This window comes from Carcharodon carcharias, chromosome 2 (assembly GCF_017639515.1).
Source record: "Carcharodon carcharias isolate sCarCar2 chromosome 2, sCarCar2.pri, whole genome shotgun sequence".
Classification (NCBI taxonomy): domain Eukaryota; kingdom Metazoa; phylum Chordata; class Chondrichthyes; order Lamniformes; family Lamnidae; genus Carcharodon; species Carcharodon carcharias.
In genome coordinates, this window is record NC_054468.1 from 152,626,602 (window position 1) to 152,770,780 (window position 144,179).

General features: G+C 45.1%; 1 protein-coding gene and 1 non-coding gene across 3 annotated transcripts; both read left to right on the top strand.

The window, feature by feature from the left end:
* The first annotated feature begins 22,773 nt into the window (after window positions 1-22,773).
* acat2 (acetyl-CoA acetyltransferase 2) lies at window positions 22,774-119,267 on the top strand. 2 transcript variants are annotated; one of them, XM_041182790.1, is made up of 9 exons: window positions 22,774-22,906; window positions 40,754-40,888; window positions 55,168-55,349; window positions 70,563-70,680; window positions 75,743-75,886; window positions 91,618-91,740; window positions 91,854-92,008; window positions 115,165-115,275; window positions 118,980-119,267. In XM_041182790.1, the coding sequence occupies exons 1-9, from the start codon at window positions 22,855-22,857 to the stop codon at window positions 119,148-119,150; spliced, it is 1,191 nt and encodes a 396-aa protein (XP_041038724.1). In that variant the 5' UTR covers window positions 22,774-22,854; the 3' UTR covers window positions 119,151-119,267. The 2 variants fall into 2 exon arrangements, with proteins under 2 accessions (XP_041038724.1, XP_041038725.1); XM_041182791.1 differs by lacking the exon at window positions 75,743-75,886.
* On the top strand, window positions 58,577-58,695 carry LOC121275569. Its single transcript, XR_005942516.1, has one exon. It is a non-coding gene; the product is annotated as a 5S ribosomal RNA (ribosomal RNA).
* Window positions 119,268-144,179: the final 24,912 nt, after the last annotated feature.

A 144,179-nucleotide genomic window follows, 5' to 3' on the forward strand; every position in this document is an offset into this window, starting at 1 on the left:
TAAAACAAGAGAATATTTGTTAATGCATGGAGTGGCTCACCCAGAATGCAAAAGATGGAAATTTGGATTTGGTGTGAGGGGGAAGGAGGTGCTGCTTTTTGGTTCCAATGCTTCTTGTGGCTCTGGTAAGCTTGAGTTGATGAGTATTTAAAGTGTTCCATTACTTAATGCAACTTGGTGTGTAGGAAAAACAAAAGAGTAACAAGCTATTAAATACTCTAGACTAAGGGTTCCCAAACTGTGAGCCGTAACCTGACAAGAGTTTGGGTCACGAGATCCAAGGCTGCAATAGTAGCCCTGGAGCTCAGACTGAGTTTTTACAATTGCGAGCCTCCTTTAAATGTTCGTATTGATTTTCTGTTGGTGGGCCTAACTTAATTGTCTTCTCAGAGGCCTGATTGTTGTTAGAATTAAAGTCTGTAAAGAGGTGGGTCTTTTTTTTTCCAGGACAAACTCAGCAGTTTTAAACCCAACCCCACCCAGCTGAACTCTGACTGCCCCCTGTCCCTCCCCTCCACTGAATAACTCACCACACCCCTGCTCAACAGCTCTCTCTAACCACTGCCCCACCCACCACTCAACCCCCTTTCCCCCAACAATCCCTCTTTTCCCCCCCAACTCCCACCCCAAAACCCAATTTTTCCCTTGGGGTCACAAAGTCTGTGGCATTTAAAATGGGGGTCACATCAAGTTTGGGAAGCACTACCCTTAAAGGTATAAAGTGGTTCTTCATTGCATTAAATTATTTTTGAACACCTCCCACTAATGTTCTGTTGCTTTATGCATTTACAGTGTTGCCCAGTTTACTGAGGACAGTCTCTGATTGATTGTATTGAACACAGCTTCACTTAAATTTAGATCTTAGTTGTTTCTGCTTTGTCCCTTTCAAACATTTTGTTAATATTATTAGGTAAATATTCTCTCACATAGTGCCACACAACAATACCAAAGGACAGATTTCAAACAGATCTAGCAACTCGAAACAGCGTCCTTGAAATGCTGTGGGCCATCAGCAACAGCAGAACTGTGTTCAATCACAACCTCATGGCCCAGCATATTCCCCCACTGTACCATTATCATCAAGCTGGGATCATCCTGATTCAATGAAGAGTGCAGGAGGGCGTGCCTAGGAGCAGCACCAGGCATTCCTAAAAAAATGAGATGTCAGCCTGTTGAAACTATAACACAGGCGCCCTACTTCCATGCAAACATCCTAAGCAGCATGTGATAAACAGGTAAGCAATCCAACAACCAATGGATCAGATCTACGCTCTGCTCTCCTGCCAATCCAGTTGTGAATGGTGGTGGACAATTAAACCAACTGGAGGAGGGAGGAGGCTTCACAAATATCCCCATCCACAATGATGGGAGACCCCAGCACATCAGTGCAAAAGACAAGAATGAAGCACTTGCAATTTCAGCTAGAAGGGCCAAGCGGACAATCTCTGCTTCCTCCTGAGGTTGCTAACCTATCTCGGTCCCCTCCTAAGGTTTCCAACATCACAGATGCCAGTCTCCAACCAATTTGATTCACTCCACATGATATCAAGAAATGACTGAAGGCACTGGATACTTTAAAGACTATGCGCCCCGACAAGATTCCAGCAAAGGGATTGGAATAGTCATCCTTAAGAAGCATGATTATATCAACAAAATGTATGCCTTTTAATGATGGGTCCAAATTTGTATCTATTGGACCTGCCATTCAGCAAGACTGGACAGCCTTGCTTGAAAGCAAGAAAAAAATTACTTGTTGCACTTGTGTAAGCGTGATGAGTTGCCAGGGATATATATGATGAGATTTGTACTCATGGATCATTGCGTCCATGTATGTATGGGTTGCCCAAGACACACACGAGTGATGACCCTTTACGCCCTATCTTATCTATAATCAGTTCTGCACAAAAATTGGCCAATTGGTTTTGAGCAAATTTTCCACATACATGGAGGATTCCTTCACATTTGTGAAGACCATACAGGACTTGCATATTGACGGTGATGCTGTGTCCATGTGCTTACTTGACATTGTTAGCCCAATGTACAGCTCAAGGGAGCCATCGGCTTCACTTGCACTACAGCACTATATCGTGGCAATCTAGACCTGTTGTCATTGTGAGAATTAGTATTCATTGAACTTATGAACTTAGCAACTCGTGCAGCTGAGTTCAGTTTTAACAGCACCATGTATGCCCAAATGGATGGCATTGCCTTGGGTTCGCCTCTAGGCCCAGCTTTCTCCATCTTTTTTGGGTTTCACAAGAAATGTATCTTCGATGGAATGTCACCTAACCACCTACCCCTTGCATATTTTGGATATTAAAATGATACAAATGCTATATCTGAATTCATAGCTACATGTGAGAATTTCCTTACCTTAAATGGGCTCCATCCTGCACTCTCATTCACTTTTGAAATTCAGCAGTCAAATGAGCTCCCTTTCCTTGATGTGCTAGTTGAGAAATCTGCTTGGGGTTCTCTACCACTATCTACCATATCTGGTCAATATATATGTTAGGGTTCCAACAGTTCCACATGCTATAAGATTGGTCTTATTGGCAACCTCGTAAATGGAGCCCAAGACATTTGCTCACTATGCATGCTTGATGCTGAAATGGGGCGCATCAAAGCCATCCTGTGAGATAATGGCTACCCTGATCAGATCATTGCCCACTGTATATCGCTCAAACTCATGAATGAGCCTTAGGCCGCCACTTTCGGCCCTGAAAAGTGCCCAGTCTACCTCATTACCCCGGAAGAGTAAGGTATCTCAAAAATTTGTGCAATAGTTGATGCTGCTACAATGCAGTAGCAACCTGAGTGGTGTTCACCACTAACAGGATGCTGCCGTCAAGCCAAAAAGATGTTCTGCCTTTCTCACAGACGAGTAATGTGATGTATGAATTTTAGTACCGGTGTGACGCTAGGTATATAGGCTATACGTCCCAAAAGACCTGCAGATTGTATCATACAGCATGTCTGTTGTGAGCAGCCGAAAGGACAAGGTACTGACCGTACCAGCCAATGCTTGCCAAATGTAAAACACAGTGCCTAACATCAGATGTGATTCCACAATTGGACAACATTTGCTGAACAATCCTGAGTGTTCTGAGAATCAAACTGACAACCAATTTAACGTTATCAGTCAGGCTCAGTGTGGCACACTTGCTCATGTTAGAAGCTACATATATTAATACACAAAGCCCTGTTCTTTGCAGACACGAAGAATATGTATACACATTGTGCCTGGTCCAACTGAACAAAATAAGCGACAGCCATACTCTGGTTGAATCTCCAGAGCAATGCCTTGATCACTCAGAGTCAAGCTGCCTGGTTTGAATTTAAAGCTTGGCAGTTAACTGTCTGTCATCAGTTAACTGGTGGATTCGCCATGGTAATGCCTCTACCAATTAGAGCCCACTTGCCAACCAATGAACACTCTTATGAGGCATAAACTGTTGTACTCTTTGTATTCGGTATCCTTGCACATGTCCTGATGAGTGCAAGGTGAATAGCTTCAACATATCTTTTTTAAGCCATACTCAAGTTCTGTGCTACCAAATGATTATCTCACTATCTATGTTTTATGCTTCTAGCTGGTCTTCTCTCATACTCTAATTTCTCCCTTTTTTATTAAGTCATTCTTCAGTGTTTTTTACATTCTCTTCAATCTTCTAGTCTGCCACTAATCTTTGTGGAATTGTATGCTGTTTCTTTCAATTTGATACTAACTTTAACTTCCTTAGTTAACTACGGGTGGTGCGTTCTTCCCTTCAAGTCTTTCTTTCTCACTGGAATGTATCATTGCTGAATGCTTTGAAATAGCTCCTTCAATGTCTGCCACTGCATCTCTACTGACCTATCCCTTAATCTAATTTCCAGTTCACTTCAGCCATCTCTGTTTTCATACCCTTAAGTTTAGAACATTATTCTTTGACCAGTCTTCTTCCCCTCAAACTGAATGTGAAATTCACTCATGTTATGATCACTGCTACCTAGGGGTGTTTTTAATTTCAGGTCATCAATTAATCCTGTCTTATTACTGATTACCATATCTAGAATAGCCTGCTCTCTGGTTGGTTCTAGAATTAGCTACTCTAACTCATCTTCCAGGCTACCTTTGCCAATCTGGTTCATCCAATCTATATGTAGATTAAAATCACCCATGATTATCGCTGTACCTTTCTCACAATCTCCTATTATTTCTTCCTGCATACCCCGTCCTACAGTGCTGTTACTGTTAGGGGGACGATAAACCACTTTCACAAGTGACTTCTTGAGCCATCTATTTCTTATCTCTAACCCAAACTGATTATATATCTTGCTCTTTGGAGTTGATGTCAACTCTCCCAATTATACTAATGTCATCCTTAATTAACAGAACTACCGTTCCACCTTTTCCTAGCTTTCAGCCCTTCTAAAATCTCACGTAGCCTTGAATATTCAGGCTCCAATCTTTGTCATGTCTCTGTAATGACAATCAGATCATAATTATTTCTATTTGTGCTTACAATTCTTCTGTTTTGTTAAGAATGTTACGTGTATTCAGATACAGAGCCTTTGATTTTATCTTACTATTTTTGTAACCTTTAGCTTTATCTACTGGCACACTTGTAAATTTGTACGCTCTGTCCATTCCTGTCATGCTCTGACTATCATAACCATTTTTGCTACCTTGCTTTCTTGTCGTCTTTTTTCCCTTTAATTTATCACATCTTCACTTACTTGATCCCTCATCCCTGCTATTTAGTTTAAAGCCTTCTCTCTCTCATGACCTAGCTATACGACTCACCAGAAGGCTGTTCAAGTGAAGACCGTCCAACGGTGCAGCTCCCACTTTGCCCAGTACTGGTGCCAGTGCCCCATGAATCAAAACCCATTTTTCCGACACCAGTCTTTGAGCCAAGCGTTCAGTTGTCTCAGCCCTTTGCCATGGCTCAGGTAATAATCCAGAGATTATTACCTTTGAAGTTTCGCTTTTTAATTTATCCCCTAGCTGCTCATACTCCCCAAGTAGAACCTCTCTTGTTCTACCTGTGTAGTTGGTACTTATGTGGATCACAACAATGGGACCCTCCCCCTACCACTGCAAGTTCTTCTCCACCCCCGAGCAGATGTCCTGAGCCCTGGCACCAGACAGGCAATGCAGCCTTCTGGATTCTCACGCTCAGTTGTAGAGAACTGTGTCTAACACCCTGACTATACTGTCCCATACTACCACTACATTACTATTAACTCCCCTGCTAGAATGGCTTCCTGTACCCACAGTGCCGTGGTCAGCTCGTTCATCCACCCTACTTTTGTCCACACAAGCTGCAAGAACCTTGAATTGTTGGACAATTGTAAAGACTGAGAGTCCTCCACTTCTACCTTCTTGATCCCCATACCAGCCTCACTCACAGACACACCTTCCTGCAGCTGACCATGGATCAAATCAGATGACCTTAGCCTAAGGGGTGTGACTACCTTCTGGAACAAAGTATTCAAGTAAGTCCCCTAAAACATTGCAGTGTCTGCAGCTTGATTTCCAGCTCATTGACTGAGCCAAAGTTCCTCAAGCCACAGGCACTTACTGCAGACATATTGCCTTGGATCACACTGGCATTCACAAGTTCCTACATCTCGGAGCTGCAACACATCACCTGCCCTGCCAATAGTGTTTTAATTAATTAATTTTACTGATCACATTTTAATTCATAGGTCTTTAGTCCTACCTATGCTTACATTATTTCAATAAATGTTCCACTTGCACCGATTGAAATTCTCTAGTTATAAAGAGGAAATACTCACCAGCCAATACAAGAGATCTGTTCAAGGTTACTGGCCATTCTCGGAAAGAATGATCATGATTAAGCTCAAACGAAATCCAAAAGATTTCATACAAGTCATACAGGTTTTTGCCGCGATGCAAGATCACAGTGAGCAGGAAATAGAGACATTTTATGGTGACATCCTGAAGTATTATGATCAAGTTAAATCAACTGATGTGCTAATTGTAATGGGCGAATTAAATGTTCAAATCAGTGAAGGAACATCAGGAACACGTGTTGGTCAATATGTCCTTGGATTGAGAAATGAAAGAGGAGAGTGGCTGATGCAATCTTGTCAAGAAAATGACCTGAGGATGGCATACACCTTCAAGCTACCGAAGTGAAGACATACAGTGGTAGCCTGGAGAAATTCAGGCATTGGATATAAAAATCAAATAGATTGTGATAGCAAAACAACGTTTTAGAAATAGTATAAAGAACATTTATAAGTATCCCAGCACAGATATAAATTCACATTATTGTTTCCTTGTGGCAAAAATTAAGTTGAAACTGAAAATGCAAAAGATCTGCAACCATTTAGACCTTGAGAACATCATAGAGGCATTCACTTTTAAAGTTTAAAAAAAAGTATGAATGTCTCAGAATTGAGGAATAAGAACAAGAAGTAGAAAACAAATGGGAACATGAAAACATGAAAAGAAGTATACAACATGCTGCAAATGGTATATTACCAAAGCAGAAAAGAAAAAAGAGACAAGGAGTGAATGACAGATGAGATTCTAGCAATGATAACAGAAGAAAAGAATATAAAGAATGCATAATGGCAGGCTAAAGAGAAATGGTGTAATGAGATGCATGATGAAGGATTGGAGCTGGAAAGAAATTACAAAATGAGTTATGCACCAGGTAAAATCTGTGACAGAAAGCGAAAGGGCACACAAAAGTCAAAGATGGTAAATACTGTTTCAAAGCAATGCAAAAGGATGGACAGAATGTATTTGTAAATTGGACAATAATCCAAATCGAAGTCCTCAAGATAGAGGCAAATGAAGTTCCAAACATTATGATATCAGATGTAAAGAATGATTTAAAATTGATGGGTACAAGAAAAGCTCCAGGCATAAGTGAACTAACAGCAGAACATCTAAAAGCCCTTGGAGAAACAGAATTAGAAGTGATAACATAAATTTGTGGACAAAAATATACCAAAGGATACACTCTAAGTGACTTGAGGCATTCATTAATCATTGAGTTACCCAAGAATCCTAAAGCAATGGAGTGTAATCGTTTTAGAACCATAAGCATAACGAGTCATTTCATTGAAGTGATCTTGAAAATGAAAATAGAAATAATAAGGAATTTGAAGCAGAAATTGGTGAAACACAGTCTGGATTTAGACCTGGAGTAGCAACAAGAGCGGGAATATTTAACCTAAGAACAATCTTTATAAGTATCCAGAAGTAAACAATATTTACACATGCTTCGTAAAGTATGAAAAAGTATTGAATTGTGCTTATCACCAAAATTTGTTAATGTGTTGCTGAATTGTGTAAATATGAGAGATTTATCTAGAGTCGATATTGGAACCAAATCGTGGGCGCCAGACTAGAAAAGCATGATTTCAAGTGGAGAGAGGAGTACAACAAGGTTGTGTACTGTTGGCAAAATTATTGAACCTATACACAGACCAAACATTGAGAGAATTAGATGTATTTCAGGTGTAAAAACTGGAGGCAAGAACATAACGAACTTGTGGTAGACTGATGACAGAACCAAAAAAATTTGGGCTGTAACTTCTATAACTTTTGAGCTCAAGGGCAGTACAACGGATGTACCCCAAAGATGCACTGGGGACCCCCACCCCCCGCCCACCCTCACCATCTGGAACTTCCCAGGTAAGAATTGCACGGCAATTGCCCAGGATGAGCAGACTTCCGATAGGCAATTGCCCTGCACAAGGAACGATCTGAAGATGCGATTTTAAAAACCTCAAACCTCAGATAGTTCCTACTGTTACATCAACAGTTACCCAAAAAAGTTAGAAGCTAGAAAATTGGTTTAATTCTTCTGGGTAACTGTTGTACAGGCCCACACCGGTCCCCACGGGATTCCCACTACCCACCAAACCCCCAGGGGACTCTGTCCCTCCCCCCCACCCTCCGGACTACACCCCACATAGGACTCCCCACCGCCTAGTACCCCACCCACAAGACTCCCAGGGCACCCCCCCTACACCCTGACTACCCACATGACTACTCGCCCATCCACAAGACTCCTATTATTTCCCTACCCCCATTGAAATTTTTTTTCAATTAATTCACGGGATGTGGGGTTCGCTGGCTGGGCCAGCATTTATTGCCCATCATGGTTGCCTTTGAGAAAAGGTGGTGGTGAGCTGCCACCTTGAACTGCTGCAGTCCATGTGATGTAGGTACATCCACAGTGCTGTTAGGAAGGGAGTTCCAGGATTTTGACCCAGCGACAGTGAAGGAACAGTGATATATTTCCAAGTCAGGATGGTGAGTGACTTGGAGGGGAACTTCCAGATGGTGGTATTCCTATGCATCTGCTGCCCTTGTCCTTCTAGATGGTAGTGGTTGTGGGTTTGGAAGGTGCTGTCGAAGCAGCCTTGATGAATTCCTGCAGTGCATCTTGTAAATGGTACGCACTGCTGCTACTGTGTGTCGGTGGTGGAGGGAGTGAATGTCTGTGGATGTGGTGCCAATCAAGCAGGCTGCTTTGTGTTGGATATTGTCAAGCTTCTTGAGTGTTGTGGGACCTGCACGCATCCAGGCAAGTGGGGAGTATTCCATCACACTCCTGACTTGTGCCTTGTAGATGGTGGACAGGCTTTGGGGAGTCAGGAGGTGAGTTACTCGTTGCACGATTCCTAGCCCTGACCTGCTCTTGTAGCCACAGTATTTATATGGCTAGTCTAGTTCAGTTTCTGGTCAATGGCAACCCCCAGAATGTTGTTGGTGGGGCATTCAGCGATGGTAATGCCATTGAATGTCAACTGGCGATGGTTGGATTGTCTCTTATTGGAGATGGTCATTGCCTGACACTTGTGTGGTGAGAATGTTACTTGCCACTTGTCAGCCCAAGCCTGGATATTGTCCAGGTCTTGCTGCATTTGGACATGGACTGCTTCAATATCTGAGGAGTCGCGAATGGTGTTGAACATTGTGCAATCATCAGTGAACGTCCCCACTTCTGACCTTATGATGGAAGGAAGGTCATTGATGAAGCAGCTGAAGATGGTTGGGCCGAGGACACTACCCTGAGGAACTCCTGCAATAATGTCCTGGAGCTGAGATGACTGACCTCCAACAACTACAACCATCTATTTTTGTGCTAGATATGACTCCAACCATTGGAGAGTTTCCCCCCCGATTCCATTGACTCCAGTTTTGCGAGAGCTCCTTGATGCCACACTTAGTTAAATGCTGACTTGATATCAAGGGCAGTCACTCTCGCCTCACCTTGAGTTCAGCTCTTTTGTTCATGTTTGAACCAAGACCATAATGAGTTCAGGAGCTAAGTGACCCTGGTGGAACCTAAACTGGGCGTCAGTGAGCAGGCTATTGCTAAGCAAATACCACTTGATAGCACTGTTGACAACCCCTTCCATTACTTTACTGATGATTGAGGTGGACTGATGGTGATAATTGGCTGGGTTGGATTTGTCCTGCTTTTTATGTACAGGACATAGCTGGGCAATTTTCCACATAGCTGGGTAGATGCCAGTGTTGTAGCTGTACTGGAACAGCTTAGCTAGGGGTGCGGCACGTTCTGGAGCAAAAGTCTTCAGCACTGTTGCCGGAATATTGTCAGGGCCTATAGCCTTTGCAGTATCCAGTCCTTCAGCTGTTTCTTGATATCACTTGTTGTGAATCCAATTGGCTGAAACCGGCATGTGTGGACCTCCGGAGGAGGCCGAGATGGATCATTAACTCCGCACTTCTGGCTGAAGATTGTCGCAAATGCTTCAGCCTTATTTTTTGCACTGATGTGTTGGATTCCTCCATCATTGAGAATTGGGATATTGGTGGAACCACCTCCTCCAGCGAGTTGTTTAATTGTCCACCACCATTCATGACTGGATGTGGCAGGACGGCAGAACTTAGATCTGATCCGTTGGTTATGGGATCACTTAGCCCTGCGTATCACTTACTGCTGATGTTGTTTGGCATGCAAGTAGTCCTGTGTTGTAGCTTCACCAAGTTCACACCTCATTTTTAGATATGCCTGATGCTGCTCCAAGCATGTCCTCCTGCACTCTTCATTGAACCAGGGTTGATCTCCTGGCTTGATGGTAAAGATAGAGTGGGGGATATGCTGGGCCGTGAGGTTACAGATTGTGTTCAAGTACAATTCTGCTGCTGCTGATGGCCCACAGCGCTTCATGGATGCCCAGTCTAGGATTGCTAGATATGTTTGAAATCTACCTCACTTAGCACGGTGATTGTACCACACAACATGCTGGAGGGTATCCTCAATGTGAAGGCGGGACTTTGTTTACACAACGATTGTGCGGTGGTCACTCCTACGGATACCATCATGGACAAATGCGTCTGCGGCAGGCAGGTTGGTGAGAATGACGTCAAGTATGTTTTTCCCTCTTGTTGGTTCCCTCACCACCTGCTGCAGACCCAGTCTAGCAGCTGTGTCATTTAGGACTCAGCTCGGTTAGTAGTGGTGCTACTAAGCTACTCCTGGTGACGTCCCCCACACAGAGTACAATCTGCGCCTTTGCTGTGCTTCCTCCAAGTAGTGTTCAACATGGAGGAGCAGTGATTCATCAGTTGAGGAAGAGGGCTACATGGTAATCCCTCCACCATGGCCCGTCTCCCGCCTCAACCCCTCCCAATGCCCAATCCAATCTCCTCCAAATCCTTCCCTAGCTTGTCAAAAACCTTTAAACCAGGCTGGACCTTTAAACTTACCTGGTTTATGGCAGTTAGTGCCATAAAAAAGGGGGCAGGGCTTAATTGCAACTGAGCTGCCCTCAAAAGTAGGCCTGAATCAGAGTCGGGCACAATAGGATCTTCTAGATTTCCAGGTAAGTAATTTCAAGCGGAGTGGCAATCCAACTCAATTGCCACTCCATCAGAAGTTACAGCCCATTGTGGATTAGATACAATCTACAAACTGAATTGTCTCTGGCCTGTCCTTGGAATAATAAGATTTGCTGTCCCAAGCTGGTTTTTGCTAATGTGACCACAAAGCAATTCTGCTATTGTCCATGCAAATGATTTTAAACAGAAGACATTGTCACAATGGGAAATGAATGGTGGCTGTTCATACTTGCTTGCGATAAACTGGTTTCTCGCCACCTGTCCAACCTGAGTTCACAGAGTATAGAGCCACCCTTATATATGAGTTTCTGTAAATCTTCGACAATAGCACCTGTAAATTCATGTGACTTTTGCATCCAGAATGCCTTTAAGGGACAATACTCCGCGGTCCTTTACGTTCTAATGACTTTCCAGAGACATGAGTTAATTATTGGATAAAAGCAAAATACTACGGATGCTGAAAATCTGAAACAAAAACAAAAATACCTGGAAAAACTCAGCAGGTCTGACAGCATCTGTGGAGAGGAATACAGTTAATGTATCGAGTCCGAATGACTCTTCATCAGAACTAAGGAAAAGTAGAAATGAGGTGGAATATAAACTGGTTGAAGTGGGGTGGGGCAGGTAGAGCTGGAGGCAAAGAGATTGCCAAAGATGTCATAGACAAAAGGACAAGGTAGTGTTGACGGTGGTGATATTAGCTAAGGAATGTGCTAATGATGACGTTAAGGGTAGAAAGCAGGACAAGCAAGATGGCCCTAGTGGGTTGGGGTGGGGGGAAGGGATCGAAATAGGCTAAAAGGTAGAGATAAAACAATGGATGGAAATACATTTAAAAATAATGGAAATAGGTGGGAAAGGAAAAATATATATTTTTAAAAATATATTAAAAATTATAAATTATTGGAAAAGGGGGGGGATCAGAAAGGGGGTAGGGATGGAGGAGAGAGTTCATGATCTAAAGTTGTTGAACTCAATATTAAGTCCAGAAAGCTGTAAAGTGCCTAGTCGGAAGTTGAGGTGCTGTTCCTCCAGTTTGCGTTGAGCTTCACTGGAACGTTACAGCAGGCCAAGGACGGACGTGTGGGCATGAGAACAGGGTGGTGTGTTGAATGGCAAGCGACAGGGAGGTCTGGGTCATGCTTGCGGACAGACCGAAGGTGTTCTGCAAAGCGGTCACCCAGTCTGCGTTTGGTCTCTCCAATGTAGAGGAGACCGCATTGGGAGCAGCGAATACAGTAGACTAAATTGAGGGAAGTGCAAGTGAAATGCTGCTTCACTTGAAAGGAGCATTTAGTCCCTTGGACAATGAGGAGGGGGGAAGTAAAGGGGCAGGTGTTGCACCTTCTGCGGATGCATGGGAAGGTGCCATGGGAGGGGGTTGAGGTGTAGGGGGTGATGGAGGAGTGGACCAGGGCGTCCCAGAAGGAACGATCCCTGCGGAATGCCGCCAGGGTGGGTGAAGGCAAGATGTGTTTGGTGGTGGCATCATGCTGGAATTGGCAGAAATGACGGAGGATGATCCTTTGAACGCGGAGGCTGGTGGGGTGATAAGTGAGGACAAGGGGGATCCTATCATGGTTCTGGGAGGGAGAGGAAGGTGTGAGGGCAGATGCGCGGGAGATGAGCTGAACACGGTTGAGGGCCCTGTCAACCACAGTAGATGGAAAACCTCGGTTACAGAAGAAGGAGGACATGTCAGAGGAACTGTTTTTGAAAGCGGCAACATCAGAACAGATGCGATGGAGGTGAAGGAACTGAGAGAATGGGATGGAGTCCTTACAGGAAGCGGTGTGTGAGGAGCTGTAGTCAAGGTAGCTGTGGGAGTCTGTAAGGCTTGTAATGAAGGTTGGTGGACAGTCTATCACCAGAAATTGAGACAGAGAAGTAAAGGAAGGGAAGGGAAGTGTCAGAGATGGACCATGTGAAAATGATGGAGGGGTGGAAATTGGAAACAAAATTAATACATTTTTCCAGGTCCAGGTGAGAGCATGAAGCAGCACCGAAGCAGTCATCGATGTACCGGAGAAAGAGTTGTGGGAGGGGGCCTGAGTAGGACTGGAACAAGGGATGTTCCACATACCCCATAAAGAGACAGGTATAACTGGGGCCCATGCAGGTACCCATAGCCACATTTTATTTGGAGGAAGTGAGAAGAGTTTAAGGAGAAATTGTTCAGTGAGAGAACAAGTTCAGCCAGACGGAGGAGAGTAGTGGTGGTTAGGGATTGTTCGAGGAAGAAGCAGAAAGCCCTCAGACCATCCCGGTGGGGGATGGAGGTGTAGAGGGATTGGAGTGGTTGGGGTCAGGGAACTGGAAATTGTTGATATTCTGTGGGGTGTCAGAGGAATCGTGGATGTAGATGGGAAGGGACTGGACGAAGGGAGAGAGAATGGAGTCAAGATAGCAAGAAATAAGTTCCGTGGGGCAGGAACAGGCTGACACGATCGGTCTGCTGGGACAGTCCTGTTCGTGGATTTTGGGTAGGAGGTAGAAGTGGGCCGTCCGAGGTTGGGAGACAGAGGTTGGAAGCTCTGGAGGGAAGATCTCCAGAGGAGATGAGGTTAGTGACAGTCCTAGAAACAATGGCTTCATGTTCAGTGGTGGAGTCATGGTCCAGGGGGAGGTAGGAGGAAGTATCTGCGAGTTGACGCTCAGCCTCTGCGAGGTAGAGGTCAGTGCGCCAGACAACAACAGCACCACCCTTGTCAGCAGGTTTGGTGACAATGTCAGGGTTGGACCTGAGAGAACGGAGTGCTGCAAGTTCAGAAAGAGACAGGTTAGAATGGGTGAGAGGAGCAGAGAAATTGAGACGACTGATGTCACGCCGACAGTTCTCATTGAAAAGATCAAGAGCAGGTAAGAATCCAGAGGGAGGGAGCTAGGTGGAAGGAGAATATTGGAGGTGGCTAAAAGGACCCGTTGAACAGGGAGAGGACTCCTGCCCAAAGAAGGGAGCACGGAGACGAAGGCAACAGAAGAGTTCAGCATCGTGCCAAGCCCGAAATTCATTAATTAATGGTATGAAACATCAGCATCAGAGGGGGAAGGTCAGGGGGAATGGTGAATACATGGCTGGGGCTAGGATTGGAAGACGGGATGGGGACAGAGGGACAGGCAGGGGTGTCGATGAGTTGTTGGAGCTGGCGTTCCTTTGCACCTGAAAGAAAGAGACAAAGTTTCTTGTTGAGGCGTCGGATGAGACGAAGAATAAAATGAAACTGGGGGCAAGAACAGCTTAGGGTGCGTCGGTGCTGCTGGAGGGAGAGGTCGAGTGTATTCATATGGCGACACATGGCACTGAGTGTGGATCTCAGGATCCAACGAGAACAGCAGTCCAAAGAGCGTTGTATGTCCCAGAGATACCTATAATCCTGGGTGGGTTTGAAACATGAGGGATGCAACTTAAGTTGGAATCCACGTGGGGTAAGTCAGAGACGGAGACAGTCACTGAGGAAGGAAATGGCTGTGAAAGCGAGTTTTAGTAAACACCTTGTCAAACACCAGGAGAGAAATGGAAAGCAATGAAGGTGAACAGGGTGAAAGAGACAGGCGGAAATACTACGGATGCTGGAAATCCGAAACAAAAACAAAAATACTTGGAAAAACTCAGCAGGTCTGACAGCATCTGCGGAGAGGAATACTGTTAACGTTTCGAATTTGAATGACTCTTCATCAGAACTAAGAAATATAGAAATAAGATGGAATATAAACTGGTTGAAGCGGGGTGGGACAGGTGGAGCTGGGTAGAGGGCTAGTGATAGCTGGAGGCAAAGAAGAGATTTCCAAAGATGCCATAGACAAAAGGACAAAGAGGTGTTGACGGTGGTGATATTAGCTGAGGAATGTGCTAATGATGACATTAAAAGTAGAAAGCAGGACGAGCAAGATAGCCCTATTGGGGGTGGGGTGGGGGGAAGGGATTGAAATAGGCTAAAAGGTAAAAATAAAACAATGGATGGAAATACATTTAAAAATAATGGAAATAGGTGGGCAAATAAAAAAAAATATATTAAAAAATTATAAATTGGAAAAGGGTGGGAGAGGATTGGAAAGGGAGTGGGGATGGAGGAGAGAGTTCAAGATCTAAAGTTGTTGAACTCAATATTAAGTCCAGAAGGCTGTAGAGTGCCTTGTTGGAAGATGAGGTGCTGTTCCTCCAGTTTGCGTTGAGCTGCACTGGAACAATGCAGCAGGCCAAGGATGGACATGTGGGCATGAGAGCAGGGTGGTGTGTTGAAATGGCAAGTGACAGGGAGGTCTGGGTCATGCTTGCGGACAGACAGAAAGTGTTCCACAAAGCGGTCATCCAGTCTGCGTTTGATCTCCCCAATGTAGAGACCGCATTGGGAGCAGCGAATGCAGTAGACTAAATTGAGGGAAATGCAAGTGAAAGGCTGGCCCTCTACACAGCTCTACCTGTCCCACCCCCCTTCAACCAGCTTATATTCCACCTCATTTCGATATTTCTTATTTCTGATGAGTCATTCGGACTCGAAACGTTAACTGTATCCCTCTCTGCAGATGCTGTCAGACCTGCTGAGTTTTTCCAGGTATTTTTGTTTGAGTTAATTCTTGTCTGTGCAGAAATTACAAGTCACTTGACTCCCTGGACTCCACCTTGAGTCAAGGTGCTTTACAGTCATGTGATGTCCAGAATATGCCATGCTGTTCTTTTTAAAAACAAAATAAAAATGTTTGTCTTCATACATTCACAGGTATATGATGCAACCGTGATAACTGCATACCTTCTTTCCATGAAAGTCCTCACAAAGTGCACTACTCCACACACCTCCATATTATAAACATTTGCCATGCTTCAGTCCATTTTACTACTGTGTGTCACCTTCCTATTGTTCATACCTGATCTTCTTTTCATTAATCAGCATAAGTCCTTTTAAGGTGAGTCAGTTGGTGTGGTTTCTAAGGTTTTAAATGCATCTGCGACCAATTGTTCTGTTGTCGTGAAAAGTGGAGAAGCAGTTGTAATGATCATTTCCTTAGGGTATACTCCCCACATCACCTATTATTGTCTTGTGCCCACATTCATCTGTTGTTGTCATTCGGACCACAAGTGTCCCATCCCTGATCCTTGGGGGGAGAATAAGTAAAAAAGCTGGGCATGCACTGATCAGGCATGCCACATCTATGTGACTTGCTTTCTCACAAACATACATTAGTTAGATTCAGGAATTTAACAAACCGGTCTCCCCAAAGAGTTCCCACCAACCGTCCATGTGTGTCAATTTGATACTGCTTCTGCGTCCGAACTTAAGTATATCCATTCTGCAATGCAAGGTTACTTGCTCTCCTATTGTTATGTTCAGTGTCCCATGTTGGGTGTTGCACTCTGCACTGCTTGTGCTATACCATAGGCCCGCCTGTGGTGTTTGTTGGGTGGTATTCCCCATTCCCTCTACAAGGATTACCAGTCCCACCAGTATTGGTGTGGCGGTTAACATTCTGTAAATTAAATAAATAATCCCGGTCGTCACTGGCCGGTCAAGATTAGTTCTTTAAGACAAAATTAATTTGCAAAATGCTTCAGCTGTGACCAGTGTTTCCAGCACCCCTTTCCTCTAATGTCCACACAGGCACACGTATCAAAGGTCATAATAACCTCGTATGGTCCTGCCCACCTAGGTGCAAATCCTGGCTTATTGGGTGTGACCCTGACTATTACCATATCTCCCACACTGGGTACTTCCCATTCCCAGCCACCACCAGCACCTGCCCATCCTTCTAACATAGCTTATCTCCCAGGTGGGCGATTCCATGGTATATTTTCATGAGATTCTGTTGTACACAGAGGGGCGCTACTACCATTCCTTCCTTTCGCCAAATTCCATCTGTGCCTTTTCCCCTGTCTTTCTCACTGATTTCTCTCTCCTCCCTCAATGTCTCTGTGTAAATCAGCCATATTCAATTCCTTGGGTCCAATTGCTGCTGTAGCCACCTGGTACCCCAAACCGGATGCCGCAGCCTCCTTAGCTGCTTCATCCACCTGTTGGTTGTCCAATTCAATGGGGTCTGCAGCCTCTAGTGGTAGCTTCACAGCCTCCACTAGTTTCTAACTATTGCTTCATGTTGTATGTGTCTTCCTCCTGATGTAACATATCCCCTCTGCTCCAAGCAACCATATAATTGTGCACTACCCCAAAGGCATATCTCCTATCAGTTTTAGTATTAGCTCTTTTCCCCTCTGCCATATGCAACGCCTCTTAACAGTACCAACTCCATTACTTGGACTGAAAGGCCCCCTGTTAATTTACCCCTGCCCAAGATCCATCTTTCTTCATTGACAACAGCCCATTTAGTACAGGGGAACCTATCCATGTATCTACAACTGCGGGGAGGGTTAATATGACGCCAATCCATCTTCCAGGGCCAAAACACGCTCTGAGGAAGCAGTATCCCATTAAACGAGACACGGTGTGGGGTATAATACAGAATCTTGAGCAGGGCGGAATAGTTGGGCTGGCACAGTTCACAACTAACTCCCCCATTTGGGCCCGTTCGGAAACCAGATGGGACCTATCAACTGACCATTGACTATACAGCTCTAAACGAGGTAATGCCCAGGGAAAACCCAATAGCAGCCAGCATATTTACTATATTTAACAGTTTAGGGTCAAGTGATCTTTTCAGTATTAGACATTGCGAATGGGCTTTGGCTATTTTGCTAGATGAGGTATCTCAGATAAGTTTGCTTTCACGATGGCACACCGGCAGTATACATGGATCCATCTGCCACAAGGATTTCACAATAGCCTAGCTATTTTTCACTGAGTGATGATGCAGTCATGGGAGCAGTGGGGGTAATTAGTGCCTTCTCGCACTGTGGTGCAGTGGGCAGTTGACCTGTCCTCTCCCCATACTCAGCTGCTTCCTCCTCTAAGTTCCCCCAATTAACCTCCCCTTCATCCTCGTCGGTATTAACGCCTATTGCAGCCACTGACTTGCGGTTTCTTCCTTTATTACTTCGTTGGATATTGACATTAACTCATCTACACAATTACAAGTACAGAGTAGTGGTGATCATTATTCCCTTTTGTTCCTTATCCTCCTTCTGACTTACTCACCAGCATTTTTGTTCCTTGCGTCCCAGTGGGTTCCATCTGTCCTTCTGCATTTTCTTAATCATTTTTGACTTGTTCCACTATAAACCTCGTGATGGAGCCCTCCGACCCCCAATCAAGGTCTGTGGTGCTCTCTTTCTCCTCCTCTTTCACTGATTGTATTTTATTTATTTATTCGTACTCCGCACGGATGTCACTGGCGCAATCTTCTATTACAGACCCTATGTGAGTACCACCAGCACAAATTTGGTTACCATTCTGCCCCTGCGCGGATACCGCCAGCGCTGATTTGGCTACCTTTCTGTCCCTGCGCGTATACCGCCAGCGCTGATTTGGCTACCTTTCTGTCCCTGCGCGGATACCGCCAGCGCTGATTTGGCTACCTTTCTGCCCCGCACAGATACCGCCAGCGCGGATTTGGCTACCTTTTTGCCCCTTCGCGGATACCGCCAGCGTGGATTTGGCTACCTTTCTGTCCCTGCGCGGATAACGCCAGCGCGGATTTGGCTACCTTTCTGTCCCTGCGTGGATACCGCCAGCGCAGATTTGGCTACCTTTCTGTCCCTGCGTGGATACCGCCAGCGCGGATTTGGCTACCTTTCTGTCCCTGCGCGGATACTGCCAGCGCGGATTTGGCTACCTTTCTACCACTGTGCGGATATCGCCAGCGCTGATTTGGCTACCTTTCTGTCCCTGCGCGGATACCGCCAGCGCGGATTTGGCTACCTTTCTGCCCCAGCGTGGATACCGCCAGCACGGATTTAGCTACCTTTCTGTCCCTGCGCGGATACCGCCAGCGCTGATTTGGCTACTTTTCTGTCCCTGCGCAGATACCGCCAGCGCTGATTTGGCTACCTTTCTGTTCCTGCGCAGAGACCGCCAGCGCTGATTTGGCTACCTTTCTGTCCCTGCGCAGATACCGCCAGCGCTGATTTGGCTACCTTTCTGTCGCTGCGCCGATACCTCCAGCGCTGATTTGGCTGCCTTTCTGTCCCTGCAGCGATACCGCCAGCGCTGATTTGGCTACCTTTTTGCGCCTGCGCCGATACCACCAGCGCTGATTTGGCTACCTTTCTGCCCCTGCGCCGATACCGCCAGCGCTGATTTGGCTACCTTTCTGTCCCTGCGCCGATACCGCCAGCGCTGATTTGGCTACCTTTCTACCCCTGCGCCGATACCGCCAGCGCTGATTTGGCTACCTTTCTGCCCCTGCGCCAATACCGCCAGCGCTGATTTGGCTACCTTTCTGCCCCTGCACTGATACCGCCAACGCTGATTTGGCTACCTTTCTGCCCCTGCGCGGATACCGCCAGCGCTGATTTGGCTGCTTTTCTGCCCCTGCGCGGATACCGCCAGCGCTGATTTGGCTACCTTTCTGTCCCAGCGCGGATTTGGCTACCTTTCTGTCCCTGCGCGGATACCGCCAGCGCTGATTTGGCTACCTTTCTGCCTCTGCGCGGATGCCGCCAGCACGGATTTGGCTACTTTTCTGTCCCTGCGCGGATACCACCAGTGCGGATTTGGCTACCTTTCTGTCCCTGCGCGGATACCGCCAGCGCGGATTTGGTTACCTTTCTGCCCCTGCGCCGATACCGCCAGCGCTGATTTGGCTACCTTTCTGTCCCTGCGTGGATACCGCCAGCGCTGATTTGGCTGCCTTTCTGTCCCTGCGTGGATACCGCCAGCGCTGATTTGGCTACCTTTCTGTCCCTGCGCGGATACCACCAGTGCGGATTTGGCTACCTTTCTGTCCCTGCGCGGATACCGCCAGCGCGGATTTGGTTACCTTTCTGCCCCTGCGCCGATACCGCCAGCGCTGATTTGGCTACCTTTCTGTCCCTGCGTGGATACCGCCAGCGCTGATTTGGCTACCTTTCTGCCCCTGCGCAGATACCACCAGCGCTGATTTGGCTACCTTTCTGCCCCTGCGCTGATACCGCCAGCGCTGATTTGGCTACCTTTCTACCCCTGCGCCGATACCGCCAACGCTGATTTGGCTACCTTTCTACCCCTGCGCCGATACCGCCAGCGCTGATTTGGCTGCCTTTCTGTCCCTGCGCGGATGCCGCCAGCGCAGATTTGGCTACCTTTCTGTCCCTGCGCGGATACCGCCAGCGCAGATTTGGCCCTTTGCTGAGAAAACAGGTCACTAGCACTTCCTGTACTGAGTTCTCCTTTAGATTCCTTGATACTCGACCAGACTGTTCTCGGGTCAGCTTGCTGCACTAACTATGGATGGCAAATAAACTATACTCACTCGATTTGCAGCACCGCTCCAATGGTTCGAGACAAATATTCTGCCAACAACACCTGATGTTGTGATGCCTTTTAAGAATCGACCACAGGAGACTCAGATACAGGTTAACGATCATTTTATTGAAGCAAACACAGCGAGAGTCTGCCTTAGACTAGCAGAACTCTACCTATTACAAGAAAACCATTTTTTAAATATATACACAACCAGTCACGTACACATTGCGTTATTTAAATTCCAATTTTGTCAGTACATAATCAGATGTCTCCAGCCCCAGGTACGTATCTTTTACTTACCAAAGCAGGGTCTCTTTATCTCATTCTAGCCTGGCTTCATCCCTGGAACTGTTTGTCTTTACTTCATCTGTTTATCCTCATTCCCCCCCTTCTGTCTCCTGTCCAGTTAATCCCTTGTGATCCCTAGGGTTTGCCTGGAGAGTACTGCTAATATTGGCCCTTTGCTGTACAAGGTTCACCTGAAGAATTCTGCTGACCTTTGGTTTTACTAGTAGAAGTCCCTGTTTAACTCCTTAAAGCAATAAGTTTTTTAATGCACTGTTTAATGAGGTCGTGGACAGATTGACTACTAGCTTTTAAAAGGGAATTGAATAGAAAACTTGAAGGATAAAAAAAATTGCAGGGATTTTGTGGGGAAAAGTGAGGGCACTAACTAGATAGTTCTTGAGAAAGTTGGTGTGGACTCATTGGGCTGAATGGCTTTCTTTTGTGTTGTCCTACTAAATGGCCCTATTTTGATGGTTTAAAAGAATTGCTAAAATAAGAACTCAACCACCAATGTTGGTAAGTAACCCCAAAAAATACAAAAATAAGAGAAATCCTGGGAGTTAAAGATGAAAATAGGCCATTCAGCTCATTGAAGCTCAGCCCTCAGGTACTGAACTTGCCCAGTTTTTCTAGTATTTAGTTACTAGCTTGTTAAATCAGAAGATTGCAGCTTCAAGTTATTTCCAGCATATAATTTAGGCTAATATTTCAGTCTGAGGGAGTGTTGTATTGTTGAATGAGATGTTAAACCCAACTCCCATTCGGGAAGACAATGAAGATACCAAGGTGTTACCTGGAGAATAAGGATTTCTCTCTTGATTTCATGGCCAACATTCTTCCATGAAGTAATATCACCAAACATAGATGATTTATTTCATTTGCTGTGTAGCATGTGTACAAATTGTCTGCTGCATTTATCTACGTAACAACAGTCTCTGAACTTGTGAAAGTAATTGACTGAATTGTTCTGAGGGTGTTATAAGGTGTTCTATTACTACAATTTCTTGTGTTTTGTTGACCCCTTTAATCACATTTTGATTTAAAGTTTGTAGGTTTCCTTTAACCTTTGTTCTTGGTTTTACAGCTAACCTGAATTAGGGGCTGTGCCTGATTTATCCCAATTTTGTTAATTTGGTTTAATTGGTTTTAACTCGAAAGAGTTACTACAATTTCTTCCTTTTTCTAATATCTATTTTCAGTGTCCAGCTGCCTTTCCAACATTCCTGACTTTTTTTCTTGTCTCCTGAACTTGTTACAGTTCCGATAGGTTGAGAGGCCACAGTAAATTAAGTGACAGCCCAATAGCCATGGCTGTGTAGGAAATGAAATTGTCAAGCTGGTGGGTCTGTCTGTTTACTTCTCCCAACAGTGAAATTGTCAGGCATCCAAGCTTTCTTTCAACAGAACTCCATTTAAGAATTAATTTATATAACTGTCCCAGGTGGATTGGAATTAAAAGTTAGGAGTCAAACCAGGAATTGAAAAATGGGAGGCCTTCAAAGAGGAGATAGTTTGGGTAGAACATAGACACAATTCCCCAAAGGGGGAGAGGAAGAAAACTTGAACTCCCTGGATGAAAAAAATACAAGATTATTGGACCCTTCACATCCATATCAACCCAACTGTTTATTTGCCTGTTAATGTTAAATATGACACTTATGACACAGTACTTTAAATCTAGATTATACATTGGTCCTCAGAGTGGTGTTTCTTAATTAGCAGAGTTAAAGAAATCTTGAATCAGATAGGAACCTAATCTCATCTGTAAATACTAACTAAAATAAATTGGAATTGATAGCAGTGTTCAAAACCATAAGGGGCCTGGCCAGAAGGTGGGGGAGCAACTGTTTCTGTTGGCGGGATGATTGAGAATCAGAGGATACTGATTTAAGGCCACTGGCAAAAGAAGCAGGAGTGGTATAAGGAAAAACTATGTTACACAACAAGTGTTTCGGATCTGGAATGCACTGCCTGAGCGTGTGATTTAGCCAGATGCGATCGTGGCCTTCAAAAGGCTAATTATCTGAAAAGGGAAAAAATGTAAGGCTACCAGGAAAGAGCGTGGGTTGATGCTAGATGATTTGCTCTTGTTGAGAGTCGGCATAGATAGGGCCGAATGGCATTCTGCGCTGTTAGCATTTTATTAATGCAATTCGATTATGAAATACTTCCATACTAGATTATAATGTCCAAAGGTTGCACGAAGAATCCACATTCATTTCGAAAAGAATGTTGAACATAACAAAGTAACGAAAATAAGAAACGTTTTCCCTCTACTTAAAAAACATCTGTGGACTGAATTTGGGAGGAGCGCAGTAGCCCGCCCCCCGAGCAGTTTTGTGTCGCCGCTGTCTGGCTCCTCCCCGAACACTCGTATCCATTGCTCGCAACATGAGTCAGAAGGAGGATGTGGTCATTGTATCTGCTGCTAGAACCCCGATTGGTAAGAACACTCAGTTCAGTGTATGGAGAGGACAAGTGGGAGCCGCGGCCGCGGCTTCCTTCCCTGCCCTCCTTTCAAACTGTTTGGGAAGCCGGGTTCTGGTGTGCAGGGCCTATGGAGCCGCGGCCTATCCAGCGTTTTCTGCCGATTAGACAGCAGCGCTAGCTGCACGGGACCCAGCCAATCGGACGCTCCATAAGAATCTCGCATGGTGCTCAACCCAGCACCGAATTGGCTGTTTCCCTTAACAAGGCTGGGGTAAGAGAATCAATGGTATTCACGCTCCTTAAACTCTACTCATAGTGTTATAGAGTTTACAACACGGTAAGAGGCCCTTTGGCCCATCGCGTCTTCGCTGGTCATCAAGCTCCTATTTAATCCAATTTTCCAGCCCTTGACCTTCTATGCTATGGCGCTTCAAATGTTCATCTAAATACTTGTTAAATATTGTGAGGGTTCCTGCCTCTACCACCCCCTCAGGCAGTGTGTTCCAGATACCACCCCTCCCCCCCACCCTCTGGGTGAAAATATTTTTCCTCAAATTGCCCCCTAAACCTCCTGCCCCTTACCTTAAATCATCTCCCTGGTCATTGACCCCTTCACTAAAGGGAAAAGTTTCTTTCTATCTATGCCCCTCATAATTTTGTATACCTCTATCAGGTGCCCCCTCAGTCTTCTCTGCTCCAAGGAAAACAACTCCAGCCTATCCAATCTCTCTTCATAGCTGAAACGCTCCAGCCCAAGCAACATCCTGGTGAATCTCCTCTGTACACTTCTCTAGTGCAATCGCATCCTTCTTATAGTGTGGTGACCAGAACTGCACACTGTACACCAGATGTGGCCTAACTAACTTTTTATACAGCTCTATCATAACCTCCTTGCTCTTGTATTCAATGTCTTGAGTAATAAGGGCAAGTATCCCATATGCCTTATCTACTTGTCCTGCCTTCATGGATCTGTGGACGTGCACACCAAGGTCCTTCTGATCCTCTGTACTTCCTAGGGTCTTACCATTTATTGTGTACTCCCTTACCTTGTTAGCCCTCCCAAAATGCATCACCTCACACTTTCCAAGATTAAATTCCATTTGCCACTGTTCTGCCCATCTGACCAGCCTGTCTGTATCATCCTGTAGTTTAAGGCTTTCCTCCTTGCTATTTACCACACCACCAATTTTCGTGTCATCTACGAACATTCTGATCATACCTTCTATATTCATGTCTAGATCATTAATGTACAGTACAAACAGCAAGAGACCCAACACTGAACCCTGCAGTATCCAAATGGACACAGGCTTCCAGTTACAAGAACAACCTTCAACCATCACCCTCTGCCTCCTGCCACTAAGCTAATTTTGGATTGGAATTAAAAGTTAGGAGTCAAACCAGGAATTGAGTAATGGGAGGCCTTCAAAGAGGAAATAGTTTGGGTAGAACATAGACACAATTCCCCAAAGGGGGAGAGGAAGAAAACTTGAACTCTCTGGATGAAAAAAATATAGATTATTGGACCCTTCACATCCATATCCCATGTCCCATGTCTCCCATGTAAGACCTTGTCAAAAGCCTTACTGAAGTCCATGTAGACAATATCAGCTGCACTACCCTCATCTGCACACCTAGTCAACTCAAAAAATTCAATCAAATTTGTCAGACATGATCTTCCCCCTGACAAAACCATTCTGATTATCCTTGATTAATCCTTGCCTCTCCAAGTGGAGATTATTTCTGTCCCTCAGAATTTTTTTCCAAATGTTTCCCTACCACTGATGTTCGACTCACTGGCCGATAGTTCCCTGGTTTATCCCTACCACCCTTCTTGAATAATGATACCACATTAGTTGTCTTCCTGTCCTCTAGCACCTCTCCTGTGGCCAGAGAGGATTTGAAAATTAGTGCCAGAGCCCCTGCAATCTCCTCCCTTGCCTCCCACAGCAGCCTGGGATACATGTCACATGGGCCTGGGGATTTATCAACTTTTAAGCCTGCTAAAACCACTAATAGCGCCTCCCTCTGAATGCTAGTTTGTTCAAGTATATCATAGTCCCCTCCCTGATTTCTAGACTTACATCGTCCTTCTCTATAGTGAATGCAGAGGCAAAGCACTCATTTGAAACCTCACCTACTTTTGGCTCCCCACATGGATTGCCATTTTGGTCCCTCATGGGCCCTTCCCTTTCCCTGGTTACCCTCTTGCCCCTAATATACTTATAAAACACATTTGGATTTTCCTTTATTTTACCTGCCATGTTTTTTCATGCCCCCCCCAGCCCCCCCTTCACTCACCTGATTTCTTTTTTAAGTAATCCCCTGCACTTTCTATACTCCTCTAGGGCTTCTGCTGCTTTCAGTCCTCGGTATCGACCATAAGCTTCCCTTTTTTCCCCCTTATCCAATCCTGTATGTTCCTCGATTTCCGGGGTTCTCTGGACTTGTTAGTCCCACCGTTCACCTTTACGAGGGCATGTTGGCCCTGCACTCTCACTATTTCCTTTTTGAATGACTCCCATTGCTTTGATGTAGATTCTCCTACAAGTAACTGCTCCCAGTCCACTTTGGCTAGATCCTGTCTTATCATATTAAAATGAGCCTTCCCCCAATTCAGAACCTTTATTTTTGGTACATCTTTGTCCTTTTCCATAACTAGCTTAAACCTTACTGAGTTATGATCACTATCTCTGAAATGCTCCCCCACTTTTATCACTTCCCCAGCTTTGTTCCCTAAAATTAGGTCCAGCACCACCCTCTCTCTTGTCGGACTTTCTACGTGCCAGCTTAAAAAGCTCTCCTGGATACATTTTAAGAATTCCGCCCCCTCTAAGCCTTTCATCCTTTGTCAATCCCAGTTAGTTTTGGGGAAGTTGAAATCCCCTACTATTATTACCCTATTATTTTTACACATCTGAGATTTGCCGACATATCTGCTCTTCTATCTCTCCCTGACTGTTTGGGGACTATAGTACACTCCCAGTAGTGTGATTGCCTCCATTTTTGTGTTTGTTCTACTCATATGACCTAATTTCAGGAACCTTCTAAGATATCGTTCCTCCTTATTGTCGTACTTGACTCCTTGATCAATATTGCAACACCACCTTTTTTACACCATCACTTTCACCATTTCCCAACTCAGAAAAACTGTTCTTGAGTGCGATGCACTTCTGGGGCTTTCCTGACCATCTGCCTGCTCACTTCTTCTGACTGATGGTCACCCATTCCTTCTCTGACTGCACTTCCTTAAGCTGCAGGGTGACTACATCTAAAATTGTGCTGCCCACGTAACCCAACCTCGGGGATGCACTGCTATGCCTCCGATCAATGCCCAAGCTCCAAAACCGGTGTACAAGCTGGCCAAACCAGTGGCACTTCCTGCAGATGTGGTCATCCTGACTGCCAGGAGCATCTAAGACTTCCCACATTCTGCAGGTCTTGCAACACATGGGACAGAGCTCCCCTGCCTACCTTTAGTCAAAATAATCTTACCCTAAATTTAAGCCAAGTAGAAAATTAATTAAGTTTTTCTCTATTAAAAAAAACTGTCTTGAAGTCTCGGTGTTCAAACTGCCCAAAGTCTCACTATTTAAACTGCCCCAATGTAATTGGTTTTCCAAATCCTAAAGCCTTTATCAAAATTGCTTGATTGAGGCATAAATGGCTCTTAGCTCCACAGAGTCCCATTTTGCAATCCAGAGAAGGGAAAACAAGCAGTTTTTCAACTACTTCAGGTTTTTTTTAACAAAAATCAAAGCAGTCCTTTAATGGGTATCATTAAAACTGCACAGAACATTTAGAGGAAACCAATTAATTTACAAAAAGAATATTTAGTTTGTATAAATGGATGAAGCCAGCATTCCATTTCTATTCTGAAGATTGTGTACATCTCTATATTTTTTCTATTCATGGGATGTGGTTCATGGAAAGTGGGCATTGCTGGCTAGGCCAGTATTTATTGCCCATCCCTAATTGCCCTTGAGATTGGTGGTGGGTGAGCTGCCTTCTTGAACTGCTGCAGTCCATGTCCAGGTACATCCACAGTTCTATTAGGAAGGGAGTTCAAACATTTTGAAGCAGCAACAGTGAAGGAATGGTGATATAGTTCAAAGTCAGGATGGTGGGTGACTTGGAGGAGAACTTGCAGGTGGTGGTGTTCCCATGCACCTGCTGCTCTTGTCCTTCTAGGTGATAGAGGTCCTGGGTTTAGAAGGTACTGTTGAAGGAGTCTTGGCAAGTTGCTGCAGTGCATCTTGTAGGTGGTACGCACTGCTGCCATTGTGCATCAGTGGTGGAGGGAGTGAAGGTTGAAGGGCATCAGTCAAGCGGGTTGCTTTGTCATGGATGGTGTCAAGCTTCTTGATTGTTGTTGGTATTGCACTCATCCAGGCAAGTGGAGAATATTCCATCACACTCCTGACTTGTGCCTTGTAGATGGACAGGCTTTGGGGAGTCAGGAGGTGAGTTACTCTCTACAGAATTCCCAGTCTCTAACCTGTTCTTGTAGCCACAGTATTTATATGGCTGGACAGTTCAAACTGTGGTCAACGTTAACCCCCAGGATGTTGATAATGGGGGACTCAGTGATGGTAATGCTATTGCATGTCAAGGGGTGATGGTTAGCTTCTCGCTTGTTGAAGCTGATCATTGTTTGGCACTTGTGTGGCATGAATATTACTTGCCATTTATCAGCCCAAGCCTGAATATTGCCTAGATCTTACGTCATATGGTCACGGACTACTTCCATTTCTGGGGAGTCGCAAATGGTGCTGAACATTGTGCAATCATTCATGAACATCCCCACTTCTGACCTTATGGTGGAGGGAAGGTCATTGGTGAAGCAGCAGAAGATGGTTGGGCTTAGGACACTACCCTGAGGAACTACAGCAGTGATGTCCTGGGACTCAAATCATTGACCTCCAACAACCACAACCGTCTTCCTTTGTGCTAGGTATGACTCCAACAAGTGGGGAGCTTTCCTCCGATTCCCATTGACTCCAGTTTTACGAGGTGATGCCACATTTGGTCCAATGCTGCCTTGATGCCAAGGGCAGTCACTTTCACCTCATCTCTGGAGTTCAGCTCTTTTCTCCATGTTTGGATGAAGGTTGTAATGGGTCAGGAGCTGAGTGGCCCTGGCAGAACCCAAACTGAGCATCAGTGAGCAGATCACTGCTGAGTACGTGCCGCTTGGTAGCACTGTCAACAACAACTTCTGTCACTCTGCTGATGATCGAGATTAGAACAATGGGATGGTAATTGGCTGGGTTGGATTTTTCCCGCTTTTTGTGGACTGGACATAGCTGGGCAATTTTCCACATTGCTGGGTAGATGCCTATGTTGTAGCTGTACTGGAACAGCTTGGTAGGAGCGCATCTAGTTCTGGGGCACAAGTCTTCAGTACTTTTACCGGAATATTGTCAGAGCCCATAGCCTTTGTAGTACCCAATACTTCAGCCGTTTCTTGATATCATTAGAGTGAATCAAATTGGCTGAAAACTGGCATCTGTGATGCTGGGGACCTTAGGAGGAGGCTAAGATGGATCATTCACTCAGCACTTTTGAATGAAGGTAGCTGCAAATGCTTCAGCCTCATCTTTTGCACTGATCTGCTGGGGTCCCCATCATTGAGGATGGGGACATTTGTGAAGCCTCCTCCTCCAGTTAGTTGTTTAATTGTCTTTCACCTTTCATTGCTGGATGTAGCAGGACTGCAGAGCTGATCCATTGGTTGTGGGATCACTTAGCTCTGTCTATTGCATGCTGCTTCCACTGTTTGGCATGCGAGTAGTCCTGTGCTGCAGCTTCACCAGGTTGACACCTTATTTTTAGATTTGTTTGGTGCTGCTCCTGGCATGCCCATCTGCACTCTTCATTGAAACAGGGCTGATCCCCTGGCTTGAACGTAATGGTAGAGCGGGGGCCATGCTAGACCAGGAGTTTACAGATTGTGGTTCTTTACAATTCTGCTGCTGCTGATGGCCCACAGCACCTCATGGAGTTTTGCATTGCATGTCTGTTTGAAATCTATCCCATTTAGCACACTGAAAGTGCCACGCAACACAATGGAGGGTATCCTCAATGTAAAGACTGGACTTCACCTCCACAAGGACTGTGCAGTGGTCACTCCTACCAATACTGTCATGGACAGATGCATTTGTGACAGGTAGATTGATGAGGACAAGTATTTTTTTTGCCCTCTTGCTTCCCTCGCCACCTGCCGAAAACCCAGTCTAGTAGCCATGGTCTTTAGGACTCGGCTAGCTCCATCAGGAGTGGTGCTACCGAGCCACTCTTGGTGATGGACATTGAAGTCCCCCACCCAGAGTACATTCTGTGCCCTTGCCACCCTCAAGTGCTTCCTCCAAGTTGTGTTCAACATGGAGGATTACTGATTCATCAGCTGAGGGAGAATGATAAGTGGTAAGCAGCAGGAGGTATCCGAGCCCATGTTTGACATGCTGCCATGAGACTTCATGGGGTCCAAAGTCAATATTGATAATTCCCAAGGCAACTCCCTCCCGACTGTATACTACTGTGCTGCCACCTTTGATGGGTCTGTCCTGTCGGTTGTGTCTGGGGCATTGGATGCTGAAGGCAGTGTCTGGGACATGATCTGTAAGGTATGACTGTCATTATGACTGCTAGGCTGCTGCTTGTCTAGTTTGTGGAACAGCTGTCCCAATTTTGGCACAAGCCCCCAGGTGTTGATAAGGAGGAGTTTGCAGAATCAACAGGCTGGGTGTGCCGTTTTCGGTGTCCAGGGCTATGCTGGGTGGTCTGTCTGGTTTCATTCCTTTTAGACTTGGTGGTGGTTTGATACAACTGAATGGCTTCCTAGGTCATTTCAGAGAGCATTTAAGAGTCAGCCACATTGCTGTGGGTCACAAGGAGGCAAGACCAGGTAAGGACAGCAGATTTCCTTCCCTGAAGTATGTTATTGAACTAGATGGGTTTTTATGAGAATCAACAATGGTTTCATGGTCACCAGCTTTCTTAGACTAGCTCTTTTAATTCCAGATTTATTAATTGAATTTAAATTCCACCAGATGCCATGATGGAATTTGGATTACTAGTAAAGAGACATTACTATTACACTGCCCACCTCCCCATTTGTACTTTCCAGGAATGTACCTTGTCATATGGTCCCCAGCTACAAAGTAATACAAAGCAACCACAGGGCTGAATTTTATGGTCCCTTGCTAGCTGGTTTACAGGTGAAATTTTATGGGGGAATGGGTGAGGACCAGGGTGTCCTGCCTGCCTTAGCCCCAGTTGAGACCCTTAAAAGGCTGCTTCCTGCACAGCCTCAATTTTGAGATTGGCAGGAGGAGTTCAGTGGCAGGGGTGGCCTGTTTGAGCCTCTGGTGGGAAGCAGGGGGAAATGACTCCCTCGGGCCTCCTTTTCACATCGGTGCCCCTCCATTCCACCCCATTTCCTGGTCTGTTGCCTATGGGAACTCCTTTCTTCCTTAGCCTCTCCGTCAAGACTCCAAACCCTCTCTCCCCATCCCCCAGACCTCACTCCCCAGCCTGCTGCGAGACTCGTGCACTTACGTAGTCCCTTATTCGGGCGAACTCCCTTCTCAGGCTCTGATTTCTGCTACTGATTCAGGTAGCTCGAGTCAGGAAATTTCCTGCTTGCCACACCTGCCTCGGTAGAAAGGCCCCTGAATGGCCAGATCTTCACTCTGGGGTCAGGCCCGCCACCCCCCAGAATCAGACTGTACACAGCCATGGGGACAGCCGAGTGCCAAGGTGGGCTGGTTAAATGGCCCGCCTCGGTGCTCTGGGACTTTGTCCTAGTTGCATTATGACATTTTAGACCCTCAAGCCCTCTTCCCCTCACCCCCACACCTGCTCCCTGCAACACCTCCATGCCAAAATATGGCCTTTCCATACCCATTCATCCAGCCCATGGTGTCTTAGCCCTCATGCCAACTTATGCCCTCACACCCACCCCAAGTGGGCCAATTCACAGCCCTTCCATATGCATTCACACTATGTACACGATGAACCCCATAGTAACACTCTCATGTTTACAATTGTTAAAAACCACCCATTCGAATTTTTTTTGAAAAAGAATCTATAATAGGGTCTTCAAACATCACACTTCTTAATCTTGTGCAAATAAACATTGAGACATTGACAAAAGATGCCACAAAAAAGATAACTTAAAACCACATAAAGATGTCAGTCAAGCAAAGTCAACAGTTCTCGCCAGCTGACTAAACAAACTCCTATAGGGGGCCATGGGAGTGGGTGAGGGGCACGAGTTAGCATCTGTTGGCATGGGGGACATGGATAAGACCTTTTCAACATACCTTTCAAAAGGTTCCCGAATCCAGACTATGGTTCACGACTTCTCTGAAATCCATGAACCACGAGTCATGGAGTAGCTGTCCGGACCGCATATAAATTGTGGGGTGGCTAGGAGATGCCTAACCCCACAATAGAGCTGGCAAGTTTGGGAGTGCACATTTTGGGCTTGCTAATGTACCCTTATCCTGTGCCAGGTAAAATTGGAGTTGGCAGGAATGGGTGCACGAATCCCAGAATCGGGTCCCGTAAGCCATATTTAAATGGCTCCTGAGTCCAAATCCAGGCCAAAGTCTGAGAGTCCAGCACCAGTTAAGTTCAGGGGAGCCTCAGAGCAGGGAGGAGAGGTGAGGCCTCAAGAGGTGGGTGGTGTCTTGATTAAAAGGCCAGGGTCGGGAGAGAGCACTTACAGAGAGCAGACTTTGAAGGAGGGTGCCCAGTGTGGAAAGGGGGCCCTTGAAGGAGGTATATGTGCACCCACACTTCCTGCCTGAGGCCTGAGCAGGGTGATCTGCTGGGCTTCCCTCTGGCCCCTGAAGTCCTCCTGCCAGCCTCAAAATTGAAGCCAGGTGGGAAGTGGCCATTAATGGCCACTTAAGGGTTTCAGTTAGGTTGAGGGTGAGCTGCCATGAAAAATTGCGATCAGGCCACCTATAGAGTTTTACAGCATCCCAAACCTGGCCCCCCACCCCCTGCACTGCAAGCCTGCAGACTGCACAGTGGAGGATCATTAAATCCCTGCCCTTAGAATCGGGGGACTGCCTGTCGTCTCAGTCATGGCCACTACTGGCACTGGCGTTGCTGGGACTACAGAGCTGCCAGTCAATGAGATTGGCTGGCAGCTCCTGAGGCAGGATTTCTGTGATTGACGGGGATGTATTCCCCACTGATTCTGTTGGTGGTGGGCGTGAGACCCCACCATCTTAAAAAATTCTGCCCACAGTTTTAGCCACAAACGCTAGAGCTTTTTCAAGTGCACTTCACAGATCTCACCTTGTGCTGCAGACTGATACATGGTTGGTTGGTACCTGATGTCTGTAGGACAGTCTGGACACTTATTTACACATGAGCTTAATTCCTAAATTATATTGGAGTAATATGATATCGCATTTTTCTTCCTTTTTACAAAAAAGCCTCTATATACCAATATAACTTACAATTATTAGTTTTTTTAATATTATGTCTAAAGGAAAGAAGATTAACAATCGACTTTTTTAATTGCAACGAACAAACTTAAGAGCTTTTTATACCTTGTTTTCTTTTCTTGGAAGACATTATTCATGGATTCGCTTAGGTAGTAGCTTTCATGTTGTGGTTCAGCTTTCATGTTGTGGATTTGGTAGTCATTGCTGTCAGTGATGAGTCGGTATGCTGTACTGATGATATTGCTACTGGTGTTTTGGGGGTCGTGCATGATGTGTCACTTGCTGCTGACGTTGTCACGCCGCTTGCTGCTGGTGCTGTTGATGTCTCACATGTTAGTGAAATTGCAGGTATTGTTGATGACCTTTTCTGCTTTTCCAGCTTTTGCTGGGTTCCACATTTTCATGATTGGACCCTGTACATGTACAGTTTGGGCAACAACTTGGGCAAGACATGCTTGTTGAAGTGTTGACCTTCTTCTACCTGTGCATCAGTGAGTTGGTGTCTTACACGATCCATTGGCCAGGAGGAGGTATCTTGCTTGGCAAAGTTGTCTTGTTTCTGCCGTAGAGTAGCTCTGCAGACGATTTCATGTCAGCCTTCAGTAAGTAGGAGTTAACAATAAGGCAAGTTTTGGGTCTCCCTTTGTCTTTCAGCCTTTCACAAGTGTTCTCTTGACTGTCTAGATGTGTTTTTCTATAAACCTGTGTCCCCTTGGTTAATATGGTGATGATGTTGAACCTATACTGTTCAGCAAATTCTTTAAACTCTCTGGAGGTGAATTGGGTTCCATTATTCAGGAATCCCTTGTTCAGCGAACAGAACTCATACTGCTGAGATGATTGTTATAGTTCTTAAATCTTTCACCGCTCTGATAAAAGTAATAGTGTTATCACTAAAATACTCTAAAATATTGAAGTAAAAGTACGCTACTGTGAGATACCATTCTTGATTGTGTGTGAATAAATTGGCTCCCACAGTATGTCATGGTTTGGTTGGTACACCAGTGGTTATCAGTCTCCTCTTCCTTCTATGTATTCCTATTCTTCTGATATACACTGCATATAGATACCATTCTTCCAATGTCTTTGTTGATGCCTTTTACAGTATACAGCTGATCACTTCTCCATTGCCATGTGGCCTTTATGTATCTTCTGAAGAAATTTTTTTTGCATCGTTTTAGGTACAGTGATTCTGGATTCATCCATCAGAACACCATTTTCTAGTGGGATGTCATTCTCGGATAGACCGTTACTGCCATATTGCTGGCTGTGTTTGTTGTATCTTATCAGGCCATCCCTGGATCACTTGCCGAGATAGGATATGTAACACTTCATCATTATTGGTCTAATCTCTAATTTGATTGTTTCTGTGGTGTTACTAGGTGATGGATCTTTACACCTAAGCCTTTTATTTCATATCGCTCATGTGGCACCTGCTAGCCCCATTTCGCTTCCTGGTTTGCACTTAGAATGAAATCACAACTTGAAACCTCAAGAGTAGCCAATGCAGTCTCGCCGGTGCTTTATACAGATTTATCTTGTAGACCTGCTTGAGGAGATACTGATCACACTCCGCTATAAAATTTCTCTCATAGAGATATATATGGAATTTCTTACATCGACAAATGATTGCCAAAACCTCTCTTTCTACCTTGGCATATCTGGTCTCAGCTGATGTTAGAGCCTTGAATGCGAATGCTATCGATTTTCTCTCTTATATCAGAGCTGCTCCCAGACAAGAGCATCTACTTGTAGAGTGGCAGGTTTCTTTCTGTTCTAGACCTATCTCCTTGCATACTACTACATTGAGTTTTCTGAAACTCCTCTCATCTGACTCTGATCATTGGTACTGAACATCCTCTCTCATCAGCTCTTGTAGGTTGGCTGTGTGTTCTGACATGTGAAGAACTCATGTGCTGGATCAAACCAAGGAAACCTTGCAGCTCTTTCTTGTCTCTTGGAGCTTCCGTCAGAGATAGCTGTAATTTTTTTCAGAGCTCAGCTTGACTCTGCCAGGTGTGTACATTTTGTCACCTTCTCAATGCATTTTCTGCATTTAACTTGATCTCAGCTATCCTTGTTCTCCCCATGGCTTCATATAAATGGTAGTCATAATCTTTTTCATCTACACCGTAGATTTAGATACCATCAGCTATACTGACTGCTCATTTGCATCCCTTGTATGTCTCACCTATTTGCTGTGGGAACATATCCTCGATTACTTTAAGACCAAAAGGTAGATGCAGGAATTTTTTACCATCTGAAGGGTGTGCTGAATGTTGTCAACAGCGAAAATTCCTCGTCAAGTTCCAGTATCCGTTTCTGGCATCAAATTTACTGAAAACCTTTTCCCCGTGCCAGTGCATGAGCTCTTCCAGTGTTGGAATAGGGTAGTGATTCCTCTTATAAAAACAAAAAGCTGCGGATGCTGGAAATCCAGAACAAAAACTGAATTACCTGGAAAAACTCAGCTGGTCTGGCAGCATCGGCGGAGAAGAAAAAAGTTGACGTTTGAGTCCTCATGACCCTTCAACAGAACTGAGTAAAATTAGGAGAGGGGTGAAATATAAGTTGGTTTAAGGTGGTGGGGTGGGGGGAGAGGAGTGGCGGGCGGGGGGGCGGGGGTTGTGGTTGTAGCATCAAGCAAGCAGTGATAGGAGCAGATAATCAAAAGATGTCACAGACCAAAGAACAAAGAGGTGTTGAAGATGGTGATATTACCTAAATGAATGTGCTAATTAAGAATGGATGGCAGGACACACTAGATACAGCTCTAGTAGGGCTGGGGTGGAATAAGACTAATAGGGCATAAAAGGTAGAGATTTAAAAATAATGGAAATAGATGGGAAAAGAAAAATCTATATAAATTATTGGAAAAAACAAAAGGGAGGGGGAAGAAACAAAAAGGGGGTGGGGATGGAGGAGGGAGTTCAAGATCTAAAGTTGTTGAATTCAATATTCAGTCCAGAAGGCTGTAAAGTGCCTAGTCGGAAGATGAGGTGCTATTCCTCCTGTTTGTGTTGAGCTTCACTGGAACAATGCAGCAAGCCAAGGACAGACATGTGGGCAAGAGAGCAGGGTGGAGTGTTAAAATGGCAAGCGAAGAATGACCCACACCTCCCTGTCGCTTGCCATTTTAACACTCCACCCTGCTCTCTTGCCCACATGTCTGTCCTTGGCTTGCTGCATTGTTCCAGTGAAGCTCAACGCAAACTGGAGGAACAGCACCTCATCTTCCGACTAGGCACTTTACAGCCTTCCGGACTGAATATTAAATTCAACAACTTTAGATCTTGAACTCCCTCCTCCATCCCCACCCCCTTTCCGTTTCTTCCCCCTCCTTTTTGTTTTTTCCAATAATTTATATAGATTTTTCTTTTCCCACCTATTTCCATTATTTTTAAATTTATACCTTTTATGCCCTGTTAGTCTTATTCCACCCCACCCCCACTAGAGCTATACCTGCCATCCATTCTTAATTAGCACATTCGTTTAGATAACCTTCAACACCTCTTTGTTCTTTGGTCTGTGACATCTTTTGATTATCTGCCCCTATCACTGCTTGCTTGTCCCTATAACCACACCCCCCCACACCCCCCCAACCCCCACCAACTTCTCTTCTTCCCCCCCCGCCCCCCTCCCCGCACCTTAAACCAGCTTTTATTTCACCCCTCTCCTTAGATTCACTCAGTTCTGTTGAAGAGTCATGAGGACTCGAAACATCAACTTTTTTCTTCTCCGCCGATGCTGCCAGACCTGCTGAATTTTCCAGGTAATTCTGTTTTTGTAGTGATTCCTCTTTATTGCTAGATTAAGATCTTTAGGATCCAGGTAAATTCATAGTCACCCATTTAGCATCTCTCTCACAAGGATGGAATTTACCCAATCTGTGGGCTCTGTGACTCTGAAAATCATTTTTTTTCCTCTTATCTCTTGGAGCTCTCTTTCCTTTATTTGACCCTCTAATTTGAGTTGTTCCTAGCTGTCAATTCCCAGTCCCCCTGTGGGCCATTATCATGACGTCACTTGGATTTTCTTTCAAATTTTCAGAAAAGATCTTCTGGTATAGCCTGAGTAGGATAATGTTACTCTGTGCTCTGGTATCAAGCTTTAGATTTTTAGTTGTGGACTTACTTCTCACCTTGTTCCTGATCTGAATAGTTGTGTGAATTCCTTTTCTCTGGGAACTGTCACATCCAGCCATTTCTTGCAGTTATGTAGTTCCTATGCCTCAGACTCGCCCTCATCTTCTAGGATATGGATATTTTGGTTTCTTTTCTTTCTCATTTGCCCTGTTGCTCTGCCTCTGGTAATACCTTTAGCATCTCCTTTCTGTGGTCTACATGTCTTTTCCCAGTGACCGAACTTTCCACAAGCTGTACGATTTGATTCTTATGTGGGACATTCCCATCTGTCTGTGAATTCATAATGTCCACAGCTCTTGTTCATCTTTCTCTCTGTCTGGAGTGCATTCTTTTATTGCTGTTTCAATGCATCAACCCTGCTGCCTTTCTCTTGACTTAACTGAAGGCTCGTCGTTTAGGTAGTCAGCATCTTCATCTGTCTACTCATGGCTTCATGTACCCTGGTACTGTCAACAACCTGCAATATTGTAAGCTTGTTTTTTTCCAATCTGAGCTTTATTGTACATCAAGTTGTGCAGAGCCCCAAATGAGCTGATCTACCAACCTTTCATCCTTGAATTATCACTTCTTGGCTTCGTTTCTCAACCCTGTTAAGAAATTGTCACTCGGCTCACCGAGATCCCTGCTTCAGGCTTTGAAATTCGTATTGATGGATCAATGATTTGACTTTGGCTGGAGATGTGTGCTAATTTTCACAAAAAATTATCTAGGTTTTTACTGTCATTCTCATTGATTTCCCAGCTATTAAACAAATCTAAACCTTTCTCTTCTACCCACAAAAGGATGTTGCTGAGCTTGCCCTCTTCGCTAGTGACTTTTAGAAAACTACTGAATGTTAACCTGTATATTTGGTAAGCTTCTCAAATGCCCCCATAACATCATAACCCTCCTAATTCATCCTGAGCTGGGGCTATGCAATCATTGCTGCAGCGGCAGCCATTTTGCTTTCCACACTTCACTCAGTTTTTTCTCTCTCTCTGGCACGAATTCAGGTTGAATTTTCTCAATCTGATTCAGCATTTATTTTGATTATAATGCTTGAATTTTACTCTCAGACACATGCTGTCACCATGCCTTGTGGTTCCTAGCAGTTTGAAATAATCATACTTTTAGACACAAATGCTAGAGCTTTCTTTGAGTGTATTTAACAGATTTCACCACATACTGCAGACTGATATATTGTTGGCATCTGACCATAGTGGAATAGTGAGTGATGTCTCACTCTGAATACTTATGTATACATAAGCATGAATATATAATTATTAAATCATATTAGAATAATATAACAAAATAACATTACCTTTTAAGCTTGTTTTTCATTTAAATGCTGCTCCCTATTCTGCCCAGCTGCTGTATCTGCAGAGAATTGTAGGAAATGCTCAGAGACAAAGTGACTAAGAGCAATTGTTTGATGACAGAAAAAAATTAAAATGCTGGAAATGCACAGAAGGTCCGTCAACATTCACAAAGAGATTAACAGGTGTTAAAGGATTAAAAAGGGGTGCAAGGATAAAGCTGGCAACTACAGACTAGTCAGGGCATGTTGAGGGAGCAGTTAATAAAGCATAGTATCTTAGGCTTTATTAATAGGGGCATTGAGTACAAGAATATGGAGGTCATGTTGAACTTGTATAAGACACTAGTTAGGCCTCATCTGGAGTACTGCGTCCAGTTCTGGGTGCCATACTTGAGGAAGGATGTGAAGCATGGGAGAGAGTACAGAGGAGATTCGCAAGAATCATTCCAGGGATAAAGAACTGTAGTTATGAAGATAGATTAGAGAGGTTGGGTCTCTTTTCCATGGAGAAAAGAAGGCTGAGAAGAGACTTGATAGAGGTATTCAAGATCCTGAGGGGCATGGAAAGGGTAAATAGTGAGAAACTATTCCCACTCAGGAGAGCATCAAAAGCTTGAAGGTATAGATTCAAAATAATTGGCAAAAGGGGTAAATGTGATGTGAGGAAAAAATTTTTTCACCCAGAGGTGATTGGAGTCTGGAATGAACTTCCTGAAAGGGTGGTGGAGGCACGTTCGATCAAGGTATTCAAAAGGGAATTAGATTATTACCTGAAAAGAGAGAACGTGCAAGGTTACGGGGATAAGGCAAGGGAGTGGGACTTGTTGGAATGCTCTTTCAGAAGCCAGTGCAGAGTCGATGGGCCAAATTGCCTCCTTCTGCACTGTAAAGATTCTGTGAAATAGATTAACATTGTAGACTAGTAATCTGGCAGAGGATCCATCCCTAAACTATTAACCCATTTTCAACTTAAAGATGCTGACAGTCCTGCTGCATGTTTAGAGCCGGAGTCATTTACGGCACAGAAGGAGGTCATTCGGCTCATCAGGTCTATGCTGGCTTGCCTCATAGCAGTCCAGTCAGTCCCAATCCCCCACTCAATTCCCATAGTCCTGAAGGTTTATTTCCTTGAAGTGCCAATCCAATTTCCTTTTCAAATCATCGGTTATTTCTGCTTCTACGACACTTGCAGTCACTTGTGGTGAGTTCCAGGCCATCACCACCTTCCCAATATCTCTTGTCTAAAATCTTAATTCTGTGTCACTGAGTCCATGTACTATCAGCCAATGCGTACAGTTTTGCCTTGTCTACCGTATCTAAGCCTGTCATAACCTTGTACACTTCTATCAAATCTCAACTTAATCTGTTTTGTTCTAAGGAGAACAACCCATAGTTTTCCAACCTAACCTTGTAACTAAATTTCCCCATTCGTGGAACCATTCTGGTAAATCTTTCTACACTTCATGGAGCCTCACATCTTTCCTGAAGTGTGGTGACCAGAACTGGATGCAGTGTTTGGAACCAAAACAGTTATTTATAAAGGTTCAGCATAACTTCCTGCTTTTATACTCAATGCCTCTTTTTACGAAGCCCAAGATCCTCATGTACTTTGCTAACTACTCTTCAATATGTCCTGCCACCTTCAAAGATACACATGCACCCCAGGTCCCTCTGTTTGTGCACACTCGTTAGAACTGTGCCATTAAGCCCATAGTACTGATACCCTATACCTTCTGCCAAACTGCATCACCTCACACCTTGCTGTATTAAATTTCATTTGTCTGCCCATTCTGCTAGCCTATCTACATGCTGTTGCAGGTGATTTATCTCATCCTCACAGTTTGCCACTCTTCCAAGTTTAATATCATCAACAAATGTTGAAATTTTATTATATATTCCAAGGTCCAAGTCATTTATATATAACAAAAAAGAGCAGTGATCCGAGCACTGGCCCTTGAAAACATGACTGTCTACCATCCTCCAGTCTGAAAAATAAATATTTACCACAGCTCACTGTTTACTGTTCTTAAGCTTTATCCAGTTGAACACTGACCTTACTCCATGTGCATTTTTTTGTTAACCAGTCTTTTATGTAGTACTTTGTCAAATGCTTTCTTAAAATACATATCGACAACATCCACTGCATTCGCTTTATCCACCTTCTCTGTACTTCATCAAAAAATTCAATTACATTAGTCAAGCAAGATCTGCTGTTTACAAACCTGTGCTAGTTATCCTTAATTCATTTAATTCATTCAAACTTCTCCAAGTACCGGTTGATTTCCACCCCCGCACCCCCCCCCCCCCCCCACCCCGACTATTGTTTCTAAGACCTTATCTCTATTGTTGTTAAACTAACTGTTTGAGGAATGTTGCTAGAAATGTCCTTACATCCTCTTTGAAAAAGGGTGACACATTTGCCACTCTCCAAGTCTCTGACGCCTCCACCATTTCTGTTTTAATGTCACCAAAACTGGGGCACCTTGATTTTATGTAGATGTTTTCCTGATGATCTGCTGTAATTTAGGCGGAAATTGGTGGAAACAGCCATTTATACTGTTTCTGCAGGAGTCCCGTCAAAGCTATGGCAAGAGATTGGGGATTCTTTGGAGAAATTCTACCCTGGCATCTCTTGTTTTTGTATTTGAGAGTTGCTTAATTATGTTTACATTGAGGTCACATTCCAAATATCTCAAATTGCTGACAACAGATCCTGATATTCAGATTTCAAATTTATGTACCACTAGTGGTTACAAAGACATAGTGCTAAGAACAGGTCTTTCCAAATCTTCAGACTCTCAAAATAGTAATGAAACAATCCAACATTTAAGAAACAGCAATTTAACATAGTGCCCATTAATAAATATTTCCTTCTAGGAATCTGGGTTATTTGCATTGCATAACTTGTGGTATCTTAGTAAATTTTGATGTTATTGATTTATTTATCTGTGTAGGTTCCTTCAATGGCAATTTATCTAGTCTGACTGCCCATGGCCTGGCTTCGGTGGTGATAAAAGAAGTCCTGAAGAGAGCAAGTATCAAACCAGAAGACGTGTCTGAAGTAATTTTAGGGCAGGTTTTAACCGCAGGTACAGTATGGTATTTGGGTTGTAATTAAGTGAGAGTTGCACACAAAGAAAGAAACAAGACAAAGACTTGCATTTATATTGCACCTTTCGTGTGTTCAGGACATCCCAAAACTCTTCACAACCAATTATGTACTTTTGAAGCGTAGTTACTATGGTAATCCAGTCACAGTCTATTGCGCTGTGCTATCCCAATGGCCCTACAAGTTTATTTCCCTCAAATATCCATCTAATTTCCTTTTAAAATCATTAACCATTTCTGCTTCTCTCACCCTCCTAGGCAGCGAGTATCAGGTCATTACTACTTGCTGTGTAAAAAAAAAAAACTTCTTCCTCATGTTCCCAAATGTATCTCTTGACCAAAATCTTAAATCAATGTCCCTTAGTTCTTCTATCATCAGCTAATGAGAACAGCTTTTTTTTCATCTTATCTAAACCTGTTTATCGGTCTTCTATACACCTATCAAATCTCCCTCCAATCACCTTTGCTCCAAAGAAAACAACCCAGCTTCTCCAACCTAACAGTGTAGCTAAATTCCCTCACACACAATCACAGAATCACAGTGCAGAAGAGGCCCTTCGGCCATCGAGTCTGCACTGACATGTGAGAAACACCTGACCTACCTACCTAATCCCATTTACCAGCACTTGGCCCATAGCCTTGAATGTTATGACATGCCAAGTGCTCATCCAGGTACTTTTTAAAGGATGTGAGGCAACCCGCCTCCACTACCCTCCCAGGCAATGCATTCCAAACCATCACCACCCTTTGGGTAAAGTTTTTCATCACATCCCCCTAAACCTCCTGCCCCTCACCTTGAACTTAGCCCACTTGTGGCTAACCCTTCAACTAAGGGGAACAGCTGCTCCCTATCCACCTTATCCATGCCCCTCATAACCTTATACACCTCGATCAGGTCGCCCCTCAGTCTTCTCTGCTCCAACGAAAACAACCCAAGTCTATCCAACCTCTCTTTGTAACTTAAATGTTTCATCCCAGGCAACATCCTGGTGAATCTCCTCTGCGCTCCCTCCAGTGCAATCACATCCTTCCTATAAAGTGGTGACCAGAACTGCACACAGTACTCCAGCTGTGGCCTCACTAAGGTTCTATACAACTCCAACATGACCTCCCTACTTTTGTAATCTATGCCTCAATTGATAAAGGCAAGTGTCCCATATGCCTCTTTCACCACCTCACTAATGTGCCCCTCCACCTTCAGAGATCTATGGACACACACGCCAAGGTCCCTTTGTTCCTCAGAACTTCCTAGTGCCATGCCATTCATTGAATACTTCCTTGTCAAATTACTCCTTACAAAGTGTATCACCTCACACTTTTCAGGGTTAAACTCCATCTGTCACTTATCTGCTCATTTGACCATCCCGTCTATATCTTCCTGTAGCCCAAGACCTCATTGTTAGCCACCCAACCAATCTTTGTGTCATCCGCAAACTTACTAATCCTACCCCCCACATAGTCATCTATGTGGTTTATATAAATGACAAATCGGGGACCCAGCACAGATCCCTGTGGTACGCCACTGTACACTGGCTTCCAGTCACTAAGCATCCTTCTGTCATCACCCTCTGCCTCCTACAACTAAGCCACCTTGGAACCATTCTGGTTAACCTCTTCTGCACTCTCTCAAGAACTCTCACATCCTTCCTAAAATGTGATGACCAGGACTGGTTCAACATTCTCGTTGTGACCTAACCAGAGCTTTTTAAAGGTTCAGCATTACTTCTGTGTTTTAGTACCTAATACCTCTATGCAATAATGTGATCATGATCAGATAATCCTTTTCAAATGTTGGCTGAGGCACACAGGGGAGAACTCCCCTGCTCTTCTTCGAGTCATATTGTGGGATCTTTTACGTCCACCTGAGCTTCAGTTTAATGTTTCATCTCAGTGTCAGCAGATTAAATGCTCAAATCTCAGGAGTGACCTTAAGCTCTCAACCTTCTGACTTGTATGTGAAAATCCTATCACTGAGTCGAGGCAGACACAAGATAGGTAGAATGCGGTTAAGAATGGTGACAAAGATGCTTTTGGGGGTGAGAACTACAGATGTTAGTCTATAGTTTAAAAAGTTGAAGTTTCTTATATTAGATTTTTTTTTCTTTAATCATTTTACTCTGCAGTTCTCTGGTACATTTTTTAGGTACCTATCATTCATATGTAGGTACGTGATAGTTGATTCTAGAGAGGACATCACATTGCAGCCTACTTCTAGTTTCACCCTATATTTGCATACATTGCATTCCAGTTAAATAAACTGAGTCACTCGATAACGATCAGGGAGCAAGAATTCATTGTTGGCATTTTTCCATCTGTGAAAGATGATGGATAGTCAGCAAACAATCCTTTTCAGATGGGATGTCTTCATATAACCCACCTCTGCTGGTAGCTGAAGAGACCAATCCTTGAGAGGCATGTTCTGCCACAAGAGCCACACATGAAGCTTGCAATCAAAGAAAGACCTTGCAGGCTGCCCTTGAGCAGATGTAGAGGATGAAATGGAAATCACAGATGAAGAGACCATGGATTGCCCATTTTCTTTCACTCACCCCTACACTCCCTTTAGGCTTTTTGCTTTCAGATACTCAAGAATTGCCACCTAATCAGCCTCCGCAGCCTTGAATGCAAGGGCAAGAGGAAGAACAAACCTCTGAAGAAGAAGCACCACCTCATGTCCTTGCATTTGCAGACATCAACGCAGATACTGGCACTGCACAGACCTTAGAGGCGAGAGTAGAGTCGGGAACTGCATGTGATGAGTACCGGACACAAATGGGATGCAGCCAGGATGGGGGGGTTGGTCAAGTCAGGTGCAAACTCCCTAGGGTTGACGTCAGGTGGCTCGGATGAGAACTGTGTTGGGGCAGACTTTAGGAAAATGCTGAAGATAAGGTAGACAAGGAAAAACTTCCCATTAACTGATGGCACAAGGACTAGGGAACACTGATTTAGGCTTTTGGGCAAGAGGTGCATGAAGAACTATTTTAGGCAGTGAGTGGTCATGACTTAGCACTCACTGTCCACAAGGGTGATACAAGCAGAAACCATCAATGATTTCAAAAGAAAAGGAGAAGAAAATAAACTTGCAGGGCTAAGGGGATCAAGCAGGGGAGTGGAAATTACTGGAATACTCTGGCATGGACTTGATGGACCGAATGGCCTCCTGTACTGTATATGACTCTATAATGCACACTGAGATGCTTGATTCACTTGTGCATTGGCAGCCTGCCAGATAGCCTCCAGTCACTAGCTAGGAACATGCAGGAGTCAGGCTTCCCTGTTGGGCAGAGCATCGCACAGAGCTTGGAGTTTATCTTGTCTACCACCACTTCCATTGTGGAAGGCTGTGACAGCACGGCCAGACTGACCCATGATGGAGCCTGTCTCAGTTTCCATTGCATAATAAGCAGTCGAGGCCTGCTGATGTCTCAGTGGTGCAGCATAAGTTCAGATGGTGGTCATGAGATTCCTGGCTGTTGGCAGGCAGACCCAGACTGCTGCTTTCCAGTCACAAAGTGCTGCCATCACTGATGTGAATATAGGCTTTTATTTTATAATTGTTCATGGGATGTGCACATTTTTAGCAAGCCCAGCATTTATTGCCCATCCCTAATTGCCCTTGAGAAGGTAGTGATGAGCATGCTTTAGTCCATGTGGTGTAGATACATCAACAGTGCTATGAGGGAAGGAGTTCCAGGATTTTGACCCTGCCATACTGAAGAAGTGGCAAAATATTTCCATGACAGGATATTGCGTGACTTGGAAGAGAATTTGCAGGCAGGGGTGTTCTCCTGCATCTGGTGCCTTTGTTCTTCTAGGGGGCTGGGATCACAGGTTTGGAAGGTGCTGTCCAAGGAACCTTGGTAAGTTGCTGCAGTGCACTAATGTGGTTAGAGTGAATGTTTAAGGCATGGATGGCATGCTCATCAAGCTGGCTGCCTTGTCCTGGATGGCGCTCTGGTTACTAACCACAGAATTCCCAGCTCTGAACTGTTCTTGTAGCTACAGTATTTATATGGCTGGTCCAATGGTAACCCCCGCTAGATGTTGATGTGGGATTTAGCAATGGTTGTATTATCGAACATGCAGGGTAAATGGTTAGATTGTCTCTTGTTGGTGATGGTTATTGCCTGGCACTTGTGTGGCACAAACGATACTTGCCACTTAGACCAAGCGCAAATGTTGCCCAGACCTTGTTGCGTGCAAACATCTTCAATATCTGAGCTGCGAATAGTACTGAAAACTGTGCAGTCATTAGTGAACATCTCCGCTTCTAATCTCATGCTGGAGGCAAGATTATTGATGAAGCAATTGAGAATGTTGGACCTAGGTCACCACTCTCGGGAAATCCTGCAGCAATGTCCTGGTGCTGAGGTGATTGCTTCCAACACAGACAACATTTAAGTGAGGTATGATGCCAACCAGTGGAGAGTTTTCCCCTGATTCCCATTGACTTCAGGTTAGGGCTCCTTGATGCCACAGTTGACCAAATCCAGTCACTCTCACCTCAACTCTTATAACAGTCCAGCAACCTGTGCTTCAGTAGATTGTGAGGATTACTGAGGCATTGTCCCATAGGAGTGACAGTGGCACTGGCACTGTGGAGCACGAACCTCCTGTCATGTCTCAGAATGCCAGCATTTGTGCTACCACTGGCATTGGTGCCCTTGCTATTGCCAATCAGCCCATAATCTTGTCACTCTTGCCAAGGTAGTGCAGTCTAAAGCAGGACCCTAAAGATGCAAAGCTGCTCAAGGGCATCCAGCAAGGTCATCTGCAGTTTCCCTCAGTTAAAATCAACAGCCTTTCACCAGCCATGCTGTCTCCACAGGGGTTGCGTTGCGTAGGAGCACTAGGCAAGGGAGGGCATCTAGAAGATGGGCACGAAGGGGATGCACAACAGTGAATAGTTTTTTTTTCTCTCTGTTATTGATGGTTCTTGGAGAAAGTTATTGAGTGAAGAGTTTTGCTGTTGGCTTTTATTGATCTTTTAAAAATGTTTTCTGTTCTGGAATATTGTCATGCCAGCATTTGTTGCCTATCCCTAATTGTTCTTGAACTGAATGGCTTGCTTGACCATTTCAGAGGGCAGTTAAAAGTCAACCACATTGCTGTGGGCCTGGAGTAGGTCAGACCAGGTAAGGATGGCACATTTCCTTCCCTAAAAGTCATTAGTGAACCTGATGGGTTTTTACAGTTTCATGATCAGTGTCATTGAGACTGGCTTTTAATTCCAGATTTTTTTTAAAAATAGTTGAATTCAAATTCCACCGCCTGCCATGGTGGGGTTTGAACGCATGACCCTAGAGTTTTAGTATGGGCTTTTGGATTACTATCCCTGTGACATTACCACTACACCAGTATCTGCTCCTATGAATGATATTGAGCCAGCAATGTCTGAAATGGATATACTGTTAGGGAATAGTGGGTCCAAGTTGTGGGAAGGGAATTTCATTTAAACTGAAGTGAAGCTTCACAATGTGGTCCCTTTCACCCAGCATTTATTGCCCACCTTTAATTGTCCCTGAGAAGGTGGTGGTGAGCTGCCTTCTTGAACCAATGCAGTCCATGTGTTGTAGGAACACCCACTGTGCTATTAGGGAGTTCCAGGATTTTGACCCAGTGACAGCGAAAGGAAGGGCATTATAGTTCCAAGTCAGGATAATGAGTGACTTGGAGGGGAACTTGCAGGTGGTGGTGTTACCATGCATCTGCTGCACTTATCCTTCCAGGTGGTAGGGGTCACGGGTTTGGAAAATTCTGTTGAAGAAGCCTTGGTGAGTTGCTGCTTTGCGTTTTGTAGATGATACACAGTGCTGCCATTGTGCATCAATAGTGGAGGGAGTGAATGTTTGTGGATGAGGTGCCAATCAAGCGGGCTGCTTTGTCCTGGATGGTGCCTAGTTTCTTGAGTGTTGTTGGAGCTGCATTCATCCAGGCAAATGGAGAGTATTCCATCACACTCCTGACATGTGCCTTGTAAATGGACAGGCTTTAGGGAGTCAGGAAGTGAGTTACATTCTGCAGAATTCCCAACCTCTGACCTGCTCTTGTATCTATAGTATCTATATTGTGGTCAATGGTAACCCCCCCCCCAGGATAATGTTGATAGTGGGGGATTCAGCGATGGTAATGCTATTGAATGTCAAGGGTAGATAGCTAGATTCTGAAGTCTTACTGCATACGGACATGGACTGCATCAATATCTGAATGCTGCTGAACATTGTATAATCATCCGTGAAGATTTCCACTACTGACCTGATGGGGGGGTGGACATTGATGAAGCAGCTGAAGATGGTTAGGCCTAGAACACTAACCTGAGGAGCTCCTCTAACGATGCCCTGGGACTGAGATGATTGACCTCCAACAACCACAATCATCTTCCTTTGTGCTAGGTATGACTCCAAGCAGTGGAGAGATTTCCCCCTGATTCCCATTGACTTCAGTTTTGCTAGGTCTCCTTGATGCCACGCTTGGTCAACTGCTGCCTTGAAGTCAAGGGCAATCACACCCACCTCTTGAATTCAGCTCTTTTGCCCTTGTTTGGACAAAGACAATAATGAGGTCAGAAGCTGAGTGGCCCTGGTGGAACCCAAACAGCGTCAGTGAGCAGGTTATTGCTCAGTAAGTGCTGCTTGATAGCACTGTTGATGATACTTTCTATCACTTTGATGATCAAGAGTAGACTGATGGGGTGGTAATTGACCGAGTTGAATTTGCTCTGCTTTTTGTGGACTGGACATAGCTGGGCAATTTTCCACATTGCTGGGTTGTGTTTTTTAATTCATTCATGGGATATGGGTGTCGCTGGCTAGGCCAGCATTTATTACCCATCCCTAATTGCCCTTGAGAAGGTGGTGGTGAGCTGACTTCTTGAACAGTTGCCATCCATGGGGTGTGGGTACACCCACAGTGCTGTTAGGGAGGGAGTTCCAGGATTTTGACCTGGACAGGTTTTGGGGAGTCAGGAGTGAATTACATTCTGCAAAATTCCCATCCTCTGACCTGCTCTTGTAGCCACAATATTTATATGGCTAGTCCAGTTCAGATTCTGGTCAGCGATAACCCCCAGGATGTTGATAGTGGGGGATTGACCAGACTTTGTAACTGTACTGAAACAGCTTGGTAGGGGCACGGCTAGTTGTGGACACAAGTCATCAGTACTATTGTTGGGGCCCATAGCCTTTGCAGTATCCAGTGCCTTCAACCTTTCTTGATATCACCTGGAGTGAATTGAATTAACTCAAGACCGGCATTATAATGCTGGGGACCTTGGGAGGAGGCAGAGGTGGACTGTGCAATCGGCATTTCTGGCTGAGTATGGCTGCAAATGCATCAGCCCTGTTTACACTGATGTGTTGGGCTCCCCCATCATTGAGGATGGGGATTAATGTGGAGCCTCCTCCTCCAGTTAGTGGCTGAATGCTCATGATTGCAAAGTTATGGAGGGCGCAGCACACTTTGCTTTGATTTTAGAAGAAGGCTGTCTTTCCTCGTGGTATTGCAAGTGGTTCTATGACTTTCATTGAAGCCCTTTGGCCTTGTGATGGGATGGTGGAGGAGGATCATGAGCCCATGTGTGGAGGGGATAGCCCTTTTTCACCAAACAGCCTCTTTGGGCCTCCAAAACAATGGGGTGTTTTGGAGGCCCAAAAATGGTCGGTATTGCTGATTGTAGCAGGATAAAAGCATTGCGGCCTCAGTCACGATAGCGGGCATTCACCAAGATGAAGTTCTTGATGTCGTCGCTCACTAACAACACGTTGAGAAAGGAGTATCCTTTGCATTTGCAGTATCCCTGCTGATGTGGGGAGACTGTATAATTCTGTTTGTGTACACAATGGCACCCAGCACTACCAGAAAGCCCTGACAAACCCACATGTCCTTTCATACTAGTTTCCCTTTACAGGGAGAACAGAATGAAGTACCCTGTCATTTTGTACAGTGCCGCTGAACCTGATGCTTCTATACACCCCATCTATCTGACTTATCACTGATGTCACCTGCTCCCACCACGAAGGATCCTATGGCATAGAATCTAAGGGTGACAGTGATCTTCACAGTCATTGCCAGGGCCATTCTTGTGCTGGTTTAAAGCTCCAGGTCATCATGAAGGAGGTAGCACAACTCCATTCCTACCTCCTTTGTAAAGCGTTAGTAGTCTTCTTAGATACTGCATGTCTCATTGCTGCAAAGCAGCGGTGCTCCCAAAACACCCTTTGTTGCGCAGACCCTTCTCCTCGCAGAGCTTACCTTTTCTGCCTCCCCCTCCTTTGCTTGTCCTGCTTATGTTGCAAAGCAAGTGACACTGCAACTGCCCACATATCCATGAAAGGCAATGTTATTTTCTGCCCTCCTTTGGTAAGCAAAAACCTCCAAGAACTCACCACAGTGCTTCCACTAACTTTGCCTGAACTCAAGTAAGTCAAAAGCACCTTGGCTGCAATTTGCTAAGTAGTGCTTTAGCCACAGAACATGTTTCATAATGCTTGTTGTTTGAGGCATGCACATTTGTTGATTAATTTTTGTATCCTGATGTTGTATCAGCCCATTCACCTCAATGATGTCATGATGACAGACTTTCAAGTTTTCAGCCCCTCCACATCTGTATGCACCACACCAGGCTAGTTAAGCTGCGTGGGACGCAGTCAACGTTGTTTTACATGCAAGAAAATATCAAATAGACCTTCTTAGCATACTAAGCAAATACATTTCATGCTTATATTGTTGAGCATTCAGGGCAAATACATTTCCAAAACTTTGAAGAACATTGATTGCAGAACACCTGGATGTCTGCAGACTGATAAGCACAAGCTAAAGGGCATTTGCAGGTACTGTTCATGGTTCACTCTAATTATGCCACATATATCAAACATTAAATTTTAAATAATATATTATGCGATTACAAAGCTGGAGACTTGAAAACTGTTTTTCAGCTAGCATGATATAGAATACTTCAAAAATTTGTAATTGCTCAGCCTCAAAATTAGAAGTTATTCCACTTCAGTCATGAGTTCATTGTCTGCAGTACTGAATAGGATGGCACTATTACATCCTTTAAGGAACTTGCTGGGAGTTATAGCTTTGTTCAATTGGTGCTGCACAGCATTTGATCTGTGAAAGAGTCTCTTCCAGTACAGTGCTTGTGTCGGCTTCACAGCAATTTTACAATTATAGTTGAATTTACAGGAGATGTGGCGGTTTGATAACAGGCTACCAATCAGCACACATCAACTCATTGTTGGTCTCAGTTGACACGGAGTGCCTTGAAACACCCTCCAACTTGGAGAAGCCGTCTGTACAGTCAGAAACGTTGAGGATACATGGGAATTATGAAAGTGGGGGAAGAATGAGAGAAAATTGCCAGAAAGACAGCTGTTGTATTTATTTACTGCAGAACACCCATGTCAACAATGGAGCTGTTGAGCAGGGAAGTTATGCTGAACCTTTATAAAGCTCTGTTTAGGACACAACTGGAGTGTTGTGTTCCATTCTGTTCACCACACTTTAGGAAGTATGGTCCTTGAGAGAATGAAAATGTGAACTGCCAGAATGATTTCAAGGATGAGGGAATTTGGTTACAAGGTTAGTTTGCAGAAGCTGGGGTGGTTCTTGGAGCAAAAAAGGATGAAGAGAGAGCTGATGAGGTGTACAAGATAATGACAAATTTGGATAAGGTAGACAAGTAACTTTGGCTTTATAAATAGAGATAAGACATAAGACCATAAGACATAGGAGCAGAAATTTGGGCCATTCGGCCCATCGAGCCTGCTGTGCCATTCAATCATGGCTGATAAGTTTCTCAACCCCATTCTCCCGCCTTCTCCCCGTAACCTTTGATCCCCTTACCAATCAAGAACCTATCTATCTCGGTCTTAAATACACTCAATGACATGGCCTCCACAGCCGTCTGTGGCAATGAATTCCATAGATTCACCACTCTCTGGCTAAAGAAGACATAGGGATGCCCATTAGATTTCCTTCTTTCACAAACCTGCTGGGTTTTGCTTGAACCCTACCTTCATACCTGCTAGGGGGGAGTATATAATCCAACCCATAGACTACAACCACAGCCTGCGTTTATAGCACTAGCACTTTTTAATGGAGTAAAAAGTTCCACAAAAGAGATACAAAAGAAGAATTAGGGCAGATTAGGGATTTGAAAACAACGGTAAGAATTTTAAAAGTGAGGCATTACTGAACTATGGACACATGTAAAATAAAAACAGAATTACCTGGACAAACTTAGCAGGTCTGGCAGCATCGGCGGAGAAGAAAAGAGTTGACGTTTCGAGTCCTCATGACCCTTCAACTGTTCTGTTGAAGGGTCATGAGGACTCGAAACGTCAACTCTTCTCCGCCGATGCTGCCAGACCTGCTGAGTTTGTCCAGGTAATTCTGTTTTTGTTTTGGATTTCCAGCATCCGCAGTTTTTTGTTTTTATGGACGCATGTAGGTCAGTAAGCACAGGTGAACTGCATTTGATGAGGACATTGGCAGCAGAGTTTTCAATGAGCTCAAGTTTATGGAGAGTAGAAGATGAGAGTCCAGCCAGGAGTGCATTGGAATAGTCATCCAGAGGTAACAAAGGCACAGTCAAGGGCTTCAGCAACAGGTGAACTGAGTCAGGGGAGGGATCATGGAATGTTATGGAAATGAAAGTAGGTGATCTTGGTGATGGTGTACATAAGTGGTTAGAAACTCACCTTAAGGTGAAATACGTCACTAATGTTGTAAACCAATGATGTATCAGCTTCAGACAGTTAACAGGGAGAGGCATGGAATAGGAGTGGGTGGAGTGTCTAGGGAAAAGAGTTTGTGGCGAGGTCTGAAGATAAAGGCTTCAGTCTTTCCAATATTAAGTCGGAGAAAATTTCTGCTGACCTAGTACTGAATGTTAAACAAACAGTCTGACAATTTAGAGACAGTGGAAGGGTCAAGGGAAGTGCTGGTGAGGTAGAACAAGAGATAACGTTATGCTGTGAGTTCTGATCTAGAATGCACTACCTGAAAGGGTGGAGGAAACAGATTTAATAGCATTCAAAAGATAAGCACTTAAAATGGAAAAAAATAACTAGGCTGTGGGGTGTTCTGTGATGCTGTATGTGCCTGCATACCATTGTAATTTACAGTTGCTCAGCAGAACAAGGGTTAACATGTGACAGTAGAATAACCCCACCCATGGCATGATATATAGAATCACATGGTAATAGACTGAGGGAATATTCTAGAGAGAACACTCTGGAAGCAGCCTACCTGCATGGCAACAGCACCATGCATGACAGTAACCTGGGACCTGTATATACTTAAAGATTAATAATAAAGGGTTCACGTTTAAATATACAAAATTTCATCATTGAGCCACCACAGTTGGCACCATAATACAACATGGTGACCAGTGAAGATGACACAAGTTAATACTCAGAGGTGATAATACAACACTGAGAAGAGCAGGGTAGTGGGACTAATTGGATATCTCATTCAAAGAGCTGATACCAGCAAAATTGGCCAAATGGCATCCTGTATCGTTCATGTTTTTCACTTAAATTCCCGATGCTGATCTCTGATTCTTGCCATTTGATCAGAGCATTCAACTTGAATCTTTGAACTCGCAGACAATTCCTCCTACCTCCCCCTGGACCATGACCCCACCACTGAACATCAAGCCATTGTTTCCAGGACTGTTACTGACCTCATCTCCTCTGGAGATCTTCCTTCCACAGCTTCCAACCTGATAGTCTCCCAACTTCGGACGGCCCGCTTCTACCTCCTACACAAAATTCACAAACAGGACTGTCGCAGCAAACCGATCGTGTCAGCCTGTTCCTGCCCCACGGAACTCATTTCTTGCTATCTTGACTCCATTCTCTCTCCCCTTGTCCAGTCCCTTCCCACCTACATCCATGATTCCTCTGACACCCTACATCATATCAACAATTTCCTGTCCTCAACCGCCTCCTCTTCAGCATGGACGTCCAATCCCTTTACACCTCCATCCCCCACTGGGATGGTCTGAGGGCTCTCTGCTTCTTCCTCGAACAGAGGCCCGAACAATCCCCATCCACCACTACTCTCCTCTGTCTGGCTGAACTTGTTCTCTCACTGAACAATTTCTCCTTAAACTCCTCTCACTTCCTTCAAATAAAAGGTGTGGCTATGGGCACCCACATGGGCCCGTTATGCCTGTCTCTTTATGGGGTATGTGGAACATTCCTTGCTCCAGTCCTACTCCGGCCCCCTTCCACAACTCTTTCTCCGGTACATCGATGATTACTTCGGTGCTGCTTCATGCTCTCGTCTGGCCCTGGAAAAATTTATTAATTTTGCTTCCAATTTCCACTCCTCCATCGTTTTCACATGGTCCATCTCTGACACTTCCCTTCCCTCCCCTGACCTCTTTGTCTCTATTTCTGGTGATAGACTGTCCACCAATATCCATTGCAAGCCTATCGACTCCCACAGCTACCTCGACTACAGCTCCTCACACCCCACTTCCTGTAAGGACTCCATCCCAGTTCCTTCGCCTCCATCACATCTGTTCTGATGATACCACTTTCAAAAACAGTTCCTCTGACATGTCCTCCTTCTTCCTTAACCGAGGTATTCCACCCACGGTGGTTGACAGGGCCCTCAACCGTGTCCAGCCCATCTCCCGCACATCCACCCTCACACCTTCCTCTCCCTCCCAGAACCATGATAGGGTCCCCCTTGTCCTCACTTATCACCCCACTAGCCTCCGCATTCAAAGGATCATCCTCTGCCATTTCCGCCAACTCCAGCATGATTCCACCACCAAACATATCTTCCCTTCACCACCCCCCGCACACCGCCCCCCCGGCGGCATTCTGCAGGGATCATTCCCTCCCTGGTCCGCTCCTCCATCACCTTCTACACCTCAACCCCCTCCCACAGCACTTTCCCATGCAACCGCAGAAGGTGCAACACCTGCCCCTTTACTTACCCTCTCCTCACCGTCCAAGGGCCCAAACACTCCTTTCAAGTGAAGCAGCATTTCACTTGCACTTCCCTCTATTTAGTCTACTGCATTCACTGCTCCCAATGCGGTTTCCTCTACATTGGAGAGACCAAACGCAGACTGGGTGACTGCTTTGCAGAACACCTTCGGTTTGTCCGTAAGCATGACCCAGACCTCCCTGTTGCTTGCCATTTCAACACTCCACCCTGCTCTCATGCTCACATGTCCGTCCTTGGCCTGCTGCATTGTTCCAGTGAAGCTCAACGCAAACAGAGGAACAGCACCTCATCTTCCGACTAGGTACTTAACAGTCTTCCGGACAGAATATTGAGTTCAACAATTTTAGATCATGAACTCTCTCCTCCATCCCCACCCCCTTTCCAATCCCCCCATTTTCCAATAATTTATATAGATATTTATTTTCCATTATTTTTAAATGTATTTCCATCCATTGTTTTATCTCTACCTTTTAGCCTATTTCGATCCCTTCCCCTCCACCTCACCCCACCCTCACTAGGACTATCTTTACCTTGCTCGTCCTGCTTTCTACCCTTAATGTCACCTATTAGCACATTCCTTAGATAATATCACCACCTTCAACACCTCTTTGTCCTTTTGTCTTTGACATCTGGCCCTCTATCCAGCTCTATTTGTCCCACCCTCCCTTAACCCAGCTTATATTTCACCTCTTTTCTATTTTTTCTTAATTCTGTTGAAGAGTCATATAGACTCGAAACGTTAACTGTATTCCTCTCCGCAGATGCTGTCAGACCTGCTGAGTTTTTCCAGGTATTTTTATTTTTGTTTTGAATCTTTGACTTCCTTGCTCCTGATTGCCTTTCTGGATCCTGTGATGCAAACATGCATCAGCCTCCCAAATGCGACCCAATCTTTTTGTGTTTTTTCAGGCTTCATCCCCCATTGTTATTTAAACACTTGTTCACCATTGTCTTGTTTTTGAACCATGCGTATACTAACATAGTGAGGTTCCAGCTCAGCTATGGTATCTCACACAATAGAATAACCATTCATTTTAAAAGCTCATTGTAGGGCTATTGTAGAAGGGGCTCGTGACCAGTATGTGCAACTGTTACCGGCAAGATGGAGGAGATGGGAAAATAGCAGTAAAAAAGTGTATGATAAAATCAAACCTCACATACAAGAAACATAACCTCAGTAACAGTTGATTAAAACTTTCTTGTCTTTTGTTCTCTTTTATAGTAATAATGATATGCTTTATGATAAAAAGCATTGTTACTATATTTTTCTTCTACCATTTTGTAGGCCAAGGACAGAATCCTGCCCGTCAGGCTAGTGTCAGTGCAGGAATCCCATATCTGGTGCCAGCATGGAGTTGTCAGATGATTTGCGGCTCTGGGCTGAAAGCGGTGTGTCTCGCAACACAGGCCATCATAACAGGCAGCTCCAACATTGTGGTAGCAGGCGGCATGGAGAGCATGAGTAAGGTATGAGCACAGTTTGTCACACTAAGTGGTCATTCTCATCACAGACCTCTTGATTTAAGTGCGGATTTAAAACTAAGCAATTACTGGGGTTACTGTCAAGGCTAGCATTTATTGCCCATCCAAAGTCTTTGATTAGGTGATTTTGTGGGGCATCAGGAGGGGAGAGAGTTACTGGGCACACTTAGTTCCAGGAGGCACTTTGGGCATTCTACTAGTTGTCTGGCTCCGGCTACCTTGCCATGCAGAATATCCAGGCATGCGACCGTCTTCCATCCTGTCCAAGCCAGTGATGTCACCTCTGCTTGATGAGTACCAATATGCTTCTGAGCTTTGCCTTTGGGAGGACTGCCGCGTTCCATGATTTTTGTCTTTCCATGAGATGCCTATTCATGGTTTTTTTGTTTTTACTTCCAAAGTGTATACCCTTACACTTCCCCACATTTTGCTCCATTTACCACCTTGTCTATTTACTTCACCTGTCCATATCTCGTTGCAGTCTCTTTGTGTCCTCCTCATAGTTTACATTCCCACCTAGCTTTGTATTATCAGCAAACTTAGATACATTGCCCTTGATCTCTGGAATAGCTTGGCTGATGGCCAATTATGGGGCAGCTCAAAATTGGCCGTATGGGAGGTGCTGTGGGCCATAAGCAGCAACTGAATTAAATTCCACCAAAATCTGTAAACTCATGGTCTACCATATCCCTCAAAAACCTGAAACAAAAACAAAAAATGCTGTAAAATCTCAGCAGGTCTGACAGCATCTGTGGAGAGAAAGACAGAGTTAATGTTTTGAGTCCATATGACTCTTCTTCAGAGCTCTGAGTTGTGTAGAAGAGCCAACAACAACACCAGGCATGTCTGAAAATTAGGTGCCAAATGGGTGAAGCTACAACACAGGACTACATGCATGTTGAATATTGGTAGTAGCATGCTATAGACAGAGATAAATAATCTCATGACCAGCAGATCAGCTCTGTCATCTTGCCATATCAGCCATGAATGGTGGTGGACAATTAAACAACTAATAGATGGAGGACGCTACGTGAACATCCCCACAAGTTATGTGAGTGCAATAAACAAGGATAAAGTATATGTGACCATCTTTAGCCAGATGTGTCAAGTGGATGATCCATCACAACCTCTTCCTGAAGTCTCCACCATCTCGGGTGCCAGTTTTCAACCATTTTGTTTCTCTTCATGTGGCATCAAGAAATGGCTGAGTGCATGGAAATGGCAGAGGCTTCGGGCCCTGACCACATCCCGACTATAGTAATGAAGGCTTGCGCTCCAGAATGAGCCATGGCTTCAGCCAAGCTGTTCCATACAGCTACAACATTGGCTTCTACCCAAAAAAGTGGAAAATTTCCCAGGTATGTCCTGTCCATTTAAAAAAAAAAGACAAATCCAATCCAGCTAACTATCACCCAATTAACATGCTCATAATTATCAGCAAAGTCAACTGTGCTAACAGGCAACACTTAACTTACCTGCTCAACAATGCTTTTTTTGGGTTCTGCCAGGATTGCTCAGCTTCTCACCTTGTTACAGTCTTGGGCAAACAAGAACAAAGGAGCAGAATTCCAGAGGGTGGGTGAGAATACATCAAGGCCATATTTGACCATGTGGGGCACCAACGAGCCCAAGTAAAATTGAAGTCAGTGGGATTTGGGGGAAAACTCTAATCTGGCAGGGGTTAAACAAAGGTTCTGGTCATGGGAGGCCAATCATCTCAGCCCCTGGACATTTCTGCAGAAGTTCTTTAGGGCAGTGTCCTGTAACTAACCACCTTTAACTGCTCCATCAAAGACCTTCCGTCCATCATAAGGTCAGAAGTGGGAATGTTATTGATGATTGCAGTGTTCTGTTCTATTTGCAATTCCTCAGATAATAAAGCAGTCCATCCCCATTTGCAGCAAGACCTGGGCAACATCCCGGCTTAGGCTAATAAGTGGCAAGTAACATTTGCGCCACAGGAGTACCAGGACAATCTCCAACAAGAGAGGGTTTAACCATCTCCCCATAACATTTAATGACATTAACTTTGTTGAATCCGACATCCTCAACATCCTGGGGATCACATTGACCAGAAACTTAAATTGGCATGCAACTCACCCCCTCGTTCCCCAAAATCTTTCCATCATTAAAGGACACAAGTCTAGAAATGCCTGGATGAGTACCTGGATCGAAGGTGACTTGCTTCAATTCCGTTTCAGTGGGTTCTGAGATGGCCTATACACAATCTGCAGACTCTGGCACATGTGGGACAGGTGGTACTTGAAGGTAGAAGGGTTGTTTGGAGGTTTGTATGCTCCCTCCGAAGCCTTGACTTTGTCTTTGCACATTTCTGACAAAGGCTCTCATGTTCGATGCCTCCCTGGGTGAGCCTTCTCCATTTGGGTCAGTACATGCCAGGGACTCCCATGATTTGGCAGGGATATTTGACCTCTTCAGGGATGCTTAAAGGACATCCCTAAAGCATTTCCACTGTCCTCCTGTTCACTGTTATCCTCCTCTTACTGCAATTGAGTTCCAAATCGAGCAGTTGCTTTGGGAGTCTGGTGTCAGGCATACGAACGATATGTCTCATCGAGCAGAGGTAGTTTTGAGTGATTAGAGACTTGATCCTGGGCAAAGTAGCTTGGGAAAGGAGGCTGCTGTTGGACCACCTTTCTTGCCACTGGATTTGGAGGTTCTTGTGAAGGCGCAGTTGGTGGTACTTGCCAGTGGTTTGAGATGCCTGCTGCATTGGAGGACAGAGCTATTTTTCCCTGAGTGCCAGTCTGTATCTTATTCTGATGTTTTGCTTTCCCCTCCTTTTGCCTTTTGTTCCATGACATCTTTATAATTTAGCCACCCACTAACCTATCCCTGACCTTCACTTTTTTCTCTACCTGACTATCCCTCCTTTTTTCAACAGCATAAAACCCTTGCCATTTCTGCCTTCTTTCAGTTCCAAAGAAAACTCATTTTGGACTCAAAATGTTAACTCTGTTTCTCTCTCAACAGATGCTGCCAGATCTGCTGAGTTTTTTCAACACTTTCTGTTCTTATTTCAGATCACCAGTATTCGCAGTATTTTTGCTTTTGTCTTTAGGTATGCCTGGTGCTGTCCCTGGACTCTCTTTTTTGAACCAGGGTTGATCCCCAGCTTGATGGTAATGGTAGAGTGGGGGATATGCTGGGCCATAAGGTGATTGATTGTGTTTGAGTACAGTCAGTGTCAGGCCTACGGCCATACTAGTCTGAAAACACCCGATCTCGTCTGATCTCGGAAGCTAAGCAGACTCAGGCCTGGTTAGTACTTGGATGGGAGACCGCCTGGGAATACCAGGTGCAGTAGAAAGCTTGGCCTAAATAGTCAAGTGGTTTTGGTACTGGATTTGTAACCCCAAGATCAAGAGTTCAAATCTCACAATGGCAAACTATGCAACAATGTAATTTCATCTGAAAACAGATGGAAACGTGTTTGTACTCGAAAGAGTTACAGTCAGTGTCAGATTGCTAATCCATTCCAATTTAGTTACCTTGCACTGGAGCTCCACATTTCCACCCTGAACCTGGCCTCCTCAGAAATGTAGAGCCCTCCTTCATAGTGCAGGAGCGTCAGGGAAAACCAAGCACTAGCTGCGGCATTCAGGTAAATTTAATTATCCCAAATCCACTTTGAGAAGCTACGGAGAGAAGGTAAGTGGGTGAGGGAGTAGGGTAGCAGGTGGATGGATGAGGGGGTAGAATGGGTCAGGAGGGGTGGTAGGACCAGGGGTTTGTCAGGAGTTTGGGGGTTAATCGGATGTTCAGGGTGGGGATGGTATTCAAGGGGTCGGGGTGGTACTTGACTGGGGGAGGGTAGTCAGGGGGTCTGGGGGTAGTCAGCAGGTCGGAGTGGAGGGGTGTTGTTGGGGTGTGGTGGGGGCGTGGAGGTGGGGGAGGTTGTCACTTGGGGAAGTCGTCAGAGGGTCGGGCGGGGTAGTCAGGTGCCAATAGTTGTCAGCCAGTCGGGGCTAGTCGTGTCAGGTGATGTGGTTAGCCGTGTGGCCAGATGGGTAGTCAGGTGGTGGGAGGGCTGGCAGGGGTCAATTGTACAGCTCCTGTAGAGTTAGAACTGGTTTCAATCCTTCTAACTTTTCCTGGGCAACTATTCTGGTAAGTAAGCTGGGACCATCCAAAGTCTCTGACTTTTAACTCATATGCAGGGTAATTAGGTCCACAGTTTCCGGGCAATGTCCACGTTGTCAGCGCATAAGGACTTCCAAAGAGTCCCCAGTTTGGGGGTACCTTTGGGGTATGACCATCCAGAGATCAGATGTTCTGGGCCAGTGATTCATGGTCAGTCTTAGGCTAGTGCATGAATCACAAAAGGCAAGATTAACAAGGTGGTGAAAGGTTATTGGGGAAGGCAGGAATGTGGGGCTGAGATTGAAATCAGATCAGGCATGATCTTATTGAATGGTAGCTACCTTCATATTCTTGATGTTGTGAACAAAAGTACTTCAGAAAGGAGCCTTCTGGTTTTTCTTTTTCGGTCTTCCGTTTGTGATATTGTACCCCAGACAATTTTTCTGTCTCCATCTGTCATGATGCTACGTGACTTCAAAGTACTCCCTGGATTTTGTCTGAGAGAGGAAGCTCACTCTCATCACCATCCCTTATCCCAGCATGTCAGATGAAACCATCTCCCCTCTGTTTTTCCATTTCCCTGCTCCACTTTTTATTATTCACAGATCTTTCCCATTTCAAAGACTGTTACTTGACTTTGAGCTGCAGATCAGAGGAGTGCAAGGCCCCCTCCCTGTAGATCACTGTGTGAAGGTGGTTGATTGGGCTGAAAGGTGACCACAAGCAGCTGAACATCAAAACCAATCCAATGGAAAAAGCATGAGTGGTGGCAGAGAATGGGTCATGGAATTGGGGGAAAGGTGAAATGCAAGTGACAAGGATCAGTGAGCACCTAGGGTCGGTGTGGAGTGGGGAAAGGGGAGGTTGTTGTCAATCGTGGATATTTGAGCACAGAGGGGATGATGGGGTTGCTGTCATTGGAGGTTCGGTGCGCACGCACTGAGTGGGTGGGCAGGGCAGGGCATGGAAAGAGCTCCATCAGAAAATTCCAGAACTTTGGTCTGAATTGAAACTACATAGAGCTTCAAAATGACATGAGCAACTGTCCACGAGTGCTTGAAGTTTCTGTAGTTGACATCTGTGGAAACTAATGGCGCTCCTGGGAAGTTGCTCATATTGTTTTAAAGTTCTATGCAGTTTCAGTTCAGTTTTTTTTTTTGCTGTTTCCCTTCTCAACCCTCCCCCCCTCAAATTTTGCCATCCTAGGCAACTGTCTCGCTCACTTCGTGGTTGAATATGTCCTGCATGGCAACTAACAATCAAGAATGAGCCCTCCTGCAAAAATAATTAAATACAAAGTTTGTTTTAAGTAGAAGTCGTAACATTTGCTAACTGTGGCAATGAGGGGATTTGGTGTTAGTAAAACCTGGTGTGAGGATGGGAGAAGATACCTAAGACCAAATCTGCCACAAGAACAGGGACCACTAGATCTTGAGAAGCACATACCAAAATGGGTCCTTAAAAATTGTCAGAATGTTTACATCATCACCAGAAATGCAATGTGTACATATGCAATTTAAGTGGGCCAAATCAAACCCTGAGTCCAGCAAAGATTTCAGAGTAATGGCTAGTTATGGGCCTAATGAGACACAGATTCTGTAACTGACTATTTTGAAGTTGCCCAAACTAGCAAAAAGGAAAGTAAGAAATTAAATCTCTGGAAAACATGTTACTATAAATTACTGTAAAAGAGCAAATGATGCTGGAAACATGAAACATCACTAATAAGTTGAAAAAGGTTTCAGCACCCACATTGAATAGGCTGAGAATGAGCAGTTTTGAAGCATAGGCCCTATGTCAGGGAACGTGATACTACACCAATGATCTTGAGTTTTGAAGTAGATTAGATTCAGAGCCAGAAAAAAAAATTGAATGTACTAAAGGCAGTGAGGCTCCTTAAGAGCAGCTTGCTCACTCCTCTCCCTGTGAAACATAAGCTGGAGGGGGCATAAAATCGTACACTTATATCATGAGATCTTGGAGCTGGCCCCAGGACTTTCCCGATGGGCCTCCATGGCCATCATTACGATGGGCCTCCATGGCCCCAAAATCTCATCCTGCAACCCCACCATCCACAGTTTGGAAATCCCCGTAAAGCTTTTCCGTAGGACCACAGAAAAGTTATGGTGCAGAAAGAGGCCATTCAGCCCATCGTGTCTGTGCCAGCCATAAAAAAAGGGAAAAAAGAAACTAGCTGGTCATTTTTAATCCCGCTTTCCAGCACCTGGTCTGTAGCCTTGCAGGTTACAGCACTTCAGCTGAAAATCCAGGTACCTTTTAAATGAGTTGAACATTTCAGCCTCAACCACCAATTTAGGCAGTGAATTCCAGACTCCCACCACCTTCTGGGTGAAAAAGTCTTTCCTCCTCTCTAATCTTTCTACCAATCACCCTAAATCTATGCCCCCTAGTTATTGAACCCTCAGCTAGTGCAAACAGGTATTTCCTGTCTACCCTATCTAGGCCCCTCATAATTTTGTACACCTCAATTAGCCTCCTTAGCCTCCTCTGTTCTAAGGAGAAGAACCCTAGCCCATCCAATCTTTCCCCATAGCTGCAATTTTCAAGCCCTGACAACAGTCTTGTAAATCTTCTCTGTTCTCTCTCCAGAGCAATTATGTCCTTCCTGTAAAGTAGTGACCAGAACTCTGCAGAATTCCAACTGTGGCCCAATCAGCATTTTATACAGTTCTAGCATTACATCCCTGCTTTTGTATTCAATACCTCGTCCAATAAAGGAAATTGTTCCACATGCTTTCTTTACCACCTCCTCCACCTGTCCTGCCACCTTCAGGGACCTGTGGGCATGCACTCAAAGGTCGCTCACTTCCTCAGCCTCTCTCAATATTCCCCTGCTAATTGAGTATTCCCTTACTTTGTTTGCCCTCCCCAAATGCATTACCTCACACTTTTTGGGACTGAATTCCATTTGCCACTTTTCCACCCATTCAATCAAACCATTGATATAATTCTGGAGACAACAGCTATCCTCTCCACTATCAACTACATAGCCAATTTTTGTGTCATTTCCAAATTTCCCAATGATGCCTCCCAGATTTAAGTCCAAATCATTCATATATACAACAAATAACAAGGGCCCCAACACTCAGCCCTGTGGAATGCCACTGGAAACTGCTTTCCACTTGCAAAAACATCCATCGACCATTATCCTTTGTTTCTTGTTGCTGAGCCAACTTTGGATCCAACTCATCACCTTTCCCTGTATCCCATAGGATCTCACTTTTCTGACCAGTGGGACCTTGTCAAATGCCTTACTAAAATCCATGTGGACAACATCCACTGCACCAACCTGATCAATCCTCCTTGTTACTCCCTCAAAAAATTCTATTAAGTTTGTAAGACACGATCTTCCCCTAACAAAACCATGCTGACTATCCCTGATCAATCTGTGCCTTTCAAAGTGGCAGTTTGCCCTGTCAGAATTGATTCCAATAATTTGCCCATCACCGCAGTCAGACTGACCGCCCTATAACTTTCTGGCCTATCCCTCGCACCCTTTCTAAATATTGGTACAACATTTGCAGACCTCCCATCTTCTGGTACCTCACCTGTGTCTAGTGAGGACTGGATTGGAAAATGATTTTCCTCGCAGGTGTAAAACCTGCTGTGGAGCGCAGCTCGAAGTAAATCAGGAGTGTCAAGGCGCAACAACAATCCGCCACAGCTCGGCACCCCCACCGACACAGTCATCAATGCTCAGCCCCTTCTGATAATGTTCACCCTCCACCTCAACAATGCTCATCACTGTCCCTGACAATGCTTATCACCTCCCACCCACGACAATGCTCACCATCCTCCCCAACAACGGTCATCACCCTCCCCCCACAACGCTCACACAGGCCCCCCCTGACAATGCTCCCCTCCCTCCTGCCACTGTTCACCCCCTCTTTTGACAATGCTCACCCACCCCCAACAATATTCACCACCCCACCCCCCGACAATATTCACCCTTTCCCTACAGACCTCACACCCCAACAATGCTCACCAACCCACCCTCAACATTGTTCACCCTCCTTGCACTCTCCCGACTGAACTTCCAGCATCTCTGGCTCCTGTCCGGCTGATGTTGGAAAAGTCAGCATTGCCTGTGGTACAGCTGAAGGTTGGTGGGGGAGGGTGATTTGGAGAGGGGCAACATTGTTTAAGGGTGGGTGGTGAGCATTGTCGGGTATATGGTGGGGACGGTGAGCATTGTTGCGAGGGGGCTGAGCATTGCTGGGGAGTTGAGGTGGGGTGAGCGTTGTTGGTTGGGGGAAGGTGGAGCAATGTCAGGAGGTGGCAGTTCCTGGGGTTCACAGGTCCTTTTAAAAACTCTGCAAGATATTGAACTGAAGATAGACCTGCAGGCGTGTCTTAAGTTCATTGTAAAAAAGGGGTGCGAGCTGGCCACTAGGCCGCTCGACTCTGTTTGTCATTGGATTCAAACTAGAGTCAGGACCAGAAGGTCCTAAGGCTCCAAGGTAAAAAGTTGAGTGGGCAGTTTAAATCGCAGCCAATGGTGGGCCCTCATGTGCTGCTGACTGGAAGACCTGGGCCATTGATTTAATTTGTTAATGTGTTTTTTTCACATTTCAAAAGGACAGCTACCTATGCCAAAACTGGCTTTTCACATTTCATACTCAGCATATAAATTGACCCCTATTTTTGGAAGAATTTTTCAAAGCTTTAATGGTTGACCTACACACTGCAATCTACAGTAGAAGCATTAAGGAAGGTGCCAAAAAGATTTACAAGGATGGTATTGAAACTGAGAGGTTGGTGCTACCAGGAAAGACTGAACAGGCTGGGGCTTTTTTCTCCAGAAAGGAGAAGATTGAGAGGTGAAGGTCTTTAAAATGATCAAGGGTAGAAGTAGAATTGTTTCCATTCGTAAGGGATTCAAAAGCATGCAATTGTAAATGTAAGTATGTCCAATAGGGAATTCAGGAGAAACATCTTTATCCAAGAAGTGGTAAGAACACTTGGAGTAGTTGTGAGAAATGACAATGCTGGTTGAATCCGCTGGTGAAGCGGATTGGGGGGAGATTTGGGCGGAGCATAAATGCCAGCATAGACCATTTGGGCTGAATGGTCTGTTTCTATGCTGTAGAGTCAATGGAACCTTCCTTATCACTATCTCGTCATCTTATAAAACTAGGCTCAAGTATCTTCAAGATGCGGGAGAGGAGAATATTGCTTGTAGACCTCAGATGGTACCAATATGCAGGAAAGATAAGGTGATGTTAATTTTCATCAAAAAGAATGAAAATAGTCACAGCAAAATTGTGATGTAGTAGTCATCACTGAGATGTGGTTGAGGGAAGGGCAGGATTGGCAGCTCAACATTCTGGCATATAGAATCTTCAGGCAAGACAGGTGGGAGTAAAAGAGGAGGGGCATTGCATTATTAGTTAAGGAGTAAGTTACTGCAGTAAGGAGAAATGATATCTTGGAGGGGGCATCGAATGAAGCTTTGTGGGTAGAGTTTAGGAATAAAAAAGGAGCAGCCACATTGTTAGGTGTTTATTATAGACCCCCAGATATTCAGTGGGAAATTGAGCAAATTGGTGCACAATTTGTGGAGGTGTGTAAAAACAATAACAATAGGGTAATTATATTAGGTGATTTCAACTTTCCCAACATTAATTGGGATAGACATAGTGTTATGGGCTTTGATGGAGCGGATTTCTTGAAATGTGTACAGGAGAAACTTTTAGGTCAATATGCAGAGGGTCCAACAAGGGACAGTGCAGTGCTGGACCTGATCCTGGGGAATGATGCCACACAGGTGGCTGAGGGGGTGGTGGGGGAACATTTTAGTGATAGTGACCACAACGTGGTACAATTTAAGCTTGTTATGGACAAAGAAATAGACAAGTTGCAAAAAAATGTTTTGGACTGGGGGAGTACGGATTTTAGTAAAATAAGGCAGGATCTGGCCAAGGTAGACTGGGAACAGCTACTAGTGGGGAAATCTACAGAGGAGCAATGGGGGGCATTCAGAAAGGAAATGGGGAGGGTACAGGCTCAACATGTTCCCTCAAGGGTGATAGGAAGGGGTAACAAGCCCAGAGAGCCATGGATGACCAGAGATATTCAGGATACGATGAGAAAGAAAAGAGAGGCTTTTACCAGGTACAAGGGGAGCAGATCAGCAGAGGCATTAGTGGAGTACAGAAAGTGCAGGGTGGAGCTTAAAGCAATTAGGAGAGCAAAGAGGGGATATGAGAAAGCTCTGGCTGGTAAAAGTAGGGAAAATCCCAAGATATTCTGTAAGTACATCATTGGGGAGGGGATAACCAGGGAAAGAGTTGGCCTAATTAGGGACCAAGGGGGAAATCTATGAGTGGAGCCAGAGGACATCGCTAGAGTGTTGAACGAATACTTCACATCCGTCTTCACCCAAGAGAATGAAGATGAAGGTATGGAACTCGGGGAGAGAGAGATTCTTGAGCAAATTGATATAGGGAGTGACAAGGTATTGGAGGTGTTGGCAGGCTTAAAAGTGGACAAATCTTCAGATGATTTGTGTCCCAGACTGCTGAGGGAGGCAAGGGAGGAGATTCCAAGGGCTCTGACCCAAATTTTGAATTCCTCTCTGGCCACGGGGGAGGTGCCAGTGGACTGGAGAACAGCTAATGTGGAGAACAGAAAGGTTGTAGAGATAAGCCAGGGAACTACAGGCCAGTGAGTCTCACGTCAGTGGTAGGGAAACTATTGGAGAAAATTCTGAAGGAGAGTATCCATCTCCACTTGGAGAGGCAAGGTTTGATCAGGGATAGTCAGCATGGCTTTGTTGGGGGAGGTCATGCATAACAAATTTGATTGAATTTTTTGAGGAGGTGTCCAGGTGTGTAGATGAAGGTAGTGCAATTGATGTAGTTTATATGGATTTCAGCAAAGCCTTTGACAAGGTCCCACATGGGAGACTTATAAAGAGGGCAGATGCACGTGGGATACAGGTAATTTGATAAGGTGGATTCAAAATTGGCTTAGTTGTAGGAGACAGAGGGTGATGACAGAAGGCTGCTTTAGTGACTGGAAGCCAGTGTCCAGTGGCATACCACGGGGATCTGGGCTGGGTCCCCTATTATTCGTTATTTATAGAAGCGACATAGATGACTATGTGGGGGGGAAGATCAGTAAATTTGCGGATGCCACAAAGATTGGTCGGGTGGTTAACAGTGAGTTCGAGTGTCTTGGGCTACAGGAAGATATAGACGGGATGGTCAAATAGGCAGATAAGTGGCAGATGGAATTTAACCTTGAAAAGTATGAGCTGATACACTTTAGAAGGAGTAATTTGACAAGGAAGTATTCAATGAACTACATGACATGAAGTTTTGAGAACATAGGGACCTTGGCGTGTATGTCCATAGATCTCTGAAGGCGGAGGGGCATGTTAGTGGGGTGGTGAAAAAGGCATATGGGACACTTGCCTTTATCACTCGAGGCATAGATTACAAAAGCAGGGAGGTCATGTTGGAGTTGTATAGAACCTTGTTGAGGCCACTGTGTGCAGTTCTGGTCGCCACATTATAGGAAGGATGTGATTGCACTTGAGGGAGTGCAGAGAAGATTCACCAGGATGTTGCCTGGGATGAAACATTTAAGTTATGAAGAAAGGATAGACTTGGGTTGTTTTCGTTGGAGCAGAGAAGAGTGAGGGGCGACCTGATCAAGGTGATCAAGATTATGAGGGGCATGGACAGGCTGGATAGGGAGCAGCTGTTCCCCTTAGTTGAAGGGTCAGCCATGAGGGGACTCAAAGTGAGGAGCAGGAGATTTAGGGGAATATGAGGAAAAACTTTTTTACCCAGAGGGTGGTGACGGTCTGGAATGCACTTCCTGGGAGGGTGGTGGAGGTGGGTTGCCTCACATCCTTTAAAAAGTACCTGGATGAGCACTTGGCATGTCATAACATTCAAGGCTATGGGCCAAGTGCTGGTAAATGGAATTAGGTAGGTAGGTCAGGTGTTTCTCAGACTCGATGGGCACTATGTGATTCTGTAAAAATGCAGAAATTCAAGCCGGTAGAGAAGTGGAATTCTTATATTTCTCTTCATCCCATTGATCATAAAATTATAGAATGTTAAATCTCACCCACCTTTTCCCCAGATCCCTGCAGATTTTCTCTCTCCCATTAATTATCCAACTTTCTTTGAAAGCCACGATTGAACCCACCTAAGATCATAAGAAATAGGAGCAGGAGTAGGCCATTTGGCTGATTGAGCCTGCTCTGCCATTCATCAAGATCATGGCTAATCTGCTTCTGGCCTTAACTCCACTTTCTGGTCTGCTCACCTTGTCATTCAAAAATCTGTCTAACTCAGCCTTGAATATATTCATTGACCTCGGTTCCACTCTTCTCTGTGGAAGAGAATTCCAAAGACTCATGGCCCTCAGAGGAAAACAATTCTCCTCATCTTTATTTAATGGGAGAACTCTTATTTTTAAACTGCACTCTAATTCTAGATTCCCCACAAGGGGAAACATCCTCGCAGCAACAAATCTATCAAGCCTGCTAACCCTTCCCCAGAATAATATATGTTTAAATATGATCACCTCATTCTTCTAAACTCCAATAAGTAAAGGCCCAACCTGCTCAACCTTTCTTCATAAGACAATCTCTTCACCCCAGGAATCAGCCTAGATAACATTATCTGAACTGCTTCCAATGCAAGTATGTCCCTCCTTAAGTAATGAGACCACAACAGTACTCCAGGTGCAGTCTCACCAAATCCCTATAAAGTTGCAGCAAGACTTTCCTATTTTTATACCTCATGCCCCCTTGCATTAAAGGCCAACATTCCATTTGCCTTCCTAATTACTTGCTGTACTGCATGCTAACTTTTTGTAATTCATGTACAAGGACATCCAGATCCCTCTGTACGGGGCATTCTGCAGTCTTTCTCCATTTAAATAGCATTCTGCTTTTCTGTTTTTCCTGCCAAAGTGGACAACCTCACATTTTCCCACATTATACTCCATCTGCCAAATCTTTGCCCACTTAACCTTTGCAGGATCTTTTAATCTGCCTTGCTTTCCTACCTATCTCTGTATCATCATTAAACTTGACTACAGTAGTCAGTCCCTTCACCCAAATCATTGATATTGTTTGTAAATAGTTGAGGCCCAGCACTGATCCCTGTGGCACTCCACTGTTCGCCAACCTGCAAATGATTCATTTACGCTTACTCTCTGTTTCCTGTTAGTTAATCAACCCTTTATCCATGCTAATCACAGAATCACGATTATTACAGCACAGAAGGAGACCATTCAGCCCATCCTGTCTGCGACAGCTGTCCGTAGAAGCAATTTACCTAGTGCCACTCCCCTACTTTCTCCCCGTAGACCTTTTCAAATAATAATCCAATTCCCTCTTTGAATGCCTCAATTGAACCTGTCTCCACCACAATCTCAGGCACGTCATTCCAGATCCTAACAACTCGCTGTGTGAAGATTTTCTTCATGTTGCCATTGCTTCTTTTGCCAATTACCTTAAATCTGTGTCCTCTTGTTCTCAATCCTTCCACGAATGGAAAAATTATTTCCCTATCAACTCTATCCAGACACCTCTTGATTTTGAATACCTCTATCAGATCTCCTCTCAACCTTCGCTTTTCCGAGGAAATCAGTCCTAACTTCTCCAATCTGTCTACGCAACTGAAGTTCCTCATCTCTGGAACCATTCTCATGAATCTTTTCTATTGCCTTCACATCTTAAGTGTGATGCCCAGAACAGGGATGCAGTACTCCATTTGAGGCTGAACCAGTGCTCTGTACAATATATATATCACACCCAACACCTTGAGCTCTTGTCTTGTGCAGCAACCTTTTATGTGGCACCTTATTGAATGCCTTTTGGAAATCCAAATACTGGTTCTCCATCTCCTGTTTTGTTTTCCTTTATCCACCCTGCTTGTTACATTCTCAAGAACATGCCTGTGGATCAGAATTTCACAGGGAAGCTTGTAAAATTCCCCATGCCACCACCCACCCATCCACCCCTGACTTGTGCACAAGTTTACAAGGGGCAGGCAAGGCTTGTTCCTGCCTGGCCTCAATTTTGAGGCTGGCAGGCAGAGTTCAGAGGCCTCACCTTCCCTTCCCACCGCTGCACTATCCCACAGACTTCACCGACCCTCGCCCTGCATTGACCTCACCTTGGACTTAGAATCTGGGACTGCTTATGGTCCCAGCTCTGGCCAGTGCTACCATTATTGGAAAGGTTATGTGCCCTTTGAGATTGATAAGAGGTTGATATGAATGTTGATAAAAGTTGATAAGCTTGGTGAAACAATCAAATCATTTAAACTCCAACCCCTTTAAATTTTGGGGGAAAACATCCTGCACTAGCTGTCTTTTGACAAAAGCCTGGGGGGCTTTCCTTATAGGATTGGTGTTGCCTGACTGCCTCCACAACCTATCACCTTCACAGTGAGAGGTTTTGTAAGTTCGCAGTTTGATTGAGAGCTCCAAGTGTACATGTCTTTGATGTGGAGCTATGACTACAAATGATTGTTTTTATTATGGACTAAGTACTTGAAGGAATTTAAATGTATTGAATGAGTTTTTTTATAGTGAAGTCTATAATATACACTTAGAACTTTGTTTTATTTCATCTCAATATTGCTCCTCAAGTCTGCCCATGGTGGATACTGGCTGAGTTGGCATGGAGTGTGTAAGGGCATGGGCATGAGTTGGCACTAAGTTGGCGTAGAGGCTATTAAGGCCATGATAGGGATGGGATGGTGGCATGGAGGATATGAGGGTACCTCACCCAAATGGTTATTTGGTCAACATGGGTGATGACAGTACATTACCACACATCGCATCATGGGTGAGCACCTGTCAACATCCAGTCTACACATGTTTGTGCTTCACTACAATATTTAACCTATTTAGCACAATGATGTAGAAATTACTTTTTTATGTTGATAACAAAATGTAGGTTTGAATATTTGTTAAAAATACTGAAGTTTGATGAATCTAATGGTTTCTTTTAACCAGATCTTAGCACTAGCAGCAGTAACAAGTGCCAATCTACTGCAAAGTGATAAACTAAAAGCTGCATTCAATTTTGTACTCTAGACTCCACACGTGGCATTGATGAGAACTGGAGTCAAAATGGGTGATGTATCGCTTCAGGATGGCATTCTTTGTGATGGTCTGATGGATGCGTTTCATTGTTACCACATGGGAATAACAGGTAAGAGCTGCCACTAGCTACCACTTGAGTGAATCAAGTGGAGAATGTTGCAAGCCTGAGAGCAATTTGTTCAAGTGCCAACCTACTCTCACTGCTAAATCCCATTTCAGGGACTTGAGCAGATAATCTAGACTAAGATTTCAGTGTAGCACCAAGGAAGTGCTGCACTGATAGATGTGCGGTCTTTCCACGGTGACGTTAAAGCAACATCTGCCCACTTGAGTGGACGTAGGAGATCTCCTGATGCTATTTGAAGACCCTTGGAGTTCTCCTGGTTTGTAGCCAATCCTACAATTAAAACAGACCATTTATCGTTTTGGTATTTATGGGACCTTGCTGTGTGTAAATTGTTCGCTATATTTCTCCATATTACAATAGGGATTATACTACGAAGGCATCTCATTGGTTGTAAAGGACTTTGGGAAACCCTGCGGACATGGGTGGTGGAAAATAAATCAAGTCTTCTGTATTCTCTTATTTCTGCTCCAGTTATAGCTACAGCTGTGAATTCAAATGCATGGCAATATTGTGGCCATAGGTGCTGAATGAGGGATGTGGCTAGGCTGCACAGTTATATCCTTTGCTCCATCCTACTTATTTTAGTTACAAAGCTTGTTGCCATCGCCAACTTTGACTTGGTTAAGTAGAAGATACCTGGAAACATCTGAAAAAAGAGAGAGTGAGTGACAATTCAATACGTAAGAAATAAAATAAGCCTTCAAATTTTGTGGATTTCAGGAGGTGGGTGACTTTTCTCAAGAATTAGAGCATAGAGAAAGTCTTGCCTAGGAAAGTCTGACAGGTTTGTGCTATGGAAGCGTAATCTGCCATGCCCAGTATAGCCATATGTGAAATGGTAAAGAATAAAATGGATAGACCAATCGGCACCAACCTAAGCACTGGAAATGACAATAGCAAACCCAGTCCTGTCGACCCTGCAAAGCCCTCCTTACTAACATCTGGGTGCTTGTGCCAAAATTGGGAGAACTGTCTCATGGACATAGTCATACTCACCAAATCACACCTTACAGTCAATGTCCCAGACACAGCCATCCCCATCCCTGAATATGTCCTGTCCCACCAGCAGCACAGACCCAGCAGAGATGGCAGCACAGACAGGAGGAAGTTGCCCTGACAGTTCTCAACATTGGCTCTGGACCCCATTGATTTTCATGGTACCAGATCAAGCACTGGGAAGGAAATTTCCTGCTGGTTACCGCCTATTGCCTTCCCTCAGCTGATGAATAACTGTCTCCATATTGAGCATCACTTGGAGGAAGCACTGAGGATGGCAACAGCACAGAATGTACTCTGGGTGGGAGCTTCATTGCCCATCACCAAGAGTGGCTCGGTAACACCACTACTGACCAAGCTGGGCAAGTCCTGAAGGACGTATTTGCTACATTGGTCCTGCAACAGTTGGTGAGGAAAACAACACGAGGAAAAATAATTCCAGACCTTGTCCTCGCCAATCTACCTGTTGTAGATGCATCTTTTCATGACAGTATTGGTAAGAGTGACCACTACAGAGTCTTTGTGGAGACTAAGTCCGGTCTTCACACTGAGGATACACTCCATCATGTTGTGTGGCACTACCGCCATGCTAGAAGGGATAGATTCAGGATAGATTTAGCAACTCGAAACTGGGCACCCATTAGGTGTTGTGGGTCATCAGCGGCAGCAGTGTTGTATTGAACCACAATCTGTAACCTCATGGGTGGCATACCCCTCACTTTATCACTATCATCAACCCAAGGAATCAACACTATTCATATGTTCCTCCATGTTAAGAAATTTGGCCACTGTCTTGATCAGGGCTAGTTTATGTTGTAGGAGGTTTGAAAGAGCTGAAGAACTAAATAAAAATGAGTGGAGTGGAATGGACATCCAGTGGAGATAGTAGAAGGGCTTGCCTTAATTTTCCAAGCTTCCCAATGCCAAATTCCCAGATGCCAGAGGATTGGAGAAGCAAATGTATTTAATATATCCTTATTCAAGAAAGGGTGCAAGAACAATCCTAGGCCTGAATTTTCTTAAAGTCAGAAAGTCACTAGGCACCAGTTAGGCCACACCTAGAACGCTATGAAGAGTTTTGGTCCCCTTATCTAAGGAAAGATATACTGGCATTGGAGGCAGCACAGAGAAGGTTCGCTAGGTTGATCCCAGGCCTGGAGGGAGTTTCTTATGAGGAGAGGTTGAGTAGGTTGGGCCTGTACTCAGTGGACGTTAAAAGGATGAGAGGTGACCTTACTGAAACATATAAGATCCTTAGGGGGCTTGACAGGGTAGATGCTGAGTGGTTGTTTCCCCTTGTGTGAGAGTCTAGGACCAGAGGACAAAATCTCAGAGTATGGGGTCACCCATTTAAGACTGAGATGAGGAGGAATTTCTTCGCTCAGAGGGTAGTGAATCTGTGGAATTCTTTACCACAGAGGGCGGTAAAGGCTGGGTCATTAAGTATATTCAAGTCTGAGATAATCAGATTTTTAATCAGTAAGGGAATCAAGGGTTTTGGGGAAAAGGCAGAAAATTGGAGTTGAGGATCATCAGATCAGTCATGATCTCATTGAATGGCAGAGCAGACTCGATGGGCCAAATGACCTACTTCTGCTCCTACGTCTTATGGTCTTATGGCTTCGTGCCTTAGCCAAAATGGCACCAGAGCTCCAATTCCATAAGTCACACCCCTGAACCTGGCAACCACCATTTTTGCCAGCAGGGAATGTGGGAAGGTTATTGTTTGCATATCCATGGTTCACAGAGGCAGCTGCACATGTAAAAGTGCAGTTGCCTTCAAACAGATGCAATTTTTGTTACTGAGATGTCCAAACCACGACAGTAGGCTTTAGATATTTGAGGAAAAAGTCTAAAGCAGCTGGAGTTTTTTTCGAGAGGTAAGGTATCCTTTGGGAGAGGTTAAGGTACCCTTTTGGGAGAGGTAAGATGTCGTTTGAGTTCTTAAGAGTAGATATGAATCTACATGAAAAGTGGATGAGTTCAGTGGAACTGTCAAGCATTTAAAGCATGTTAAATTTAAAGAACATCCTACTGTAACTCTACTTGCAATTTCGCTAGCTGTCTGTTGAAATAAGCCCGAGGACTTTCATTCTAGTATTAGTGTTGCCTGACTGCCTCCACAACCTATCATCACAGGCCTGTACGTTTGCAGTTTGATTGACAGCTCCAGGTGCTTATAAAGAGATTAGCTGTCTTTTGAGGTGGAGCTATGACTACAAATGTTTGTTTTTGTAAGGGATTAAGCATTTGAAGGAATTTAAATGTATTGGATGGGTTTTTTTATGAAAGAAAGTGTTTTTTTTTTAAAAGTGAAATCTGCAATATACACTTAGAGTATTATTTTATTCTGTCTCAACATGGCTCCTGAGCTCTGCCCATAGTGAATCCTTGGTGAGCTGGCATGGAGTATGTAAGGGCAAAGGAGGGAGGTGGATGGGTGGGCATGGGTTGTCATGAGTTGGCACTAAGCTGGCATAGGGGCTATTAAGGCCACATTGGAGATGGGTGAGAGGTGTGATTGGCATGGAGGGCATGAGGAGCCATGGGGACTAATGGGGGGGCATGAGGTGGCATGAGCAGGCATGGATGGGGCATGGGGAGCATGGAAAATTAGGAGGGATGAGGGCTGTTTTCGTATTTTTTGCTTTCTTTTACAACTGAGATGAACTGCTGGAGCCCGAAGATAGGCCTCTTAACCAGCCTGCCTTGGCACCCAGCAGCCACTGTGGGTACATTCGAACTCTCTCCAAGGGTGGCAGGCCCCAACTCCAGTACCATTGGATAGAAATATTGGCTTAAGGACAGAAAGCACCAAGTTGCAGTAGATAGTTGTTTTTTGTACTGGACCATAGTAGACAAGTGGTGTTCCCCAAGAGTCAGTGCTAGGACCACTACTTTCTTTATGATATATAAATGATTTAGGTCTTAGAATATGGAGTAAAATTTCAAAATTTGCTGATGATATCAAACTTGGAGGAGTTCTGAACAGTGAGAATTGCCAGGAACAGGACAAAAATGGGCTAGCAGAATGGACAGACAAGTGGCAGATGGAATTTAATACAGAGAAGTGTGAGATGATGCATTTTGGCAGGAGGGACAGGGAGAGGCAATATAATGACACAAATCTAAGGAGTGTGCAGAAACAAAAGGATCTGTGGGTGCACGTGCATTGATCTTTGAAATTTTCAGAGTGTGGTTACCAAAGCAAATGGGATCTTGGACTTCATCAGTAGAAGCATTGAGTACCAAAGCAGGGAAGTTATGCTGAACCTTTAAAAAGTTCTGCTTAGGAACCAAATAAAATATTGAATCCAGTCCTGGTCACCATACTTTAGGAAAGATGTGAAGGTCCTTGAGAGGGTGCAGAGGAGATTTATCTGAATGATTCCAGGAATTGACGGGTTTGGTTATATGGATTGGTTGGAATGGCTGGAATTGTTCTCCATGGAGCAAAGGGGAGATTTGATTGAGGTGTGCAAGATTATGATGGGCTTAAATAAGCTCGACAAGGAAAAACTCTTCCCATTAGCTGATAGTAAAAGGACTGGGGGACACAGATTTAAGATGTTGGGCAAGAGACTTGAGGAAATGTGGGGAAGAACTTTTAACACAGCGAGTAGCATTGACCTGGAACTTGCTGCCCATGACGGTGGTGGAAGCAGAAACAATCAATAATTTCAAAAGGAAATTGGTGGAAGGAAGTAAACTTGCGGGCTAAGGGGACTGAGAGGGGGACTATGGCTAACATGATTGCTCCATCAAAAGTGAGCATGGCCTTCTGTGATGGATATTACTCTGAGTTAAAACAAACTGTGTGAAGCAACCGCAGATTGAGCGACTTTATGCCAGAGTGCACTAAGACCCGCGCCGAGTTCTTAGACAAGAGGAGTAATTTTGACTATGACCAATACTTTAAAAAAAGACATTATTGATCAACATCTGTTATACACTCTGCCCAATCTTCATGTCTACAATTAGGAAAACAGCTGATCGTGATTTTTACAGCACAATGTTTTATTTTGTTGTTGTTTTCCTTCTCATGCAGCCGAGAATGTGGCCAAGAAATGGAGCGTTAGTCGGGAAGAACAGGACAAATTTGCTATACAGTCCCAGAAAAGAACTGAGGTGGCACAAAAAGCGGGATTTTTTGAGAAGGAAATTGTCCCTGTATCTGTCCCATCTAGAAAAGGTATTGGTGCGATCCCTCATGGGAGGTAGTTCGATCTTCAGCATTGATCTTGGTCAGCTGTGCTTTTTGGGTGGAGGAAGTAGACTGAAGAAGAGAGAGTTTCTGTCTACATCAAGTAACTCCTGCCTTCTTCTTCTGAAAGTGCTGCCTAACATTGGGGCATTGATACTTAACCCTAATTGTACATTCTTCCATTAGTCAGCCATGATGTTGCATGTTGCAGGTCATTTGATTGTGAAGAGGGGACCTCAACCAAGCCAAGTGATAGGTTGCTCTTTCCAAGTGTTCATACAAATTTGCATTTCCAACAGCAACCACAGCATTGTAGTTGGTGACTGAGCCTTTCCCTCAACTTTCCCAAAACCAATTTCATCAACCAGATCAGCGTGAAGATGCAGAATGAATCTTGGGTCTTCCTGGTCTGAAGCATTTAACAGCCAATCCTTCAAAGAGAGCTGGTGCTAATTATATTTCTGTAGCTACTGTAAAAGCCCACAACCGCACTCAGTCTGTATACACAGTGACAACAATGGTGCTAAACACTGTGACTGACTATAGGAGTGTATGGAGTTAAGTACTGATACCACAAGTTTATGATGTGGTCTGTCGAGTTCTCCCCCTGTACCCACTTTGTGTCAATTTGGGGGATATGTGTAAAAGCTGAGTTCAAGTTACAGCACTAATCAAATTACATGTGTTAATTGTTTCTTTTGACATTTGTAATAGTGACCAGGCTTGTTTGATGTCACGTGTAACAACCGAGCAAATTAAGAGGGAATTGTTATAAACTCACCTTAGCAACAGGGTCCGTAATATTTGGGAACAGGGTCCGTAATATTTGGGATTGTCTTCATGGGTCATAAGGAGCCTCATGTCTCCTGTAAAGTTTAAATCCCTGTTCCCACAAACATGCCTGTTTAAATATGTGTTATCAACAAACTGGAAGAACCAAATTTACTGAATCACCCCAATGAGAAAAACCAGTGGACAAGATTTCACTTTTTCTAACTTTTCCTTTAGCAACCAAACCAAAATCAACATAAATTAAAGATGAATTAACAGGACAATCGCAGTCAATATATATTATAAATTACACATTAAATAGCAGACACAACAAAGATAGATCTCATGGATTTACTGGGCAGCCCACTCAGCATATATGACACCAATTTCAGCCATAAAATCCTTCCAGACTCTGATCTTCTTCAGGTAGAATTCTAAATCCTTTTCTTTAAAGATTTAGCCACCCATTCTCAGACAACAGCTCCCAGTCAACCCAAGTTCACTGGTACAATCTTCAACAAAATGTCATACTTCTCCAGAAACTCCTCAGCCGTGCCACGACATCTTGATGGCATGGATCTGCCAGTGTTACCTTTGTCCAAAGCATTAGTGACGACCCTGTGAACTGTATGGCCAAATCTGGTCAGTCAATTACTTTAAGTAAAAAATTTTAGCAGCAGCAACTTTGTATTTGCCTATTGCCAGCTCCTGGATCTAACTCATTTTTTTCAGCCTGGCTGCATGGCGCAGCTGGGTGATCTGAGCTCAGATGGCTCTGTGCCTTTTATCTAGTTTCAGTCAGTTTCCCTGGAAACTTGGGTGGAATTTAATCCTGCCTGCTCTGTGGGCAACATGGCAGCAAGGCCACTAAGTCATGCAGAGGCCACGCATCAGTTACCTAGCGTGGGAAAACCTCCACGATCAAGTCAGAGGCAGGAAGGGCCGACTGCGTGCAATCTGCCTTATCTGGGCTCAATAAGCCTGTTTAAACAATTTAAAATTGAAACCACCCCAATTTAGTGGTGCCTTTTCAATTCACAGGTCTCTCATGGCTGCTGAAACCTGTGAGTTGAACCTGGAAGCTTTTCAGGCGTTTGATGACCTGCATTAGAATTGACACCATCACTGAGCTTGTATCTGGGCAGAAGAAGTTGGAGGTCTTAGGGGCAGGCCTGAGGCATGGGGGATGGTGCATCTTACTGTCCTTTGTCAGAGAGCCAGGCCCTTAAAGTAGCCATACTCACTGGAGGAGCCGAGGTCCACCTCTTAAAAGTGGTAGTGCACTACCAGGCATCAGTTTGGAGTCATACACCAATGTTGAACTCATTGTCATTTAAAGGGTTGTGCAATTAGGCTGAAGACAGTGCTGCAGAACATTACAACAGGCGCCCCAGGAGCAGCTGCAGGAAGCAGTACAAGGCTAAATGGCAAGGCAGCAGGGGGTTATCTACCTACAAATGGCAGTGAGACAGTGCTGGGGAGACTCTGCCTTCTCTGGCAAGACAGTGACCGACCTATGCACCCTAATGTAGGCTGTCCTGTGCCCAAAGGGCTACTTTGGTAGCCCAATTCCACACTTAAAATTACAGCCTTATTGAACTTTTATGCCACAGGTTCATTCCAGGGCTCGACCGGAGACTTGTGTGGGATCTCCCAGGCTGCCATTCATCACTTCATCAAGGAAATCACCGGTACTCTCTTCAAGAAGGCCATTGACTTCATTAAATAGTGGATGAAAGAAGACAGCCAGCTTGAGCCATGGCCTTTGCAGCTGTGGCTGGTTTTCCATGAATGCAGGGTATGTTTGACTGCACAAATGTCCGCATCAAAGCACCTTCTATCTAAATTGCTCCATTCATTAACAGGAAGGGGTTCTACTCATTAGACACTCAGATTGTGTATGAGCATCAAAAATGAATTCTTCAGATGTGTGCCAGGTATCAGGCTGCAGCCATGATGCCTACATACATATGATGCATACATTCAGCATCTGTTCTGTCCACAGTAGAAACTGAAGGAAACAAGGCTGCTCTCTGCATCTGGCTGACGCCTGTGAGGAGCCCATGTACTGATGCCAAGGAAAGATATAACGCCAGGCACAATTCCACATGGGCCATCATCGAAAGAATATTGCTCGACTCGATGCGTTTCCGTTGTCTGGACAGGTTAGGGGAAGCTCTTCAGTACAATCCAGAGAGGGTGTCGTGTCTCATCATGCATGCTGTGCCCCACAGAGCTTGGCCATGCCAAGGGGAGAACACGGAATTTATAGAATTGTTACAGTGCAGAAGGAGGCCATTTGGCCCAATTTGTCTGCACCAGCTATCCAAATGAGCATTTCACTTGGTGCCATTCTCCTGCCTTCTCCCCATAACCCGGCACATTCTTCCTTTTCAAATGGCAGTCTAACTCCCTTTGAATGCCTTGATTGAACCTGCTTCTACCACACTCTCAGGCAGTGCATTCCAGACCTTAAATACTCAGAATCACAGAATTGTTATGGTGCAGAAAGAGGCCATTTGGCCCTTCATGTCTGCACCGACTCTCTGAACATTTTAACTTAGTTGAATGCCTCAATTGAATTTGCCTCCATCATGCTTCCAGGCAGTACATTCCAAACCTTGACTACTTGCTGCGTGAGAAAGCTTCTTCTCACCTCACATTTACTTCTTTTGAATAACACTTTAAAACTATGCCCTCTGGTTCTCGATCCATTTACGAGCGGAAGCAGTTTCTCCCTATTTACTCTCTCCAGACCTCTCATGATTTTGAAAACTTCTATTACATCTCCTCTCAGCCTTCTTTTCTCCAAGGAAAGCAATCCTAACTTCTCTAGTCTTTCCTCATAACTGAAGTGTTTCATCCCTGCAACCATTCTCGCCCTGATGAGGAAGAGGTGGCACAAGCCTTATCAGACGATGAAGACAGCGGGGAGAGGAGATAGCTCAGAAAGAGGGGCATGAGTATCTACAATCTGCAGATGCCACAATGGTGGAGGTGGATGCAAGGGAGATGAGAGAAACATAAGAAATAGAAGCAGGAAAAGAACATTTGGCCTGTCCAGCCTGCACTGCCATTCAATAAGATCATGGCTGATTTTGGGCTTCAATTCCACTTTCCCATCCGCTCCACCATAGACCAAAAATCTATCTCAGCCTTAATTTAATTCAATGATAGCACACCCGCAACCCTCTGGGTAGAGAATTCCAAAGATTCACAAACCTTTGAAGAAACTTATCCTCATTTCAATCCTAAATGATCAATCGGACCCTTATCCTGAAACTGAATCCCTTGTTTAGGATTCCCCAGCCAGGATTCTCCCTGTAACGTGCCTTTATAAGCTTCAATGTTTCAATGAGATCGACCTCTGCTTCTAACTGCGAAGAATATAGACCCAGTTTACTCAGCCTCTCATCATAGGACAAGCCTCTCATCCCAGGGCTCAATCTAGTGAACCTTCACTGTACTGCCTCCAATGCAAGTATATCCTTCCTTAACTATGGAGACAAAACTGCACATGGTGTGGCCTCAGCAAAGCCCCATACAATTGCACCAAGATTTCTTCATTCTTATACCCCAATCCCCTTGCAATAAAAGGCCAACATGCCATTTGCTTTCCTAACTGCTTGGTGTCCTTGTATGCAAACCTTTTGTGTCCCTTGTATGAGTACACACAAGTCTCTGTGAGCATGAACATTTTCAATTTTCACACCTTTTAAAAAATATTCTGGTTTTCTATTCTTACAACCGAAGTGAATAACCTCACACTTCCCCACATTATACATGTTATAAATCTCATCCTCACTTGATTCTGGTATGCAATGAGGGACAGCCAGACAAAAGTCTTCCCCTGTGGCCATTGAAGTCAAATGTCTACCAGGTCAAGATCTCACATAACCCATCCCTTTTTGGTGACCTGATGCTCACACTCATTGGGGCTCCAAAACATCATGCCGATGCACACCCGCAGATCAGTGCTCCAAATCTTTCCCTGCCCGACATCAGAACACCCTCAATGACTGTAGCACACAGTACTGTAAAACCAAAGTTTAATGCAACATAGACATAATAATATTTACAAAGACATAGAAACCCCATTGCTACTGTGGTGTGTTTTTGTTCCCTTCTTAAAACATTTAAGTGCTGCATTGAAGTGCGCCCCAGCATCTGCAAATGACTTGAAGGTTGACTGCTGATGTCCATGCTCTGTGGCCTTTGATGACTGTGATGGGTATCCTCAGGCTGCCGGAGGTCTGGAGGGGTCTTGGCAACTAGAGGTGTTCTGTGGCTGCTGCTGCTGGAGGAGTTCGGTTCACTGACAGAGAGGGTGGGGAGCTACTGACACCACTAGGAGTGCCCTGAGAAGTACCCTCAAGTTTTGCAGCTGGCATCTCCTCAGTCCTCTCGGTTCGGGGGTCACACCTCCCTGCTTTCTGTGGGTGGAGGTTCTGGAGGGATGTCCAGAGGCACCGTTTGCCTCTTGCTGGCCAATGGTGGTCATGATGTTAGCTGATGGTCTGCAGGTTTGTGTTCATACCAAGCACCCACTGAGGGGCCTTCTGCTTCTGCCTCTCCATGACGATCACCAATCTCTCCATGGAAGAAGAAATGTATCCGTTCACCTGAGACGTTGCTGAGGCCATGGCTTGGATGGACTCTTCCATTGCCTGCTCATCAGAATACCTCGGACAACTCTGCAGATTCTCCCATGTTGTGTCTTTGCAGCTGTAGCAGTTCTGAGGCCTGTCATCATCCCAGGTGCAGCATGGGCCTGGCCTCCAACAGTCTTCCAACTGTCAGTGGCCTCCGCTGTCACTACCTCTATTGTTTGTGTCCATTCAACAGTGAGGAGCTCACCAGAGTGTGACTTAGAGCTGACTTGCACATCTACCCAGCACTGTATATGCACTTTTGTTTGGTGTAGGGAAATGATGTGATGGTGCACCCTCTGAGACTGGACCACATTCGTCATCAAAAGCAATGACATGAGAATCACTAGTGTGTTCCTCCACATCAACTTGCATCATTCTTGTCAAACGAATTAGGTCCTGAGATTATAAACTATGGAATACCAACCATGGGTGCAGTGTCCTCCCTTTCTCATGTGAGCTAATCACAAAGCACGCATTGTCTCTCTACACCAGACATACCAATCTCTGCATCCAACATGAGCAACCACCCTGCGCCCCAGCCAGTTCCAGGGCATCCATCTTCCCAGGGGTCTGAGCACAAATGTCAGGCACCGCTCCACCCTTTTATGGGGCCTTTTGTCCTGCAAGCACAAGTGGAAAGCGAATTAGGCTACAGATGAGGATGAGGAAATGCCATCAACAGTGGATTTCCGCCGGTCCAATGATGGATGCACGAGCTCACAACTCCCCCCATGCCTGCACTTTTCTGTGAGGTGGAGAGGAAGTTGTACACACGTTATTTTAGATAAATTTTTTATCGACAAGGGAGTCACAGTCATGGGGAGGATAGTTAAGAAAGTGGATTTAAGGACACAATCAGATCAAACGTGATCTTATCGAATGACATAGCAGGCTCGAAGGGCCGAATGGTCTATCCTTCCCAATTCTTGTGTTCTTGAAACCCACATGCTTCCAATAATCCTAAAGCAGCTGGTGAGGGTATACAGGATATGCATGACGCGCAACCAATCACTTACAAATTGAGTGACCCCTCTGTTCCCATCCACCTTTCATGCACAATCTGCACAGCATTCACTCAGATTCACTGTTGTGGTTCGGAAAAGGCCATTCATCCTCTTCCTGCACTGGGCACAATCTCGCTGCTCATTTCCATCATGACTTGTGACCAGGCAGTTTTGTTTATACAGGATGAACTCTTCTGACCTTTTGATGCAAACCAAATCACCCTGCTATCTCTAACAGCTTGGAAGAGATCAGCAAGCGAGGTGTCGCTGAATCTTGGGACAATCCGGTGTCCACTCTGTGACATCTCTTCCATTAATCATTTTTAGTCACTGTCAAGTTTATCACAATAACTCAAACTGGAGTGCTCATGATGAGTACTCTCAAGTTTTCTATAGCAATTATTTCCTTTTACATTCAGCTCCCCTCAGATTCACAGGATCCCTCAGTTTCACAGGCTTTTTATACTGTGTGCTGGTGTGACTATCAGAAATGGCACTCGCACCAACACTTGTGTCAGGTGTTCTGTGTGACTTCCACTCCCAGCATGTGATCACACATCATTTCCATTTATTGGCTGGCCATTGTGTTCGACTGGCTGCTAGAGATCTGAGCCAAATTGTCACCTTCCTGACCCAGCTTTCGGAGCCATGACACCACAACTAAATTCTGCCCCTGAAGTTTCAGTTTCCCTTTTGGTTAGGGCCTGTCTCAAAAAAAGACTTTCAATCCAGATCATTGCACACAATGAGCATCTGACAAGTCATATGGTCAGACAACAGGTTGCACACACTATCCCGCTGGTACCTCAAACTGCAGATTCCATCAAAGATATCCCAGTTAATTTTCACAATTAGGCCCAATTAACAACAAATTGGCGTGGATCTCAAGTAGCTGAAACTAATAGATCTTCGTGTTCTGATTTAGTATTTACCAGCAATGAGACAATAGCTCTAAGAGAAGACCTCTCGGCCCACTAAATTTAAACTTGTGAATAAAATATAAAAACACAAACAGGATTGAGTCATCTACTTCAAGAGCAAAATTATCAGGGTTTGGTTAATCATAGTTGTGCACTCCTGAAGTTTAACATCATGGTTGTATATTCTGTCTCTGCAAGCTATTCCTGGGCGGAATTTTCCACTCTGGAGACTAAGTGCAGTGGCGGGTGAGAAAATTGGCGTGGTTCCCATGGGGCAGATTGCTGCGCCACATTGTCTGCTTTTCACCTCATTACGTGTGCATAAACAAGCAGCTTGTCGTATCTTGTGGCAGGGTGGGCTGGGATTCGTCCGCCCTGCCATTAACTCATCAGGTCAAAGGGCCGGACGCCATATTTAAATGAACACACACACTCTTTGCAGCCCAGGGCTTGTCATGGCAAAAACCAGAATGGCACAGAGAAGAACCAAACCATCTTGCCCAAGGATCAATGACAGGTGCCTGGAGAAGTTTGTCCAGGCAGTCGAGGACTGGCAGGATGTCCTTTATTCTCGGGATGGGAGCCAGGGGTCCACCAACCTCGCAATGCAGGCTTTCAAGGAGTTTGCCAGGGAGGTCAGCGCCTGCGGACCTCAGAAGAGAACTGTTATTCAGTGCTGGAAGAGGATGAATGATCTCATCTGCTCAGCCAGGGTAAGTCAACCTTCTCACTGTCAACTCTCACTCTCATAAGGCCATCAGGCATTCACAGGGTTACAGTCCACCGGAATCTCTCACATTGCCAGCACAAGGGATATCACCACTGATTCTCTCACACATACTTTTACATCTTCATCCCTTCATACATCCTGCACAAGTCGCATTTTCAGCTCTTGCATTGGTCCACTCAGCACACACAAGACAGGCATGCTTATCATCTGCTTTTGCATCTGTCCTGCTCACAGTCTGTCCGTCTGTCATTACGCAAGTTCACGCACACGAGAAGGAGAGATCACAGACAGGAGTGGGGATGCCGGAGCTCAGGCCACTCACCCCCTTTGAGGAGCAGGCGGTAGAGCTGGCTGATGAGGACAAAGACTGTTCCTGCACCGAAGGTGAGATTGGCATCTCCCAACAAGCCAATGAGGGCCCATCCAGTAGTCTTCGCCCACCCGCCACAACACTGAAGAGTGCTATTTAATGTAGGTGACTCTCCCGACAATCACTAATTATCATTTCTCTCTATTATAGCCACCAGCAAAACGAGGCCATGGGAAGCCACCAGCCAGCCCATCAGCCCCATCCCCAAGAACACCTCAGATGAGGATCTTGAGGAAGCATGCAAAGAAGACCTGTCACGGCCTTCACCTGTACTCTTTACCAGTGCAGAGACACGCTTCGGTGGGACCTAGTTCTACAGCAGGCTCAGGGTCACCACCTGGTGGGCACAGCACACAAACGGATCCACAGCAGGCGGAGACAGTGACAGCCAAGTACTCCGACACTCGGAGGACTGCTGGAGGCCAGGCTCCTGCTGAGTTGGATGATGAGCCTATGGAATCAGCCCTCAGAGAAACGTTGGAAGCTGCAAGGGCAGACAGGTTGTCAGAGGCCGTCACCAGATTAAAACGGTGGCTGGAGGAGTCTGTCCACATTCTGTCTGATGTCGTGGCACCAACATGCGATAGCATCGAGGTCATCATTGGAAAGATGGCAACTGACATGGAGACCCTAGCCCAGTAGTTTTGCCGATACGTGCTTGAATCTGCACGCATTACCCAAGCTCTGAGTGGGATCCATCAACGGCTAGGCGAGAGGGGACGGGGCATCTCGATCTCCCTCCAGGGGCCCTTTCTCGTAAAGGAGTCAGCAAGGAGGTGCCCTTGGGCACAAGGAGGAGAACTGTCAGCCAGACACCCCAGAGCAATCCACCCAGGACTTCCAAGGCTGTCCAGGTGCTCCAAATCCCGTCTGCCTACAATCAACAGCTCCAGCTGCTCAGGCTGAGGAGGGTGCAACTGCCCCACACCAGGAGACCCAAAGCAGGCCGGAGCCTTCCAAGCCTCTGACTTCCAGAGGACACCTGCTAATGTCGTCTCAGACAACAAGGCACAACAGTCAGCAGGCTGCCTCCACCTCTACTATGGATGTCAGGGGTGCACCTAGACTTAGCAGTAAGGTAAAGAAAATTAAGAAGTGCTGAGAGCACAGTGATGGCACGGGTGTTCACTCACTATATACTTTTCACATCTGTAAATTTGCTTTGCTATTCTGAAAGTCTCATCTCGTGAATGGCTCTTCTACCTGATGTAATGCTCCAAGATCATACAAGTGTAACAGATGCCCACCACCCCCCCCCCCACACCGCCCCTCACTTATCACCCATCATATCCCTCAGGTCTATGGTGTTTTGCCCAATCTCAGTATAGCCTTTCTGTCCGCAGCAGCAACATGAGCAAAGCCAGTTGCTCTATCAACATCGTGGTTGGGCAGTTCATATGTCAGACTTGTATCAGTGGATCATATCATGTCGCCTTATGAGTATAGATTTTTGCAGGTTTGTTTATTCTCCTGATGCTGCTGCACTGAAATCTGTTCTCTGTGAATGTTAATGGCGATCTGCATTGGAGTCATCCCAACCCGGTACATTTCTCAATGGCCTCCATGTAAAGTCTGTCAGGTTTGGTTGTGGGTTACAGTTTAAGTAATAGAGACCTTAGCCATTCATGGCGGCCTGCAGCGTGGTGTCATGACTGTGTTTGCAGCTAAACATTACTCCTAAAACTGTTCCCGCCCTCCACCTGTATGGCGCAGAGCTATGGACTTAGCACTGGGTGACTCCTGAAATGTCTGCTAGACGGCCTCAGGTCTGGTTAGCGTGGCTTGACAGAATCCCTGTGCTAGCTTCTAAAGGGTAATTGACATGGTTATCTGATCGCAACAGTGCCATCAGTGTCCTAGGTTTCCTTATGTATATCTTAATCTGCTAGAATGAAAATGTGGAGGCCTCTGATAGGATAAGAGCGAAGCTCTGCTACATCTGCTGTGTCGCCTTTATTATTAATGAAGTTACTAAGTAATACTTAAATGAGGTGTTGAGACTGACAGGGTCACCACTCCTAGATGCCATGGCAATACTGGATGTGAATTTGGGAAGCTCCTGACAAAGCTCATGAGTGCATGTCAATGATCAGAGTGCTGCAGAAGCTGTCTCTTTGCACACACAGATAACCTGGTTCTCAGGCTCACATCCATGATTACAGCATTCTAAAGAACAATCGCATGCGGGAGACTCCATCTGAGGATGAGACCAGAACATTATTCATGCACGAGGGATGGCCATTGGAAAAATGCACAATCCAGATTCAGATCAGCCCTCAGATGGTCAAGTGATAACAAGTGTTTGATGATTGTCCTCCTTGAGGCACCTTACATTGCTCCAGGCATACTGCCATGAGTGCATTCATGTTTGCAGTGTTGTTCCTGCCTCTTGAAGGCTGCCAAAGGCAATGAAATGTCAGCATGATGATTGAAAGGACGCCACCATGTCTACTTGCTTCATAATGAGCGCTGGTGGAGTTCTTATCCCAACATAGAATGGCCACATGCTCCATAGGCTTGCCTAGTCTTCCAAGGATGAGGCCATCGGTGGCATGATTGATTCTAAGATTGATGTCCTTCATTGAAACGTTGAGGATCGCAAAGAAGTGTTCATCTCCACTCTGCATTGAGGGAACAGGTCAAATAAGTTCATATGAGCTCGTCATCTTCATTGCCCTGGAACCCTGTTGCTATAAGGGTCTCATGGGCACGTCTGGCCCGTGATATGGCTTTTTCCGTGGGTCATCAACATCCTAGCCGATTCCCAGATCACCCCTTTCAACATCCTTCTCATCGGAGGAGACGTGCAGCTCCTTTATCTCTCCATGTGGCAAGTCATCCTCCTTTTGGAGCGCCAATTTGTGTAGAGCGCAGCAAGCTACAATGATGCGGGACACCCTCTGGGGAGAGTACTGGCTGACCGGTCCAGACATCTGAAACGCATCTTCAACATGCCAATGGTCTGCTCAATCAAAAAGCATGTTGCAGAATGAGCCGCATTGTACCTCTCCTCTAAATCACTCTGTGGCCGCTGAACAGGCTTCATTAGCCTTGCCTTTTGGGGATAGCCTTTATCACTGATGAGCCTACCCTGAATGTGCTGAGAGCCCTCAAAGATCTGTGGCACCTGCAAGTGATTCAATGTAAGAGTCATGCAAGCTCCCAAGGTACATAGCATAGACCTGCTTAATCTGCTTTTGGTGATCACAGATCTGCTGTGCTTTGAGAGAGTGGAAGTTTTTTCTATTGATGAATTGTTGTGGCTGCTGCCAGGGAGTTCTTAATGCCACATGTATGCTGTTGGTGGCACCCTGCACCTGTGGAAAGACCGAGATCGCTGCAAATCCTACTGCTGTAGCAGCGTGGCTGGCTTCATCCAGGAAGACCTGGACTTAATTGTATGCCTTACTGAACAGGGATGCATTTACAAGCGGAGGATTGTGATACTCCACAAAGGTCCCCAGTGGAGTCCTGGAATGAGCCACTCACTAAAAATTGAGTGTGGCGATTGCTTTTAGAGCCTCTGCCCTCCCAGTCCGTTTGGCATCAGACCCTCCTGGAGAATGTGGCAGATGTTAATCACCACATACCTTGACAAGCGAAGGCGCATTCAGCACTGCCTCTTGCTCGTCTCCAAGTATGAGATGCATCTTTGGTGCACCCTGGGTTGTGCCAAATGCCTCCATGGTATTGAACTCTCCTCAGCTTCTGGGTCTTCATGGGGCTCCAGTGGCCCATGTTCCTCAGGGTGAGGTTCTTCCCATTGTCCTGCCTGACGGTGATGTGCTCTTCTTCTCCTCCATAGTTGCATCAAAATTATGAAGAAGGCAGCATTGCCTGCTGCCTGCACTCTGCACTCCTCTGACTCTGGGAAAAATAGTTCAGACATGATTGAACATTACCCTGCAATGATCACCTTCCATTGCCAAGCTAGGGAGCCATTGTGAAGTCTTTGGGCTGCCCTCATTCCAGACATTCCATCCCCAGATCCTCTCTTGCAACTGGAGCACAGCCTTAAAGATCACTGATAGCTGAGTGTTTCCTCACCACCGCCCCCCCCCCACCGCCTACCTTCACCACTCGCCCCAGACATGCCAACACATTCACAAAGGCGGTTGGATCTGGATAAACAGCCAGGCACTATCAACCTCAGTCTGGGAACTGTAAGGCTGCCTCCTTTGTAGTAGTCTAGAGCCCAGCCTTGTACTAATGTAATGACGTGACTCACAGGTGATAGTGCGCTGCAATATCTGTTGCCCCACTGCTCCCCGAGCCACAACAAATGTGAAAAAGTTTGATCAACCCACCTAATTGTTTAATTTAGGTTAACAGAATTCGAGCACCAGGCTTGTAAACTGAATAAGTAAATAACTGTTTATTGAACAAATTGTCATTAACCAGTGGCAAAATAAAGAAATATGAACTGCTAATTTCTAACTCTATAACCTAAACTCTACCCCTTCTTAAATCCCTATATATACACACAAATACAAGACACACAAAAACATGGATTTTATGGTTGGGATAAAACAGATCAATAGCACCAATTCCAGCGTAAAGGGTCGATTTTGATCGATGTCTTCCAAGTTCCTTTCAGTTCGTTATTGATGATAGGAGGTAGTCTTCCAGCAGTTTCAGTCTTTAGTTCACTGGTTGAGCACTTGCCTTTCAGTGTTTGTAATGGTGATTTTCCCCTTTTCCTCTTGACAGGGGTTTTCAGAGAGAGATCGGGTTATAAAGGTATGAACAGAGAAAGCCAGCTAGCTATTATTGTAGGATTACTGGAATCTTACACACACAAGAGAAGGAGGTTTCAGATCTTTTTCCTTTCAGGCTAGTAGCTATTCTGCAGCACTACTCTCACACAAAACCTGATCACCTGGCCAGGAGCCAATTAAAACATTGTTGCCAGGCAGTTCCCCATTAGACCAGACTCCTCCTCGGCACCATCCTGTCTTTCATGGCACACTGTTCCAGGACAGCAACATTGTATATATCCCTCACACTGATCCAGTGGACATGTTTTTCAAACTGCAGCCATTGTGATTTTAAACCACAGTCCAACCAAAAGGATATGTTCTTTACAGTAATGACTGTAATTGTTTTGAAGTGTAAAGCCTGAACCTCACATTTGCGATGTGTAGGATTGTTTAGACCATCTTGCATATGTATTTTAGCTGTGGCCCCTTTTATATTTGGATCCTTCTGACCTTTGCAAGTTCCTATAAAAAGGGACAAATGGTCATTCAAACCCAATCTACATTTGGCCCCAAGTTGTAATGGATTCTCGCAAGAAAGCCACCATGAGTTAAGATGCCCAAATTCTTCAATTGGCATTTGAATCTTCCTAACATGTCTCAGCTGAACCTTGCTCTCCATGTCCTGAAGCAGGAATTGTTGTAGTACCCCTTCAATTGGCCCAAAAGTGCAGTAGTCAACTCCTTCCACAAGCCCTCAGTCCCCTCTCCTTGCAATTTTTTTTTCCCAAGGTCATTTCTCAACTGCACCATTACATCGGCTGTCAAAATGATGCTGCTGCGCCTTTACCATGAGACCAGCTTCCAGCATCCCCCCCACCCCCACCGCCCCGGCACCATCCAAGTTCCTCCTACCCTCCCTCCAATCACTCTCTTGCCTCCTTTAGCCCTCGAGCCCATTGTTATTCTAGTACCTATCCCTGCCCTCCCCCCCGAACTATTTTCTGTGGATGTCCCCATGCCCGAATTGGACCTCCCCCTCCCCTTGCCTGTGCGTGTTTCTCACGTGTCGGTGCAGACTCGATGGGCCGAAGTGTGATTCTGTGATCTTGAAACCTTATGCACAGTAACCTACTGAGACTCGTCCCATGAGACCATCGGCTACTTCCCAGTTCCCCATTTACAGGCTGCAGATGCCTTTCCTGACTGTGACTGCACCTGTGCCATCTGCTGCCCAGTGCCAAGCACCAATCCCCAGGTCTCAAAAGTGTGAGGGGCTGACCACCATCAGCGCACCACACTGTACCTGACTGACACAGCACAGAGAGGCCCTCCCATTCCCTGGACTAGGACCAAGACATGCATTGCCAGGCATTGTCTTGTAGCATGTTGCGCACTGCCCCAGGACTGCCTTTAATTTCTGACCCCGACTACGTGGTGCGCACTGATCCAGGCAGCTGGTCTTATGCCCTCTTTTCCTTTAAGCCCCACCCCCCCCCAGTCATGTGTCTCTGACTACCCATTCCCTCCCAGGCTGTAGTCATCATTCTCCCCCCCCCGACAGTCAAGCATGTGCCTTCCACTCCCCCACTTCCCTTCCCATTGTTCTTGCCTGAGCAGCCTTGGCATGGAGTCAGAGCAGCCACGAGAGCAGAGCAGTGAAAGGCAAGTGAAGTGTAGTTCACCAGGTGCACGTCGGTTATATCCAGCCGTGAATCACTCTGGTGGGGCAATCAGATTGGGATGGTTCAGGCGAACTAGGTTCTTACGGAGCATTCATGAGATGCAACGACATTATGCGTTTCTCGACATGGCAACCCAAGCGGCCATGAAAGCTGGGAGGGGAAAATTGCTACTTGTTTTCTCGCCAGCAGAAAATTGACTTTTGGCCACCTTCCGATTATTCTGATCCTGCCCGCCACAATGCCCACCATTAGTGGGATTGGAAAATCCCACTCAAATTGTTTTGGCGTGTGAGGGATGTCTGTGCTGGGTATTAAAATGCTTTTCTCCTATTTTCTCTTAAGAGTGTTATTTTAGGGGCATTGTACTAAATGAATGGATAATAACCAACTGAATTCAATCTTATGGCTATATATAACTGCATTTCGTCCTCTCTCATTCATGCTGGAATAATTTTATGGATGATTGTTGTACCCTCTCTGAAACCACTTCAGAATCAAGCTGTCTTGGTGAAGCACCTTTACCCGTACAAATGGGATGTTTTCCATTCCTGACTTCAGCACCTTTTCATTCTTAACTCTGTACAGACTTTGCTAAAATTGATTCTGGACATGTCCTGTGCCATGAGTGAAGAAAATTACTGAAGAACAGAAACTCAGCATATTAGGGCAGTAAAAATTGTTACAGCATTAATGCATTTTATCCTTTGTTTTGAAACTTGATGGGGTGAGAAGTAGATCTTAATTTCAGTAGTTTTCACATGAAATAGACACCAAAAATGACACTGCACTCAGGACTGTCTCAAATTGCTTCAAGTACTTTAAAAGTGTTTTAAGTGTTCAGTGTTGGTTTTGGCTTATAAATAACTGAACATAAACATACCTTTCTTCAGGCTCTATTGAAGTATTAACTGATGAATTTCCCCGTCATGGGAGCAGTTATGAAGCAATGTCAAAACTGAAGCCGTGTTTTTTAAGTGATGGGACAGGCAGCGTCACCGCTGCTAATGCATCAGGTAAGTAAGGAGCCTTCCCTTTAACCCCAGTCATTTTCATCTCCTGGGCAGAGGGATTAGCTATTGCAATAACTGGACTGATGTTATTTTGGTTCCTGTTCCTATTGCTGCAGGTATTAATGATGGGGCTGCAGCTGTAATTCTGATGAAGAAATCAGAAGCTCTTAAAAGAAATCTGACACCTTTGGCACGCGTGGTGTCCTGGGCACAGGCTGGATTGGATCCTGCTGTTATGGGTGTTGGCCCTATTCCAGCAATAAAGAAAGCGGTAAGACAAGGAAATTCCTTCAGAGCGTTGTACATTAATGCTAGGCCTTACTGTATTATCAGAATCACAGAATTTTAACAGCATGGAAGGAAGCCATTCGGCCCATCATGCATGCACTGGCTCTCCAAATAAGCATCATGCCCTAGTGCCATTGCCCTGCCTTTTCCTCATATCCTTGCACGTTTTTTCTATTCAAATAATTATTACATATATTGTTACAGAGTGTAGCAAAATGTAGCAGAATAATTAATTTCTTTCTTGGTTATTTCACCAGAGAAGTCAGATAATTCTATAAAGTCTGAAAACACTTCCCTGTCATAAAACAGAAACCTTCTCAGTTCCAAGGAAAACAGTCTTTAATTTTCCAATTTCTCCTCATAACTGAAATCCCTCATCCCTGGTTTCATTGGGGTCAATCTCCTCGGTACCCCTTGTAAGACCTTTACATCTTCCCCAGGCTTTTAAGATACCATCCATCCCTCCTTACTGCAATAATTGACTCCTTGATCAATAGTGCAATGCCACCTCCTCTTTTACACCGCCCCCCCCCCCCCCCCTCACCAAAATCACGCTTGAAGATTCTATACTGAGAAGTGAGAGGTGATGCATTTTGGGAGGATTATCACAGCAAGGGAATACCTAATGAGTGGTAGGACTCTAGGAAGCACAGAGGATCAGAGGGACCTTGGTGTACATGTCTATAGATCCCTGAAGGCAGCAACACAGGTAGATAAGGTGGTTAAGAAGGCGTATGGGATACTTGCTTTTATTAGCCGAGGCATAGAATATAGGAGCAGGGAGGTTATGTTGGAGCTGTATACAACACTAATTAGGCCACAGGTGGAGCACTGTGTGCAATTCTGGTTGCCACACTATAGGAAGGATATGATTGCACTGGGGAGGATGAAGAGGAGATTTACCAGTATGTTGCCTGGGCTGAAGTGTTTCAGCTATGAAGACGGACTGGATTGGCTTGGATTGTTTGCCTTAGAGCAGAGAAGGCTGAGGGGGAACCTGATAGAGGTATACAAAATAGATAGGGTAGATAGGAAGAAACTTTTCCCCTTAGTGGAGGTGTCAATAACCAGGGGGCATGGATGTAAGGTAAGGGACGGGAGGTTTTAGAGGGGATTTGAGAAAAAATTTTGTCACCCAGAGGGTGGTTGGAATCTGGAACACACTGCCTGAGGGGGTGGTAGAGACAGGAACCCTCACAACATTTAAGAAATATTTAGATGAGCGCTTGAAGTGCGATAGCATATGGGCCAAATGCTGGAAAATGGGATTAGAATATTTAAGTGCTTGATGGCTGGCACGGACACGATGGGCCAATGGGCCTGTTTCTGTACTGTATGACTCTATGACTATGACTCCAGCTGAAGCCTAACCAACAATTATAAACTTCTAGCACAATCTCTCTGCTTTTATACTCTATGCCTCTACTTATGAGCCCAAATAACCTATATGGTGTTTCACCATCTTTAAGAATTTGTGTATAAAGGAATATATGAAATAGGAGCAGAAATAGGCCATTCGGCCCCTCGAGCCTGCTCCGACATTCAATAGGTTTGTGACTAATCTGTTTGTGTTTCGAATTCCACATTCCCATCTACCCTCCGATAACCTTCAATTCCCGTGCCTAACATGAATCTATTCACCTCTGCCTTAAAAATATTGAATGACCCCCCAGAGAGTTCCAAAGTCGCACAACCCTGAGAGAAAAAAATTTCTCCTCATCTCCATCCTAAAAGTGCAAGTCCTAATTTCAAAACAGTGCCCTCTAGTTCTGGACTCACCCAAAGAGGAATCATCCTTTCCACATCCACCTTGTCAAGACTAGTCAGGATCTTATATATTTCAAACAAGTCACACTTCACCCTTCTAAACTCCAGTGGAAACAACCCTGCCTGTCCAGCCTTTCCCCATAAGACAACCTACTCATTCCAGGTACCAATCTAATAAACCTCCTCTGAACTGCCTCCAACGTATTTACATCCTTCCTCAAATGAGGAAACCAAAACTGCACACACTGTTCAAGATGTGGTCTCATCAATGCCCTGTATAACTGAAGCATAACATCCTTACTTTTGTGTTCAATTCCTCTCGTAATAAAGGACAGCATTCCATTAGCCTTCTTGATTTTGTGCTATAGCTGCATAGTAACTTTTTGTGACTCATGGAGTAGAACACCTAGATTCCTCTGCACCTCGGAATTACATGGCTACCAAGATGTCTCAACTCACTTCCACTTTTCAAAGTTATGCCATTTATACAGTAATCTATATTAGTCCTCCAAACGTGCATCACTTCACAATCTTTGCATTGAATTCCAACTTCATTTCATCATCTTGTCAATGTTATCTTGAAGCCTATAACATTTCCTCATCACTACCTATTACTTTGCCAAGTTTCGTGTAATCTGCTAAAATGCTGCTGTCTACAGCTGAACCGAGGTCGTTCATAAAATTTAGCAAGATTAATGGACCCAAAACTGACCGTTCGGGCACATCATTGCAAGCTACCTCTCAGTCTGAAAAACATGCATTCACCATCCAACTTTGTTTCCTGCCACTGAGTCAGTTGTGTATCCATACTGCCACTTTTCCTCTTAATTCCATGGACTTTTTTGTCAAAAGCCTTCCAAAAGCCCATATTCAAATTTGATTGAATTCTTTGAGGAAGAAGGGTTGATGAAGGTAGTATTGTGTACATAGATTTTGGCAAGGCATTTGACAAGGTCCCATGTGGCAGATTGGTCAGGAAAGTAAAATCCCATGGGATTCAGGGTAATGTGGCAAACTGGATAAAAGGTTGGTTTTGTAACAGGAAACAAAGGGTAATGGTCAATGGATGCCCTTGCGAATGGAAAGTTGTCTCAAGTGGTGTTCCACAGGGCTCGGTGTTGGGACCCTTGCTGTTTGTGTTATTTATTAACAATTTGGACATGAACGTGGGGGGCACAATTGGGAAATTTGCAGATGACACAAAGATTGGCTGAGGAGTGGATAGTGTAGAGGATAGCCATAATCTCCAAAATGATATAGATGGGTTGGTGGAGTGGGCGTAAAGTGGCAGATGGATTTTAACATAGAGAAGTGTGAGGTCATACATTTAGGGAGGTCAAACAGTTACAGGGATTACAAAATAAATGGGAATATACTAAGAAGGGTAGATGAAGCGAGAGATCTTGGTGTACAAGTACACAGGTCCATGAAGGCAGCAGTTCAAGTAGACAAGGTTGTAAAGAAGGCATATGGAATGCTCTCCTTCATTGGCAGAGGTATACAATATAAAAGTAAGGACATAATGTTGGAATTGTATAAAACACTGGTGAGGTCACAACTGGAGTATTGTGTGCAGTTCTGGTCACCACATTACAGGAAGAACGTAAGAGCTCTGGAGAGAGTGCAGAGGAGGTTTACAAGAATGTTGCCAGGGTTAGAAAAGTGTAGCTACGAGGAGAGATTGGATAGGTTGGGGTTATTTTCCTTAGAACAAAGAAGGCTGAGAGGTGACTTGATTGAGGTGTACAAAATTATGAGGGGAATAGATAGAGTGGACAGGATAAAATTGTTTCGCTTGATGGAGAATTCTAGAACCAGGGGACATAGATTCAAGATTAGTAGCAGAAGGTGTAAGGGGTACATGAGGAAGAACTTCTTTACACAGAGGGTAGTGGGTGTCTGGAATTTGCTGCCCAAGTTGGTGGTAGAGGCAGAAACTTTAAACTCTTTTAAAAAGTACCTGGATCTGCACCTGCAGTAAACTGCAGGGCTGTGGCCCAGGTGCAAGAAGGTGGGATTATAGAAAGGGCACCTGGGTGTCCTCGGGCTGGCATGGACAAGAATGATCTCCTTCTGTGCTGTAACTTTTCTATGGTTCTATATACAACATCTACTGATCTACTTTGATCAATCTTCTTTATTACCTCATCAAAGAATTTAATCAGAAGAGCAGAAGAGGCCCTTCGGCCCATTGAGTTTGCACCAACACGTGAGAAACACCTGACCTACCTACCTAAACCCATTTACCAGCACTTGGCCCATAGCCTTGAATGTTATGAAGTGCCAAGTGCTCATCCAGGTACTTTTTAAAGGTTGTGAGGCAACCCGCCTCCACCACCCTCCCAGGTAGCATATTCCAAACTGTCACCACCCTCTGGGTAAAAAAGTTTTTCTTCACATCCCCCTAAACCTCCTGCCCCTCACCTTGAACTTGTGTCCCCTCGTGACTGATCCTTCAACTAAGGGGAACAGCTGCTCCCTGTCCAACCTGTCCATGCCCCTCATAATCTTATACACCTCAATCAGGTCGCCCCTCCGTCTTCTCTGCTCCAACAAAACAACCCAAGTCTTCATAACTTAAATGTTTCATCCCAGGCAACATCCAGGTGAACCTCCTCTGCACCCCCTTCAGTGCTATCACATCCCTCCTATAATGTGGCCACCAGAACTGCACATAGTACTCCAGCTGTGGCCTCACCAAGGTTCTACACAACTCCAACATGTCCTCCCTACTTTTGTAATCTATACTTCGATTGATAAAGGCAAGTGTCCCTTTTTCACGACCCCACTAACATGCCCCTCCGTCTTCAGAGATCGATGGACATACACTCCAAGGTCCCTTTGTTCCTCAGAACTTCCTTGTGTCATGCTGTTCACTGAATACTTCCTTGTCAAATTACTCCTTCCAAAGCGTATGACCTCACACTTTTCAGTGTTAAATTCCATCTGCCACTTATCTGCCCATTTGACCATCCCGTCTATATCTTCCTGTAGCCCAAGACACTCAGCCTCACTGTTAGCCACCCGGCCAATCTTTGCGTCACCCGCAAACTTACTAATCCTACCCCCCACATAGTCATCTATGTCGTTTATATAAATGACGATGTTGAGGGCAGCAATGGCCTAGGACCCAGGATGTAATGAAGCTGAAGTGTGCTCTTTAATGTGAACCAAGTCTCACATTTAGTTCTCCATGATGTCATTGCTGTAGCGAGGTTGCAAGAACCAGGGCTGGCCATCAGGGGAGTTCAATGTTCAAGAGGAGGCATTTTAATTTGTGGCCAGCAAGTGTGTGAGCATGGTTCTCCTCAGGTTGTCAATCTTTATGGAAAGGTCAGGCTACATATAGGCCTGCGGAGTGCCAGATGTCAATGTAATGTAATAGACATGAAAGTGAAACACTGAACTGTGTCATGTAAAAATGCGTGCGGACCTGCGTAACATCCTTGGTTGCAATCGCCCGAGTGTCACCCCTCAGTATCACCATCAAGATGAGTGATAAAGTGCCGGAGATGGATTTCCTTAAGGAGCTTTGTCAGACTGAGGGCATACAGGTACAGGTGCACTGAGGATTGTAGAGAGCTGTTGCCTTTACTAGGCTGCTGTAGCAAGTGGGATGCTGGAGAGACGCGTGAAGAGGAATATCTTCTGACGTCTGATGCTGGGACCCCCCACCCTCCAATTAGGACTTTATTATCAGCAAGGACATATGATCCCAGGGCCTCATCATACTTCAGAGGATCAGGAAAATGTGAGTCTGATGTTTAAGTGGTCACCCTCCAGTTGAACTGGGTGGTTGAAATGAGAAGGAGAGCCATTCTGATGTTAGTTTGGTCCCACAATGGAGGGCATTTGTCCAAGAGGAGACTCAGTCCTACTCAACACCTTCCTCATGGAATCTGGTGGCTGTGAGGGCCTCACATGCATGCCTACCTCGTCTGGCCGTGCGATGGCATCCTCCCCTGAAGCCTTGGCTTCCTCGATCTGATCGCCCTCATCCTTTCAATGCCTTTCTCAGTGGAGGAGCAGCTCCTTCATCGCAAGTCCTCTCCCCTTTGCAGTACCCAGGTTGTGTAGCGTGCAGCAAGCCACAATGGTCCATGAGATTCTCTGGGGCGTGTGCTGCCAGATCTGCCCAGGTACCAGAATTAATATGCCAACGGTCTGCTGGACCACTGGTGTGGTATGAGTTTCATTGTACCTTCCCTCTGCCGCATTTTGTGGCCGTCACAGGGGCGCCGTCAGCCACATCCTTTGAGGGTACCCTTTGTCACCCAAGCAGCCAACCCTCGATCCTATGTGGTCCTTCGAGTATGTCCGGGATCTGTAACCTACTGTGATGTGGAAGTCGTGGCAGTTTCCTGGGTGTCTGGTGCATACCTACAGAATTTGTTTCTTGTGGTTGCAGACCAGCTGGACGATGATGGAGTGGAAGCCTTTCCTGTTGATGTATCAGAGAGCCTGTTGCCATGAAGGTTTTATAGTCACATAAGTGCAACCAATGGCACCCTGCACTTGTGGGAAACCAGAAATCGCAGCAAAGCCCTGTGCTCTGGCGTCCTGGCAGGCTTGACCTCTATCAGAGTTAGTGTAGTTGTGGACCTTGGCAAAAAGGGCATCTGTTACTTCCTGGATGTACTAGTGTGTGGAAGCTTGAGAGATCCTGCAGAGGTTCCCAGTGGAGCATTGGAAATAGCCAGTTGTGTAGAAGTTACTTGTAGAAGACTTTAACAGCAACTGGCAACAGATGTCTTCCCAGTCCCCTTGGCGTCAAATCCTGCAGAATGTAGCAGATGTGCGCCACTATATCCCTGGACATGCGGAGGCGTCAGCGACCCTGCCTGTTTCTTAGCCACAGAAAAGGCACGTGTTCTCTACACCCTTAGGCTTGTGAGCCACCTATGCCCGACCTTTCTGTGAGCCTCGTCCTCTGTGTCCAGAGGGGACCCTGCTGCACCTTGCTCATCAGGGTGAAGCTCCTCCCTTTGGTGAGCCTGGTGCTTTCATCGCATCTGCTCCTCTTTCTCTCCTGGCTTATATGGGATGATGCAGGCAACTATAAATCCAACATCCATCATGCTGAAGGTCTCCTCAGCATAAATGAAAAAAGAGACATGAGTGAACATGAGCCTCCAAAGGTCCTATTTCTGTTGATAACTAGTGAGTGATTGGGTCCAGTGTCAGCACCTATTCACCCCACTAAAATGTTGGCCAACGCACTTTACGTTTCACAGTGGTCACACACACACACCCCCCCTCCCCCCGGCCCACCGCCTCTTCGACATGAGCCACTGCTATGGCATTGCCTTGGCAAGGCGTTTTGGTATGCAGCTTTCGGGCCTGTCACTGGGATCCTCATTCACTGCACACGCTAACTGGACTCATTTGGAAAAGACATTAGGGCAAATGTTTAGTAAGGACATGCGAATATTTGATGGGGACAGCGGCTTCTCATCTGGTCAGCTGCCAGCGACCGTATTCTGAGCTGTATTTAAGACACAGCTTCAGCTTGTCCAGTCGCCCAATAGCCCCGCACTTTGTTATGGCTCTGGGGAATTTCAGCATTTGGAACAAGGGGTTTCTACAAGGAGATCAATTTGTGCAAGGAATGGGGATTCATCTCATGTGAATGTGCCTCAGTGCTTAACTCTCCTGATTCCCTGCATTGCCACTGTAAGGTGCCTAATGTGTCTCAGGTGTGCATCTCCCCTCATTTGGTGAAACACAATTCAATTGGGTGCCCCTTCAGTCGGTCTCCCAGTGCAGTCCTTTGATTGGCCGTTGTTTCAGGTTGGAAGACGCTGGTGCTGAGCTCTCACTCCCAGACCGGCTTGAACCCTCCCTGTGTGACTATAACAATCCCTCCCATCGGCCTGGAGGAGCTCAATTTCCAGGTTTCCCTGCATCCAACAACTCTCAATCCTCCCCCTCCAATCCTTGAACTCTTTGTGTTTGTGGTGGAAATCCCTGTATTGTCCCCTGAATCTTTGGAGGTGGCTATGACATTGGACCTCACTCCTCCCCATCTTGAGGCCTCCTGCCCAGTTAAACATATTGCACACACCTCCCCAGAATCCTCCATTTTCCCCATCTATAGACTGCAGATGTCTCCCTTGACTGTGACAGTGCCATCTGCAGTCCGGTATGATTCAAAAAAATGCCATGCATCGATGCACATGATGTGACAAAGACTGCCTCTGCTGAACATTCTGGGCACTACTGACCCTGGACAGACATACCCTCACCCTCCCTGGACTAGGACAAGGAGAGTCTTTGCGAGGTCAGCCATGAAAAATAAAGCGCTTTTTCACACCGCAGTCTTCTCATTCTGGCCCAACTCGCTTATGTCCCCCTTAAACAAACTTCCTCATTCTGGTGCAGAGGGCACCTCCCCCCCCCCAAACATAGGGGCATAGGAGCAGGAGTAGGCCATCGAGCCTGCTCTGCCATTCAAAATGATCATGGTTGATCCTCCACTTCAATGCCTATTTCCCACACTATTCCCATATCCCTTTTCGTCATTGGCATTTAGAAATCTGTCAATCTCTACTTTAAACATACTCAATGACTGAGTTTCCACAGCCCTCTGAGGTAGAGAATTCCAAAGATTCAATTTTCCCAACATTAATTGGGTTAGACATAGTGTTAAGGGCTTGGATGGTGTGGATTTCTTGAAATGTGTACAGGAGAACTTTTTAGGTCAACAAGTGCAGTGCTGGACCTAATTCTGGGGAATGAAGCTGGACAGGTGGCTGAGGTGATGGTGGGCGAGCATTTTAGTGATAGCGACCAGAACATGGTACAGTTTAAGTTTGTTATGGACAAAGAAACCAACAAGTTGCAAAAAAATTGTTTTGGACTGGGGGAGAGCGGATTTTAGTAAAATAAGGCAGGACCTGGTCAAGGTAGACTGGGAACAGTTACTTGTGGGGAAACCTACAGAGGAACAGTGGGGTCTGTTCAAAAAGAAAATGGGAAGGGTACAGGCTCAACATGTTCCCTCTAGGGTGATAGGAAGGAGTAACAAGCCCAGAGAACCATGGATGACCAAAAGGAAAAGAGAGGCTTTTAGCAGGTACAAGGGAAGCAAATCAGCGGAGGCATTTGTGGAGTACAGACAGTGCAGGGTGGAGCTTAGGAAAGCAATTAGGAGAGCAAAGAGGGGATAAGAGAAAGCTCTGGCTGGTAAAAGTAGGGAAAATACCAAGATATTCTTTAAGTATATCAATGGGAAGAAGATAACCAGGGAAAGAGGGCCCTGAAGGGACCAAAGAGGCAATCTATGGATGGAGCCAGAGGACATCGCTAGAGTGTTGAATGAATACTTCACATCCGTCTTCACCCAAGAGAATGAGGATGAAGGTATCGAACTCGGGGAGAGAGACTGCGAGGTTCTTAAACAAATTGATATAGGGAGTGACAGGCAGGCTTAAAAGTGGACAAATCTCCAGGTCTGGATGATGTGTGTCCCAGACTGCTGAGGGAGGCAAGGGAGGAGATTGCAGGGGCTCTGACCTAAATTTTTAATTCCTCTCTGGCCACGGGGGAGGTGCCAGAGGACTGGAGAACAGCTAATGTGGTTCTGCTATTTCAGAAGGGTTGCAGAGAGAAGCCAGGGAACTACAGGCCAGTGAGTCTCACGTCAGTGGTAGGGAAACTTGGAGAAAATTCTGGAGGAGAGTATATATCTCCACTTGGAGAGGCAAGGTTTGATCAGGGATAGTCAGCATGGCTTTGTCAGATGGAAGCCATGCATAACAAATTTGACTGAATTTTTTGAGGAGGTGACCAGGTGTATAGATGAGGGTAGTGCAGTTGATGTAGTTCATATGGATTTCAGCAAAGCCTTTGACAAGGTCCCACATGGGAGACTTATAAAGAAGGCTAAGGCACATGAGATACAGGGTAATTTGATAAGGTGGATTCAAAATTGGCTTTAGTGACTGGAAGCCAGTGTCCAGTGGCGTACCACAGGGATCTATGCTCGGTCCCCTATTATTTGTCATTTATATAAACGACATAGCTGACTATGTGGGGGGTAGGATTAATATGTTTGTAGGTGACAAAGATTGGCCGGGTGGCTAACAGTGAGGCTGAGTGTCTTGGGCTACAGGATGATATTGGTGGGATGGTCAAATGGGCAGATAAGTGGCAGATGGAATTTAACCCTGAAAAGTGTGAGGTGATACACTTTGGAAGGAGTAATTTGACAGGGAAGTAATCAATAAATGGCATGACACTAGGAAGTTCTGAGGAACAAAGGGACCTTGGCATGTGTCCATAGATCTTTGAAGGCGGAGGGGCATGTTAGTGGGGTGGTGAAAAAGGCATATGGGATACTTGCCTTAATCAATTGAGGCATAGATTACAAAAGTAGGGAGGTCATGTTGGAGTTGTATAGAACCTTAGTGAGGCCACAGCTGGAGTACTGTATGCAGTTCTGGTCGCCATATTATAGGAAGGATGTGATTACATTGGAGGGGGTACAGAGGAGATTCACCAGGATGTTGCCTGGGTTGAAACATTTAAGTTATGAAGAGAGGTTGGATAGACTTGGGTTGTTTTCGTTGGAACAGAGAAGACTGAGGGGCGACCTGATCGAGTTGTACAAGATTATGAGGGGCATGGACAGGATGGATAGGGAGCAGCTGTCCCCCTTAGTTGAAGGGTCAGTCACAAGGGGGCATAAGTTCAAGGTGAGGGGCAGGAGGTTTAAGGGGGATGTGAGGAAAAACTTTTTTACCCAGAGGGTGGTGACGGTCTGGAATGCACTGCCAGGGAGGGAGGTGGAGGCAGGTTGCCTCACATCCTTTAAGAACATTCAAGGCTATGGGCCATGTGCTGGTAAATGGGATTAGGTAGGTAGGTCAGGTGTTTCTCGTGTGTCGGTGCAGACTCAATGGGCCAAAGGGCTTCTTCTGCACTGTGATTCTGTGATAACACCTTTTAATGTATTTTCCAATTCCACCTAAGCCAATTTGCCCCTCATACCTTCATAATTTAACACCCTGACTTCAGATTGAACTACCTCACTTTCAAACATAATGTAAAATTCTATCGTATTATGGTTACTCATCCCAGAATTTCTTTTACAAGATTATGAATTAGCCCTGGGTGTCTCTATGTGTGTATGATTTAATTAAGCTGGGCAAAAGATTAATAGGCGTCAGGTTGTCTGAGGGGGTTTGAAACAGGAAAAGATAGAGGTGTTAAGTTTGAGGTACAAGTAAATAGGTTAGATCTAACATTTGCATTTTTAGAGAAGTTCTCTAGCTCTATGTATTATTCTGTAAAGAATAATATATACAGAATCTGTATAGAACCTTGGTTAGGCCACACTTGAAATATTGCGTGCAATTCTGGTCACCACATTACTAGAAGGATATGGAAGCATTGGAGAGGGTGCAGAGGAGGTTTACCAGGATGCTGTCTGGTCTGGAAGTTATTAACTATGAGGAGAGGTTGGAGAAACTCGGATTGTTCTCACTAGAGCAACGGAGATTGAGGGGCGACTTGATAGAAGTTTACAAAATTGAGTGGTATGGACAGAGTAGATAGTTAGAAGCTTTTTCCCAGGGTGGAAGAGTAATTACTAGGGGACATAGATTTAAGGTGAGAGGAGAAAACTATAGAGGAGATGTGCGGGGCAAGTTTTTTACGCAGAGGGTAATGACTGTCTGGAATTCGCTGCCAGAGGAGGTGGTGGAAGCAGGTACGATAGTGGTGTTTAAGAGGCAGCTTGACAAATACATGAATAGGATGGGAATAGAGGGATACGGACCCCGGAAGTGCATAATGTTTTAGTTGACAGGCAATATGATCGGCGCAGGCTTGGAGGGCCGAAGGGCCTGTTCCTGTACTGTACTTTTCTTTGTTCTCTAAGGCTGGGTGTCTTTGTGTGTGTATGATTTATTTAAACAGGGCAACATACTGCTCTAGAAAATTATCCCTAACATACTCCAGAAACTCGTCTTTCACAGCATTAGTACTCATTAAGTTTACCCAGTCTATGTGCAGATTGATAAAAACAAAAATCTGCGGATGCTGGAAATCCAAAACAAAAACAGAAATACCTGGAAAAACTCAGCAGGTCTGGCAGCATCGGCGGAGAAGAACAAAGTTGAAGTTTCGCGGCCTCATGACCCTTCAACAGAACTAAGTAGAAATAGGAAAGGGGTGAAATATTTCACCCCTTTCCTATTTCTACTTAGTTCTGTTGAAGGGTCATGAGGACTTGAAACGTCAACTTTGTACTCCGCCAATGCTGCTAGACCTGCTGAGTTTTTCCAGGTATTTCTGTTTTTGTTTTTATGTGCAGATTGAGGTCACCCATGAATACTGTATCAGCCATGCTACATGCTTCTGTAATCTCCTGATTAGTACCATACCCAACACTATGACTACTGTTTGGTGATGAATAAACAAGTCCTACCAATGTTTGCTGCCATTTGCTGTTTCTTAGCTCCATCCAAGCAGATTCCACATTCTGTTCTTCCAATCTGAGATCCTCAATTACTACTGTACTGATCCCATCCCTTATTATCAGCGCAACACCACCTCCTCCTCTTCCTTTTTGCCTGTACTTCCTAAATGTTGAATACCCTTGAATATTCAGTTCCCAGGCTTGATCACCCTGTAGTCACATTTCGGTAATGACAATTAGATCATATCCATTTACCTCTATTTGTGCCTTTAAATCATCCACCTTGTTGCAAATGCTGCGTGCATTCACGTGGAGTGCCCTTAACTTGGTCTTTTTGACATTATTCCACATTCTATGTTTAGTTGATGCTCGCTTTCATTTTGACTACTTTCTAATCTCACTTGCTACTTTTCTACTTCCAGTTACCAGCTTTACTTCCATACAATTTGAGCAACCCCTCAGGTTCCCACCCCACTGACAAGCTAGTTTAAACCATCCCCAACAGCACTAGCATATATCCCTGTCAGGATATTAGTCCTAATCCTGTTAAAGTGTAGCCTGACCATCTTGTACAGATCCCATCTGCCCCAGAACTAGTCCTAACGCCTGAGAAATCTGATGCCCTTCTGCCCTTCATCCTACACCAATTCTCCAGCCACGTGTTAAATCGATCAATCTTCCTATTCCTATGCTCACTAGCACGTGACACTGGGAGTAATCCTGAGGTTACGGCTCTTGGGGTCCTGCTTTTTAATTTCCTTCCTAACTCCTGAAACTTTGCTTTCAGGATCTCAACCCTCTTCCTACCAATGTCATTGGTCCCAATGTGGACTATGACTCCCCCCCGAAGGATGTCCTGTAGCCACTCTGTGACATCCTTGACCCTGGCACCAGAGGCAACACACCATCCTGGAGTCATGTTTACTGCCACAGAAGTGCCTGTCTGATCCTCTGGCTATGGAATCACCTATCACTACTGATCTCCCACTTTTCTTCCTTCCCTCCTGTGCAGTGGAGCCATCCATGGTGCCACAGGCTTGGCTTTGGCTGCACTCCCTGAGGAACCATCATCCTCACCAATATGCAAAATGGAAAACCGATTAACAGGCAAGGTAGACTCAGGGGACTCCTACACTACCTGCCTGAATCTCTTTGACTGCCTGGCAGTCACCTATTCCATATCTGCCAGCAAGCCCTTAACCTGCAGTGTAACCACCTCCCTAAACGTGCTATCCATGTAGTCCTCTGCCTTGCGATACATGACAGTGACTCCAGCTGCCGCTCAAGTTCCGAAACTCAGAACTCAAGCTTCTGTAGATGTGTTCATCTCGGATACACAGTGTGACCATGACTTCCCATATATCACAGGATGCACATTACATTCAGCCAAGCTGACCTGCCATACCGTAATTTTTAAAACTATTTATTACAATTAGAATAAGTAGACTAATTTATTAGTTACTCACCAATCATTTTCTTCCCATGTAGCAAAGATAGAGCCAGCTACAGGAGGCTGAAAAAAGGTAGAAAAAGAAAAGAGCACCTTTTTCCGCTCTTTACCAAACTCCCTCACTCACCAAACTCCAACTTAAGCACTCTAAAACAGCCCAAAGCAACACTGCAGTGCAGACACTGAAGATGACCTGACCCCCCCTCCCCATGTCATGTTTCTGAGTCGAACCTCTGTCCCCTCTCCAGTGGAGGCCTTGCCCTGCGGCCCTATCCACAACCTCTGTCTGCTATTGCCCCTCCCTGGTGGAGGCTTTGCTCTGCAGCCCCTTCTACTGCACCACGGCCTTATTGCTGATCTGCTAGATAGAGCCTTGCCATGATATCCCCCTGAAAATGATGTGGTGCTGCTTGCAAAGCCTGGGGCTGAGTGGAGTGCCACAAGTGCTGCACGATGAAAGGCAGACAAACAAACTTTGAAGTTAGAAGCGAAGTGCTGGTTTCCAGATGCATGTCGCTTATATCCGGTTCTGAAATGCATCTCTTGATCCAGTGTGGGAGGATGATACTGTAAGTAGGCTTTATAATGAGCATTCATGATATTTAAATGTATTCAAATGGTGTTCCTGACATTGCAGAAAATGCGGTCTACCATTGAAGCCCCGAGAGGACAATAGGACTCTGTTTTCCTACCAACGTGAACCTGATTTTTTTCATCTTGCGATATTTTCTACTTCTGCCCACGACACCTGCCACAGGCGGGAACGGAAAATCATGGCCTGGGTTTCTATGCCCTGGAAAGGAGAAATTAATCAGCCAACCTCTGAGGAGTTTATGTGCATGTGTGGTTGGTTTGTAGTGTTATAATGCTCTGAAATTTATATTGCATTTTAAATGTTTGGAGAGGGAAAAAAAAAGGAGTGTTGCCACCACTGAATCCAATTAATGGAGCACATACTGGAGTCTTTGTGCTGGGAGCTGTTAGGTTGATGTAGATGAAGCTGATCCACTTAACCTCTGGGTATCCCTGGACAATGCAAAAGGGGAGGAGACATAACAAGTCTCCACCTCCTTTTTCTGTTCATTCCAGTTGCAGCAAATGCTTTATCCTGGTAATAGGTAGACAGTGCATGGCCCCAAAGCAAACTCAGTAAGAAGGCCAACACTTCCTACTGCCTTTAAATACAGAGGAGCTGCGATGTTCAGGAAATCATAATGCATGGGATACAGCCAAAACTGTTTCTCCACTCGGCCAAGACCATTTCCACTCAATGATAGACAAACCTGAAATCACAGTGTGCTTTTTACTCCTCTTTGTGTCATTGTCCTGTGCACTGTACCGTGAATAAGCTCATAATATAGACAACCCATCCTCTCATTCTCACATTCTCCTTCCCTTTGTTAGGTTTTTCCACATCTATACCTCTATAAGTATGGAATGAATAATAGCTTGGAACAAGAGGTCAGAATCTCTGCAATAGAGCGTTGCAACTTCGAGTTGTGATTATATTAAATGTACATTGAGATAGAATTTTACGCTACATAGACTTCTTAGTTTTGGTGTCAGTGGATATCACATCCTCAGTGATTCAGAGTGTGCCTTTACCGTGTCCAAAATCCACTTGCCACTACATGATTCTTCTCATCTTCAGTATGTGAATTGAATGTGTACTCTTGTTAGACTAAGTCTCAGCTTCCACATGAGTGACATCTCCTCAGTGACATCAATGTCCATCTCAGCTCCCCTTGCTGCCCCTGTCAATTCGGGGTTCACCACCATTCTGTTCTCTCTAAGTATCTCCCTCGAAATAAACTCTCCCATCCATATTCACAGCCTCCTTTTCAACCTCACTGACCCCCTTGGCTTTTCAATTTCTGTGGTTGTGATCATTAACAAGGCTACTTGACGCCATTTCCGTTTATCCATTACCATCCACATTCCCCTTCCCTTTCCAATCTTTGTATCCCCTGGAGAATTGTGTCCCCAATTTTCTTACAAGTCCACATTCAAACTCCTAATTCCATGATTCAAGATTATCTTGGAAAGCAAAAATAACCCTTGGCTTCTTTTCTATACCACCAATCCTGACCTTAAACCCTTGTCCACTCCATCCTCACACAAAACAAGTAAAAGAGTTCTTGGATTCCTTTGTCACCAATTCTATCCATTTAGTTACCTCTGTTGCCTCCTTTCTTTCCCTTGCCCACCAAAGCCTGAATACTCTCTCTAGTTTCTCTCCCATCTTCCCCAAGCCTTCTTTGAATTCATCATGTTTATGAGACCCATTCTTTTCTCCTGATGCCATTCTCTTAAATTGCTGACTGACCTACTTCTTTTCCTGGTTTCCATGCTATCTGACTTTATAAAGTTTCTGCCACTCTCACTATAATTAAATGGCCCTAATTAAAGTTAGCCTGCTTAACCTGCCAATGCCACGCATGCTCTAAGCACATACAGTTCGAGCATGTTGCTGCGTGACATCATTTGGAGCCCCCAAATCTGAAGCAGCCAGGACCAAAGATGACGCTGTTGAAATCATCGCAGCTGGGCATGTGGCATCCTTTTAATGGGTACTCAGGAAGAAATGTGAAACTGTTAATTTGTACTCGTGCACTGCAGGTTATTTAAATCATACATAAAGACACAGGGCGGAATTTTCCATTCCCGTTGGCAGTGGGTGTGTTTGGCAGCATGAGTGGACTATATGGCGAGAAGGCCAGAAATTAGTTTCAGAACGTCATGAAACCAGTTTGTAATTATCTGCTCTGCTCGTCAATGATGGGCTGCATTATTCTGCCAAAAGACGTCGGGAACTTAATTTTAATACATCTGCATATTTATAAGCCTAGCTCAATGGAATCAGCCCCCTTGTTAAATTTACTGCCCACACCAGCGGGAAAACATGCACAACACGTCTTGACAAGTGAGACATGCAAAAGTCGAGACTTACCGTCAGGGCTTTACTGAAAACGCTGGAGCCCGACAGCAACAGGACCCTGGAGGGACGTCCATTGCATGCTGGGTAGATTCTGAGGGTGGGAAGGAGGAGGTCAGGGAGGCGAATGTGGATGGAGGTTGGATTTTTGGGAAGGAAGGGAACGTGCACCATCACCTAGACATCTCCGAAAGAAAAGGGTTATGGCTGATAGGTGACGGTGGGGAAGTGGAAGATGATGCCGGGGGGGTTGACGCTGATGGGGGAAAGGAAATGGATGACTGGGGGAGGGGAAAGGATGGAGGACTTGAAGAAAAACTGTACCACTACCATGATTGTTAAATCGAAAACGGAATTATAGACCAGTCAGCCTGATAGTGGGGAAAATTGTAGAGTCCATTATAAAAGATTTAATAGCTGAGCACTTGGAAAACTGGCAGAATCTGACAGTCAGCATGGATTTGTGAAAGGGAAATCACGCTTGACAAATCTACTGGAATTTTTTGAGGATGTAACTAGTAGAGTTGATGAGGGAGAGCCAGTGGATGTGGTTTATTTGGATTTTCAGAAAGCTTTCAACAAAGCCCCACATAAGAGATTAGCGTATAAAATTAAAGTGCATGGGATTGGGGATAGTGTATTGAAATGGATAGAAAAATGGGTGGCAGACAGGAAACAAAGAATAGAAATAAATGGGTCTTTTTCTGAATGGCAGGCAGTGACTAATGTGGCACTGCAGGGATCGGTGCTGAGACCCCAGCTATTCACAATATATATGAATGATTTAGATGAGGGAACTAAATGTAATATCTCCAAATTTGCAGATGACACAAAACTGGATGGGAGGTTGAGCTGTGAGGAGGATACAGAGATGCTTCAGTGTGATTTGGACAAGCTGAGTGAGTGGGCAAATGCATGGCAGATGCAGTATAATGTGGATAAATGTGAGGTTATCCACTTTGGTAGCAAAAACAGGAAGGCAAATTATTACCTGAATGGCTATAAATTGAAAGAGGGGACTGTGCAACAAGATCTGGGTGTCCTTGTACACCAGTTGCTGAAGGTAAGCATGCGGGTGCAGCAGGCGGTAAAGAAGGCAAATGGTATTTTGGCCTTCATAGCCAGAGGATTCAAATACAGGAGCAGGGATGCCTTGCTACAATTATACAAGGCCTTGGTGAGACCATACCTGAATATTGTGTGCATTTTTGGTCTCCTTATCTGAGGAAGGATGTTCTTGCTATAGAGGGAGTGCAGCGAAGATTTACCAGACTGATTCCTGGGATGGCGGGACTGACATATGAGGAGAGATTGAGTCGGTTAGGATTATACTCGCTGGAGTTCAGAAGAATGAGGGGGGATCTCATAGAAACCTATAAAATTCTAACAGGACTAAACAGGGTAGATGCAGGAAGGATGTTCCCGATGGTGGGTGAGTCCAGAACCAGGGGTCACAGTCTGAGGATATGGGGTAAACCATTTAGGACTGAGATGAGTAGAAATTTCTTCACCCGGAGAATGGTGAGCTTGTGGAATTTGCTACCACAGAAAGTAGCTGAGACCAAAACATTGTATGTTTACAAGAAGGAGTTAGATATAGCTCTTGGGGCGAAAGGTATCAAAGGATATGGGGAGAAAGTGGGAGCAGGCTATTGAGTTGGATGATCAGCCATGATCATAATGAATGGCGGAGCAGGCTCAAAGGACTGAATCGCTTACTCCTGCTTCTATTTTCTATGTTTCTATGAAAATGAAACGAGACTTGTGGTGGGCGAGACCAGGTGCTGCATGGGATTGTGTTCAGTGGGTGGGCGGAGATGCAGGTCAGGTCAGATGGACAACTGAAAGCGAACCCCAGCAGGCAGCATTGAAAATGCTCAAAATATTGAGATGTGTGTGATGGGGGAAGGATCCGCATGCATGGGAGAGTGCTTGTGTGAACCTCCGAGAGGCCCTGCCACACACACACTTCTCCCTCTAGAATCAGTCATGGGCCGGCTGCGCCCAGCTGAACTGCTAGCGGGGGATGGGGGATGCAGGGGGCTGAGCGGCGAAGCCTGCAAATGAATCTGGAACACACCATTGCATATTATTAAGTGAAAGTGAATATATTTTCAGAATGTAAAGTGACAAAATGTGTTCACCCATGCAACCACATGTGATCAGAATTTCTTAACTTTTCTACGCCTTAGGCTTCTAGGTACTGCCGTGTTACCCACAGCACAGGCGGAGACAGCCTGTGTTGTCCCTGTTGCCTCTGATGACTTTGGCATGGGTCCTCTGGAGAGCTGAGGCCTTTGGGGCTTGCTTTGACTGTCCTGCTGTGAGCCAGCTGCACCTTCTACAGTGACAGAGGACGAGGTTGAGGAGGTCACAGGCAAAGGGGACTCGGAGGGAGAGGACAATCTCTGAGATTCCTAAGTGGATGACCCAGCTGCACCTCCTCCTTCCTTTCGGTGCCCAAGGACCCCGGCCTGACTTCTTGAGGGGAAGGAGCACCTGGAGGGATGTTGAGGTGCCCTGTTTCCCTCTCGCATTGCCACTGCAGGAAGTCACCCATGGCTACAGCGATGGATTGCAGGTCTGTGTGCATCTCCATGTTCTGCTGGACCAGGGCCTCCATCGTGTCCATCATCCTTCCCATGGAGACCTCCATATGTGCACATGTGGGCACCGCTTCATCAGGGAGCAGGTGGAAGGTTGGGTAAGTGCTGTGATGGGTCTTCCAGGCTGCTTATTTCCAGCTTTTCAATGGAGGAGGAGCCCTCTTGAGTGGAGGTGAGGACATGGATGGATCTGAGGGACTGGCTGGCTGAGGGAGCTGGTCGCATGTCCAAAAGGCGCTTGAGGGGCGTGTCACTAAACTGAGGGGCTGCAGTCGTCTTGCCTTTCGGGGTCATATCTTCTATGCAGCAGTGCTGGTCTGGAAGCACAGAGGCGTGCACGCAGCTGCACTTTAAATATGGCTAAAAACAAAAAAACTGCGGATGCTGGAAATCCAAAACAAAAACAGAATTACCTGGAAAAACTCAGCAGCTCTGGCAGCATCGGCGGAGAAGAAAAGAGTTGACGTTTCGAGTCCTCATGACCCTTTGACAGAACTGTTAAATATGGCGCCTGACGTGAGGAAGTGGCGAGGTGAAGGCGTGGCGGACGAATGACATCAAAACAGCATGTCCCAGGAATGCGTGATTAATGAGGTGGGACTGGGAGAATATGGCGTGAAAAGCTGTCATTGCAGCCAGCGGGTAAAGCGTCCTTTTTTCCCTCTCACTACTACACTTAGTGTAAATCTGGGACGATTCCACCCACAGATTTAAGGCAAGACAATGCACTCTCTCCGTCGTGGATACTAGCATGTTGGAATGAGTCACAGCTGCTTGTAACCGCAATTCATATAGCTAGTTAGCTTGAAAAGAAGTGCGTTTTTGCAAGGTATAATTGCAGAGTTGCATGTGGAACTTGGAGTGATAGTAAATCGTTGGGTTTCACTGTGAAAACTGTACTCTATCTGCCATCCATAAAGCCTGGAGAAAGCATAAAGCAGTCACAATAGCCATTACGTAAGCAAGCATTGAAAGGGGGTTCCCCAAGAATGTTTGCCCAGGGAGAGGAGGGATGTGGATGAGGAAGGGAGGTGATGGGGGTAAGGAGGGGGGATGGGGGTAAGGAGGAGCAGATGAGGACCCCCATAAATACTGCCCAACACTCCCTGTGGATGCCCTTTGCTACTGACCCACTCCCCGGGAACTGCCAAATTTTGAGAAGAGATTTGTGCATGGGTAGACTGATACTGGCAGTCTGGGCACATTGAAATGACGTAAACAGATTTCCACGAATGCACGAACCAGTAATGTGTGCAGACTGCCATCTTGCATTGGCAGGAGACAGTGTTAATTTCAGGAATGGCATTCTCTGTGACTGACCATGGTGCATTATCCCATCTCAGCCTGTCTCCAACCTTTTGATAAAAACAAAAAAACTGCAGATGCTGGAAATCCAAAACAAAAACAGAATTACCTGGAAAAACACAGCAGGTCTGGCAGCATCGGCGGAGAAGAAAAGAGTTGACATTTCGAGTCCTCATGACCCTTCGACAGAACTTGAGTGAGTCCAGGAAAGGGGTGAAATATAAGCTGGTTTACACACACCTTAAACCAGCTTATATTTCACCCCTTTCCTGGACTCATTCAAGTTCTGTTGAAGGGTCATGAGGACTCGAAACGTCAACTCTTTTCTTCTCCGCCGATGCTGCCAGACCTGCTGAGTTTTTCCAGGTAATTCTGTTTTTGTTTCCAACCTTTGATCCTCCCTCAGTGGCTTTCCTCCAATTAGTAGGTTGAGAACTGCCCTTACTTTGTTCCATTCTTGTCTGTCCAATTGTAGCCAGGGTCTGATCAGCAATGGCTTCTCTTTCTATCCCCACACTGTACACCTAATAGTTTCTCCAAGGAACAATCTTTGGCTACTTTGTACTTCCTTATCTACATGTCTCCTTTCTTTGCACAAAGACATCGGAATCAGCTTACGTATATTCTCTGTCTGTGTTACCAGACTGCTAGCCTGACATCCAAACTTGGTTGAGCTGCAATTTCACTCAGTTAAACTCGGGGAGGACCAAAGCCACTGTCTTCGTCCCCTCATTAAAGCTCTGTACTTTTTCTGCCTTCTCAGGCTGAAGCAGAATTGTCACAAACTTGACCTCCTATTTAGCCCTGAAAGGAGCTTCCGATCCCACATCCTCTCTGCCACACAAACAAACTACTTCCATTGTCCGCATCTGTCTCTACATCAGGCCACCTGCCAATGAAACCTTTGTCCATGCCTCCAGACTTTGATAATTCCAGTGCTCTCCTGGCCAGCTTCTCATCCTCCACCTTATACAAACCAACTCATCGAAAACTCAGCTGCCTGAACCGAGTATCATTCCTATGCCCTCACTGACCTCTCACTGGCTTTCAATACCTCAACTTTTAAATTGTCAAGTGCTCACCCCACCCTATGTACCTATGTATCCATGTACATCCACCCTCCATTGTTCTAACTCAGCTCCTGTGCATTCCCCATCCTTCATTATTGAGTTTCAGCTACCTGAGTTCCACATTCTGGAACTCCCTCCTTAAACTCATCCATCTCTTGTCCTTTAAGACACTGAAACTTCACCTCTCAGAGCGAACAACCCTTCTTAATAGCTCCTTTTTGGCTTGGAATTGTTTTGTTCCATATGCTGTTGTGAAGTGCCTGGGGCCTCTACACTTAAAATGCTGTATTAATACAAATTGTTGGAAATCAAGAACAGTTTTCATCCCGAAACAGTGTATTACATAGTCTGGTAACCTTCAGTGTGTCCTGCCTCTCCACTTCTCTCTCATTCTTTAAGACCTGCCTTATAACCCTCTATAATATTTATACCAAACTTTTAATCATTTCTCCTAAGCTCTTTTTCTTTGGTTTAGCGTCAATTTTTGTCTGATTATGCTGTTGTGAAGTGTCTTGGGATATTTTCCTGTGTTAAATGCACGATATAAACATAGGTAGTTATTATACACGATCAAATGTAATAAAGATGCTTCTCCAGTTTTATCTTTCAACATGACGGGATCTTATATAGTACAATGCAATGAGAACCACACTTGCCTAGCCCCTTTACTGATTGGAGACTTAAACAGTTCTTGAGGTAGACCCAGTCACAGTCCAAACCCTCTCTCAATTTACAGAAGCAAAGCTCATTCACAAAGGACAGCATTTCTCATAATGAGAATTTGAAAGTTAGACATGCTTAGATAGGGGCATTAAATATTTTTACCCCAGTTAAAATATCTTAATATAATTGGAAAGCCATCAAAGATACTGTAAAGCAAGCACTGCCTCTTGCATACAATCAATAATGGCTGACTAAAACCACCTACTACTTCAATAAGTAACAAATACTGTTACTGACACACAATCATCCATGAAGCCTGGATTTCAAGTTGAAATAGGTTGTGTTGAACAGCCTAGTCTTTTTCTGTGTGATTATTTACCTCTTGTGTGTTATTACTAGGAATAATAAATTAAAATCAATAATCTAATACAGACACAAAAGCAGTTTCTGTCACAGTCACCATCAGCAACTCTGTATATCTTTGTTCAATCTCAACTCCATGATTTCCTGCACACCTGCCTTTACTAATTTAATGCTTCATTCACACAAGCCTGACTTGCTTGCTGGTGTTGTCACACGAGCATGCTGGTGAGAATATTTCAGTGCATAGCTTCATGGGGAAAATAAAAGGTGTGGCATCATGAAATTAGCTTGCTTTTGCATCTTGGCTCATCTCCCCACTAACTTGAGTTGGGGCGCTGACCAGCAAAATTCATAACCTTTTTACTGTTAGAACCCATGATACATAAATTCACCATGCAAGTACTGCCATTAATAAATCTACCAGATATCTTGCAACAGTTAAAATTTATTTTTACATTAAGAGCAGCCTCAGTGTTTTCAATATCCAGAGGAACACAACTTGTGTAAAGTCACTGCTAAACTGTGGATTTCATTTACTGATCTCTTAAATTTATTAGGTGGAGAAGGCTGGCTGGACACTAGATGAAGTTGACCTGTTTGAAATTAATGAAGCTTTCGCAGCACAATCAGTTGCTGTTGTCAAGGAGCTGGGTTTAAACCCAGAAAAGGTGAGATCCTTTTAACAGTAACTGAGATGGTGTACCTGGAAAAAACATAGGTATTGCAAAACCAAGAGTTGTACAACAATCTCAGGATGACAAGATATATATTAGAGCAGGTTGAGAAAGGGGTTGTGTGCCAGTCAGTAATCCCTCTACTGACAGCAGCCTGTTTTGACACTGCATATTCTGTTTAAGACTGTTACATAATCATGCACGCTGCTTGTGAACAGCCACTTTGTCCCATGTGGCAAATTCCCAACTGCTGCATAGCCACACATTTGTACAGCTTAGAGGGAACTTTGGTGCCAGAAACAGGACCTTCTTTGTGGCAGTCCTGCTGCCACATTTTGCATACATGGCATCAGAGAATATCACTGCATCTTTACTTAAGGTGCTGTGATATATTCTAATCCTCTCTCTATTTCTGCTCCTTAAACTACCAGATTTTACTGGAGTATGCTTGCATGAGCATTAACTAACCTCCATTCCCAGTTCTTCATCTGAAAGCCAGGTCACCAAGTAGCAATCCACTATTCAAACATGGGGTTGCTATAACAAAGCCACCTGGTATTTACAAATTAGCTTTCAAACAAGGGATCATTCATGGATGAGAGGGAAGAATATTTGCTGTATCTTTTCCCAGCTCCCTTCCTGAGGGTTAAGGCCAGTTATCAATGTGTTTACTGAGTTTGGCTAATGTAGTACAAATTACACATTGGAGTTTCTGCTTTGGACTGTTCAGTTACTCAGTCATTTACAGAAAAAGGAGGCCATTCAACCTTTCAAGTCAATGCCAATTCTCCATGGAGAAATCCAGTCAGACCCACTCCCCTATTCGATTCTCGTAGCCCTGAAGATTTATTTCCTTCAAATGTCCATCCAATTTCCCTTTGATTGTTTCTGCTTCCACCACTCTCGTGGGCAGCAAGTTCCAGTCATTACCATTCACTGTATAAAAAAAGTTCCTCCTCACCTTCACCCTGCATCTCTTGCCCAAAACCTTAGAACTCTGTCCCCTAATTCTTGTGCCATCAACTGATGGGAACAGTTTTTCCTTGTCTACTTTATCCAAACCTGTCATATTCTAATACACTTCAATCAAATCTACCCTCAATTTCTTTTGCTCCAAGGCGAATAATTCCAGCTTTACCAACCTAATCTTAAAACTAAAATCTCTATCCCTGGAACTATTCTGGTAAAATTTCTCTGCACCCTCTCAAGCACCCTCATCCTTCATAAAATGTTGTGACCAGGAATGGATGCAATACTCTACTTGGGGCCTCTTCAGAGCTTTTTAAAGGTTCAGCATAACTTCCCTGTTTTTGTACTCAATGCCTTTATTTATGAAGCCCAAGATTCCATTTGCTTTGCTAACCACTCTCAATATCTCCTGCCACCTTCAAAGACCGATGCACGTGCAGCCCCAGGTCCTTCTGTTCCTGCACACTCTTTAGAATTATGCCATTAAGCCTTTATTAGGTCTCCCTACCCATTCTACCAAAATGCGTCACCTCAGACTTCTCTGTATTAAATTCCATCTGCCACTTGTCTGCCCATTCTGCTGCCTATCCATGTCATGTTGCAGGCGATTAGTATTATCCTCACTGTTTGTCACTCCTCCAAATTTAGTATCATTGGCAAATTTTGAAATTGGAATCTGTATCCCAAGTCATTTATATATAGCAAATAAAGCAGTGGTACTAGCACTGACCCTTGGAGAACACTACTATCTACTATCCTCCAATCTGAAAAATAACCATTTACCACAACTCATTGTTTTCTACCCTTAAGCTAATATTTTTTATCCAATAGGAGGAGCACTGACCCTACTATTCCATGAGCCTCAATTTTGCTAGCCAGTTTTTAATGTGGTTCTTTGTCAACCACGTTTTTAAAACACATATAAACAACATCCACTGCATTCACTTCATCATACTCCTCTGTTACTTCATCAAAAAATTCAATTAGATTTGTCAAGCATGATCTGCCTTTTACAATTCCTTGCTAGCTCTCCGAGTACCTGTTGATTTTTTCCCCTGGTTACTGCTTCTAAAATCTTACCACTGTTGATGTTAAACTAACTGGCCTGTAGTTGCTGGGACTATCCCCACACCCTTTCTTGAATAAGGATGTCACATTTGTCACTTTCTAATCCTCTGGCACGTCCCCCATATCTAGGGAAGATTGGAAGATTATGGCAAGCCTTTCCCCACTTCTTTCAGCAACCTGGGATGCAAGCCATTTGACAGGGTGACTTATCTACCGTAAGCATAGGCAGCCTTTCCAGTACCGCCTCCATCTCAATTTTCACCCCATTCATTGCTTCTACTATCTCCAATTCTGCCGATATTTTATCAGATTCATCTTCCTTAGTAAACACCAATACAAAGTACTCAGAAATTATTCTAGCCTTGTCCTGCACCTCTAAACATACATCACCCCTAATAGAAGCCAATCCACCTTTTGCTGCCCACGTACTATTTACATACTAGTAGAAGGTTTTTGGGGTTCTTTTTAAGTTGACCACCATTCCATTCTCATATTGTCTCCTTGTCAGTCTTATTTTCCTCTTCACCTCCCTTCTCAGCCCCTTGTATTTGACCTGGTTCTCACTTAAAGAATTCACCTGGCATGCATAATCCACCGTCTTTTTTTTGTTTCATCATTATTTCCCTCGTCATCCAAAGAGCCCTGTTTCTGGTTCCCCTACCTTATGGCCTTGATGGAATTTACCTAACTTGTACCTGAAGCACCTCTTCCTTAGAGAGCATCCATTGTTCCATTACACTTCTTCCTATTCGTCTTTGGTTCCTTTTCATCGCATTGAAATTAGCCCCCTCCCAATCTAGACATTCTACTTTATATCATTCCTTGCTTTCCTCCATGACTAATCTAAACCTTATGATATGATCATCACTGTTACCTAAGTGTTCACCCCCTTTGCCCGCCTAGGGGAAGAAGTAGTAATTGTGGTAATGTCACTGGACGAGTAATCCAGAGACTCAGGCTAATCTGCTGGGGGTATGAGTTCAAATCCCACCATTCTTGACCAGCAGCTGGTGGAATTTAAATTCAGTTAATAAAATCTGGAATTGACAATTGGTCTCAGTAATGGTGACCATGAAACTATCAATGATTGTCGTAAAAACTCATCTGATTCACGAGGAAGGAAATCTGTCATCCTTACCTGGTCAGGCGTACATGTGACTTCAGACTGATGGCAATGTGTCTGACTCTCAACTGCCTTCTGAAATGGCCTGCAAGCCACTCAGTTCAAGGGATGGGCAGCAAATGCTAGCCTTGCCAGGAATGCCCACATATACCTTTTAAGGGATCCCAAAAATCTTGCAATTGGTTATTTTCCAATTTCTGTGCAGCCTATGACCAAATCATAACAACCAACCCTCCCTGGGTTTGCAGTCACCTTTCAAATCGCCCTGAACTTAATGTTAAAGGAAGTATTTTTGCTAGCTGGAAGAGACATGTTAGGTTTTAAATTACTCTGCTGATGTAGCACCACTCATCACCTAGATTCCATGAAGCTGCCTCCTCTCATAGAACAGTATCTCCCACACAACTTATTGCTTTCAGTGGCATTTGGTTACAGGGAGATCTATAAATCAGTGTGAAAATTTTAAGATAAAGAAACTTTTGCTTTAGAAAACAAGTTGCTATGTTGATTGACTTTAGATCTGATTGTGTTTTTGTAGGTAAACATCCAAGGTGGTGCTATTGCTTTAGGTCACCCCTTGGGAATGTCTGGGTGCCGCATCCTGATCACACTTCTCTACGCTTTGGAGAGAACTGGAGGAAAACAAGGGATAGCTGCTTTGTGTATTGGTGGTGGCATGGGAATAGCAATGTGTGTTGAAAGGCAGTGAATCAGACTTGTGCTTTGATTGCAACAAACCCTACACTCATGCCACTAGATAAAAGTGAGCAAGCATTTCATACAACCGCTTTACCCTAACAAAATTAAAAGATGATTGCAGACTGTTGTTAATGATTTGATTATTCTCCTTCAATACTTTGGCCTAAAATTTGCTGCAAAAATAATGGTGAGTCCACAATGCATAATGTTATTAAGGTATAATGAAAGAAAACAATTTGTGGTGAGAAGGAAAGTTGCAAATCACCACAAGACGATTTTTCCTGCTGTGCTGTTAGCCTCACATAAACCAAAGTTCACCATCAACCCCTCCACAAGTGTCTAGAAATTGCTGCAATTGCATTGCAGAAACAAATTCAACTCATCACAGGAAGTTAGGGTTGTTATTTATGTAAGGACCTATTAATGGGATATATATGTTTCCATGACTTTCCATTTTGAAACCAGTTAGCAATAAATGATCAGCGTTCTGTACATGCTACTTAAAGCATGTAACCAGGATGCAAGTTAAAATGGAGTCATTATAAAAAGAAGTAACAGAAAATAATTAAGAAATGCAACTAACTGATAGAGCTGAAAGAAAACATATTTACTGGACGTGAATGTCACTGATTTGGAAAATGCAGCCAAGGAAGCAGTATTTCTGACCAGCAAAAAGGAAGTTCATTAAATCTGATTTGTTAAGAATTACTATAAATTATATCACTTTCATGTGCAGATAGCAGCTGTCTTCGGTTTCTGAATTTCATGAATTGAAGAATTAATTGAACCAGGGATAGGAGACTGTCTTATTCATTTGTTTATGCATCATAGTCCATATTTTGTTATTTTAATAAACATTATTTAAATATTCAGCAGTTCAAACTGCAGCTTCAGGTTTTGCTAACAATAACTTTTTTATAGCACCTTTAACATGGTGAGACATCCCAAGGTGAAATTTGACATTGAGCCACATATGAACATATTATGACAGGTGACCAAACCTTAATGAGACAGATAGGTGTTAAAGAGAGATTCAGAGGTCTGGGGAGGGAATTCAAAAGCACATGTCCTAGGCAGCTGAATGCAGGATTGCCAGTGGTAGAGTGAAGAAAATAAAAGATACACAAGGTGTCCAAATTGGAGGAGTGCAAAGATCATGGAGGGTTGTTCGGCTGGAGGAGGCTATAGATATAGGAGGAATTTGAAAACAAGTATGAAAATTTTAAAATCAGGGCATTGCTGGACCAAGAGCCAGTGTGGAGAAGACGACCTTTGGATGAGCTCAAGTTTATGGAAGCAACCAGGAGAGCATTTGGAATAGTTGAGTTTAGAAATATCAGAAGCCTGGTTTAAAGTTTCAGCAGCAGCTGAGCTGAGGCTCAAATCCTTAAATTTCACTGGTAAGGAAATAAACTGTTAGTCTCGCCTCATCAAAGCCCCAGACGCACTATTGTTGTTGCCATTATCAATTCACACTACCAGTAAACTGCAGCATTAAATTGATTGGAGCTGAAGACAGAGGGAAAAAGCCCAACTCAACGCTCAGCAGATTCTGGGCCAAAGCTGAAGAAATGCTGAAATGTATTTTGACACATTTAAATATGTCCTCTGTGTATGTTCTCTATGTTTGGATGTATGTAGACATATATGACACATTTGTCAACAACATCAGTGATTGCTGAAATTGACAAGATTGTGACGCACGAATAGCATGTGCAGTTTTGGAAACCGATGTTTCTAACTTCGTCTCTGTCCCATTAGAGGTTCTGAAGTTATATTTATCATGTATAGACAACAATGGAGCATCAACAACGCTCCTGGGGTAGAGAATTCCAAAGATTCATGACCCTTTGAGTGAAGAAATTTATCTCATCTTAGTCCTAAATGATCATCCCCTTATCCAGAGACTATGCCCCTGTGTTCTAGATTTCCCAGCCAGGAGAAACAACTTTTCAGTTTCTACCCTGTCAAGCCCCTGAAGAATATAGTAAGTTTCAATGAGATCACTTTTCATTCTTCTAAACTCCAGAGCATATAGGCCCAATTTACTCAGTCTTTCATCATAGGACAACCCTCATCCCAGAGACCAACCTAGTGATCCTTCATTGTACTGCCTCCAATGCAAGTATATCGTTTTTTAAATATGGTGACAAAAACTATACCTTCTATTCCAGATCTGGTCTCACAAGTCCAGTACAATTGTAGCAAGACTTCTTTACTCCTGTACTCCAAGCCCCTTGCAACATCACCAAAATGCCATTTGCCGTCTTATTGCATGCTAACTTTCTGCATTCCTTTTATGAGTGCACCCAAGTCTCTGTGAATACCAACATTTACAAATCTCACACCTGTTAAAAATATTCTACATTTCTATTATGACCGAATTAAATAGTCTCACACTTCCCCATATTATACTCATATAGGGAACTCTGTATTAGTTTGCCCAATCTTTCCCCCAGGTAGGAAATGTATCTTCACTGTACCTGAACTATCTCCTCTTTAAAGGCAACCAATTGTTCCATTACAGTTTTACCTGCCAGTCATTGATTCCAATTTATCTGGGCCAGATCTGTTCTCATCCAAATTGGCCCTCCCCCAATTCATTATTCGTACTCTGGATTACTCCTGTCCTTTTCCATAGCTACCTAAATCTTATGATACAATGGCCACTGTCTCCTAAATGTTCCCTTACAGATACTTGATTCCCCTGGAAAATTCTCCTGAACCCACTCTAGAAACTATTTCCATCCTCTGTCTTTCACTATTACTATCCCAGTCCATATTAGGATAATTAAGGTCCCCCATTATAACTACTCTGTAATTTCCTTGCAGATTTAATCCTCTATATTTTCCCCGCCAGTCTACAGACTACGCCCAACAATGTAATGGTTTCTTGACTCAAACCGAATAGATTCTGTAATTGGCCCCTCCAGGAAATCCTCTCTCTCCAGCATTGTAATGTTCTCCTTAATCAATACTGCTATCCCTCCTTTCCTTCGCCATCTTTCCTGAACAGCTTGAATCCAAGGAACATTTATTACACAGTTCGGCGTTTCTTTGAGTCAGGCCTACCTTATCACCACAACATCATATTTCTACGTGGCAAGCTGCACCTACAGCTCACCAATCTACCTTATTTACTACACTCCGTGATTCATGTACAGGCACAGTAACCTTAATCTAGACCTATTCCGTTTCATTCTGATCTCACTTAATATACTATTTACTCTTTAGTGCTGTATGCCTCTCCCAATTCTCTGTGCACCATGGTTTTCCTACATAATATTACCTCCTGGTTCCCATCGCCAAATTATTTTAACCCTCCCAATGGCACTAGAAAATTGAGCCACAAGGATATTTGTCCTGGCTCTGTTCAGGTGCAACCCATTCAACCTGTACAGATCTCATTTCCCCCAGAACCAGTTCCAGTGTCCAGGAATCTAAAACTTCATCTCTTCAGCCGTGTATTCAACTGCTCTATCCTCCTACTTCTGTACTCCCTTGTGTGTGGTGCTATTAGTAATCCAGAGATTACTACTTTAGAGATCCAGTTTGCTAATTTCCATACTAGACTCTGCTGTGTAGGACTACATCCCTCTTTCTATCTATGTTATTGGTATCAATATGGACCATGACTGCTCACTGTTCACCCCCTCAGAGTTCTCTGCAGCTGTTCAGTGGCACCCTGGACCCTGGCATCAGAGAGGTAACAGACCATCCTGGATTCATATCTGCAGCTGCAGGAGCACCCCCTGTCTATTCCCCTAACTGTTGAATGCCCTAAAACTATTGCTTTTCAAATCTCCCTCCTCTTTACAACTGAAGCAGCAGTGGTGCCATGGTGTTGGCTTTGGCTGCACTCACCAGAAGAACCATCACTCTCACCAGTATTCAGAACTTGGGGTAGTAGTTGGGCTTGGGCAGCATTGTCCCTCTTGTGTGGTGGCCTCACACCTTAATGTGCTTGTAAACAAGCTCAAGGTGGGCTCAGAGCTATGGGACAGAGTCATTTTGGGGGTTATTGGAGCAAGAGCATGAGGTAATTTTGTTTTGACAGCCAGGGTACATTCTGGGTGATGTAGTTCTCCCTTGGGTGCACTTTCTGTCCCATCCAGGTGCTGGTCCACGAAAGGACTACAGGAATTAATATGGCGGAGCGAACTGGGGAGGCCAGGAGAAGCAGCAGTTTTTGCAACAGCAAAACCCAGAGCAGCTGGAGGGTTAGATAGGCTGGTGAGGGGGTATGCCTTGCCACCTTCACAACCCTCCCAAACTCCTCTTCAGATAAAAACGTTACATTTCCTCGGCTCAGGGGAGAGAGGGAGTGAGTGTTTGTGTGTGTGTGTGTGTGTTTGTGTGAGAGAGAGAGAGCGTGTATGTGAGAGTGTGAAAGATAGAGAAAACCCTAATACTAGGAGTGAACCAGACATGCACACGCACACACACACACACATAGGCTGCTTGGTGTGGACTTGCACACACACCCCCTTCTTTTCCTTTCCCAAAAACCTATCCACACACCAGGTCAGGAGAGGAGGAAAACCCAGGTTGAAAGGCAACCTGCTTCTGACCCCCACTTTTCTATGAATTCTGCTGAGGCTAGCTCGGAGTGTACACCACCAGAGGTGAACACAAGGGGAGGGTGTCAGTGTGAGTTAAACCCGACTCCTCAGCTCAGCTCCAGTCCCCTTCCCCTTCCCTGGTGACCAAGACTTGGGGCCTAGTCTGTATCTCACTATCTCTGCTTCTTAAGCAAAAAGGGAAAATCAGCTCTGTTACTTGGCACATTGTAATGGTCATTTTTATTAATTACTTTTTTTATATATTGCTTTGACATTTTTATTTTTGCTCAGACCTCATGCAGCTGCTGCTGGGTTTCTTGCTGAAGGAGAAAGAGGGGCTCACAATAAGTCTCGTTGCTTTTTGGCGGGCTGGTAAAAGGTTATTTTTGCTCCAATAGAAATGGGAAGTGTTAGGAATGCTCAACATGTCAGGCACCATCTATGCTGAGAGAAACATAGAGCAGTGTCCTTTCGTCAGATCTAATGCAGATCGTGGACCTGTTTCTCACTCGACAGATGCTGCTCTGGCCTGTGTATTCCCTGCATTTTCTGTTTATATTTCAGATTTCCAACATCTGCAGTACTTTGTTCTCCTATTATATACTCCATGCTGGGCATTTGTAAGTGTGGTTACTTCCAATTTAAAATGAGAAAATATTTATCACTCAATATAAAGTAATTTTTAAAGCCCATTTGTGTAGACAGAAGTAGCACATCATTGCAGGTTGGTGCTTATTTACTGGCAAGTTTTACCATTTTTAAACTTGGAAGTGAAACCAGGGGCAGAATTTTCCCATTGGCGGGCGTAAAATGAAGCGTGGTGACTTCGGGCAAGCATCCCAACATCACCACGTGCCATCACAATATTTCGTTGGGTGGGCACGCAATGCTCTCCGATGCACACCCGCCATTAATTAACATAAGGCCCTTAAGGTGCCATTCGTCCACGATTTTTCAGCGCCTGTGCAATCTTAATGCATGGGTGCAACAGGACACATTTGTATAAACATCATCCACAGGCAGGATAAGAGGGCTCAGTGGGATCGCGAGTGTGCTCTGTCAAACATTGATGTTTCAAAATTACTGATACTTGCCTGTGTGGTCTGCAATACTTCAAAATGCAAACCAGCTGCTTGGTCTGGACTCACAACCTTCAGGTTAGCACTCTGCAGTGAGGAATCTTTTTTGGGCCTGCATGTTTCAGGAAGCCTTCCCTTAGCCTGGGAATGGGAGCTGAATTCTTCACTGGAGGCACCTCCTCTGAGGAGAAAGGCAGGGCTGGAAGGGGAAGGAGGCCAGGAGAGCACATTTAGCCTCCAGGGGATCCACCGTTGGGAGGTCAGGCACAGACACAAGGGGTGCAGGGCCAAGAGGTGGTCCAAGGCAGAAGGGGCTGCAGAAGACACCACTATCCTGCTGTTAGGGTATATAGGCGGCGAGGCAGCTACCTCATCTGACGTGCAGTGCTAAAGGAGGCTCCGTCTCTCAAGGAAGACAGTCAACTATATCTGCCAGATGATTGGGCCTGAGATCTCTGTGAACTGTGTGGGTGGACACTCCATGCCAGTGGCTCTAAAGTTCACAGCTGCCGTCAACTTCTATGCCTCTGGCTCCTTCCAGGGTTTGGTGGGTGATCTTTGTGGTGTCTTCCAATCACCTGTCCACACTTGTGTCAAGCAGGTTACAGATGCTCTGTTCAGGCGTGCTTCAGACCTTCATCCTCTACCGTTGGGATCAGGCAAGCCAGACACAGCGAGCCAGAGGCTTTGCGGCCATTGCTGACTTCCCCCGTGTCCAGGGTGCAATTGACTGCAATTGCAATTGAATGCAATTGATGTGGCCATCAAGGCGCCAGCAGGTGAGCGCGGTGCCTTTGTCAGCAGGAAGGGCTTCCACTCCATGAATGTGCTGAAAGTATGTGATCACAGGATGCTGATTCTTCAAGACTGTGCAAGGAACCCAGGCAGCTCCCACGACACCTACACCCTCAGACATTCCTAGGTGCCGGGGCTTGTCAGTGCTCTAGCCTGGCTTGATGAATGGCTGCTGGGTGACAAGGGCTATCCCCTCAGAAGGTAGCTCAGAAGTAGGACACCTCTCCGCCATCCAAGAACAGAAGCTGAGCAGCGGTACAATAGGAGCCACGCCTCCACAAGGGACGTGGTGGAGAGAGCCATTGGCCTTCTCAAGATGCGCTTCCGATGCCTGGACTTTGCTTTGAAAGGAAGGACATATTAGCAGTTTTAGCAGGCGTAAATGTGGGTAAATCCCCAGGCCCAGGTGAGATGTATCCCAGGTTGCTATGTGAGGCACGGGAGGAGATTGCAGGGGCTCTGACACTAACTTTCAAATTCTCTCTGGCCACAGGAGAGGTGCCAGAGGTCTGTAGGACAGCGAATGTGGTACCATTATTCAAGAAGAGTTGGAGGGATAAACCAGGTAATTACAGGCCAGTGAGTCTAACATCAATGGTAAGGAAACTCTTGGAAAAAATTCTGAGGGGCAGGATTAATCTCCTCTTGGAGAGGTAGGGATTAATCAGGGATAGTCAGTATAGCTTTGTCAGGGGGAGATCATGTCTAACAAATTTGATTGCATTTTTCGAGGTGACTAGTTGTGTAGATGAGGGTAGTGCAGTTGATGTAGTCTACATGGACTTCAGTAAGGTTTTTGACAAGGTCCCGAATGCGACACTGGTCAAGAAGGTAAGAGCCCATGGGATCCAGGGCAATTTAGCAAATTGGATCTAAAATTGGAAGTGGCAGGAGGCAATGGGTGATGCTTGAAGGTTGTTTTTGTGATTGGAAACCTGTGATGAGTGGTATAGCGCAGGGATTGGTGCTGGGACCCTTGCTATTTGTAGTGTACATTAATGATTTAGACATGAATTAGGAGGTATGATTGGAAAGTTCTCAGATGATGCAAAAATTGGTGGTGTGGTAAATAGTGAGGAGGAAAGCCTTAGATTACAGGGTGATATAGATGGAATGGTAAGATGGGCAATGCAGTGACAAATGGAATTTAATCCTGAGAAGTGTGAGGTGATGCATTTTGGGAGGACTAACACAGCAAGGGAATGCACAATGAATGGTAGGACTCTAGGAAGCACAGAGGATCAGAGGGACATTGGTGTACATGTCCATACATACCTGAAGGCAGCAGCACAGGTAGATAAGGTGGTTAAGAAGGCATATGAGATATTTACCTTTATTAGCCGAAGCATAGAATGTAAGAGCAGGGAGGTTATGCTGGAGCTGTATAAAATGCTAGTCAGGCCACAGCTGGAGTACTGCATGCAGTTCTGGTCGCCACACTATAGGATGTAATTGCACTGGAAAGGGTGCAGAGGAGATTCACCAGGATGTTGCCTGGGCTGGAGTGTTTCAGCTATGAGGACAGACTGGATAGGCTAGGGTTGTTTTCCTTAGAGCAGAGAAGGCTGAGGGGGTGCCTGATAGAGGTATACAAAATTATGAGGGGCATAGATAGGGTTGATAGGAAGAAACTTTTCCCCTTAGTGGAGGTGTCAGTAACCAGGGGGCATAGATTTAAGTTAAGGAACAGGAGATTTAGAGGGGATTTGAGGAAAAAAATTTTCACCCAAAGGGTGATTGGAATCTGGAACGCACTGCCTCACAACATTTAGGAAGTATTTAGATGAGCACTTGAAACACCATAGCATACAGGGCTATGGCCAAATGCTGGAAAATGGGATTTGAATAGATAGGTGCTTGATGGCCGGCATGGACACACTTGGCCGAAGGGCCTGTTTCTGTGCTGCATAACTCTATGACTCCATAATCAAAATGCTCTTATTATTATACTTACTAGTTTATTTACTAATTAACTATCTGCTTTCCTCAGGAGACTGCTCTGGAGACTAAGGGCAGAATTTTCCTTGTCCACTGGTGTTGAGCATGTTTGGTGGCATCAGCGGACAATATGGCAAGGTGGCCAAAAATTGGTTTCACGAAATCGTGAAACCAGTTTGCAATCATCTGCTCTGCCTGTCAATGGTGGGTCGCATTTCCTGCTGTCAGACATCAGAAACCTCATTGTAATATATCTGCATACGTTATAAGGTCAGCCTGCCGGAATCAAATTCCCACCCACATCGGCAGGAAACCATGCTGGTGTAGAACTTGTCTTGACAAGTGTGACATGCAGAAGTTGAGACTTAAGGCTGGGGCCTTCCTCACATCGCGGATATCCGAGGAGCAGAAGATGCTGCCGCCTGACAGCAATGGCATAGTGGAGGAACATCCATGGCATGCTGGGTGGATTCTCATGGACATGGCTCCACCACAAAGAATCTCATGGATGGTGGAAAGTCACCGTGGAGGGTCTGCTTACAATAGATGACCATTAAGGGGGTGGAGAGGAAGGTCCAGCTGTGTTTGGGAGAGGAAGATATACCGTGGAGTGGGAGAGGAAGGTCTAGAATTGACCGGGAGAGGAAGAGGTAGGGAGGGGGGAGCAAAGGTGTCTGGGTGAGGTTGGGAGGGTGGAGAATGAAGGTGTTGGGGGTGAGATTGGGAAGGGGAAACGAAGGTGTCGGGGGAGTGAGATTGAGAGGAGGGAATGAAGGTGTCATGTAGGAGGTTGGGAGGGACTATGGGGAGGAAGGGGGTTAATGGGGGAGAAGACAGCAACTGGGAGATAGGTGTAAGGGGGGTGAAAGGTGTGAGGGAAGGAGTTCGGGGGGGAAGGAGTGCAGAGAGAAGGAGTAAGACTTCAGGAAGGAGGACGGAGTAAGGCTGGAGGAAGAAGTAAGGCTGGAGGAAAGAATGTGGAGACAGGAAAGAGTAAGGGTGGCAGAAGAAGTATGGGTGAGGGAGTCAGAAAGGGGGAAGGACTAAGGGGTGGGGAGTACAGGGAGGGAAGAAGTTCCAAGAAGGGGGCACTCTGGCAGGGAGGGGGGTGCAGAGGAGTTCCAAGGGGGGAAGGAGTACGGAGGGGGGGATTGTTCAGGTGAACGTGCAAGGTAGGGTTCTGATGAATCCATGACGGCGTCCTGGGGAGCAAATTGAAGGTAGGTGTGGTATGAGGGAATGATGTGAAAGACTGATGGCAGAGTGAGGTGGTAGGGTGAGGGTGCGATGGTGTCAGCAGAAGGGACAGGAAGCGTGGTTGTTGGGGACTCGGAAGCAGACACCGACTCTGGAGATGGGAAGGAGAAGGTAAGGGAGGTTAATGTTGATGGGGGCTGGATTTTCGGGAAGGAAGGGAATGTGCATGTTCACCTGACATCCTGAGAGAACAGGTTTGTAGCTGTTAGGTCACATAGGGGAGGTGGAAGGTGATGCCAGGAGAGTTGACAGTCATGGGGGAAAGGAAATGGGTGACTGGGACAGGGGAAAGAACGGGGGACCTGAAGATAAATGTTAGATGCAACATGCTTGCCAAATTGAAAGTGAAACAACAGCTGTGGTGGGGGAGATCAGGTCCTGCAGAGGAGTGTGATCAGTGGGTGGGCGGAGATGCAGGTCAGCTCAGATGGTCAACTGAAAGCAAACCCCAGCAGGCAGCATTGAAAATGCTCAGGACATTGATATGATTATGATATGGGAAGGATCTGCATACGTGAGACAGTGCTTGCATGAGGCTCCGAAAGGTCCTACCACACGCACACAGATCTCCCTCCAAAATCGCTCGTAGGCTAGCTGTGTGGGATGGGGAAATGCAGTGGGAGGGCTGTCAATGAAGCTGAATGACACCATTACACATTATTCGGTGAAAGTGAGTATATTTCCAGATTGTAAAGTGACAAAATTTGCTCACCCATGCAACCAACTGTGATAAGAATTTCTTAACTTTTGACCGCCTTAGACTTCTAGGTGCTGCCCTGTCATCCACAGCATGGGTGGAGACAGCCTGTGCAAAGGTTGGCCTTGTTGCCTCTAATGCCTTTGGTGTGGGTTCCCTGGAGAACCGAGGCCTTGGGGGCCTCGGCTTGCTTTGGCTGTCCTCCTGTGGGCCAGCTGCTCCATCTGCGTGAAGTGAACAAGGTTGAGGGGATCACAGGCAAAGGGGACTCAGAGGGAGCTAGCTCTGGGTGGATGACTCAGGGGTATCCAGCTGCACCTCCTCCTCCCTTGAGGTGCTTGAGGACCCTGGCCTGACTCCTTGAGGGAAGAATCAACTGGGGGTACGTCAATATGCGCTATTTCCCTTTCTTGTCGCCACTGCAAGAACTCACCCATGACTGCCATGATGGAGTGCAGGTCTGCATGCATCTCTGTGTTCTGCTGGACCAGGGACTCAATGGCGTTCACCATGCTCTCCATGGAGACCTCCATATACACACATGTGGGCACCACTTCATCAGAGAGCAGGCGGACACACTCCTCTGACTCGTGTGCCACTTAATTGAGGGCTTCCAACAGCTCTGCGTGATGTTCCCCTGCCTTCTGTGGACTCCCCAGGATGAGTTGGGATGCCAAATCCAGAGGCTCATCATCTGGCTCGGACCTCACAGATCCATCTTCCCCAGCAATCCTCGAGTGCCGAGGAGCTCTCCTTGCAGGTCAGCTTGGGACTTTCTCCTGTTCCACTCTCCTGGATTCTTGGGAACTTTCTTCCTTAGCGTGGGACTGGCGTTCTGTTTCTTTTGCTCCAGTCTCTCTCTGGCATTTATTTTCAACCAACTTTAGCTTGGAACTGGCTATCTGAGCCTTCTAGGTTGCTTTTGCTTGGCAGCTGTCTTCAAACCAGCTGAATTCAAACAGCTTCCAAATCAAACTGCTGTTTCTAGTTTCTTCTGTGTGTATCTGTGGGAGGGACCTGCCTCTCTGGGACCTGTTGCTAGGCAACTGCCCAGTTTTTCTAATCTTGTGTTTGCTTAACTTCTCTTACAATCAAAACTCATTAGGAAAGTAGGCAGCTTTCAAAAAGTGTAACTAAATCTGAACTTAACCTTTTATCACAGATATAGAAATACAAATAAAATTTAAACATTAAAGCTAAAACTCATTCCTAACACCCACAAATACCAATGTAACTTACTTAAATTATCTCTATTTCTTAACACCTTCTCCTGCTGCAGACACGTATCCGTGCGGTGACCACCAGATTGTGAACCCGAGCCTGCTGTAGATCTAGGTCCCACCAAGATGTGTGTCTCTGCACTGGTGGAGGCGTGGATAAGCGCTTATTTCCAGCTCTTCAATGGTGGAAGAGTCCTCTTGGTTGGAGATGAGGAACTGGATGGAACTGAGGGACTGGCTGGCTGAGGGCAGAGCTCCAAGTGACCCAAAGTAGAGATATTTAGTTTATGGCAGCAGAGTCAAAAGCAGAAGAGAGAGAGCTCACATTTGCTCACTGTGTTGCTGGATCCTCACGAGGGTGTTTGCTGCCAAACTCACCGCCACCACAGGCACAGTCCACATCTCGCCAGTCAGTGCGATGGCATGCTGCTCAAAGTGAGTGAGAGGCCTAATGTGTCTGGGACCTCTCCTTGCTGTTGTCAGCCAGCTTCTCCTGCATGAAAACAGATAGGGAGAGTGTGAGCAGGATACATGGCACTGCGTGGAATATTTGTGCAGTGAGTGGTGACAGGGACAGGATGAGGATGCAAGCTCCAAAGAATGAGCCTGATGGAGATGTGAAGGTGTGCGTGAGAGTTAGTGGTGTTGTTCCTTGAGATGTGAGGTCCCTGTGGATGTGTGATAGGATTGTGAGTGTGTGACTTGAGAGTGATGAGAAGAGTGACTTACCCTGGCAGAATGGTGAGACCTGTTGTGGCACTGGGAGGCTGTCCTCTTTTGCAAGGCACTGGCACTGACCACTGCTACTACCGCCTCCCATGTTGGATTAGTGATATTGCTGCCACTCCTGCGGCCAGGGCGGGGATAAGGAACATCACGGTGAGCACCCAGGTGCTCACCTTTGCAGCAGTCCTTCTCTGGGAGCACTGAGAGGTGTATGCATGGCTGCACTTTAAATATGGCATACATTCTGATGAAGCGGTGAGGTGACGGCATGGCTGGCAAATGAGAGTCCGCCTGCCTTCAAAATGGCGTGTTTCCCGGGAATGCACAATTAATGAGGTGGGATTGGGACAATATGGTGTGAAAACCTGCCATTGCGGCTGGCAGGAAAAACGTTCTTTTTCCTGCCCGCTACCGCATTTAGTACAAACCTGGGATGATTCTGCCCTAAGTGTGGTGGCAGGTGGAAAAGTCGGCGTGATTCCCGCTGGGCGGCGGGGTAGTGAACTCACGTGACCTTCTGCTTTTCAGCTCATTAATTATGCTTCCTCGAGGAGCTTGGTGAATCTTGTGCTGGGGGCAGGCAGAAAGTCACCCACTCCGCCAGTACCTCTAAGGTCCTGGCATCATATTTAAATGGCACCCGGACAGACACTCACTCTTCACAGGCCAGGGGCTCTGCATTACTCCTCCAGAGTCCTTGCAGCCACAGCTCGTACTGGAGAAGCTGGCAGATGTGAACACCCACATCCCACAATATACGAAGAAACCTCCAACATTGCCTTTCGCTCGTCTCTAGATGAGAGCACAGCCAGCATTACACATATGGTCGGGCAAATGCTCACTGTTACATTAGTCCATGTTCGCAGACTCTTGACCTTATAGAGCTGCCTCTTACTGTTCAGGTTCTTGGTCCTCATGGCCCTGTGCCAACTGGCCACAGGCTCTGCATCTCCTCATCTGGGTGATAGCCATTACCAAGGCAGGGTTGCCTGAAACCTGCTGTTATGATACAACAGGTGGTATTTGCCAGGCTGACCAAATCCACAAGGGAAACTTGGCCATGCCATTACAATGGTTATGCAATTTGTATTTATTATGAGAAGATTCACTGGATTCAGAAGTAATGAGTCCACTAACACCTTTAGAGATTTAAAAAAAAATCAAAACATTTATTAACAAAAGAATGGAATAAAACGCATACACAAGATTACAGTTACACCATTACTTAATATTATAACAACTCCCAAAATTCCTAATGAACCTGACTCCCAATTATACACCCCTTTAAGGCTAAGTGGATTTTAAAATTAGAGAGGCATTCAGCAAGGTTACCACAAGCATCCACTCGACAGTGGAAGTCCAAACGTTTTGCACACAACTTTGGTTACTGGAACAGCAGACTTCTGCAAAGTGGCTAGTGGCATTTTTCCCAAGTCTGTTTCACACAATATATCTTTTAGATATTACACAGTTACCCCCCATATACCCTTCCATCCTTCTTTAAATATATTTCTGCCTCTTTAATCTGTAAATCCCATTGTTCCCAAATCTCTTTGGAATTCACTTTTCGCATACTATAAAAATCTTGCATATTGTCAATATGGCCTTTTCCTTTTGGGAAAAATAAACGTAATAACCTTGCCCTATTTATCTTGTTAGTTGTAAACATCCTATCCTGTCTCTTTGAAAATCAAACAACTCCCCACTTATCTTAACATGCAAATTTCATTCGCACCTTATCTGCTGACACTTGTACCCTAGCTCACTCATCAGCATTTCAAATAACCTTTTTACGCCAAATTCTTTTGATAGGCTGCAAGGTTGAAACTATCCGACTCTAATTTAATTAAATCAGCCACACATGCACATGCATAAGCCTGCCTTACAATATCTCACTATACTATAATGAGAAGTATAATAATTTCATGAAACTACATCACTGATATTTCAGTGGATGAGTGAATGAATTGAAGTGATGCATTTAGTGAACATGTCCTTTACAGGTTTCCCTCTATCTCAAAGCCAGCAGGCAAATGCTAAGCCCTTCAGCTGGTTTCCATCTAAACATGGCATCCACACCCCATGCCTTCTAGGTAAAGGACATCCTGGTTGCTCCCCCCCATTCATACATGACGACATATGGAGACATTGCTCTTAGACCAGGGTGATGACAGCCAAGTGCAAGAAGCCTCATGTGAACACTTTTCCACTTGACTCCACCACCCTTGAAACTTGATATCATTGTCTTGGCAAGCATAGAAAGACTAACCACAGACTCCCTTTTCATGCATGACCATTCACCCAGGAGGATGGAGTCGTGAGTTGGCTACCCTCCACCAGCCATGCCCTCTGGAGACATTCCACCTCCTCCTTTTCACCCCTGCCTCCAACTACAGCCAATGGAAAATGGCACAGAATAAATGGCAGCTCCACACCTTGCTGGGATCTCGACATTACTAGACCCATGAGCCAGGAACAAACCTGTTGCAATGTGGGTTTCCATAGACAGGAGAACACAACTGAGCATCTTTGACATCCAGTTGCCTCATGATTATTAGGATGTCCCTTTAGTTGGCCACTTGTCCTGACCTTGAACTCCACCCACCCAAAAAGATCCTCCTCCCACCTCGAGGATTCACATGTTCACAGTAACTGCACTGTCAAGAACAGCCTTGAGAAATAACTTTGCAGACATGGTCCACCATATTTCACCCTCCCTCTCACCCACCAACTTCCACCTATCACTGTAGACCCAATGAATATCATCATTCCTCTCTCCTCTTGACCTTATAACAATACACCTCCATATGCCTTCCCTCCCCTCGGAGCCAACACCCATTACTATCCCCGTGCCCACCCTGACCCTGCCCCCACCCATTATCCAAGCCACCCTTGTCTTGTCCCCCTCTGTGACCCACCCAATGAGACCTTCACCTGCCCGACTTTCACCCTGGACCTCCCACCTTACTGCACCCCACGTCCACTTCTAACTTTGAATGTTCCTTCCTACCACCTGTACCATGAGTTCTTTCCCCAGGACACCACCAACCCAAACCTGTAAGACACACCACTCCCACTTCCCTGGACACTCTCTCCTCTTCCCCCGTAAACCTGCCTCCCAGGTTCAGCCTTGGCACAGCTTGTAATACAAGCACTCAAAATCTCACAGCACAGCTCTTAAAGGAAGTTGAAAGCAGTGTCTACCATATCTCAAGATGAAGTGAAGCTCACCAAGTGCAAATCAGTTATACACAAGCGTGAAACAGACTGTTCTAATAATCCACTGGTGGGGGAGGTGGGTACACTTAATTTGGAGGGGGAGCATAATTGCAGCGAGTTGGCCTTTTAATGAGCAAAAGGTAATTGGAAACTTGAGCCACTATCAAAGTTTGGAGTACAAAATTCCAAACTAATTTCCCACTGGCAGGAAAGAGACTTTATCCATCACACCAAATTTTGCTTGCCACGATTCCTACCGCTGGCGGGACGGAAAATTCCACCCATAGCTTTCAATTGATTTAATAGTTTTCAACTATATATCTTAGGTATACATTGTTATGAGAATCATGAGCCAGGAACAAACCTGCTGCAATTTGGGTTTCACCATAGACAGGAGAGCACAAGGTAATTAGACCAAACCTCTAGCTCTGGAGAAAGGAAACAAAATTACAATATGCACCAATCAACTTATAGCCCTCCTGTGATGTTACACTTCAATTTTTTTCCCCTCAGTTTTTCAAACTAGGCCTGTTCCTGCTGCTGACTCTCTCTCCAGATAATGCCTAAATCATGCCTAGAGATAAGGGGCGGAATTTTCCATTGGTCTAATAACCTTGTGCTGTCCTGTCTATGGTGAAACCCACATTGCAGCAGGTTTGTTCCTGGCTCATGATTCTCATAAAAATGTATATCTAAGATATATACCTTGAAAACAATTAAATCAATTGAAAGCTATAGGTGGAATTTTCCATTCCAGGACTAAGTCCCGTGGCGCGGGTGAGAACCGGGAGTGTTTCCTGCTGTGGTAGCCGGCGGGAAGTCACACCACCTCATGCGATGCTGGCCTCATTAATTGGATTCGGGGTGGGGCAGACTACATGGCGTGCACCCTACCATCATATCAGGGGCTTGGCCTAAATAGCCAAGTGGTTATGGTAAAAACAAAAAAACTGCGGATGCTGGAAATCCAAAACAAAAACAAAAACAGAATTACCTGGAAAAACTCAGCAGGTCTGGCAGCATCGGCGGAGAAGAAAAGAGTTGACGTTTCGAGTCCTCATGACCCTTCGACAGAACTTGACTGGGTTTGTAACCCCAAGGTCAAGGGTTCAAATCTCACAATGGCAATCTATGAAACAATGTAACTACCATTGTATCAGGACGCCTTATTTAAAAAGCCCCCCGACATCACACTTACTCACATTTGAAGGAGAAGATCCACCTCCTGGAAGATCCACGTGGTAAATGCTCCACCCACTCACTGCTGCATATGGTGTTCCAGGGTCCGGTCGCAGGAGGCCTCCATCTTCCCTTCCAATCTCCACAAGCTGCCCAGGCCTTCTTACAGGTCATTCCAACATTTGCACGCTTTGTTGGCCCAGTTCTGGACCAGTGTGAAGACCAGCTGTCGACACGGATTATTAGGTGGGGGGGGCGCAGTTTCACCCCAGCCTCTGTCATTTACACTAGTGGGGAACCGACCTTTTTGGCTCCTGCCCACATTGTTGCCCCCACCTCCCACCATTAAACCTGCCAATGAGAGGGGTCTGGAAAATTCTACCCAAGGTCTTTTTACGCAATGAAAATAAAATTTTGGAAGCATGAGCTATGTTAAGATGAGTGAACATTACAAGATGTAAGTAGGCCTGGATAGTAGATTTTCACTGTAACTTGATAACACAAAAGCTATTTTCATATTATATTCATTGTAATAAGCTAAGAAAAGGTCAAGATGCGACACTGAACCAAAAAAGCCTTTTTTGTGCTCTGTATTTTATAAACCCATGTGTGTTGAGAATTACTGTATAATTAACAACCAGCCAGGAATAGTTGGCTGACCAAGTATTGTTCCTTGATTAAGTTATAAATGAAGAATTAATATTAATAAGGCTGGGTTTTATTCAAAAGTCTATAAGTCTTAGACTCTGCCTTTGGGAACAGTATCAAATCTGATCTTGTGTACTGGTTCCGCATCGCTCTGACCTTGACCATGTTAATGATGAGACTGAACAATACATAATTGTACAAAGACATATAGGAAAGACATTGTGAAAGACACATTGTTCCTTGGACGGACAAGGAGAGAGTAGGAATAAACAGATTATTCTCAGGATGACAAGCTGTGATCAGTGGGGTACCACAAGGATCTGTCTAGGTCCACAGCCGTTCACAATCTATATAAATGGTTTGGATGTAGAGACCAATTGTAATATTTCCAAATTTGCTGATGACACCAAGTAAGTTGTGAGGAGGATGCAAGGAGGCTTCAAGGGGACTTGAACAGGCTAAGTGAATGGGCTAGAATATGGCAGGTGAAATATAATGTGAATAAATGTGAAGTTATTCACTTTGGTAGAAAAAACAGAAAGGCAGAATATTTCTTAAACAGTGAGAGGTTGGGAATTGCGGGCGTCCAAAGGGACCTGGGTGTCCTTGTTCATGAGTCACTAAAAATTAGCACACAGGTGCAGCAAGCAGTTAGGAAGGCAAATGGTATGTTGGCCTTTGTAGCAAGGCAATTTGAGTCCCCTAGTAAAGACCATAAGATGTAGGAGCAGAAGTAGGCCCATTGTGGCCCATTGAGTCTGCTCCACCATTCATTGAGACCATGACTGACCTGATAATCCTCAACTCCACTTTCCTGCCTTTTCCCCATAGCCCTTGATTCCCTTACTGATTAAAAATCTGCCTATCTCAACCTTGAATATACTTAACAACCCAGCCTCTACAACCCTCTGTGATAAAGAATTCCACAGATTGACTACCCTCTGAGAGAAGAAATTCCTCCTCATCTCCGTCTTAAATGGAGCAACCCCTTACTCTGAGATAATGTCCTCTGATCCTAGACTGTTACAGAAAGGGAAACAGCCTCTCAGTATCCACCCTGTCAAGCCCCCTAAGAATCTTATATGTTTCAATTAGGTCACCTCTCATTCTTCTAAACTCCAATGAGAACAGGCCCAACTTACTCAATCTGTACTCATAAGAAAGTCCCTCATACCAAGGATCAGCCTAATGAACCTTCTCTGGACTGTCTCCAATGCCAGTATATCTTTCCTTAGATAAGGGGACCAAAATTGTTCATCGTGATCTATGTGTGGTCTAACTAGTGCCTTGTATGGTTATAGCAAGACTTCCCTATTTTTGTACTCCATTCCCTTTGAAATAAAGGCCAACATTCTATTTGCCTTCCCTATTACCTGCTGAACTTGTATGCTAGCTTTTTGTGACTCATGCACAGGACCCCCAAATCCCTCTGTGCTGCAGCATTCAGCAGTCTTTCTCCATTTAAATAATATTCAGCTGCCTTGCTGCAGTTCCATAGAGCCTTGGTGAGACCTCACCTGGAGTATTGTGAAAGTTTTGGTCTCCTTAGCTAAGGAGAGGTATACTTGCCATGGAGGGAGTGCAACAGAGATTCACCAGATAATCCCTGTGGTGACAGGATTGTCTTATGAGGAGAGATTGGGGAGAATGGAAGTTTCTTCAAAACTCTAGGGAATAAAGACACAAACTTCTTACAGGGGATAACAGGGTGGATGTAGACAGGATGTTTCCCCTGGCTGGTGAGTCTAAAACCAGGCAACATAATCTCAGAATAAGGAGTAGGTCATTTAAGACTGAGATGAGGAGGAATTTCTTCATTCAGAGGGTGACAAATCTTTGGCATTCTCTACCCCAGAGAGCTGTGGAAGTTCAATCATTGAGCATGTTCAAAACAGAGATCAATAGATTTCTGGAGACTAATGACATTAAGAGATATGGAGATAGCATGGGAAAGTGGTGTTGAGATAGATGATCAGCATGTTCTAATTAAAAGGCAGAGCAGGCTGTTCCTAAGTCCTATGTACGCAGGTAATTAAACTCCAATTAAAACAATACAGTAAATAAATTGACCGATTACAAATTACAACAGACCCGATCCAAGACGAGGTAATGGCAAATCAGGGGTTAAAAGTAGGGGGTCCAAGTGACATCTTTGCTAGCTAGTCACATACTGGATGTTCTTGAGGCAGAATTTGAAAGAATTTCTGTCAACAAAGGAACCTGATGAACGTTATGACTTCAGCAGGCTGATCATCTGATTGAAACTGTAGAAGTCTGTCTTGGGTTGTTAAGTATACTTTTTCCTTTTTAAATAAACTTTTCCTCTACATTTGCTATTTGAGAGTCCTGTCATGCCTTATGGTTAAAGTCTTGCCCAAACTGTTTTATTGGGTTACTCAGAGTCAGGTAATTGGATAAATAAGCTTGGATAATTAAGAACTAAATTAAAATAGTTAATAAAAAACTGACAAACAAGTGATGGAATCTCTGACCAAGGAATCATCTACATATATAGAGGACAATAACACAGATTGCTAGTTCTTCTCACATCCCTGGCAACACAAGATTCTAACTCATCTCTCATTCCTGAGGGCCAGGACATAGTGCAAAACTCCAGGCTATAGTCACATTAGGTGCCATTTGTTTGGCATTTCAAAGGCCAAGGTCTGCGTGACCGGCAGACTCGGTAGCAGGTTCAATCTCCACTTCTGCCTGCGATCGCAACCTGAAAGCAATTTTACACTGGCTGGTTAATTAAGAGTCCAGGAACAGAATCAGGGATTTCTGGGGCTGCACATGGACCTGCAAGCCCTCAGTGTGAGAGATGGATAAGGCACCTAGTCTCTTTGCTAGGTGCCCGCCCATCAATTAATACATGTTCTATGTACAAATTGTGTTAACGCACCCTCCATATGAGAATTTTATTATGTGTCATGGCCTGAATGTGCTTCATATTTTTCATAGGTGCTGGCGCTTACTTGTGAGCACTGCGTCTTGGTGCCCCACCCCACCACCCACCTCCCAACTTGCTGGCAATAGCATTGGAGACAGCTTGCTAAGTCTGCTATCTTGTTGGCCTTGACGACCTTAGTGACTGTACTCTGGCTGAAAGACCAGGTGCAGGCACCACCTGGGAGGGTGCAACCAACGTCTCACTCTCAGTCGTCGTGGCCTCATCAGATGTGATGGGCACTGGCGGAGGGGCAGAGGAGCTGCAGCCATCATCCAGAGACCCTTGAGAGGAGCCTGCAGAGACTACAAGCAGCTCGTCTGCCATTGTAAGGTTGGTTTGAACCTCCCTGTTCACCATTGATGGACGGGTACCTAGCAATGATGGCTGTCTGGATATGGGGAAATCCAGCAATTGCAGCAAAGCCTGTAACTCATTCAGCCTGACTGGCTTCTTCAGTCCGGAAACGAATGAAAATCACCCATCTGAACAGAACATCGCTGACCAGCTTGACACAGCTGTGGGCAGCAGATTGGGAAACACCACACATATCTCCCACTGAGCCCTGGAAAGAATCTGAGGTGAAAAAATTCAGAGCCACTGGCATAGGGTGACCACCTACACAGTTTGAGGTGATCCCTGGGCCAATCATTTGGCAAATAAAGGTCACAGTGTTCCAAGAGAGATGGAGCCTCCTTTGGCACCAGGCCTCAGACCTGTCCAGGTAACAAGAGTGCTGCTTGTAAACTGGCTGCGGGATAACAATGTCTTCTGCAGACCCTTCTGCCTTGCACTTCCTGCTGCCCTGCACCTCCTCTGGCTGCACTTCCCTTCCCACAGGTCACTCCCTGGGATGCTGTCTGCGGGCACCTTACGTCCTCTCCCTCCTGGCCCTCTGGCCCCTCCAACAGAATAGGCAATCCCCATTTGCTAGAATATAGATGGCACAGGATAGTGCCCTGAAGGAGGCACTCGGCAGAAAGCCTCTCAGAAAACTTGTAAACCAAAGAGCCCTCCAGTAAACGCAGGAAATGCAATGAACTGTCAGAAAACCACTTCCAACCAATTCACACCTGAACTCCTCCTACCTACTCAAATTGTCATGGCTTTGGTCGACTTTTATCCTGCCCTGGGTCGAGTCTCAATTAAAAACGGGATGGCAGCCTGGCCAAGTGGCCTGTGCACAGGCCACATAAAATTGCTGACAATTGCCTTTTTAATAGGCTTAATTGCCCCTTTAAATGTCAGCCGGCACAGTTCCGACTCCTGCACATGCCCACCAACCACACTATCATGCAATGGCGCGATGACATCAGGACGCCCACCAGACGTCTTCTCACGTGATTTCACACGAGTTCGGGTCAACCACGTGCCCATTCCAAGAGCATAAAATTCTGGCCAAAGACTTCCTAATTCTTTCTCCCAAAGGCTGGAAGGAGATTTCTTGCCACCTGACCTAGTGGTCAAACTAATAAATGTATGCACCAATGATAAGAAAAATACAAGGATTCAGAATGCTTCTGTCAGCCCTGTAATGGACTTTGGTATTACAGGCGGCATTGTTGACATTCGCCAGGAATTGCCAATATTTGCATATCTTTACATTGCCCAGGGCGAGAAAATTGGCTCGGTACTGCCCATTCTTTGGGTGCTATGACTGCCATTTGAGTGCCAAAATGGCAACAACTCTGCCCTATACTAAAACTGGAAAGGATTCCATTCCCTCACTGTTCAGCTGGCATGTGACCATTGGCACAGAATTACACCTGGTATCCTGGCAGCAATCATGATGCCTTCATTCTGCAGCAGTCCACTATGCCAGCTATATTTGAGTTACCACAGCATTCCAAAATTTGAGAAGTTCTATCTGCTTATGACATGGCTGCTGAATCTGGTTTACAAGCAAGTACACAACTTTCATGTGCTGAAAACCATTTGACAGAGCAGACTGTTGGCGTGTTGAAACAATGGGCAGAATATTACTGGGGAATGGACAGTGCGCACCCCCCACCCACCCCAGAAGCAAAGTTGGCATGGTGCCAACCTGCTACACACTGACCTGTCCTGCAGCCATGAAGCGCTGTGGACAGGCTAAACAGGGGCAGAGTGGGACTTCAGTCCCTCACTGGAGAGGAAGTCCCACCCCTGGGAGCTGCCAGCCAATCAGATTGGCTGGCAGCTCCATCAGTCCCAACAGCACTAAGAGCGCATTATTGAGCACTGTCAGGACTGCAACAAGGAAGCAGAAGAAGGCCCAATGGATCCTGGGGACATGTAAGTTCATCGTCTTGGGCAGGGAGGATTTGGGCAGTTTGAGGGGAGAGGGATGGGGGTAGTAGGTTTAAGGCAGCAGGTGGTTAGGAAGAAAGGGAGTGTTCTGTCTTTGGGGGGACCACCCCAGAACCAGTAAGGGCAGTCCCTGAAGAGAGAGACTCCCTGTTTCTTTTCGCCCTTTGAAGGATTCCTTTTTAAAAATTGGGCTGCCCACTCCCACCCGACTGCCCACACGAACTGTTTTATGGCACAGGCATTGTGTATCGGGATCAGCTGGCTTGGTAAACAAGCCTAATTGATCCTTGATTTTCTATTTAAGTATGGTGGGTGGGTTGCTGATTTTGACCCTGCATAATAGGGGTGAGCTTGATGGTGAGTGAGAAGGTGATGGAACGGGCACTACCCTATTTTACATGCTAGGGACACATAAAATGTAGCCCAATGTTCCCAGACTACTCTGGAGGAACCATGTAGTACTCAGTAGAATGGGAATCAAGATTCAATGGACGTCAACCTCGCTAACTTGAATAACTTGTCACCATGTTAACACTGAGCAGCTAAGGAGCAGGAGCATGAGGAGGAAACAGGGAGGAGGCAACCTGGATAGCCCCTTTCTGTCCCGAATGTCTGTGAAGAATATCTGAGTGCAATATCAGTAATGGCACCTCAATTCCCCATTCACCAACATTCCCACACTTTACCATCCCTCTGTTATTGCCATTGCAAGGTCCACTTAGTCACAACGAAAACAGAAAAGCCACCACAAAATAAAAAATCCAAATGAAGTTTATAAATGAATTCATGCCAAATTGCAAAAGTCAATATCACCCTTGCGAATCCCTATACTGTCTGCACTCTGTGTATCTTTGCCCATCCTAATGTTACCTCAGTGGCTGCAGTATAACTAGTGAAAGGCTGCTGACTTTCAATGGAGGATACTGCAGATGTCCTTGGAGCAGCTCTGGGCCTAAAAGGCCCAGATGCAAACTATACCATCTCAGCATGTCTGGGCTGGCTGGTTCAGACACGACACTAGTAGTTGAATGCTCTATGGAGCTGCTAACACTCCTGTGGGGTGCCTCAGAAATCCTACTAATCTACTGGAGGAAAGACTGCTAGACCGTAAACCCTTTTGCCTACTGTAATTCACAACCATGATAGCAGAAGTCTGAGTGTGCGTGATAGCAGTCTGAACTTCCACTGCAATTCTCAGATGCTAAATGGCTGCTGCTTGCTCTGCAACAAATGCTGCGATATCAGCCATCAAATTGTTGTGGAGTATCTAAAGACACTCACAGGTCAGCTGAAGATGAACCAGGCAGTTTATTGGTTGACCAGTGTGTAGACATGGGAGAGCTCCAAAAGGCATCCCGGTGGTACAAAGTTTCTCCAGTACATTTACAGTATTCTTACAGCTCTCTTACCAGCAAAAATCAGCAAATTATTAAAAATAACAATGTCTAACCTTGTAATTCAGACACCAACAAAATGTCCCCTTATGTGGACGTTATTAAGTCTTCTTACTGGATATCTGTCCAGTAAATCATATCCTAATTATTCTGTCCTAAGTTAGTTATGTTTGAGTTATATCTGCATGTTCAGCAAGGCTCAGTAAAATTTGTAACTTTAAGCATGTATGTATTAATGGTGCATTAACACACTTCAAGATGATGCACCATGTTTGGTTTCACAAATTTGCCACCACTTAGATGCTGAAAAAGATGATCTCTAAGCTCTGCAGAAAACCCTGTTCCAAGTTGACGCTAGAATCCTCCATGCTGCTTGTTATTGACTGCAGACTTTCTGACAGCCCTGCCAATGCACCAGCAATGGTGCATCCAATAGCCTTCTCCTGTAGGTTGTTTTATTGAACTTCTCATTTGAGTCTTCTGTAATGGAACCCATGTATGACCTCATTCGCTGGTGATCCATCACCTGCACGATCCTTGCCCCAGGCCCTATTTGCAGCCAGCTTCTAAAGTACACACGGTGTCATCACAGCTGATGGTTGTGAGTGTGAAATTGATTGACAGTGCTGTGTCTTCATCATTACTCTCTTCTTGGTATACCTCCACTGCCTGGCCAGGCTTCACCTCTTGAGCTCTTCATTATCTGTAAAGAAAAAGACACAAAGGTAAGCTGCGGTTGGCGGGTGTGGGATTTTTTTTTGTACCATCTGTGTCTTGTAAATCAGAAGTGTGGATGAGAGGAAGAGAGATGTGAGAAGGAGAATGTAGTTGTGAGGATACTGTCAACTTCAATGGTTTTAGCCCTGCTGCTGGCCAAGGCCTCAGCAGTAATCATCCAATAATGATCAGCACCATCTCTTCCATGGGCATTAAGACATGTAGGTGCACCTGTCTCCATTCGGCTGTATGCAACCTTGTCTACAAGAGAGAAGGAAGTATGTCAGTGAGTGTCTTGTAATCTGTTTAACTGATATAGTTGTCATGTTTGAGTTGCTGTTGTCATGAAGCTATCATATTTTTCACAAT

Excerpts from the sequence above, each read along its gene's own strand:
- acat2 (XM_041182790.1), top strand. The coding sequence starts at position 22,855 with ATGAGTCAGAAGGAGGATGTGGTCATTGTATCTGCTGCTAGAACCCCG. Across the intron at positions 40,889-55,167 it reads AGGGCAGGTTTTAACCGCAG|GCCAAGGACAGAATCCTGCC; the intron begins GTACAGTATGGT and ends ACCATTTTGTAG. Across the intron at positions 92,009-115,164 it reads TTCCAGCAATAAAGAAAGCG|GTGGAGAAGGCTGGCTGGAC; the intron begins GTAAGACAAGGA and ends TAAATTTATTAG.